Source organism: Tetrao urogallus (assembly GCF_951394365.1).
Source record: "Tetrao urogallus genome assembly, chromosome: 6".
In the NCBI taxonomy this organism is placed as follows: Eukaryota; Metazoa; Chordata; class Aves; order Galliformes; family Phasianidae; genus Tetrao; species Tetrao urogallus.
The window spans coordinates 31,829,537-31,973,715 of NC_136819.1; positions in this window are offsets into that span (position 1 = coordinate 31,829,537).

Consider the following 144,179-nt stretch of genomic DNA (forward strand, 5'->3'; position numbering starts at 1 on the left):
CATTCATCACAATGGAGGAGAGAAAGCATGGGACCAAATTACACTTTTCTCTAGGCTACCCACCTGAGCAGGACAAAACACAAGCCCTACAAAAACATTCTCCATGCCATGCTGGTCATAGTTATACCTCCTATGCCCATAATCTCTCTTAATGGATCTGTTCCATACAAGTCAGTTCCTGCCTTTGTAAGCTCCTCAAGTTTTCTCTCTTTTATTTATTTATTTTTTTAAAAGGTTTTGTTTTGGGTGTAATTGTTACAGGATTTAGTGAATAACTAGGGCTTTAGGAAAATGAGTTTCCACATACAGTTATAATTACGTATTCTAAGGAAATACTATAATTAGTGCTTTGGGTTTTACATCTGTGTTTTGCTTTTCATTCTTATGTCAAAAGGCACCTGTCTTAGTGTTTGGTCCTGCAAACTTTCTATGTTCTTTAATTTTGAAGGGCTTATTGAGATAGTCTCAGAATCACTAACTACATTTACACATTTGAAACCACATACATTACTTGGATCAATGTCAGTGAAAATACTTAACATTCTTCTTCAAAACAGAATCTTGAAATCTGTTAGCCTCCCTCTCGTTTTTCCATTATCTCTCTTCTTGCTGGCTGCCAAACAGGAATATTTTGTCCAAAGACTTGAATACCAAATCTATTACTCTGTTCCATATTAGTTCTTTTACCTTTCCTTGAGTGCTTATGCAGTGGATGAGCAGTGAAAGTAATACTGTAGTTTGCAATATCATATAAAAGATTGAATCTATCAGCAATTGAGTTGCTACTGTAAGCTGACTTTTCCTTAAAATTTTGCTTTTTCTTGTCCATTCATCTGCTACACTGACAATATAAAGGAGGCAAACAGGCACTGGAAGTTCATCAATATCAAATAAGCAGCCAAATGAAACTATTATCCAAATTTCAAACGTGAGTTCTTTCTATCATCCATGCTGGAAGCTGAGTGGCAGTGAAACTAGATAAAGACATTTCCTCTTATTCATGCAAAATATTATTGCTTCTGCTAAGAAGATTACTGTATACAATGAAGAAAATATTTGCCATGGTGATTTCTGCTTCAATAAAACAGAAAATGCCTTTCCCTGACAATATGGGCTGTTAAGAGACCACTGGCATCACAGATTTTTGGAAAAGCATCCAATGAAGATACATTTTCAGCATTCACCATACAAATATTCTCCGCCATTTTTTCATTTTCTGTGTTAATTTGCTTCTGCTGGGAAAAAAAATATCAGGGAAAAATGGAAAAAAAAAAAATGTCAGGGAAAATCTCAACAGCTTGTCAGAAGAGAATCATATTCCTGAGGTGACCTACCTGCCTTGTAGCAAAGCCTTTTTTTTTTTCTCAGCAAATTGTTGTGCATAAACATTTGTTCAGCCACGTATCAACCATTTTCAAATGAATGATTGTGTGAATATTTGTTACCGAAATAAAATATAGCTGTGATCATGTTTCTTAAAACCAGTTCCCTTTGTCCATTTTTTCTATTCACCCAAGGCAGCCTTGTCTAGTACTAAATGGGAAGGTTGGTGGCCCTGCCTGTGGCAGAGGGGTTGGAGATTCATGATCCTTGAGGTCCCTTCCAAACCTGTGATTCTATGCAGATACATTCATTGGTATTGTTACTGATATGAACGTTTGTAATGTTTATAATGGTGCATGAGCACATAAGTACAGAAAACTTTAAAAAGAAATTTCTCTGGACAGATTTACTGCTCTTCACTAAGTTGAACCTAGAACTGAAACCAGTGCTTTCTTGCACTTGAAATCTGATTTATCACAGGAATTTTCTGGAAGTGATATGGGGATGCTGGCTCCCGCTCTGCACAGGATTAGCTTGTCTTTCTGAACCAAAAGAACAGACTCAAGTTGTATATTTCTCCTTGCCATGTTCATTTAAATTTGTGAATACTACTGTTGTGCACTACAGTTTAAGGGGAAAAGTGGAATCCTTGAAAAAAGAGAGACTAAGCTAATTTAAGTATTTTTATTGTTAAGGTTTTGTAAGAAATGTGAGAATCAGCCTCACATTCTCTATTTAACTGATTCAGAATAGGATCCGAAACAAAGATTTATACCTTTTACACATGTTCTAGCCAGTGTTCTGAGGTGGCAGTTCAGTCACTGGGGATCTATAAAATACTTCTGTGACATAAGCTAGTTGGAAGACTGAGCAAGTAACTGAGTTGTTATATTGCCAGATTATGCTGTTCATTTGAGTTCCAGTCTTACTGAGCTTTTTTTTGCACTAGTGGATATTAAATATTATACATTAAGTATCTCTGGAAATAAGAGTGTCACTTTCAAACATACACTACTGCATTCATTATGGTATCCTCAAAAGTGAGTGTTTCAGGAAAGGGGAGCTGGTTCTTGATTTTCCATACTATATATGAATGCACTGGTATGAAGGCCTTCAAAATTTTAGGTATTTGTTTTAAAACGATTTGAGACTTGACTGAGCCAACGAAAATGGAGCTAGTGGCTCCATGCAGCAGAGATCCTTGACATCACCAATTATCTTTTGGAAGATAGGTACAATCTATTACATTTTTTTGGTTTTTTAATTTTGCCAGCAGTGTTTATGCCGTGGAAATGTATAGATATGAAATTATTTGGTAATAATATATAGTAATGATTAGTGAAGGATCTAATCAATTTTAATAGACATCTTTTAATTCTGCTGTCTTTTTGTGTTGATACATGCTACAACTTCTGGCAATATTCTTCAATGCTGTCACTAAAAGTAGATCAATTACAGCATATCCTTTTAACAAGTTTGAAACAAAATATGCTAAGGATATTAAAAATGTGCCAAGTATATTACGCCCACTGCCAGTTTCAGTAATAATAAATTATCCTTTTTGCAAGTCATTGCCTGTTGCTGTTCACAATTATGTGAATAAACCTCCAGCTTTCATTCATTACCTTCTATTTTTGAGAAAGTATTTTGAAAAATTATGTATATATAAATGTTCATTAGTGATTAGACACAGTAATGAAAGCAACTAAAAAAATCTAGCATTTTTTACCACCTGCAAATTTTGCTTTCTTTACTGTAGGACAAAATAAATCTGATTTCAACCCTTAGCTATAGGTTTTGCTCTTCAACACAGCTGTCTTATCACAAGAAATGTATTTGATATAGTGCTAATTAGGAAATATATTTTCAAATTGATCAGTTGTGATTTAAATAGAAACCCCCGGGATGAGGTTAAAAAAAAAAAAAAAAAAAAAAAAAAGTGAGGCAAAGAAGAGACAATTACCTTTTAAGACACACTGTTTTATAGAGTGAAGGGTACTCAGCCTTTGAAGGCAAAAGATTAACGTTTTTCATCCATTGGTCAAGTACCCAAATGCAATATTACAAGCAGTTCTCAAATGTCTTCAAAATTTCAGTACATTTGGAAAGTGTATATTGTGATAAAAATCATGTTAGCTTGCTATCTTACACATGATAGCAGGTAAAAGAGACAGCTCTTGTGGAAACTGCAGAAAATTAATAGACTAGCAACACAGCTGGAGAATCTTGCCTTTTCTTGGATTAAATTAGAAACCATGATATTAGCTGACAAGGCTTAGCCAGTCTCTGTCTTCCTTACAGCATTCACTTGAATGTTCTGTATCCATTTTACTCCTGCGTTCCCACATATCCACATGATATTTCCTATGTCAGTGAAAAGGTATCAATTAAATAGCTGAGCAAAAAAACTGAGTTATGGTCTGAACAAGAGATTGAGCACCTGGTAGGAAAGCAGGGCCAATGCAGGGGAGCTCAGCTGCATGCAATGCAGCTGAGTGACCAGAAGAGTTGGAGCCAGGATCCACGTCTTCCTAGATTTCATTTAAGGGCTGGCAGTGGAGGTAAGGGTTTCTCTGCAGGTCACTGTCTCCTGGAGGTCACCTGAAGGTAAGTAGTTTTTTTTCTTTCTTTGTTTCTGTATTCATAACTGTTGCTTGTTCTCATTTGCTGCAGTCTAGGGTTGTGCTGCACTGCCGATTTCACTGTACTTCCCATTGCATTACAGTAGTACATAGACAAAGTCTCTGTGCATTCTAGCCAATAGTATGCTTTGTGGTTTACATTTGATGTTACTGAAAAGGCTGGTGACTCTGATAAGTTATTTATGTGTTTTAGTTGCAGTTTAGATTTAAGGGGTAGTTAATGGAGAGAAAATTGCCCAAATGTTAAAAACAGTGCTACTAGCTTGCAGTCAGAGTGATGAGAATGAAAACTTTATGTGTATTCCAAGACACTGAATCCTAGTCAGCTGAATGAGGAGGACTGATCTGAAGTGACCAAGTTTCCTTCTGAGCTTGAGGCATACAATTGATCTAGATGGTGAGTTGAACACTAACCTGTATAATCTAAACATTTCTGGACTGAGAGGCTGTTTATATTTAGAAAATCTGAAATGGCTGCCAATCCTCACTAATAGAAGCATGTGTAATTTATTATTATGAATTTGCTAACTTTAAACAGATTTAACCTGCTGATAGAGTTTTTCTGTAAAGTTTTTTGAGTTTTGTCAGAGCTCTGCTTTGTTATCTACACCCTGCTTTAGGGCATACGTGACCAGCAGGGAGCTTCTCTTTGTGTATTGGAGTTTTTTCAAGTAAAAAACTACAATGATGTATCCATTTTAGTAAGCAATGAAGTTACCATGGACACTAATTATCCACTACATTTGTGAATAAAAGTTGAGCTGTGATATTCACTAGAAATAAAAGCAAACATTCTCTTATTCCATCTTCATTTTTTCTCTGGAAGGAATTTAAGGACTCTGGCCATCTGGATGTCTGGCAACTCAGTCAGAGCTGTGGCTACTGTGTGTGTGCAGATTAACTGTGTAGCACATGCACAGTAAGTCCAATGTGTCCAGTACACATCAGACCTGATGCACATGTGCTGCACAGATGGTCGGTGCATACGCAGTAAATCAGATATGTTAAGTCTACTGCGCATATGCAAACCATCTGTGCAATACACACATATATATTTCTGCCTGGGAAATCCCTTGTCAGAGCATGAAAGGTTGTGGCAGAGAGGAACTCCAGTGGTAGAGGGACCGTGAGACACTCTGACAGTGGCATAAATTAAAGCCGCTCCTTTCCTGGATTTGCTCTTGCCTCAACCAAAGCTGCAACAAATCAGTTCCTCAGAATCAGAAAGTGTGACTAGCTGCTCAACAGTTTCCCTCTGTGTAGCAATAAATGGCAGGAGACAATATGTATTGAAATCATTAGTTTTATAGACAGTGGTTAGCAGTTCCCTCCTGTCTTCCTAAACTAACTACAACTGCAGGTAGTACATCAGGTAACTTGAATTTCCTTTGAAAGAAACAGTGGTGCCTACTCTGCAAGCCTCAGGGACATGTTTAGCCAATTTTCTTTTTCTTATATCCTATGAATCCATTTTTCTGTTCTACATTTCAGCGTTATTATGTAGACTGCTTGAGCCTGATAGCAATGTTTACTGGTTATTGAGCAGGTCACTCCAGAAGTAATGCTTCCTATTTTTTTCTGCAACAGATACAAAGGGCATAATATCATTATTTGATAGAGTGAATTTGCAGCTACAAAACACTTTTTTAGCATGGTCGCCATCACTGACTATGCATTTTCATGAGTGATGAACAAGAGCCTGCACCAGCTATGCTCATGAAAACCTACCTCTTTAAATCATGAAATGTTTAGTATGTTCTTTAAGCTATGTCTGCTTTTGGTCTGTATCTGTGGGTCTGTTTATGATGAACTCCTAGTTCTAGTTCCTAGTGCCTCAGGGTAACACTGTTTGTCTGTTTACACCAATTACACATTCCTTTCACAGCAAAGGTTCTTATTTTAATGTTGTATAATTTTGTTGCATGTTACTTTTTACTAACTTCCTTCACAACGAAAGTGATATAATTTTGCCAAATAACAGCAAGTAGTTTTGCACCTAGTATTTCTCATTGTGTTCTCATGGATTTATTTCTCATTTAATTAAAAAAACAAACAAACAAACAAAAAAAAACACCTATGTATCAGACAGAATACTTCAAAGTGTAATTAATAATAAATATTTAAAGTTGAGTCTAATTTTAATTGGCTGGAAATGAAAATTGTTGTGGTAATGTGATTAAGAGCATATTTCTTCATTTAAAAATACTGAGAAATCATAGGTCTTAACGAGAAAGATCTCCTTGAAACAGATACATTCCTATGACAAGAGAAGTGCACATACAGAGCCATGAGCATGTCAGTACACATATCATAAGCTTTTCTGAAGAGGCAAGGAGAAGAGCTGTGGTGGTTGGGGTGTGTGTGGATAACACAAAAGTGTCTCTTGTCAGACAGAGGAAAAACAAAATGAAATGAAAAATGTACAATTCCAAACTTCAAGAACATAACAGACATCTGAACAATGAATTCTCGCATGAATTTTGTATGTATAAATCTGAGGTGCATATGTGCATAATGATTCACATACCTAGCAATTTACATGTAATTAGGAAAAACGTATGTTTAAGCACTGTATCACACACAGTGCAATTCTTTGCTCTATTGAATTATGGACATAATACTTTTGGTGATCTCTGTAGTTTTGTTGCAGGGTTATATATTTGTTCCTTTTCTGAACATGGGAGTAAACTTTCTCTTTTTACATCTCAAAGTATTTTTTAATAAACCCCTTCTGTAACACTTCAGTGCAAGTCCAGCTAGGGTATATCAGCACATGCAACAGAAGTCACCATAATGGATAACATGACACTAGTGAAGTCCTTCATCCATGGAACATTCAGCTTGCAAAACTAACATGCTCAGCAGTTCAAGAATACCACAGTTATGGCTGCTTGTAAGAGTGCTAGCACTCAGAAATATTTTTTTGTTGTGGAAAAAGATGCTCTTTGCTGGGCTCAGCCTCTACAACTTCTGGCTCTTTGCCCTGTTGTCTTATCTATCCAGTCCACGTTTACTTACTTGGTTCTTTCCTCCCAGTTCTCTTGCCAAGTGAGTCCAAGGAATGCTCAAGTTTCTGATCTCAAATTCCTAGTCTATAACTCCTCTAGCAAGTCTGTGTCCTTAAACAGTACTATCTCTCTTCCTATCCCTACCTCTCAATGCTTTATGTAATATTTCTTCTTACTTGGCTTCTAACTGGAAACTGCCAGTAGTTATATGCAGTGAACGTATTCCTGCTTTAATGTGGGAAGGCCTATAGCTTTATTGGTAAAAACTTTCAGACAAAATCAGCCTCAACTGGATATTATCAAAAGGCCAGTTCTTACAATGATCTTAATACAGTAATGTAGTAAGTAAATCACATAGAATTAATCCCCATATGCTGTAAATAAAATACTGAACCAAAAGGAAATATCTAAATGAATGAAATAGGACTTTTTCCTGTAGAATAAAGAAAAACGTATACTACAGTGTTAGGATGATTTTGAAAGAAGGTGATGGAAATGTCATAAAAGGGCAACAAACAACAATCTGTGATATCCATCATTTTTAGTTTTTATTCAGTCTCCCTTAGAACAGCAAAAGAGAAAGAAGTGGGGGGCGGGGGGAGAGAAGGGAGGTAAAGGGAAGCTTAAACAAAGAGGGTAGGAGTAGGGGTAGGAAAATTGTAGATTATTTGAGGCCATCTCCTTGACCCCAGCCTGCCCCACTGCTGCAGCCACAGGTCAAGGTGAAGCAAAGCTGACAATAGCTATTCATCATGCTGTTGAGTTGAATGTAAAATGAAAACTACAGCTACCTCGCATGATGAAATTAGGTACAAGAAGGGATTAAATCTCTGAAGATGTTATCCCAAGAAAAGTAGGAATTCTTATTAAATTCAGCTTTTTCCTAGAAGCAACAAAGAGCTTAACACAATTAAGCTACAAACATGTACAGGTAGTGCACCTTCATTTCAACATACCTATGTTAAAGTTCTGGAGGATTTCCTTGACCCACTCCTGATTTCACTTCATTATTACGTTGGCTAATGTTTGTCCCCAGGCTGAACCAGATTATGTACAATGAAGAAAAGTAAGTAGTTAATGTTTGCTTTCACAAAGATTTCAAAATTCGATAACGGTTTTGATTTCTGCATTTGAATCAAGAAGCTGTGAAAGATGTCATCCTTACAAATCTCATTGTTTTTTTCTGCAGAGATTTTTCATGCAACAGGAAAGTACAGTGGGCATGAGATTATAGTCAGGGAACTTGTGCATCTGAGCTGATATGTGGAAGTCAGGTGTCACAATATTGTAGTGTAAACATCTCAAAATTATCTTGACTAATTATTAACCTTGACTAACAAAACGCACATCTTTAAAAAGGAGTGCAGATCTCGGAAGAAAGTTCTGTTCTTACAAAGAAGGAATGCAGTTTGCTTCGGCTGTGTGAGCACATGGGGATTTGAATAATCCCTTCGTTCCACGAAGAATGTGGTTTTTTTTGTTTGTTTGTTTGTTTCTTTTTTTTTTTTTTTTTTTTTTTTAAAGACAAAAGAAAAAATAAACAACCTTTATTTTCTGCTCCCAGTACCAAAATACATCAATTAAAAACTACTGGTTAATGTTAACTTCCTATTTTCAGATTGATGTAATCCATTACCAAACTGCTGCTTCTGTTTAAACTGTGTATGTCTTGTTACTTGCCACTTTATCTGGATGCATCTTCTCTTCCTATCCTCACTCCCCAAAATGTCACAATTGAAGAACGCAGCAGTTCATTAGTTACTGTTTTATAAATCACAAAGAGACTTCCAGTTCCTTCTTTATAATTGCACAGTGAAAAGTTACAAAGGCATCTAAAATAGAGATCTCTTTCATTGTCAGATGCCACATCACTTCAACATATCCAATTTCCTTTCCAAAAGCAAAAGTCTCCTTCAAAGCTTTAAGAAGTGTTTTATACTTAATGGAATTTGTCTATTTTAGAACTGGTGCGTGGAAGTTGGTATAAGTAAAAAAAATTGTCTGCAATTACTGATCTTCATTAGAGCTGCTGCTAATATGTCACCAGTTCGCCACTAAAAAAACAATTTATTGTGCAGCAAACAATTAATGCATTGGTCTTCTGTGATGCACTGTGAAAAGAATTTTCATGTATTATCAGCTTGTACAACTCATATTTTTATTGAGATGTAGCTAATTATTGTATATATAATTGATTTTTCTATTGCTTTTCCATTTTTTTTTTCTTACTTTTTTCCTGTTCTTGTAGTTATGATCCTATTTTATTGCTCTGCCTCTGTAGAATACTTTAATGCACTTCAGCAAACAGTTGGCTATCTGGGCTGCAAGGGCGCACTTCTGGCTTATGTGCGGTTTGCAATATGCCCTTGCAGTCCAGAAGGCCAACAGTGTCCTGGGCTGCATTAAAGAAACATGGCCCACAGATCCTGTCCCTCTACTCAGCACCGTGAAATCTCACCTGGAGTACTGCATTTAGATGTGCCTTCAGTACAGGTGACATATGCAGCTATAGAAGTGTCTACAGAGGGCTACAAGAATTTCCATAGGGTTGGAGCGTTTCCCCTGTGAGGACAAGCTGAGATAATTTTGGCTGCCTGTAAAGGAGAAAACTCTGGGGAGACCCGATAACGGCTTTTCAGCATCTGAAGGAGCACTGTCAGAAAGGAGGAGGCAGGCAGGATCTTTTGTGATAGCACTAGGGCAAATGGTTTCAAATTCATAAAACAGGGGAGATTTATTTTGGATAGAAGAAAAAAAATAGTTTTATGATAAGGGTTGTAGAGCACTGGAACAGGCTGCTTAGTGGTGGTGGATTCAGGATCAGGCTGGATGAGGCTCTTAGTGACCTGATCTAGCTGTGTGTGTCCCTGTTCATTGCAGGGGTGTTGGGCTAGGTGAAATCTTATGGTCCCTTCAAGCAGATCTTTGATTCTATGATTCTACAGAAGCCATTAATTTCTCTAAAGGAACATAAATCTATCTCTACACTCAGGAGATTTACAACTTAATACGTGTTTCCTGAAATACGCTTACTAGCCAGAAGTTCAAAATTATCTCTTTTAAAAAAATTGGTACATGGATACTGACTTCCTTTACATGTACTTGTTTAACCCACACATTTCACACATGTATTATGTGCTTGGGCATTGCTCAACATTCATCTGGTGATTGTGAGAAAGATTCCTACCAACGTTTTAGTCCATGCCAGCTAATGTTTCCCATTCGATATTGGCACAGTGATAGCATTAGAGCAGGGAAATAAGGCTGTGCTGGACATCCTGGAGAATGACAAATTGAGATGGAAGAGAGGGGAAGAGCAAGTTTGGTTGTGTAAGAATAGGCTGTGCTATGCTTCGTTTAATGTGGTGGTATTAAACCGAGCTGTATGCTCCTTGGTTTAATCTGGTAGCATAGATTCAAGCTTGTCTCATCCAGATTTTACAGAGCTTTACTGCTGTCTTTTGCAAGTTTCTAGTATTTGTAGCTGTAGACTGGGTTTGCCAAGAAGGCTACCAGAATCCTAGGAAAGATTTCAGTGTTATGGACTATACTGAACTCAGTCCATATAATATTGTTATCCCAGGGCTATGCTAATTGGATGTTAAGATATGTTTTTGTTTTCCTGACCAAGGGTGACCCAGCTGATGCTCTGTGGTTTTGCTGTTTTTAGTTCATTTTTATCAAAATGTATTAAAAATGATATGATCATAAAGTATGAAGCTCAGTTTTAAGTTCATTTGTTTTTGTACAGATTAGGAACAAGGTATCTTATTTTCATGAACCTTGGGATATAGCAGGACTTTCACAGTTGTCATATCTCAGGTTTTTCTCAGGCATGTGACTGAAATGATCTAACAGTTCTTTGTTTTTTTTTTTTTGTTTTTTTTTTTTTTTTTTTTTGCAAAACCTCTTTCTAGATTTCTTTAAAAATAAATAAATAAAAATTAAGACTTTAGAATCTGTAAAGATGCAATTACATTTAGGGAAAAAGAGACATACCCAAGCTTTATATTTACGTAGCCTTACAAATAAAGCCAGTCTTCATGATATTTGGTGTGCATTCTTGTTTATTACCTGGAGAAACTTTTCCATTAATCTCTTCATTCTTACTAACAAAGGTTTGAATTTTGGATAGTGCAGAGAAGCTTTTCAGTGTGATATTTTTTAAGAGTTTGTAATCCTTATGTTGTCTGTCACAATCACTCAAAGTAACTTTGTAATTGACAAAACAAAGGGGTAATAATTATGTTGTTCAAATCCCTGGTTGCCTTTTTCCAGAGGTTTTCTTGGCACATTGTGGGGCTGCAATATGTTGATGTGGTTTTCACATGCATTTTAAATCCATAGAAGGTAACATATTCATCTGTCAGGACTTCTAGCTAAGGCTGTTTGTCTGGCATGTAACATGTTCCCTAAATATTTGCTCATCCTCAAAGGAAGATTGCCAGAGTGCGTTCTTCCTAATGGAGTTAGGTAACATGCTAGGAATGTGTAAAATCATATCCTGAGGCTCAGAGGCATTATTTTGTGCAATATCTATACTAAGACTCTTGGCAGTCTAGATAGCGTTACAGCTCTTTCCCCTGGGAAGAATGGCATTTTATCTCATACACAGACTCGAGAACCCTGCATAAAACCTCAGATATGACTAAATGCAGTAATGGTACAGTGCTCAAAATGTAAAGTGAGTGATAGATTCTATAGATATTCAGTTCTCCCTTTTTGAATTTCTCCAAAGACATTCTTCTTTATACCAGAAAATTTTCCATCAGCTTCTAGGCTCTGTAAATCCACTACAATCTGTTCCTCAGAACTTTTCATCCTTTTCTATTATAAATCAATTTAGCACCATTTACACAGGGTGTGAAACTTTTAAATTTTGATCCACCTTTTCATGAGTTGAGGTTCAGTAACAAAACCTGCTTAAATAGTTATGACTTGACTAGAACAGTGTCAGGCTGGAACTGGAAGCAGTAGTTGATGTAAAACAGTGGAAGGTATTCCAGTATGTTCAGGCTGAACTGTATTTCTTTTACTTTATGGAAATTTCCTGTGTCGGTGGGCTAACACTTCCAAGATGTTGGCACGTCATTTGGGCTAAGTAGAAAACCAAATTTAAAATATCCAAACTTGCTTCATTCTACCATCACAGAGGGTTTCAGAAATACAGGAAAAAAAAAATGATTAATGAGAAGATTATTTATAAAATGTGATTCTTTTTCTTCTGATGTTTCCTCCCAGCAAGACTTTTAAATTTGTAACTGAAATTTCATTGTATTCAGTATGAATTTTTTACTTTCTCCTCTTCTGAATCAATTTAAAACAACCAGTATTAGCAATAGAAGTCTGAAATAAGAACTTATGATTTCTTCTTCAAATTATTTCACTTCATCATCAGGAGTTCTGTTTCACAGACAATCTTTGTGTCTGTGAAAATGAGTTTGTCTTGCAGGTGTTTTCAAGTGATCTTTCTCACCAGACTAGATAGAAGGCAGGTTACTGTGCCTTTCAAAACGTAGTGCCCCAGAGTTCAGAAAGCATGAGAAAATTTCATGAGATCTTCCCTGTGAGAACTCACTGTGGAGTGAAAGCCTTTCTTAAAAATAAATGTAATTTTAGCTAGTTTTCTTGGGGGGGGGAAAGTATTTTCATCTTTGAAAACAAGAGAAAAATGAAGTTGAATATGAACTGTGAAATTAAATAAAGTTAGGAAGAGAAAGTTGATGTACTGAATATTTTCCATTAAAAAAAAAAAAAAATCTACTTTGAGCTAGTAAAAGGTATAAACTTACAGGAATTTAAACTCATTAATGACAGATGCTGATATGGTACACTGTTACTTCTACTCCACTCAACATAGGACCAAATTCATTACAATACTGTACACCTCTGATTCCTGTTTTTTGCTTAGGAATTGATTGGAATTAAGCTCACTTAGCCATTTTATGCTAATTCACAACTTCCTTATTGGTCTTTTCCTGATTTTTAGCTTCATATTGTACTTGGTGAAGTTTGCTTTAAGGTAATAGAGGTAATAAAGATCGATGGCATCTTTATCTAATGAAGCTATTTTGTGAATCTATATCAAGCTTTTCTCATTCTGCCAAGAGCACAGCATCTGTGATTATTGCAGTATAGTTTAAAGTGCTCCATTTGACACAGGAAGACCATCTTGGTTTAGGGGTGCCTAAGTGAATCTCTTTATTTTCTGTAGAAGTCACATGTCTGCAGAGGAAAACAGTATTTGATCCCTCAACACAGAGGACTTTTTTGGCCAATTATAGTAGGATAAGAAATTATTCAGAGAAGAATCTCCATATCAGTCAGTTTTGTTTTTACATATTGAGCTTTAAGCTTTTACTATAATTATTTTCTGATTTCTTTTTCAATATTGACCTAATTTCCACATCTATTAAAAAAAAAAGTAATTCTATAAATGCATTCTGATTTGTTCTCCTTATATGTGTATGTAGGGGAAATTCAGGTAGACAGTAGCTCTCTGGGCTAGAATTTTTCTAGGTCATCAGATTTAAAGACATTTTCTGTGAAAATGCTTTAGGAAATCTTCATTGATGATACATAACTTGAAGTTCTTAGATTCTCATGGAGAAAAATTCTTCTGTCCTAAAAATATGTAGTAACATAGAGATTATTAAAAAATAGTGCAAAGTGAGGGTCCTTAGTAACACTAATTAGATGACCTGATAGAGCATTTGATATTATAATCTAGCTGCTTTTACTTAAGCTTTAATTTTGCTGTACTGATTTTACTGATTTTACTGTCTAAATTTAAGAATAGAATGAACCTGTGAATGTATTCCATGCCATTTTATTTTCCTGTATTAACCACACATTAAGTAACCAAAACATATTAGACAAAAAATAAACAAGCTGACATAAACTCCTCCAAGAACAATTAAAGTACCTTAAGTATGCATTATTAAAATCTTTAGAAAATTTCTAAAGTATGTATCTTTACATAGACATGCAGGCAGTTTTGGAAGGACAATAGTTTATTTGTAGACATTGGTTTAACTAGTTGAGTAACTGCAGTAAGACAACAAACAATTTAGAGATGAGTCTTTCAAGATTCTTTGGAATTGTATTGGATGGAGACTTTCTTGTATTTGTAGCCCTTTTCATGAGAAATCATGTCATTGCTCATGGCAGTACATGGTGGCATACATGGCTTTATGTCACAGAAGCCCAAGATTAACAAGAGAGCTTGACCTAGCTTTTTTGCTCTGCTGTGCTCCTTTTTTTTTTTTTTTTTTTTTTTTTTGCTTCCCTGGAATCTTTGTGCTAAATGGGTTGAAGTAGATTTGGTTTGTACTTCTCAGACTGGATTCAATGTGACATGTTACGGGAAGCTCTGGCAGAAATACGTGGTATGTAGGTCACAACAGCTATGTTGATTAGCATGTTGGTGATTTATAACCACAGTATCTATTATAATGTGACAGATAACATAAAATTCTATGTATTTGTTGTGAGAAGGAATTTTCTCAGTATGAGGCCAAGCTAAGTAACCATGCTGTACTAGCAATATATTTATTTTTCTTAAAGCTGTGACCTCCTCATGAAATGTTTTTAGCCCTTGGCTTAGCCTGAGGGCAAAACCAAGGAAAGTAGCCTAAAGCTCACGATGAATGTTTACTGACTTATGTGGTCAGTGTTTCTCAGGAGTAAATTGTAAAGAGAATATAGGCTGCACTTTATTTTTTCCAGCTTCAGGCTGTGGAAAGGAGTTGGAGAAAAGGTTTAAAATGACCCCTAAATTATGTTTACAAAATATGCCTTACCTTTTCACAATTGTATGTAATGAAATTGCTAAATATTACATTCCCTCCAAAGAAGTCAAGTACAGCCACCTCATATGGTTCAAATAAAAGTAGTAGTATGTTCATCTAGCAAGTAAGACACATAATGCAACATTTAAATTCTAAAGGCTGAAAAATGACCTTAAGAGTTTTGGATGAACCTTAAGATTAGCACAAGGGAAACTTGCAGAAATCTCTTTTCTTGATTATCAGCAGGATGTGCATTGCCTTTTTCTTACTGTCTTTATTCATGTTTGAAACAACCTGCCACATGTAATATGCCAAATCTCCTATGAAGAGCCTGTCTGTGGAAATGTGTGCAAAAATACATATACACAATTCAATTAAGAAGACTACACAAGCTTAATAAAAAGCTGATTTCTAAAACAGATGTACTTGCAGTGGTTCTTCAGTGAATATAGGTATTTTACAAAATATATTTACAAGCTTTTCTGTTGTGACAATCATGATTATAATATATGCCGTAATTCTAGAAGGTTCATCACTTATAAAAGCAGAAGATAACTGTAGGCAATTATATATTGGCCATATATAACAGGAAAGGACATGTAAAGCACTGTGATGTTGCTCCATCCAAATCAGCTGAATTAAAAACTGATCAAAGGATGCTTTTGAAATGATGGTGTCTGTATTTGCTGATCAAACTAGCAAATATAGGCAAGCATTTTTTTTTTTTTTTTCCCCCCCTGTTGTCTTAAATATTTGGGAACACTTTTTAAGTTAACCAACATACAGTCAGCAAACCCATCCTTAATATATAGCACTTCATTTAGCTATGAATGACAGGTGCAAAATACTACTGAATTAGAAATGACAGGTATAATAGTGGTAAGCACAGGAGATTCACAAACTAGATTTTCCTGTGAGTATCATCTGCAGTGGATGTTCCCATATGCCTAATATGGGAATACCTCATTACAATTTTCATGTGTTAAAGCGAAGGAAAATATTGATGGAATAAAATAGAAATCCCCAAAGAACAGAGCCCAGATGTTCTTCACAGTGATTTTTAGCCTCAGGAAAGTTTGAGTAACAGAAGTGGCTAGAGGTTCATGGTAAATTTTCTGGGTGGTATGCAAGGCATTACCTACATAATTCCAGCTGTTTTTAATGGGATGTGTCTAATTCCTTATGTGCCAGGTTGAAAAATTACCCACAAACTTTAAGAGAATTTACTTTCATATTAACCTTGCTTTTAAACTAGAATCTTTGGATGGAAACAGTGAATAAGAAGAAGGCAAGTAAATCTTCTTTTCCTGTTTCTAGGACAGCAGGAAACTAAAAATTAAAATAAAAAGCCTGTGAAAATGAATGTGTGATAGTGTCTTTCCATTGTGTAGTCTGGGAGCAGTGCTTCAAGTGGAATTCTAAATGGTCTCAGATTTTTGTGTCAGACAGATCACTACGGTTCTGCTGACTAATGTTTCTTTATTTGATGGGACATAGCGTTTGCAGGGACTTCCTAAGTCACTCTGCCCAGTTCCACTTAATGGCCCAGGCAAGAGTCATATAAAGTTATTATTGATCATGTCATTCAAAAGTCTGTGAATCCATCTTTTTATATAAATGTCTTGTTACCTTGTTTACCCCTCCTGTAATATAAAAGTAAACACAACAAGATTTAGGCTTTGATTTTGCAATTAGAGATTCACCAAACAATTTTCAGTGAAATAAAGTTGCAAATGAAGTTATACTCTTTTGCAGAGAAGTGAGAAATAGAAAAGAAACTCAAATACATCTGTACCACCTATTTCTGTTTCTAATATTTTCATGAGCAAGTGTATTTTCTCCTGTGATCCTTCTGCTTCTGTTGCCATTAATTTACATATTGAAAAATAGTTTTTTGCTGAAAAGTTTGTGGCTATAAACTGGTTCTTTATGACTCTTCTAGTCTATTTGACTATGCTGTGAAACAAGATTCAGCCTGAAAGGGAAAAGCAGCTGGGAATGATATTTTATTTCATAAAGGGCATAGAAGAGGCTGCAAGGAAGAGCCTGAATAATCTCCTATCTCTGCTTCTGAGTTATTAGGCCACATCTCACTCAAAAGATTAAACATTTTATCTTACAGGTCATTCCATTTATTGCAGCACTGCCTTTAGCAATGCTATAGTTAAGGATCTGTCATTGTTTCTGTTATAGACCCCTATTTTCTGGAATTTATAACTTTAGGGCTAGAAATTCCCTATAGGTTAAAACTTGGAAACAGCATTGTAGGTATTTTTTTCCAGTGGAAAAGTTCTCCAACATCCACTCTTCATTTTTCAGTCTGCATTTGAAATAGATGGGAATTCCACACTGTTTACTTATACTTTTAAACTGTATTTCTTATGCTTGAAACTGAGGAATTTCAAACTGTACTCAGTTCTTACTTCAAGAACGCAGGCTGGGGGGATTTTAGAACCAATGTGATTCTGGAAATGCAAAATGGGTGTGCTGTGAATGTATCTCTGCGTGAGTACATGCGTCTGCATAAGTCTGTGCAAGCACACAGTCCAGCATTTTTGCATACAATTTTATAAAAATTACTATGTTGATAGGAAGAGTGAAAAACTAATGAGCTCTTAGTGAACTTACTAGGACTCAACTAAATAGACATCTAGAATTCAACAGTTATTGCATAGAAGTTTGTGTTGACTGCATTTAGTGATCTGCTCATTTAAGGTGGGATTTCATAGTTTTAAAATGTTTTAAAATCTCTAAATATTTCTTAAAGCATTTAAAACTGAAGTGAAGCTCCACAAATTGCTTTGCTATAAGTCTCTCTCAAGTTCCAGTGCAAAATTTCAAGTCTGAAATGAACCTAACATGTGGAGAATGAAGAAAGTGGGATAAATGACTGAAATGGTTTACTCCTCTATACTGAGTTTTTAATATGCTAAAGCACTCAATAAATGGTCAGCTGCTGACTTATTTAATGTGTAATATGGCAGGAGAACCAAATCATGCTTACAAGCAAAGTATTCAAACACATTCTAAAACACTTTCTGGAATGGGGCACACCCACTAAACCTGTTAATAAAAAAAAAAAAATCAGTCTGAGGAGTGAGAGTTGAGAAAAAGAGAAAAAAACCTTGAAACAGGTCAAAAAATGGAGTGGGCTGGAGAGAAAGAAAATTGGTTAGAAAGGAAAAAAAACATCTGGTAAGCAGAGAAAAGGTACACTCTGTGAGAAGTCCAGAAAGAGGTAATTGAAGAAGAAGACAAAAAAGGTATCGCTGACTTTACAACTACTTTTATTGACAACTGCAGTCATCAAATTTAAATTTTAAACTGAAATACTCTTTATAATAGCAATAAAAACAAAAATAGGAAAAACAAGACTCAGAGTAAGGGAGGCTATATAGTTAAAGCAATTAGGACCCTTCTATTTTTAGCTCAGTGGTTCAAAGCCAGCAAAGCTAAATAGTGCCTGAAAATGATTTCCATCTGTTCTGGCTGTTTCGTGAAATATTCTGATGATCATAGTTTGATTATTACTGCACAGCTCACCTTATTGTGGAAGCTTCCTCCAGACTTAACACTAAGTGGCAACTTTGCAATTTTGAAATAGTGACAGCTATAAAAAAAAAGAACAAACAAAAAAAACAAAACCAAAATATAACTCTTCCTTCACCTTTCTGGTGCCACCTGAATGGCATTGAAGCAGATTGTTTGGATAATGTAAAAAGAGTTACATACCTTCAAGTCCTTCGTAAGTTCCAGCAGGCCTATTGTTCCAGTATCTCTTCTGGTAACTAAAGGTAGTGTAAGGTAATAAATGGTTTTGATGAGTCAATTGAAGAAAGTCCTGCCCTGCTGAGCGAAATGGGGAGATGGGGAGATTTTTAACAGCAACAAAAAAAAAAGTAGATACCTGTCTCTAATATTCCTTTTTTTTGTGTTGTGTGTATTCCTCCTACATTAACAAAAGCTGTTAAGTGCACTGTAGATGTTATCAAATATGAGCTTTTTGCTCTCTTCAGCTCACTTTCAAGATGCTGTTATCTTCTTCGTTGTGGAAAAAAAAAAAAAAAAAAAAAAAAAATTGTGCTTAAAAATCTTACGTAACAAGGTAAAGATAAAATATTTTTCAGTTGTTTTAGTGATGACATATGGTAAGGAAAATAGACCATAATCTGCATTCTCTTCCTGCTGCTAGAAATTTGTGAGTACTTCAGTAAAGAAGTTGGGTTTTCTCCTTCAAAAATATTCATTAAAGCTCAAATGACTTTCTCCCTCTATGTTGCCAAAAGAACTCTCATACCGTGTAATTAAATCTGCTTAAAAAATACAGTTCTCAAGAAACACAACCTTCTACGTTGAAGACTGCATAATAGATGCTATTAACTGTATAAAAAAATAGAAAATGTCTTGTACAAAATTATATTTGCTGAATGAGGTTTGCCTTTTTTTCAAAGTCATCTCCTTATTTGTGACTCATGAGTTTCTTTTTTATTATTTAAAAATAATGTAATTATAGGCTATTCTGGAATACCTTAATGTATCTTATGTTCATATCCAAACCTATTAGTTAAATGAAGCATAAGTATTTATAATATTCTATATGCTTCTATTATTCAAGCTAATCCTTTTAATCCCATTTAAATTGGAAGATAGAAGTTAATCCCAATAATATCTTGACAAACAAATATTAATAATGTTGTTTCAGTCTTTGCTCTTCCTTATCACCTGTGCTGTAAATGGTGAGTTGTCTAGTCTATGCTTGTTAGCAAACAATGCAGGTGAAAAGCAAAGAGAGCAAAATTTCTGTATCCAAAGACACAGTAACAAAAATGTGAAGGTAGAAGCACTTTATGATATTTTCATGTATGACTTCTTTAAAACTAAGTTCTGCTGAATCTGCTAGACTGATGTGTAGAGGATATCAACTGGATAGTTTCAGTATGTCATCCACTATAGGCTGCATTTCAGTGTCAAGCTAGTATAGAGGACTCTAGTCCCTGATGATATCTGTAATTTGACCTGGGTTTTGGAAACCAACAATAACATAAAGAAGCCAAGTTGAATGTAGAGTTTTGAATTTTCACTATGGTACTAAGATCTGCACGTATTACTTGTCGTCAGAAACTGGAAAAGAAGCAATTGTTTCTAACCTGCTGTGAGCAGTGGTTTTGAACATAACTTACACTGTTTTTGTGCTCACTTTTCTCCCTTTCATCCCAAAACACAAGTGCAAACAGCTTCTGAATCCCATAGGGCAAAAGAAAACTACACTATATCTACAAAAACCTAGAGGTTAGTTTAGTTTTTGTCCAAGGAGGCATATCTAAAAAAGATATGCCTGCCAGATATTAACCATATTTTCATGGTTAAGGGAAAATATAATTAATTGCAGCTGGAAAATTAAAAAGGATCCCAACCTTATGTATTGCAAGACCCAAAATAAATTTCTTTTGGAAGCACAGCCTTTCAAAACATATTGTTTATTTCACTTCCTGAGATAAAAATTAAAAAAACGAATTTTTCCCTAAAAACAGAAATTTCCTTGTAACATAATTGTATCAATGAAGATTTTAATATAGATGTAAATTAGAGGGTAATTTGCTTTTTTTTTTTTTTTTTGGTGGATTCTTTATTTATTAAGGATATCTACTTTACAAACAACCCTAAAACTATTAGTGAACTGTCAGATGAGGAGCAGGCTCATTTAAGGAGGATCAAAGTATACGGAGAATTCTAAATTACTCTTTTTGATGGAATGTATTAGGAATATCCTTTCCATTTTAAAAAAATTAAGGCCTGTCAGAGATTTACATTTGTCAGTGTGAATGTAATGGAACAAGCTGATAAATTAGAGAAATAAAAGTAATCAGAAGTAGATAACATACATGAAGGAACTCCAAAGTAATTTAAGACTGAGTGGTTGAGCTGCAAGCATACATATATAGTCTTTAATTTAAATTAGTCACTATGCCAGAGGAGTAGATGGTAGCAGATGTACTTTCTTATTTGGTTGACTTTTTTCTATTTGTATTGCTGTTTTGTGTGCTTGTTTCTTTTACTTTGTTTTTCCTCTAAAACTGAGAAAAGAATAATCCAGGAGAATAGAGTTTAATACTTTTTCAATACTTTTTTTTTTTTTCATACCTGGAAAAGTAGAAAAAAATAATAATTAAACGCCAGATTTTAGAACAGTGACCTGACTTGTTACAATATAAACAAGCAGAGTTGTATGACAAAAGCAAACAAAAACTGTTCCTCGAGAGAGGATGCATTAAGAGAGTTTATTTGGAGATTTTAATTTCTTACACTAAAATCCCATAGTATAAATTAATGGAAAGAACAAGTAACTGGTGTGATAGTTATTAGTTGTTAAAAATGGTATTAAAAGTAGTAATGAACTGTTTAAATATACTAAGCATCAGAACTGTGTTCTCTTTAAGTGGATGAAAGTACTGGTCAGAAAGGCAGGAAATTTTTCATTTGACACTCAGTGTTTAGATGGATCAAAGCAAGGAAAAAATATGGACTACACAAGAGAAATCCTTCAAAAGGCAATTTGATGGTAGGCAAGGATCAGTGCCATTAACATAAATGCTGCTGATAAGTAGAACAAGTACTTGGTGAACTAGCAGTTAATGCTAATTATTGTGAATAGTTGATTGGAAACATTCTTTGTGCACTAAAATTTTAAAAAGCAAACAATGTGTAAGGAACTGTTTTAAAAACTGATAAAAATTAGTTATGGAAATACTCCATTAAATAAATTTGTGCCTCAGCTTCATGCTGCATACCCATTTCTAGAGAACAACCATCTTAAAAGCTAAAAGTGTTGGAGAATTTTCAGGGTTGTTTTTTTTTTTTTTTTTTTTTTGTTAAATTGCAAAAATATTCTGTGGATACAGAAAGATGTACAGAAATGAACAGACTGGAAAAGTTATGCCAAACATCACTTACTAACAAGACTTGAAAAACTTTAAAATTCTACTTTCTGAGTTTTTTCTTATACTTTAATGTGTAGCGATTTTTTGTAAAAGATATTTTTTTCTGAAAATAGGGCTCTGTGAAACTCATTTTCACAAGGAACTGTCAAATTTAATAATTTGTTAGCATTCATAATTTCTATACACAGTAGATAATATAAAAAAAGGAAGGCTTTCAGAATGAGTTCACAGAATCAATTCTACATAATTACAAATTTGGAGAAAGAGATGTCTGACAGGTTATTCTTTAAAAGCCATTTTACAAAATTAATAGCTTACTGTGGCTACTGTAGAAGCAGCAGACAAGCTATATTGTTCATCTGATGAATGCCTTGTGATCCTACCATAATATCCTAGTTTGGGGCATATCTTCTAGGAATGACTGCAGCATTAGAACGTGCACGCTAATCCTGCAAGTAGCTTGGGAGCATAGTAGAGCAGATTTCTGAACCATGTGAAGCATGACAATAGTGGAAGCCAATTACCAGGTTGACTGATAGGGTGTTTGAGCAGTCTACTTGAGCACTGTTGTCTCGTCCCACTCAGTAGGTTTTGGGGGAGTTGAACCTCTTTCTATCTGCCAAGCCACACTTCCCCTGGTCAGCAAGGAACTGCTACCATGATGGAGTCATCCAAGACTCAAGAATAATACACATTAGTTTACTGAGAGCTCTCTTAACAACTAACAACAACTGCTTGGAGGTAAAATTGGATGATTATGATTAATGAGCATTACAGGTAAGAGAATCTGGGTGACCAGACTGGTAGATGAGGGAAGGGCTATTGATGTAGTCTACCTACACTTCAGCAAAGCCTTTGACATGGTCTCTCACAGTATTCTTCTGGGGAAACTGGGTGCCTGTGGCCTGGACAGGTACACACTCCTTTGGGTAAGAAAATGGCTAGAGGGCCATGCCCAATAGATATGGTTAATGGAGTTAAGTCCAGCTGGTGACCTGTTTCAAATGGTGTCCCCCAGGGGTCGGTACTGGGGCCCATCTTGTTTAATATCTTTATTGATGACCTAGATGATGGTATAGAGTGTACCCTCAGTAAGTTTGCAGTTGACACCAAGTTGAGACGTGGTGTGGATCTGCCTGAGGGAAGGGATGCTCTTCAGAGGGATCTGGATAAGCTGGATTGCTGGGCTGAAATTAATGGGATGAGGTTCAACAAGGCCGAGTGTCGAGTCTTGCACTTTGGCTGCAACAACCCCATGCAGCACTATAGGCTTAGGGACAAATGGTTGGATGATTGTGAAGAGGAAAGGGACCTGGGGGTGTTGGTTGATGCTTGGCTGAACATGAGCCGTCATTTGCCCAGGTGGCCAAGAGGGCCAATGGCATCCTGGCCTGCTTTAGAAATAGTGTGGCCAGCAGGAGCAGGGAGGTGATCATCCCTCTCTACTCAGCACTGGTGAGGCTGCACCTCGAGTACTGTGTTCAGTTTTGAGCCCCTCACTACAGGAATGACACTGAGGCCCTGGACCATGTCCAGAGAAGGGCAATGAAACTGGTGAGGGGTCTGGAGCACAAGTCCTACAAGCAGCGGCTGAGGGAGCTGGAATTGTTTAGTCTGGAGAAGAGGAGGCTCAGGGGAGACCTCATTGTGCTCTACAACTTCCTGAAGGGAGGCTGTGGTGAAGAGAGGTTTGGCCTCTTCTCCCAGGCAACGAACAGGACCCAGAGCAATGACTGGAAGTTGTACCAGAGGAGGTTTAGATTAGATATAAGAAAGAACTTTTTCTCTCAGAGAGTGGTCAGGCACTGGAATGGCTGCCCAGGGAGGTGGTGGAGTCACTGTCCCTGGCAGTGTTCAAGAGGCGTTTGGATGCTGTGAGAAGCAGTTTAGTGCTTGTGGTAATAGTGGTAATGAGAAGACGGTTGGACTAGATGGTCTGATAGGTCGTTTCCAACCTCATGATTCTATGATTCTATGAATTTTAGGCAATGGCTACTTCAGAAGTTAAAAGAATAAAAGAAGATAAAGAGGAAAGATAGAAAATGAGGAAAGAGGGACAGGCAGATAGCAAAATGAACCAGTTCACCAGTCCTAGATCCAGCGATGTCTTGGTGTTGGATGCTGATCTTAGTAGTGATGAGTCGTAGGAGTACAAACTTATAAATAAGTCCAAAGTGGTGGAGTCAGCTCTTCTTGGAGTGACAGCTTCTGGCTTGGGATCTCAGCAGGAACTCCTTTGTTCCCATCTTCCAGGCCTTGCAAATTTAAGTCAACCCGTCAGAGGAGGCAGGGAGATGCCAACTTGTATCCTGTCTTCACAGGGTTCAATGGTATCATCTCCCAGACTCCCATATCAAGTTGGAGTTATTTGCTTGCAGGCCAAGTCTTCAGCCAATTAACACTTCTGAGCACTCCTTTTCAAAGGCAAACAGCTCCAAAGAAATGCTTTCAAATGTAAAATTGTCCACAAAATGATGTTGGTAGCCTCATGTTGATCTGAAACGGTCCTTTCAAATTTCAGACAACTGTGGTGAACAGCCAAAAGAGAAGAAGCATCTGCTTTCATTTGATAGTCACTATTACAAATCAGTGATGCAAATCTGGATTGCAACACTTTTTTTTTTTTTTTTTTCCAATTAAAATCTTCTGTAATTAGATAGTGAGCTCCTAATAAGACAGTGCATTGAACATCCAGAACTGAAGCCTGTTTCCAATTCTGCTCTATCCAGGCTAGAATAAACATAACACCAATCTTTTAAAAAAACTGTTTTGACTTCATACCATAATATTAAATGCAATCTTACTGTGTTCTTTCATAATTCAGAACAATGGAGTTCTTTAAATAAATGCTTTCTCTAGACAAAGAATTATTTTATATTGTTTTTATTGTTTACAAAAAAGTTCAGGCTTTTGTTTGTTTCCTTTATCCCCTTTCTTCATATATTTCTATTTTAGGACAGTGAGGATGAAGATGTGGGAAGAGATTTCTTTTTTAACCACAGCTTTTTTTTTTCTTCTTTTTTTTTCTTTCTTTCTTTCTTTTTTTTTCTTCTTTTTTTTTTTTTTTTTAAACATTCTACCATTATTCTTTCTAGTTTTTGAAACTTAGCTGCATATCCTGCTGTTGGTCTTGAGAATGAATTTATGAAAAACTTGATACCAAAATTTGAAATAGTCTTTAAGTATTATTTATGTACTACTATTGTTTGTTGATCTTAAAAGATTATTAAAGAAGATAACATTGGAATTTGGGAGAACTGGAAGTGCTGAAGTTATGTAAGAAAACTTTTTTTTTTTTTTTTTTTTTTTAGTTGAAATGTGAGATCTTTCAGAGTGTCTTTTTATCATACCAGCCTCATTCACACCGTGGGAGAGCAGGCTAAATTTTGAACTGTGAAGCTTGTTGTCAGCACCAAGTTCTCATCCTGTGAAGCCCACGAGTGTGTGTAGATTTTTTTTTTTTAGTTTACACAAAGATGGAGGTCTTGTTATTTATTACCTTTTTGGAGTCAGGAAAAGGAGGCGATATTCAAATGGGCTAACACAAGTAAGCATACTGTCACTAGTCTCCCTTGATTCTGTCTCCAGTCAGTAGTCAGGGACAAGTTATTCTACAAGATAATTTAAAATTTAAGCTCCTGTACTCTTTCTTTCAAGGGAAAAGTCTCTCCTAATTTATGTTAGAGGGATCTGGGAGAGATTGTCCTTTCTAGACTGAGGTTAACTTTTGGCAAATAGCCACTTCAGTCAGATCACTCTAAAACTGATTATGTCAATTTAGACTTTTTCCTAAACAAGTTATGCCTCAAGATGTGCTACAAAATAATCTATCTTTATAGCAATCTAAGAGTGCTTGTAGTTTAAAAAACAAGCATACAAAAAAAAAAAAAAAAAACAAAAAAAAAAAACCAAAAAAAAAAAAACCACAGAAAACTAACAAATCAGTACTTGGTTTTATCTGTAGACTAAATTGATTAAAGCAATAAAGTATTCTTTACTTTATTGAGTAAACTGTACTGAAGACATTGTATTAGAAGGAGAAAATGTCCTAAGCATTTCAATTGTTTTCCAAGAAAAAATAGATAAGATTTGGAAGAACTGATCATCTTAATTTCATTCGTTAGGTTTCTGTAGCGCTCTCATTCCCACTAGTCAACTTTATTTATCATTATAAATAAATGAAGCACAATTCAAATGGGGCATGCAGAGAATATTAAGAAAATGAATTTGCAAACAGCACAGAATGCTTCTGATCAATCATCTTCTAATTTTCAAATTCTGCCAAGAGATGCCAACCGTTAATGTTTATTTGTGCCATGATGATAAGAAGTGTTCTTAGTGGTAGCTCCCTTGTGTTTTGTTTTCTCTCTCTTGGGCCTCACTGTAAGTAAGAGGCTCCATTTTCATGTGTTTTTATGATGAAGCATTGTAGCTAAATGAATGCCATGGGACACCTCTTAAACAAGTAGGCTACAGAGGAGCAAACTTGTTAAAAGAATATATTTCCTCTTCATACAGAAAAACAAGTCTAGTGTAATGAATGCTTGTACTGAAACTTCATGTGTATTTAAAGGGTATTTTAAATAAGTGTTGCTTGTTAAGGGAAATGACCTAACAAGATTTTTTGTACAGCAAGAAGTATTACACCATAGCATACACTGGAACCTTTAATAATGCACACTAATTGCAGAATCGTATGGTTTAGAAGAATTGCTTTTCTGTCCTCTTTTGATGGCCCTCAGACAAGCTTCAACCCTATGATTACTAAGGATCTATAGTAGTAGTGTGTGCAAGCAGTAGTGTGTACACAGGTGCTTATGTAAGTATATAGAGTTATATAAAATAGAAGCTGCAGGAATGGAGTTCTCACTTTAAAATAGTTTTACTGAGGTCACACCATGCATTTTGTCCACACAAGCATTTATGCCTTGAAATAATTAGGGCCAGGGGCAGCCTAAGAAACTTCGGATTTCCATTGACAACAACAGTTTCAGGGAGGGGAGAAGCCCCCTGGAGCTCCAGAGCTCTTCAAAGCTGTGTGAGGCACTGAGAGGCCAGGGGCAGTCAAACACCCTATGGAGCCAAGCAGTGAGGGCTGGACTGGGGACTGCCTGCAGCAGCAGCTGCAATCCAGTGAGGCAACTGAGCATCTCAGTCCAGTGAGTATCCTTGATAATGCAGTATCCTCAAGTCCTGATGAAATGCACATAAATCTTTCATTGATTTAATGAACGTGGGATAAGAATTCCAAAATCCAAGCAATCAGTACAACAGGAAAGGAAAAAGAACATGTATATAACTATTTCTCCGTTGTTTGAGTCAAGTTAAATTCAAACATTTAAAAAGACATTTTAGTTTTTCACATTCAGTCCACATCACTGACAGTCTGTCATTTTTGTCTTTCTATGAATCAAACATACCTGCAGTAAGAGTGCTTTAGTAGTTAAATTCTTTCCATACAGCTCTCAACTGATTGTCATGTTGTGGAAGTTATATTTAAAGAAAAAATGTACTAAGTATTGCCAGAGGACAATAGAACAGAAAACAGCAGAAAAGAGAAATGCTCACCAACATATTTACTGCTGAGGAATGTGTGCTTTATATTTTTACCATTTGCCATATTCATTGAAAAATCTCCTACAGTGTGACAAACTCTTATAGGCTAATGTCACGTTACAGCACTTCATTTTTGTAGAACTTTTGACTAGAATAAAAAACATTAATAAGATTTCAGACTACAAATCAAAATAAGCACTCTCTTCAAAAAGAAAGAAACATCTCTCTAGAGTAGCTAATTAAGAGGATGAGAAACGTGTTAGGCAAGATCTGCAACATAAACTAGTTTGTAGTTTAGTAAGGTGCCAACAAATCCCTTATTCACAGTATTTGTAGAGTATGTTTGTGCATATATACATATGTACATATATACATAAGCTTTAAATATTCCCTCCATACACGCAGTATTTTAGTTAAATTATGCCTTTTGTGGAAGTGTTGTTAAAATTGCAACTGCAATGTTGTGGAAATATTTTAAAGTGTTTTACGGTTTCTTCTCAGCTGGGATGCTGTGGGTTTTCTTTGAATTTTTCTGTCGGAGAAAGAGATGAACTATGCTGGAGATAACTCTTAAATGAGTTTTGTCTGAACTGTGATTAAGTCACACAGTTTTCTTTCTTAGGAAGAAATTGTTGATATGAAATTGAAATTTACAAATTAAGTAAGGAACAAAATTTGGACGTAGAACGAACTAGCTTTGTGTCTGTGACTCTCACAGTCGGTTTATAAGTGAGTTCCACTCAAGATATTGAATTCCTTTTAGCGCTGAGCATTTAGCTGCATTTTTGACTAAAATGGAGCTTTCAGACTGGTTTCTTCCTGACAAGTCCAAAGTGGTTTTGACCGTGTTCAACTCCTTTCCCTGTAGGAGGTTAATCTCATAAAGATTTCAGCCACGCAAGTACTAGTGTCAGGGGTATAATGATCACTTTGAAGTTTGTTTGTTTTCCAGTGCATTTAAACAGTTTAAGTGTTCCAGAAATAGGATTAGATGCCCCAGTGAATTCATTTCATTTACCCCCAGCAGTGGTTTTCCAATACTATATGGTGTTTACATTGTATCAATTTAGTGGCATGCTGATTTCCAGGATTCATCTCCTCCCCTATCAGTTTTCTACCTCTTGTTCCTATTTGAAGATGGTTATGATACAGAGCAACTGATGCCAATAAGAATACAAGGATTATAGTATATTCATGTTTCAAAATTTTGGGGGCATTTTATTCTATGGATTTCTTTCTATAAAATGAAGCTTAGTGACAAAAAGTCAGTTTTTAAGTAGCTGTGGTTTTGTTTTTTTTTTTTTTTTTTTTTTTTTTTTTGTACAGACTTTTTTACATACTTTGATGGAAATTAGAAATACAGTAACTTCATCTTATCACAGAAGAAGTAGTAGACAGATCAATTTTCAGGAAAATTTTTGGAAGATTTTTGGAAATCTGCAGCAGTATCAAAATTCCTTTCAAAGCCCAGGGCTTCTGCAAACTCTTTGGACTACCTACCCAAATCAATATATTGTTTCCATTGTACACTTTAATCTGTTTCTTTGCAATTTCAAAGTGTAGGGAAGGTATTTCAACCAGGAAGTGAAGTACATGTACCCCCCACACCTGTTTCCATTAAAACATAAGATTTTCCATCTTACTATCAGAATATGTCCTATCAAAGCTTTGTGTTGCCCTGGGAAAATCAATCATGAGGCCTGTGCTTCCTCTTCTCCTCTATACATTATAGTATGTTCAGACTGTAGCCTTTGTTTTTTTATGTGCAGAGTGAGATTTTTTTACTTCAAGTCTTGTCATTTCACACTCATTCCAGTAGTATTTGCTGCTGCAGTATGTTTCATGTTTGTCTATTCTCTTAAGGCTAAATTCTCAATGATAATCAGTATGAATCCCCATATTTCAACTACGTTTGACTACAGTAAACTTCATTCACCTGCACTTTTTAGTATGTGAACAGAAAAGGAAACTTAACTTAGATTTTTTTTTTTCATATTAGGGGAGTGCATTTAGTTGAAATGGTAATCTAGTATGCACCTGGGTGTTCATGAAGAGTTAAGAGAACAGGATAAGAAAGTCTATTATCTGTTTGAAAGGGCTTTTTTTTTTTTCTTCAGCATTTCATCTGTAATGATTTTTTTTCCATAATAAAATATCCCATGCTGCTGCAGAACCAATATTTGGGGCAATAAAGAGTTTTTTTTTCCACTTCTATTACCAAGGGGAAATATTAGGGAGGTTTTTGGCTGTAGGCGCTAAATGAGCAAACACCACTTAAGCCAGGCTCTGCTTCCTAAACAAGTATTTAATCTCCTCATTAAAGATATATGAAACTAGAAATCAATGAGCGCTGGTGTTTAGAGCTTTTTAGCGGAACTAATGACTACACCTTGTCTAACATTAGAAACTTCACTTGTGGTTTACAGCTGCTACACATGGAGAAACATGAACCTAGAAGGAAAGAATTTCTGAAGTGCTAATAATTATACAAAGAGTTCTGGATAAGCAGGTCACATAAATACATAACATTAAAAAAAAAAAGAAACCAAACATTCTTCAATTCAAATGTCAATCTCTTAAAGCACAATCTGAACTCTTACTGAAATCATCTAGAAAATAGCAATAAACATGCAAGTCTTGAATTAAAACTTCATTCAGTATATTATAAATTATCCTAAAGCAGAAATAATCACAAACTCAAAATGCCAGTATGGGGAACAGTCTGAACTGGAGAGTGAGTTACAAAATTTTCCTGGAGTAGTGCAGATACCATCTACTAAAAAAAAAAAAAAAAAAAAAAAAAAAAAAATTCGACAATGGAGAAAAGAATTACCTCCATGAACAGAAAAAAAGCCCCCAGGTATCATTGAGAGATGTTATTTCTGGTCTCATATCTGTATTTCTCCTAAATGATTTATAGAAATACTGCAAAACATGAGACTTTTTTTCACACAAAAAGCGTGAAACCGTTCTTAGGAAGTACAGTGCACTTCTTACATAGTAGTAAAAATCATAATTATGGACATAGAATGCAGGTATCATGACAGAGAAGAAGTTGAATGATTTTGGGAAAATTATTATTACCATCCTACTGTGATCAAATTGCATGATTATTGTGGTCAATGCTGATTTTATTTATTATGTGTGTTAAAGAGAATTCCATTTATTATTCTTTTCCAAATTGGCTGATTTAACTACCTGTTATGTAGCAATATATAATTAGTTGAAACTTTGAAAGTGATTTATCCAGGTTAGGGCTGACAGCACAGTCAAGTCCACTGAAAATTTTCCTCTAATAATTGTCAGTCACCACAAGGGTGGGTATTTAACCAATATGCAGAGTGGAATAATATGTAGATTCCTTCAACATATTTACCACAGCAGTGTGATGTTTTCTTTTTCTATTCTTAACAATAATTTCAATTGTCTAATGCTTCAATCTGTTGTGATAATAATGAATATGGAAACCAAAGCGGTCACAAGTGCAGTCTTTTAGCAATTAGTACACCAGCACAGCTATCTATATATTAAATGATTCAGCATGAGCAAATGTAGCCAAAGCTGGAATGCATACTTAAGATCCGACTCAGCTCTGTTGATACAGATACATTCCAGGAATTATTATATTTCCAAAAAGAACTTAAATTTTGAGATATTTTGTCTGAAAATTGGCTTGACTCCTGGATATATCCAGAGTGTCAGCTGAGAAAAATAAACGTTTTGGGGCAATCCTTGTTTAGGAAAATTAGTATCCTAATTCCGCTTAAAATGTAGAAGGCTATTATTCTCACCTCCCTGCTGTCCGTATAGCTTTGACCTTCCCTGAAAATGCATGGTTTTTAATTCCTCACTTGGTAAGCAAGTGGTCCTTTACTCTCCCCTCTGATGGTAATGAATTTATATTTTCAAATGGTTTCCATAGGAATCAACTACAGAAATATCATGCCTGTGTGAAGTTTCCACAATTAGGAGAGTATTAAGAGAGTCTTTGATCTTCTGGGAAAGCCCAAGTTATGGATCTACATACAATCTGAAAAATCTGGCATTCTTTGTTTTCAGGAAGAATGTGGTTCAGCATCATCATGCATTTTTCAACCATGCTCAGTTTACTGTTCATAATCCTCTGATTCATGTGATTCACAGATTAGAGCTGATCAAGACTCTCTTCATTTCATGGGGTGACAGCTGTGTGTGTCCATGCAAAACATGGCTCCTCTTTCATGTTGCTGTTGCCACTACTGAGATACACCACCCACTGCTTAAGTGTGCTCACATCCCCTGATTGGTTTCCATCAATGTTCAGCAAGCATCAACGAATGTCAATGGGGGCAAATTCTTCTGCATGGAGAAATTGTTTTGCACTTTTGCTTCTTATGCATTCCTATGTTAGAGAGCATTCTGTTAGACTGCTCTAAGAAGATTCAACTAATTGAATAGCCCATATCAGGAATTGTGTAACAGAAAAACTACAGAGAAGGAAGTAAAGCTATATCTTAGTATTCTTGATTTGAAAATAGTTGAAATGTGAGTAGCACAAACAGATATAAATTCATGAATGATGTGGAAAAGGAGAATAAGGAACTAAATTCTGTTAGGACTCACAACGTAATTTTTGAATTGTATTCAGTTTATCTCATTTTTGAGGTTAATTCAGAGGCAGAAATGCTATTCAGTTTGCTTACAGCAGTTTGTGTAAGTGTGGCATAGTTCTATACAGTTACATAACATTTAGTAAGAAGTATTCATGCATTTGATTTGAAGTGTAAAGGTAACTGATTAAAAAAAAAAAGCTATCATCAACTGCATTTAGTTTGGAGCTGGGCTGTTGAATTTGAAGAATTCAAATGTAATAATAAGGGCTGCATTCTGTTCTCTTAATGAAAAGCTAATCGAAATGCACACTGACTGTTTATTTCATTGACTGTTCCTGTTGCTTTTCCCCTTAAACTAATCCTTTCTCTGTATTTTACAAAATTGTACTTGAAGAACTAAATATGTATATTTTAAATAGAAAACTAATCCTGTCACACATATTTTACAAAATTGTACTTAAAGAACTAAATATGTATGTTTTAAATAGAAAGTATAGCTTCCTGTTACATTTATGTGAAATAATCAGAAGATATTTTTAGTAACAGCAGTTTAAACACTTTTTAAGCTAAGGAAAAGTGTTAAATTTCTGACATAGTTTTGTGAATCAATTTGTTTTTGCCACATTCTTACATGTCTTCACAGCTTACAGGACACACCTTCTAGCAAGATTAAATCTAATTTTAAATAGCTCTTTTATTAATAGACTTGCAATATGGTTGAAATTACCTGAGTGTTTAACTATACAGTAAGTGGGTGAAAACACAAGCTCTCTATTATAAGCATATCATGTAAATGGAAATGTTTTGGTTTTTTTTGAGAATTGTGAAAGGCCAAAAATTTTTAGTGGCTGATCTTGAAGTCTACAAGTGTTAAGTGAAACAAAGTGCTGTTTTTCATTCTTTGATTTCTTATCTATTGGCTTCCCTGTTCGATATCTCAACGTAGCTTTGGGTCTGAACATGGTAATTTGATTCTCTGCTATGTCCCACAAGGTTACTTCAGATTCCAGCTATTCAGCAACTTGTATCTGTCAGTCCTATTGTAACGTATCCATTCCAGAAGAGATGTGATATTCATTCATTCAAATTTAAAATGGTGTGTTTTATTCTACCTTCTGAATTGCCTCTGAAATGCAGAAGAAAAACAAAAGTTATATGGAGGAGGAATAATTTACTACTACGACTGAGAAAATGATCATTTCCTAGAGTTAATAAAGTGACAGTTCCTGTGGAAATGCTTTTCTGTTAGCCTATGGAGGTGCCAAGTGCTGGAGTCTGGGGCTCCTGCTACTACCTACCACTCCTACTGCCTAGCCTTGCTCCCCCCCCCCTCCCCCAATAGGATGCCCCCACCAGTACCAGCCCCCCATGGCACACTGACAATGTGGAAACAGCATATTTCTTCCTTTAGTTAAAAGGCTCAGATATTACTAAAAGTGGCTGTTCTGAAAGGATGGTCAGCCTGGTAGCTGTCTGGAGGTATGTATATTTGTGCTATGGGGAACAGGAATAAGTCAAAAGAGCAGCGGATTTCCCTTGAAAACAGTTAATATGTGTACGCAGTAAACTTAGTCGATATTGAACTGCCTCATTCTTAGGGTGTTTCTGTTATATTTTTACTTGTTTCCTAGTTAATAATCATCTGCAGCTGAATCACAGTATACTGTCACATAACTCCAGCATCTAAAACGCATGCTACCAATGAAAAATTTGTGGATGTTTTCAATAAGGTCTACTTCTTAATGCCAGTGTAAAATGAATGAAGTTTATGATGAAAAGCTTGTGACCTAGCAGAGAAGGGAGAAGTCTGGATTAGCCACTGAATGGAAGATGTTTATCTAGCAGGTTGTGACTAAAATTGCAGTCAATCTGTTTACCATTGCTAATCTTCTGCTTGGTGAAAGAGGTATTCTGTATGAAGCTAATTAAAGGGCTGACACTCAGGTAGATTGCACAATTAGCTCTTTCTTTTGTGCTTTTTGTGGTAGATTTGATGTGAAAATACAGTGGCATGAAATTGGTCAAATGCAAAATTATCAGGTTTTCCCAGATGCCACATTTAGTGCGAATGATGATCAGTCGTTCACCTATTGTTTTTCTTTTTCTGGATTAATAATATTCTACTTGTAAATCACATACAGTGCATTGTAAAAGCATGAAAAAGAAATAGTTCAAAATCAGTGGACCCACACAGATAGAAGACTAAGATGCACACATTTTATCACAGTTTACACTCAATGCTCAAATTAGCATTCTTTTCCTTAAACATATCCTTTGCCATCTTTGGTACAAGTATTGCTGTGCTGGAGTGTTGGATGATTGTAATACTTTCATATTTCTAGGGAGGAGAAATCTATAGGAAAATCATAAGGATGACAACTAAAGATCCATAAATAAAGATACCAGGATACCAACACCATTTTATGTTCATCATTGCTGTCTTTCTTTATTTTCTTGTCACCCAACTCCCATCTGATTTGTGCCATTTAATAGTTTTGACTTTTGCTGATTTCGTCTTGGAAAATAGAAAGCTGTGCAAGAAAACACTTCTGCGGATATTTTTGAAAAAAAAGATAATGTGTAAGCTCTCGTTGCTAAATGAAAGCTTAAGCTTATGTCAGGCTTCACAAAGCACACAAGGCTCTGATTTTGTATCATTAAGGACTCATTATCTCTTTTAACTTCTGTTGAAAGCATTCATCCATAACCATAGCGAGCACTGAAACAAGAGAAGCTACTAGATCAGTTATAACACTTTTTTTTTTTTTTTTTTTTTTTTTTTCTTCTCCCCTCCAGGTTTAAAAAGCCTTTAAAAGATTGGATTTCATGACACAGGAACAAAAAGCTGGTATACAAGGAGAATCTGGGAGGTTATTTCTGAAAGTAACTTAAAAAATAATCCTGCAAGAAAAAGAGATGCAATGCTTTCTTAGTCCTGCCTTTATATCTCACCTTTAAACTTGACTTCGGTATAAACATTATTTCCAGAAAAGAGGAGTGTATTCATTATTCAGTGCTAAGTGCTGAAGAGAAAATTCTAGAATGGAACAGAATGAAAAAATCTCAATGCAGTGACCTTACCATTTTATTCTGTATTAATATACAGCCTTCTCGCAGCAAAACTCTCAATTGAATTCAGCAATAGATTATATGAGCAGCAATTTCTAGTTTTGCAGGTTTTGTTTACACTTTCATTACACCTCTACTGTATTATCTGATGTCTTGATACAGTTTTCAGGCTCATAGCCACTTTAATCTGCTCCTGTGCTCAGCATGTCTGAGTGAACTTGTTGGCATAAGGGAATTTTGAAGGTTATATTGCAGTACATGAATCAACAGAAAATGAAATGCACTTGAGACATGATCAGCTAGTTTTAATTCATTGTGGAAAGTTATACATACCAAAATGCATTTAATGTAATCTGATCTCTTTATTCAAACTTGAATATATGAGCAATTCAGTAGGAGTAGAATGACAAGTTTGTTTTAAAAAAATAAGTTTATATTGAATGCCATTTAAGTATATCTCTGACATATTTACATTTAACAAGTAGAGAAAAGTACAGTCTTTGAGCATAAATTTCTGTTTTCGCACACAAAATAACAGGGAATAAGGTTATTTCATTTCCTGCAATACGATATGTCATTATGATGCAGGTCAGCTTGATGATAAATGTTAAATAAACCCTCTGCATGTGTAGGCGAGTAAACAGACTAGAATACTGCTAGATTGTTACTGCTGTATTTTAAGAATGAAATAAATAGAATAAATAGAATTTATAGAGCAGTGTGCACTATTCTATAAAATGCAAGTTTGTGGCTGCAGAATACTTTGGTCTTGAATAGCTGACGGTTGATAGCTCAACCTATTAACAAACAGGAGTCTATAATCATTTCTTTTCTTCAGAAATGGACTGTAACCATGCATAAATATAGCTCAGGTGTGTTATTATTACACAGTATTATTTTGCTAGCATAGTTATAAGTCCCAAAATAACTAATGGTCTACAGTGTTGTGATATGGTTTTGTTTACATATTTTTGGGAAAAGTATTGTTTTTTACATTGGAAGGACATGTTAGTATGGGTGAGAGAGATTAATTAAGAAACTTCTGTTTGTCATGTTGAGAATGTTGTAATATTCCTAAAAAAATTATAGTAATGTCCCTAAAAATTGCATTATTTGTAATTCTTGACTTTTGTCATTTATGGAGCAAAGAGAAATCTGATTTAGGAAAAAATGTGATAACCTAGGTGGATGCCTATAAATAGGCATTAAAAATCTTGTCCATATGTGAACAAACTGATAGCAATCAAGTATGTTTTAGTTCTTGTTGTACAGTTTGTCTCCTAATATTTTTTTCTAGGCAAATGGCTGGTTGTAGTATGCCCATGTATGGAATCGAGAGGAATGCAGAAGGTAATGTAAACATTAAAAATACATATTTCAAACAATTTAAATGTGAGTGACAAGACTGTGAAAATCAGATCTACATAGAAATATGTAAAATACATGACACACCATAACCTGTAGAAACAATTTGAAGCTATCAATGCTGTGTAAAAAAGTATGTGTTACTTGTCATATTAAAACTGAAATATGAGATAGAAATAATGCATAACTGAGGTCTGTCATCTCATATAAGTACTATGGAACATTTTCAGTTCATAGATCAATTTAAAAAAAAAAAAAAAATACCAAGGGAATGTAAAGATTTTGATCACATATCAGGGAAAAATGTGTTAATACAAATCATTTTAGTATTCCTTAACCTTTTCATTACTTTTAAATTCTATTTCATATTTTGTTTTATCGACTCTCAATTTATTCAGTGTCACCTAAACTAGATGACTTAGAGCTTTCAAACTGTAATATTTCTGGTAAAGCAATTTTTGCTTGTTTGAGATGAAAATGAATCTCTAAGGACCAGAACTCCAAGGGGGAAGAAACTTCCACTTGCAGCCATCTCTTCGTTTCATCAGTTACTCAGAAGTCAAATGAATTTCTTAAGGTCACAAATAAAATTACATTCAGACCTAAGAAAAGAAAAGTTAATGGTCTGACACTCATGCCAGTGTTTTAGCCACTGAATATTTTCTCTTTGTCTTTCTTACTATGAAATCTGAAATGACCTGAGGAGTGAGGCATCTGGTGCCTGTGTGTCAGAGTAATTAAAAGCTCAAGTGCTACAGTTTTTAGTATTATAGAATACTGTAGATGTGGGTTGGTTTGTGAATAGAAGAATTAACTTTCATAATTAAAATTCAATTAACAATAAAGTATCTTCTTCAAAGCTAAAATGTAATGCATTCTTTTATTTTTATGAGCAATATATTTTCCTTTATGGCTTGCTAGCTTTGCTGTATTTATGTTGATTCTTCTGTGCATAATAACATGCTTATATAAACAGGAGCCTATTTCGTGTATTCATTAGTTATTTGTCATCCACCTGTGTTCCAACACCATTTCTAATAGATAATTTTTTTCATTAGGAAGTCAAAATGCATTTTGTTAGATATCTATATTTCGGTCCATCCAGAGAGTGAGGGAAGAGTAGCAGAGTAGGGTTCTGCTGTGTCTCTTAGCAGCCCAGAGGGCACTGCAAAGAATAAAGGAGGTATGGTACAGCTGAAACAATAATTTCTGTGTTGTTTTGGAGGAGCCCAAACATGGATCTCAAGAAACAAACTTCTCCATTGATGTCACTAGCACAATGAAGTAAGCACAGACTTATGCAGACATGTTTTCTTTAAAAATAAAATATGCACAGAAACTCCTCTCTGTTAAAAACATAAATCATTGAATAGAATACTGTGTTGCTGCTTTGAGAAATCAGGAGGAGCTTATAAAATAAGAAATTAGAAAGGGAAAATCATGAGAGAGCTTTTGAGATAGAAGGACAAAGACTAGCTGAGGTTTTTTTTTTTTTTTTTCCATATCCAAGAGGAGTGTATTGTTATCATTTTCTACGTTTCTATTTTTTTAATTAAAAGAGGGGATTCTCTTTTCCACCTCTATATATTTGCCAGAGTTCTAAAGCATGGTGGATCAGATGATCTCCAGAGGTCCCTCCCAACCCCACTGATTCTGTGATCCTGTGAAAGCCTACCACTTTACTTTATTGGAGATGAAGGCATCATTTGTATCTATTCTGTAAAGAAACTTCTAGTGAATTAACGCTGTTGTACCCACATACCTCCAAGTATGTATAGTTACTATCAGTCTATCTCATGCTGTTCGTGTTGCTGTAGGTATCCTTCTCAAACCCATTATTTTCAGTCAGTGTTGATTTATGAGATTATTTTATTTTATTTTTAAATTGAGAAGCAGCATTTTCATTTTATGGGAGTTCAGTTAGGCATTCATACCTGGAGCTAGCAGAACCATTGAAATTCCCTGTTCTGTCAAGGAGTACATAAAGAAACAGCTGAAGTAATAAAACCTGTTCTCTGATTTGTATTTCCTAATTTCTTAGTGTTGAACTATGTTTGGAACTTTCCCAGAGTTTGAAAAAGCAGGACTCCTTTTTTATGTTGTTTATCTGATCTCTGAACTCAAATTGAAGATGTTCAGTCACTTTAAAGCAATTGCTGAATGTATTTTAGGATGTCTTGCTTGATTTTATATTAAAATAAATTACTGTGCTTATATGATTTGTAACAACTGCCTTTAAAAAGTATTCTTTGACCTGTGTATCCTTTGTGATTAGAAATTTGATTCTCTTTAAGATAATACAGCAAAAAAAATTATCTTGAAATGAGATACAGTATTTTCTTTTTTCCTGATTTACCTTCACTGTCTTTTGTGTTGCCTGTAGAAATAAATGGAACACTCAATGACGCTTAAAACTTATGATGACAAAGTTACCTCTTCAAATTTGAACAATTTTAAGCCAACAGTTTTGTAGGAATTCAGTGATAAGCATCTTGTATCCACTCTTTAATTGCTCAAATTCTGTGCCCAGCATTAGTCCTCATTATTGGCTATTAGCTGAAGTGTCTTACACATATTCACTTGCTGTTTTCTATAGTAAGACAAACAAGAAACAGTCAAAATCTACTTGACTGGTAGGACTCTAGCTTTCTGAAGGGTACAGCCATGAGTGTTCAGTGCCCGGCTCCTTTTGTTTGAGGAAGTGCAGTTGACATGGTGTCTCTGCCCTGTAGCCATATCAGGCTCAGCAGTGGCATAATGTAGACGGAGTCAACTATGACAGGAATTTTATTGTTTCCTGATTCCCCAAAGTGGTCTATTATGGCCAGATTTTATGAGATGGAGCAATGTGTTCAAAAAATTACTTCAAGCCACTGGGAGATGATGAAGTTTGAGGGCTGGCTGGCTGGCTTGTTTATTGTTTCACACTTTCCCAGTTTGGACTAGGCAGTTTATTGTATTCAGAAATGCAGTGAAAACCTTGTCTCAAATATACTCAGTGCTCCCTTGCAAGAGTCATAGCGAAAAGTGCTTCTCAATAACGATAAATCTGAGTGGTTTTCATCTATATTTTTCTATATGATAGTTATTTGAGACTAGTGCATTTGTTATAAACTTGTTTTTATGTTTTGGGCTTTGTTGACATATTTGAAAGAGAAATTATCTTGTAGGTTTATACTGCATGATCTTTATGTTATTTAAGTATATATATGGATAAAAAAAATTCACATTAGGCTTCAAAATTCTGCTTGGTAGTATGAATCTGCAAAGATTTGATCATGTTATAGAGATGAATCAAGCTAAATTTTAAGTTTTATTTTCTGATCATCTTTCAGTGAATTAATCTCAAACTCTGCTAAGATCTCATCAAGACATAGTAAGCAGTATAGGCACTTACTTGCTTTTTGAAATGCTTGTGAGGACCTCAAAACAGAATACAAGGATAAAATGCTTTCCCCCCTCCCCACCCCTTTTTTTTTTTCACTTTCTTGACAATAAAATCAGTGTTAAAAGCATAAACCACAAAGCCTTCTTTTTAGTATCAAACAATGGAGGACAACTTTAGATCTGTGAAAATATAAAAATGGTCTTGGGACATACTATTAACGTAGGCCTCTATTAGTGTAAATGATGATTATCTGAGTTTGGAAAACAATTCTTCTGTTTTAATCAAGAAATAGCAGACTGTAAAGACAGATCAAATAGGTTTTGATCTACACAGAAGAGGGTAGCTGCAAATTCATGAACTGATATTTATAGTGGCTGTGAAAATTGACATCATTCTGCTGCCAAATTGCTGAGACGCGCTTCAAAACTTGTGAGGTAGTTTCAGAGAATCAAAGAAAAGTAAGCTGATGGCAGATATGATTTGAAGAACTGTGCAGATTTAGAAGGTGCTATTCCCAGCCAGTTTCCTACTCCTGAAAAGAGAGAAAGTACAGCCATTGCAGCTATCATGCACAGAGTAATAGTCATGTATTCTGTGCACAAATCATCACTGGTCATCAGCAGAATTCTGTGAGTTCTGGAAGTTCTTTAGAGATTCATTCCCAAACAATTATTTCTCAATAGAGAAAATATGGTAAATTTTCTGTAGTCCAAGTGAAATAGAACTGAAATAGGCTCCAGAAGGAGTTGGCTGAGTCACCATCCCTGAATGTGTTTAAAAACTGTTTGGATGTAGTCCTCAGGGACATGATTTAGCAGTGAGTTAGAGTTATGGTAGTATGGTTAGGTTGCTGTTGGACTTGGTGATCTTGAAGGTCTTTTCCAACCTTAGAAATCCTATGATTCTATGACAGCCTTTGGACAAAAGGTAAGGAATGAAATGAACATTTATTATAAAATACACTAAGTCTAATGATATTTCTAAGCAAAGAAATTCAAACTTCCCTGCAGTTGACTAATGTTTATTACTGTGCGGTAACACTACCAGAGATAAATTTAGTGGACACTCACTAATATTGAGGTGAAACTACATACATTACTTTACATACATTAAATGATACTTGTATTAAAGTTCTTCAAGTGACACCATTTTGACAGTGTCATTTTCCTTCCTTATTTTCAGCATTTTTAGCATTCAACTTTTGATAATAATTGGACTGTATCACAATCGCCACAATTGTTAGAGCGTAGATATCTAACCTTTTTACTCAGTGGAACAGTGTGGCCTTTAGGACTTCAAAGCCATTGTGTTTAAAGCATTGAACTATCTACATATTGGTCAGAGTATACATCGATCAATATTGCACTCTGTTCATACACAATCTGGAAGTATTTTCCAACAGGCCATTTTTTCATTGTTTTTTTCTTCTGGATTTTTCCCTGGTTAAATGGTTATTCACAAATATACTTTTTTTTGGTACCAATGGAGAACTTTAGCCCTCTAACATTTTTTTCTCTCACTGTCTTCCAACATTTTAGTGGAAAACTAAGTAATAATGTTATCAATTAGAAATACTCAATTTTACTGAATAGCTTCATTTATTTCAGCTGACAGTGCTTATAACTTGCACTTTTCCAGAGATATTTTGTCTCTGTTCCTACATGCTCTGTCCTGCATACAGAATTATGCAACAGCTTAAGAAAAATAATCCCCAACCTTGGTCTCAGGGCAGTTTCTTATGCAGTATGAAATGTCAATGCATCTATAGCCTGGAAAGCTGTACACATGGACTTTTCTGGTCCTTGAAGAATGAATGTCAAGAAGCCAAGAAAATCTTGTCATTTACACATAATTTTGAAGGAGTGCATTTGTCTAGTATATATCTAGCTCTGTCGCTTTTGAGATCACTCATTGTTTTCCTTCTCATTGTTTTCCTTAGACAACTGACCAGAGAGGTTGTGGATGTCTCATCCCTGGAGGTGTTCAAGGCCAGATTGGATGGGGTCCTGGGCAGCCTGGTCTAGTATTAAATGGGAAGGTTGGTGGCCCTGCCTCTGGCAGGGGAAGTTGGAGATTCATGATCCTTGAGGTCCCTTCCCACCCTGGCCATTCTGTGATTCTGTGATTCTGTGAAGTGTAATGAGTACTGAAAACTATTATATTCTTTTATAGCTGTATGAAATGCATAAATGTAATTTAATGAAGCATTTCTATCATTTTCAGCTTACTAAAAATGTTGTGTGATTAGCATATAAATAATAAATTGGTTTTTAGCTGGAAAATAACTAAAATACACAAGTGGTCACTAAAGTTTCCATTTATGCTCCGTATGCTTAGCTCAAAAGACTTCAGTGTTGTCACTGGTTTACAAAATTTGTTTCCCTTTATAAAATTAAGAATCTTAATTTTCCTATTTAAAATGCACTTAATGAAAGAATTTAATCTGACAAGAACTGACTTTCAGCTCACTTTGATTGAAAGTGAATGCTAACAATTACTGCTGTATTCTGCTTGTGAATTTGAGTTTACATTATTGGTCTTTTTGGGGGTATAATTAGTTTACTATGTTATGTAATTATTTGCTTCCGTATGATATTTCCTTATTAGTGCTTGACTTTTATTGATTCTTAAATTCTTACTGCATGCTAAGAAGTTGTATATGAGTAATTACATTTTGTATAAAAAGTTTGAAATGAATCTGCAATTACACAATTTTTCTAGATCTACTACAAGATGTTGAATTATTTTCCAGTTTCATGGCAACTCTTATTATTGAATAACAGTCAATATGTTCCAGTTGTTCTATGCAGCCAAACAATGAATTGCACTGTAGGAATTGAGGCCAGTCACAATTCTGTACCCCTGGCATATGAAAAAAGTTTGTTAACAGTGAACCAGCATGGAAGTGATACATTTCTCTTGTAATTCCAGTACAAATCAACATGATTTTAAGGGACTCAGACTTTTTTCAGGGAGCAATGTTTTTATGAGTGCATCTTGAATGCAGCTGTGTACTTTTTTTTATGGACAAAAAACAAAATGCAGCATGAGATTTTTTATGTATTCCAATATCCATGAAAACTCACTTATTTTTGTTGCTACAAGTTTGTTACTGATCCAAAATGGTGAAGAAAAGAAAAAAGAAAAATAGTAGGAGGAGGAGAAAAGGAGAAGGATAACAGAAACAGCACAAGAAAAAAAGACAACAAAAGGGAAAAATGCAGGGGATAAAAGAATCACAAATTCATTCTTTTGTTGTTCTTCCAGCTGCATCTGTGAGCAATTGTCACAGTTTCTAGTCAAACTGTACTTGACTTGTTGCCAACATGAATTTTCCAAAAAACCAAATGTAAACAAACTCTGCAAGTGCTTCCTCATTTACCAAGCCAGTAATTATTTACTTTGTTTGGACCTAGTATTACTGTCAGTTCAGCTTTGCAGTCTGTAATGTGTTTGCTAATGAAACCATGAGGTCTAAAGCTATGTATTAACCTTGTCACCCTTCAATTTTTAGCTCAATAAAGTTGCACCATGGTTTTGTAAACTAAGGCTTAAGGATAGGCAAATGATTAATTATACTTTCTGTTTTCCTTTATCTAAGTAAATTGTTCATCTTTAAATCTGCCTTGCATTTAAGGTTAACTCACTTAATCCGAAGCACTGAGAGGATGTATCATTTAGAATGGTTGTAATTATCATTTATACTTCATATTTGAAAGCTGGTAAATATGCATAACTGTACTTGAGTTGATAACTCATGAAATCACTTTAAACTGATTGCTCAGATACAGTAAATGTGTGACAAGTAAGTCAGACACTCAGGTAGGGGAACAATAGGAACATTTAGGTTGAATTTGGTTGGCTGCATGGGTATGGCGTTTTCTCCTGGGCATGAAAGTTGTATGTGTGTCATGCTTGCTTGTTGGGTAGAATTTTGGATTATGGATCTGTTAATTCTGGAAAGGGAAATTAATGTATTATCAGAAATGAGTATAGAGCATTGTTTCACTAGATATCATACACTGAGCAGAATTAATTTTACTTAACCTAAATAGGTATGACTACTTTTACTCTAAAACACCTATGATTTTATTGGAGATTGATTACATTTAGAAAATCAAATTGATTAGAATAGAAACAAACCATTCATGTGACTAGGTCACTGGAAAAGAAGATATTCAAGTGGTCTGCTAGGTGTGCTAAGATTTTATGACAGTGAATTGTGAGTGAATGCTCCTTTTTCTATCCCTTAATCTCATGATTATATCTTTCTTGCCATATCCAGTGCCAACTTAAGGCCACTTGATCTGTCCAATGTAATATGAAAGTCTATTAATGGCCTTTAGGTATTCAGAGTGGCCAGAGTGTAGTGTAACATGGTGTAAACTTGGTTGGGTTGCTTTTCCTAGAAGGAGATGTGTTTTTCCCTGATGTGGTAATTATATTGCTAAGACAGTACTGTTGAACAGCAACAATTTTATAATGTCTTTTATTTAGCTGAATCTAGCTAAGTTAGGTTATCCCCTATCAAATAACTTAGTTGAAATCTGTTTAGTTGTTGGTTTTTTTTGGACAAAATCTTCTTTTTCAACCTGTGTTTTCAAGTACTATACAAGATAAAACTGTTAATAAATCTTGAACATAATTTTTGGTTTAAGATGAGATTCTAACCTCTGATCAGAGTCATTATACAGGTTACTGCAATTGTTGCTACCAGAAAATCTGATATTTCTTAGGATATTAATCTATGGAATTAATTAATAGAATAAATTTGACTTGTAAGAGTATCGTGTAACTAAAAATGCATTACTAAGCCAAGATAATGCAAATCAGGACTTGAAATATATGCCAGAATGATGCTAACAGCTAAACAAAATGACATTTTTTTGTTTTGAGGAACCCTTGAGTATAATCAAGTCTGCAAAGACTCACCTGGCCATTTGTATGAGAGTTTAGGATGAAAAGATGACTAGAGAAACTTTCTTGATCATTTAGTTTTCAGTTGCCAGAATATTTTTGTTAAACAACATGTGCAATTAGAAACTGAAAATATTCATATCCTAAGGACTACTATTCTTAAAGTCTTTGTTCTGGATGGCTTCACATGAATAGAACCTGAGATCTAATACTGTTTCTAACTGCAGTGGATGTGGAATTAAAGATGAAAAGTAACACAAAAACAAGCATTTAACTTCTGGGAAGTGGTTGACTTGTTTTAGAATCTCAAGTTTTATATAGTTCTACATGAGATTTTCCTCAGTCCCGTATTTATTGGAAGAATATTTTCTATATACAATGTTTTTCTTTACTGATAAACAAAATAAGCAAATTTTGGTTTGAAGATTTCACATAAAAGAAGTTATAATTTAGTGAAATTTAATATATGTAATTAAAAACTCTTGGAATTTTTCGTTGTTATTTTTTGTATTCTAGAGTTCTGTCTCATGCTTTTTCTATTTCATTTCATGGGTTTCTTTTGAAGATTATTTTGGCTTGTAAGCCAAAGTTTTACAGTTGAGTCGTACAAAAAAATCCTCCTCTGCAACACAAGTGTACACAAATCTCTGGCAGAGGCTAAATTGTGGATAATTGGATTGAGCTATGAGCTTAAAGATGAAGGGGACAAAAAGCATGTCCCAAAGCTGCATTTGATAGTCTTAGAGTCTTATCTGAGGATATTTTACACCAGGCTTGAAGACTGTATTTGTTCACAGTGATTTGTACAATCTACAGTGACATTTTATTTGAGCTGAAGTTATACAGACAAACCATGACAAGCATTTAGCTCTTTCTTTTTTGGTTTTGATGATATATCAGAGCAAAACCTGCTCTGGAAGGTTGCTGAGAGACACAGCTTTAAAATGTTGTGAGAAATATTTTAATGGTTGATGATAAAGACATACAATGAGCTGCAACAATAATCTTTTATCAAAGGTAGCTTACATAAGAGATCTGTGTTCAGAAACAAGTTCTTTTTCACGCTACAGGAGGCAACACTTTGAACACTGCAAAAAAGGGAAAAATACTATTTTGCTTTAGCATGCATACATTCCCAAATGAATCTGTAAACTTTTTAAGGACATACGATTACTTTTCCAGTCACCTTGTTTGTAATAGAGATAGGGGGAAACAAACTATGGCTTTTCCTTTAGTTTTAAAAGATACAGCACTAGAGGCTTTTACAAATTACTACACTTTACTGATGCAGCACATAAAGTAGCATGGAATGAATTTTTTTTCTGCTGATATTTCTCGTAGTAACATGCTTCTGAATTTTTTCTTCATCACAATATTTATTTTAAAGTTGTTGCTAGGATAATTAGGCAACCAGGTTAATTTATACAATGATTTGTTATGATCTTCATTGTAATACAACATTGTTCCCACCGAGGCCAGTGGTATAAGATCCCAAAAGGCAAAATTAGATCCCTTGTCTGCCAGGTACATTGTATACAGACTGTAACATTTGTATATTTTTTCCTCTTCTCTGTAATTTTTTTTCCTGCAAAGAACTTTTGGAGATCAGAGAAGATGTATAGTGATATATAGGAAGTTTTATGGTAGTTACACACATAAATATATGCATACACACATTTATAGCTCTATATAGCTAAATGCAACAGAAATGACATATATATTTCTTAATAATAATGTAGATTGTATTGATTTTTTTTTGTAGACAGTAAAACACACACATTAACATGAATTAATTTATTATTAAAAAATAATTTAAGAGATTTTTGAAAAGCTATTGTAAAGCAGTGTGAAACTTTAACTTCATGCAATAGCTCTCTTTTCTGACTACCTTTGAATGTTTCAGAACTTCCTTATATTAGGGGTTCCCTAGTGTAAAGTTCTCTTTTCTTTGTGTAAAGTTCTCATTTCTCTTACCATCAATAAGACTGACCAGTGGTGCCTTATGCAAAATTAGACATTTACACAAATGTGGACTGTTCTTCATATGACAAGTTCTACAACAGTTTTATTTTGTGGGACAAAAGTGGAACTGTTTTATTTTACTCTCTAGGTGGATTTTTCTTAGCTTACTTTTTAATGGATCAAATCCCATACTACAAATCCAACTGAAAATATCTATTTGTCTTTAAGTCTTGAATGAAGTATTGAAGGGTTTTAGTTATTGTTCTAATTGCTAATACTGGAGAAAACAGAGATAATAGTCAAGGTCAGGGTCCCATTGTGGCAATAACTGTACAAAATATAAGTGGAAAATACCTCTTCTCTGAGGAGTTTATAGACTAAGAAGATAATGCTGACAAATAGAGGAAAAAAGGAAGTAATACTGTTCACATGATAATGATCTGAAACATACTCTCATAACTGATTGATTTGAAGTATTTCAGTAGCTGACATACTTCTCAAGGACTTAGTTTTCTGGCAGTGCTGTAATATCAAGCTTGATAATATCAAGAAGCTCGAGTTAAACAGTCAAAACTCAACGGTTAGTTTTGAAAATGTTGCCGTTTTCAATTTTCCTGCAGTCTAAAAAAGAACACTGAGACAAGATCAGAACTGGTCTCCATTAGTTTTAATCCTAAAATGATCATAAACCTATGCTTTGCTTTGTATCTTTACTCCATAACTGGGATGTCTGTGTGAGAATTCAGTATTTCTTTCTGTCCATATTAACAATTGAGTTTTTTCTAATGTGGAAGTCAATACATACAGTAGTAGAATTATATCATATAACAATAATTTGTACCATTCTCTCAGTGTTAAAAATCAACTACTGGGAAATGTTGTGTTCTCTTTTCCCTTGCAGAGCTGTGCATTTATATTAAACTGTGACTGTGTCTGCATATTAAATGTAATTGTGGCTTAAATTGTATGTGTTCAAGAATGTGATCAGCATAGAAATAGGATTTTTGAATAATGATCCTTCCATGTATTTTAAATAACACAGTCAACAATGACAGGGAATTCTTCCTTATTTGTATAAAGCAGACTTTCTTATTTATGACTGTATCAGACAGGAATGTCTACAGACTGCAAAAACTATTCTCAGAGGAACCTAGTTCTGGCAATCACACAAAAATTCCTGGTTCATAGTGTTCAGTTGGAATATTGTAAACATACTCTGATCTCCTAGAAAATTTAGAAATGAAGGAAAATGCAGTCTAGGCTATACTCACTTCCTTTGAATCAATACTTTGAATCAAAACTGTACTGTATCTTTGAGTAGGACTAATAATCACTATCCACAAAGATTTTGAGTAAAGTAGAATCATATTCCATTTAAAAGTAAGGTTTAATATAAAAATACACAAAGGACATAACAGCCCAGTTAAATGATACTTAAATAATCACAGTCTGTTCCTTGAGGCCTTAGAGAGATTTTTAGTGATAGAAGAAATGTAGAGGTCCAGAGGTTTGGAAAAGCATGATTCAACTCTTGCTAAAATTAGGGTTCCTTGGAAGACTTTCTCACTCACTTCATGGTACAACATTCTTTTCCATCTGAAATTTTCATCAAATGTTGAATGCTCTGAAGACTAGGCATTGTTTATGATAATGCCAGCAATAAAACCAGGCAGTTTTACAGCATTATAGTAATGGTGCATGGAAACCTCAAAACCTACAGAGAAAATTGTTTCTTATTGCAGTTATGACACCTTAAAGATATGAGAAAATACAGTGATGTGTCGTATGGATTAGAACTTCCTCAACAGGAGTACTGTGACTTCTAGTTGAAATTTCTATGTGTGTATTGTATTACATTTGAAAATTATGGCAATTCTAGACTGTCAGCTTCCTGAGAGGGGTCAGCAGGAATGGCCTCTGGGAGGAAGGAGGTCAGAGACTGCCCTGTACTTGAAAGAGCCGACTGCAGCTAGCTTCACAGTGGGCTAAACTGCAGCTTGTTAGACAAGTTTCTGGCAACTCTATAAAAACATATTTAAGGAACTACAGAAAAACACTGAAGAGAGAAGTGAAGGAAACAGGGAGAAATGACAAAGGCAATACCATTGTCAGAACGGGTGTCCCATGGCAGGACATAGATCCCCTACATGAGGGCACCATAACCTGTGAATAACTCATGCCAGTGTAACTTCTTCCCTGGAGAGATTCCTCAGGAGGACACCGCTGGTATAATCTGTCACTGGCACAGCTCATTCCAAAACATCCAACAGGAAGAACTACCACACGAAGTGGTTTGCGAGCTTTGCTGACTGGACTACAATGTTAGAATCACTGTTGTATATAATTATCATTCACCTCACTATGTTTATAGAATGCTTTGGTTTTATGTGCCTTTTTGAAGTTCAACCGCAACAGTGCTGGACTGTAAATATGAACTGGTTCAGCTGTGCATATTCTGCGTGAATCTGCTTCTGTATGTTACTTGCAGAGAACTCGGCTACTGCAGCCTAAGCAAGGGCTGGCATCCTACTTGAACAAAGTAAGATGTGTGCCGTAAAATGACATGATAGTTACGCATTTGCCAAGTTCCCGACATGGAATTCATCACATGATTTAGTGAGAAAAAAATAAATTTGAAAAGAAACAATTTATTTTCACAAAGAAGTAGCTTAAAGAGGTTATTATATTTGAACGTGATATTTGACAATTGATTATTTTTTTCCTCAGTAATCCATTTACTTGTGGGTTCTAGTAGTGGTCACATACTGCATCTGTGCCAATACATTTGTTCAGCTATTGTTTTGACCTCAAAGAGAAAGGGGAAAACACTGCAGGTATTTCAACTATGATTTCACCTTCTAACAAAAAAAAAAATCCACCCGGCAAACCAAATCAAGAAAAAGATTTACAGAATGATCTTTAGGATTTCGGTGTTATTAAATCTGAGGAACTTTATATATAGTGACTTCATAAGGTTAAATTTGTGAAGAATGGAAAAGCTTTAAGAGCAACTGAAAAATTCTGTGTTTCTTGTATCTTTATCTGAAAAATTACTCAAACCTGAAATAAGTGATGTAAAAATAGAGCACTAAAATACCTGAAGAACTTTCTCACAGTGAGCAGAACTTTTCTAAAATGCTCACCACTGAAGTCACTAGTAGAGCATTTTCCTTGACCATCGACCTTACCAGGCTCAGACCTTCCCAGGCCAAAGGTGAGGACATTTGGTAAGCCTTCCCAGTGTTTTCAGCTGACCAAAGAAGTCTGAAGTTCTCACAAGAGACTGTTTCTCAGAGATTTCCTGATCAGTGTTATGGAAACAGAAGTAACCTGAAATAGTTCAAATAGGCTTTTGGTAGAATTCAAATGCTCGTGATACTTTTTAGTCTTTGAAGCTTTTGCACTTCTTCTACTCTCACCAGTTACAAAGCTATTTCTATTCCATGTAAACATATGAATGCTGTTCTCTTAAGTATAATTTTATTTGCTGCACATGAAAAACACTTTAAAAAATTATTTTACGGCAATTTTTTTTCCCTTCATTTTTCATGTTGCCTGTAAAAGTTTATTCCCTCAGTATACTGGCTTTTGTGTCTGTTATTAATTTCCTCGATTTCTTTTATATTCAATTTTGTGTCACAGTACACATAAACTTTTAAAAGGTCTGTTCTAGTTATTGAAAATAGATTCAATTTTGTATTTATTGTGCTAAAACACCTATAGCATGTAATTTTTTGAAAAAATCTATTAAGATAATGTAAGGCATGTACAACATTATCTGAATTTCTTAATTGGTCTACTTTTTTATTTGATTCCACAGTTATTTTTTCATGTATGTGTTAGAAGTGTGTGCTAGGATATGCTGTGTTCATTCAGATGTTTCTTCCTTAGTTCTCTGTTCCATCATTCTTTATTAAGTCACTACAGGGACTGATGCTGTTTAATATCTTCATCAGTGACATTGACAGTGGGATTGAGTGCATCCTCAGCAAGTTTGCAGATGACACCAAGCTGAGTGGTGTGGCTGACACAACTGAGAGATGGGATGTTGTCCAGAGAAACCTAGATACATTTGAGGAGTGGGCTGTCGCCTTTGTTTCGGCGACCCTGATTGAAGTCTCCTTGTGAAAGTGTTCCGACAGCCCCGGTCAGTTTCGCACGCTTCTCATGACACCAATATGGTGAGCGGCAAAATGGCGTTAATTGCAAGGAGCACACCCTTCTTAAAACTTTCCCCACGCCTTAGGGCTACTACCCTTGTCTCTGACCAATGGACATGTGGCATGTCTTGTTTCCTCCTTATTTGGTCTATCCTGTTCTTCTCTCTTATCTACAGGTCATTTGTTGCCATGGTTTCCCAGGGGCCGAGGGGCCCCTGTCGACCCTGGCGACTGCCCCAGACCATTCAGTTAACTACAGTGGGCCCAGGAGTACCTCATGAGATTCAACAAATCCGAGTGAAAGGTCTTGCACCTAGGTCATGGTCACCCCCATTATCAATACAAGAAAAGAAGTTGGGGGTACTGGTGGACTGGAAGCTGGACATGTGTGAGCAGTATGCCCTCACAGCCCAGAAAGCCAACCATATACTGGGGTGCATCTAAGGAAATGGGGCCAGAAGGTTGAGGGAGGTGATTCTTCCCCTCTACCCTGCGCTGGTGAGACCTCACCTGGAGTACTGCCTCCAGATGTGGAATCCTCAGTACAAGAGACACATGGATCTGTTGGAGTGTGTACAGAGGAGGGCCACTAAAATGATCCAAGGAATGGAACACCTTCCCTATGAGGCTGAGAAAGCAGGGGCTGTTCATCTTGAAGAGAAGGCTCCAGGAAGACCTGGTAGTGAACTTTCAGTGTCTAAAGGGGGGCTATAAGGAAGAAGGAGGCAGGCTAAATAGGTGGGTCTGTTATGACTGGACAAAGGGAAATTATTTCAAACGAAAAGAGGGGATATATAGACTGGATATAAAGAAAAAAGTTGTTTTACAGTAGGGGTGGTGAAGTGAACAGATTACCCATAGTGGTGGTGGATGACACATCCCTGGAGACATCCAAGACTAGAATGGACTGGGTTCTGAGCAACCTGATCTAGCTGTCCCTGTTCATTGCAGTGGAATTGGACTAGAGAACCTTTAATGATCTCTTCCTACACAAATGATTTTTTGATTTTGTGATTCACTCTTTCTGAGATTGGCTTTATCAAGAATATCTCATTCTTCACTTAAATGCTTACTGTACTCCCTATAGTGTGCCAGGTGATAATTCAAAATCTAAAGAAGAGATCAGAAAGCAGGCAGAGAAATCTTGTATTTCATTCTGGCTATAGAAGCAAATTTTTATCTTTTGCCTTATCAACTCCAGTCTCCATTTCTTCTTCTGATGCTACAGCAAATGTCTTATAGGTCTCAGAAACTGTTTCACAATGCATTTTTACTAGTGCACATTTTCTGACTAACTTCTCAACTATGTGGTGAGTCAGTGTGAAGGAATGACCAGTGTGCTGGATGCATGGTCAGAGGAAAAACAAGAGCACTGTGCTCTTTAGCTGAGTGCATAACCAGTTGGACATATCTTCTCTTAAGGTATTTTTCCTCAGTACATTAGTTGCTAAAGACAGATCAAATAAACAGACCCATGACTAATTAGAACTGGTGATTTTAAGTTCCTGTACAATATAAAATCTGAATTCTGAATCTGAAATCTGAATAAAATCATGAAAAAAATCTCTGCCCAACCATGGAAGCATAAAATTCTCTGGAAAACATGTTTTTCATCTCTAATGTTACTTCCATTTGAGTCCTTTGACCATTCTTTTCTGCAGCTGAGTCACACAAGAAGATCAAACCAGATGGTGCTTCTGCAAGAGTTTGATCTTCCGCCATCCTATCTGTTCATGTAGTGAAATCTAAATCATTTTGCTACTGCTGCTGCTTGTGTGGCCATTCCTTAGCTGTCAGAAATGAATTTAATAAAAATAAATGACCAAGCGTGTAGTGGAAATGCCAAGTCATGGCTTGAATCAGTGATTGAGCACCTGGTGGGAAGGCAGGGCCAACACAAAGGGGCTCAGGTGTGTGCAGTGCACCTAAATGACTGGAAGGGGTGGAGGCATGATTCACCCCCTTCCCAGACCTCATTTAAGGGTTGGCAGTGGAGATTAGGGTATCTCTTGTTGGGGATCCCTGCCTACCTGAGCCCTTCTAAGGGTAAGTGAATCTTCTTCTTTTGTTTCTGCATCTATGGATGTTGCTGTGTTAGGGCTTGTCCTTGTTTGCTGCAGCCTGGGATTTTGCTGCCTTGCTATTATTGCTGCACTTTCCATTGCACAATAGTGTTACAATGTAGATCACTGCTCTGGCATGGAAGGGTCTTCAAGAATTTGATTTTGAAGTCATGAGAAGATTATACGCACACACATATATATATACACATATATACACACACGGTAGCTAAGCTGTGGGAGACTTAAGACCTGCCTGTGAAACTTCACTCTATGGATTTTTATTTTTTAATGGTAATACTTCTTTTTCTCTTGTATTAGGTAAATTGAAAAAAAAAAAAAGAAATACACTTTTATTTGATAGTAACTCTCCTCTACTTTCCACTAAGTCAGTTCTTCTTTTCATTGCACTCATCTTTTTGCTTTGTATCACCAGTATTACCCTTCCTAACTTTGAGAAAGTACTTTGTGCCCAGCGCTGGAGGAATGACTATAGTGCAGCATATGTATGTAAAAACATGTGCTAGCATAAAGTGTGTGTATTCTTAAATCTGTTAAATACTTTGTGGATTTACACACAGATTGTTAAGGTAAAGATTTGTTTGTCATAGTGCCAAGACATGCCCTAGGGGTTCTGGCTTACTGAAAGCAATATATTGCATGTTTCAGCCCCCTGAATGAATTTGTGCCATGAAAAACAACACAGGACTTCTCTCCACATCCTCCTCTCAACCACATAATTTGGAAGAAAGCTAGGAGAAGCACTTCCATATGGAAAAAAAGACAGCTGCAGCCAAAACAAGTTGTTCAGCTTATTAGAATCAGTATGAGTAAGTTCACGGAAAAATTGGCATGTCTGAATGTCATTTTCTAAAAAAGTGATTAAGTGTTGATCATATTTCTTATTTAAATGAGATTTTGAACAAATGACAAAATATTTTGTGCAGGGGGGCAATAAATATTTTTACTATGTGAAAATTTAGATTGTTGTGATAATTTCTAAGTGTGGTGAATGGCAGTGTTCTAAAGCTAATAAGAGCCAGGATGGGAAAAAAAAAAAAAAAAAAAACAAAAAACAAGACACAAATACTCCAAGCTCTAAATGAGAACTTCATCTTCCATAACACAGCTTATGCAATGTATAATTAAGTTTACCATTTACTAAGGGATTTAATGAAGTTATAAGACTTGCAAAAAAATCAAGCAAGTGTACATTGTGTGTTGGGCGACATAGGTAGTCTACATTCATTCTTGTCATGAGGGCAAGCCTATAAGATGTTTTTTTCATTCTTCAAAACTGTGAAGTTTATTTCTTATGAAAATCAAGACAGACTGATTTATTTATTTATTTATAGTAGAACACTTGCTATGACTAAATCTTGGCCTGCAACTGACTATCAGAAATACCAGTGTTATTGAGTACTTGATTCTTACTCTCTTCTATCACATCAGAAGTGGCTTTCTACTAGATGATCCAGGACTTCTCATCTAGCAAAGTCCATTTCAATATGCTAGCAAAAGGTTGGTGGCATAGGCAGCATCAATCAAGACATATCTCTTTGCACATCTTTTTAGCTTAAGATGATCGGGTGCTTAGTGCTTGCTGTCTGTTACCTAATACACTGCCACTCTGCCACAAAGGATAATTATGACAACCTGCAAAGGAGTACTTTTTCTATAAAATCTTTTCATGATATACAATTTCCATGATATTTTGATAGACTAGACTCATGTACATATAAATATTTCTGGTTGCTAAGCTGCCAGATATATTTATTTTAGACCTTATATGTTATTTTGAGGTAGAAGATGTTGCTTTTTCAAACCTCATGGTGAGAGAGGTTTACGGGTTAATGTATACTTTTTCTGTCACTTTCAGCACAAGTTGCTCATGGATTGTAAAATGCTGAGCGAGTCTAGCCTATTTTCCTAAGGTATATTTCATCCTATTTTTACTTTCTCTAACATATGGCTTGTAGGTTTTTTGATTCAGTTGAATAATACAATTGATTCTACAATTTTTTTGTACAGAATTAAACTTTGTAAACTAAAAAGTGCCTATATTCTACTTCTAGAATTATTTAAAAAAAAAAAAAAAAAAAAAAAAAAAAGGGGGGGGGAAATTACCTGTGATAACTGAATCTGCCTCTCCACCTGTGCTTTCCATAGAGAAGACTGAGGGGATCTTCTCAATCTTCTCAATACTTAAAAATGTGTAAAGGGCAAGAGTCAAATGAGTGGAGATAAAGGTTGGTGGTCGCAAACAGTAACATGGGAAGTTACATTTGAACATGAGAAACATTGGAACATGAGAAATTTATTTATTTATTTATTTTTACTATGAGGGTGACAGAGCACTTGAATAAGCTGCTCAGAGAAATTGTGGAATCTCCTTCTCTGGAGATATTCAAAACCCACCTGGACATCTTCCTGTGTAATCTACTACAGGGAACTTGCTTTATTGGTGGCATTGGACTAGATGATCTCCTGACGTCCAGTGACTCTGTCATTGACATATCTTCTGAGTCTGCAGGTCTTTTTTGGGCAAAGTTTGTGTCACCAAGTGATGAAGAATGATGAAGTAAGTTTACTTTCAACAGACATGGCTGGTTAAATATCTGTTAAGCAGATGGAAGACATAGATTCAGTTACTTTTTCCTCCTTTTTAGTCTCCTGGCACCTTTCTCGCACCCTGTCATGTAATGATTACTACAGCTAAGAAGCAGCAATGGGTGATAGTGGTGTATGATTCTCTTTTGAGATATACGGAGACACCCATTTGTCATCTAGACCTGCTATCTAGAGAGATCTGCTATTTGCCAGGGACCTGTGTCAAGGGTGTTGCAGGTTGCCAGACCTTTTACATCCCACAGGCTACTATCCGCTGCTGCTCTTTCATGTAGGCACTAGTGACACAGCTATTAGCAACCTGAAGAATATATAGAGGGGCTAAAAGGAGATGGGAGCAGCTGTGAAGTATTCAGTAGCACAGGTAGTCTTCTCATCAATCCTCCCAGTTAGGAGAATGGGGAGGGAAGGGGTTAATAGAATTAAGAAAATCAATATATGTTTAAGGGAGTGATGTCATGAACAGGGCTTCATCTATGTTTGCCATGGAACTAGTTTTGAGAAATATGGTCTTCTGAAGGAGGATGGGGTTTATCTCAGATAGAGGAAAGAACATGTTTAATAACAAGATTTTTGATCTAATCAAAAGGGCTTTAAAATAGAGTTGCTGGGGAAGGGATCCTCAAATCCTTTTACTCTGAAGCTGATGATGATAATGGATGCCCTGGGCATGGAGTTGCATCATAGGCCAGTATGACAGCACCAAGGTGCAGGATAAGGGAATTCTAATTGATATATCAGTCTCAATGAGATTCTGACTCAGAGGCCTATACACTAATACATGGAGCATGGGTAACAAGCAAGAAGAATTACAGGTGTGCACATGTCTGCAGGGCTATAATATCGTTGGTATAACTGAGATGCGATGGGATGGCTCTCATGACTGCAATGTAGGAATAGTCTGGTATAAACCCTTTAGGAAAGGCTGGCAGAGAAGGGGAGCAGGTGTTGCCCTCTGGGTCAACAACCAGCTGGAGTCTATGGAGCTCCACTCCACCTGGGGATAATCAGAAAATTGCTCAGGTTAGAAAAGACCTTCAAGATCATCAAGTACGACTGCAACCAAACAATACTACCCCAACTCTAACAACCCGCTGCAAAATCATGTCCCTGAGCACCGCATGCAAATGATTTTTAAACACATTCAGTAATGGTGACTCAACAACTTCCCCGGGAGCCTAATCCAGTTAACAGTTTCTGTGACGTTCTTCCTGTTATCTAACCTAAACCTCTCCTGGTGCAACTTGAGGATGTTTCCCCTGGTCCTGTCAGCAGTGAGAAGAGACCAGGATCTCACTGCAATCACCTTTTGGATATTTGAAGACAGCAGTAAGCCTCTTCCCCAGACTAAACAGCCTCAGTTCCTTCAGTTGCACCTCATAGGGCATATTCTCTAAGCCTTTTACAAGCCTTATTGCCCTTCTTTGGACCTGCTCCATCACCTCAGTGTCCTTTCTGTACTGAATGCAGTACTTAGGGGCTGGGGCCCTACCAGCGCTGAATACAGGGGTGGGATTACTTCCCTAGTCCTGTTCACCATACTGTTTCTGATACAAGTCAGGATGCCAGCTTGCTGGTAGCAAACTTGGTTCTCTGGACTTTAGGAGAGCAGAATCCAAATGCTTCAGGGAGCTGCTTGGTTAGGGTGACATGATATAGAGCCCTGGAGGGAAGGATGGCCTAAGAAACCTGGTTAGTATTCAAGTACCTGGATGGAGAATCCCTTGAAAGCAGCAGAAGAATTTGGGGGTGTTTGTTTGTTGATGAAAGATTAAACATGAGCCTCCAATGTGTGCTTGCAGCCCAGAAGGCTGGCTGTACCCTGGGTTGCACTGAGAGAAGTGTGACTGGCAGGTAGAGGCAGTGATTCTGCTCCTCTATTCTGCTCTTGTGAGACCCCACCTGGAGTACTGTGTCCAGTTCTGGAGTCCCTGATACAAGAAGGATATTGAGCTGTTGGAACAGGTCCAGAGTAGAACCATGAAGAAGATCAGAAGGCTGGAGCACCCTCCTCCCCCCAGCCCCCCATGTGGACAGGCTGAGAGTGGGGCTCTTCAGCCTAGAGAAGAAAGGGCTCTGAGGTGACCTTGTAGCAGCCTTCCAGTAACTGAAGGGGGCCTACAGGAAAGCTGAGGAGAGACTTTTTATAAAGGCATGTAGAAACAGCATGAAGAGAAATGGTTTGAAACTGGAAGAGGGTAGGTTTAGAGTAGATGTTAGGAAGAAATTCTTTACTGTGACGGTGGTGAGACAATTGAACACATTGCCTAGTGATGTTGTGAATACCCCCTTCCGGGAGGCGTTCAAGGCCAGGCTAGATGGGGCATTGAGCAACCTGGTCTAGAGAGAGGTGTCTCCACCTATAGCAGGGGGGTTGGAAGTTGATGATCTTAAAAACTGTTCTATGAATGCTTACAAAGCCTGCCAGTTTTTTGAAGCCAAGCAGTCTTCCAGTTTGGAATAAACTTTGCCTGGCATAGGATCAGTCTAACCACTTTCTACTGCCTTTGACAGAAGGGTTCAGAAGAATAGCACCTATCCACAGAACCACCACCATCTGCTGTTAGTGTAATCGTGACTTTGTTCTATAACTGCCTGACATACATTAAAATGGTGGACTAAAATATATCTGACCCTAGAGAGAATGCTTATAATAACTATATTTAAACTAGTATGTATGGTGTGGGTCTCTACTTTTAAATGCTTGTAGTATCTTCCTGCATGAATAGGCTTTATTTTCCCACTCTTCTATTTTCATTTACTCCATTTTAGAGTTCTGGATTATTTTAATAATCAAATCTCATATGCTAATGAGAATTGCAGCATAATTGTGCTATTTGTTATCTTTGAGAGTAAGGTGTTACTTCAGGACGAAAGAAATTGCAGTCTGTAAAAGAACTATGTACACGTCTGTTCCGTGATACAACAACCCCGTAGCACAGTAAAATCTTGTGGCTACTGTCTTAAGTGTCATAAGCAACACTTCAGGTCAGTTCTTACCATGATTTATCAATGCTGCTGGGAAAGAGGTTGTTTGTTATCGAAAATGTTTTGTACTTATTCAGTGTCATGGAGGTAAAATTACCACTTGCAACACTTAAAAAGTAGACAATATATTTTCTTCTTTTTAAGCTGAAACTCCATTCTTCCCATATTTGTAAGCCTTCAGGAACCACCAAATGCCTTGGTTCTTCTGTCTTGTAGAGCTGCAGGGTACTTCTAAGCAGTTGTAATTTTGTTATTGAGTTGTTGCAGAATACTACACCAAGTGTGTTTTTTATCCAGCCTTTATTTGTCATTTTGGAAATCAGGTTTATGAATTACAGCCCCTTTTCTGCCTCTCTCTTGTACCTTAAATAAGGAGAGATGGCATTCTTCTTGTTCCCCTCAACTCTCTATCTGAATGAGGAGTAGGGTAAAGATAAATACAAGCAGTAAACCATTCATCTGTAGCCTTGTTTCTGGACAAGTTGGATTCTTCAAGCACAAGAGAAATAGGTTCTTGGCTGCAATAAATCAGTGAGTGAGAAAGCTAGCAGATCCTGGGGGCAAGCCACATATCACATCTGGCTAAAATTCAGAAACTGGCAGAGTTTCATTGCTTTGGGAAATTTAAAGTGAATGTGAAGTTCAACTTCATCAACAATTTTAGTTACTGCTTGGGAAATGGAAATAGTACAGATGTCTAGCATTTACAGTCCCGAACCAGAAATTGTAAATCAAGAAGCAAAGCACTGCTAGTTTTCAGACAGTATTTGATTTTTTTTTTTTTTTTTTTTTTTTTTTTTTTTTATGGTCTGCTTCTGGATGCCTTCAGTTTTTCTTCTAAAAATAGTGATTGCAAGTACTAAGCAGTTTATACAAAGCAGTATAAATTCATGCATGATATATCATACATACGTACTGTTTTTAAGCATATGTGAGATTGTCAATTCAAATATTGTTTCAGAAAAAAACCAAGATGGTTTTATGATGATTTTAAGCATCCAGCAAGATATTTTATACATGATTATATAATGAATTTGCAAAAAGAACTTTATATATTAAAGCTGCTTTGTCAACTTCATATATGATAGCTTCACTCTGAACAGTAGTTTTTACAATACAGAGCTGTTATACTTGCTAAAAATATTGTCATACTGTAGAAAATCAGCATATCAAACTGCTGTTAATCAAAGTTGCCTGTTAAACTCAGACAAAAAATATATTGCAGTAAGCATTGCCTGTCCTTTCATCACTTACCAAGCTGAATGATCGTGTGTAATAAATTTACTATTTTTTTTCTGAATATCTCTGTTACTCTCCAAGTATTTCTTTTGTCCCTCTTGTTTTATCCCCCAATCTCAGATAATCCATTATCTGTTTTTCTTTATGGCCAAATGTCCGCTTTCTATTTCTCCAAATATTAAATACATCCTAATGCTGCTCCCTCTGAGATTTCTCTGCTTCATGTTGCTTTCTCTATTTTCGACTGCATTGAAACCACTCTTATTTTTTTGCTTTGAAGGAGATATGTTGCAGAATTCTGGCCTTATTTTGTTAGCCGGGGAAGGTATACATCAGAATCTTAGTCTTCATCTGAGATTTTCAGGGTAGTTCAATAAAAGTAAATTAAATTTCATAAAATATCAGATAAGTGAGAATGTAACTTCAAGTCATTTCCTTAACTAGTGACTTGTCTCCCATCTAAGTAAACAAAAACCTCAGTAACAGAAACAAAACATCTAAGTTTTGTTTTGTACTACTGTTACAATGAAAAGAGAAACAGAAATTATTAGACCAGGAAACCAGGAACCCATATAATGCTTGCATGGGGGGCATTTTAAAGAAGGAATCTGTGGTGTCACACTTCTTCAAAACTACTATTTTTCATGTCACCCACTTACCTGCTATTTGTTCAGATGATCTACGTTGTCAGTGGTCATCAGCGTGGTTTTCCATATTGCACTTAGATCTTTCTGTATTGGTTTACTTTAAAATTTTAGATTGGTTTAAATACTGGAAAATTACTAATGTAAAGAACAACTCTAGAAATTAATGTTTAATGAAAGTAAACTTTTTATATGAAGTCCTTCTACTTTTTCCTGTATCTATAATTGCATGAATACATATTTACATACATTCACAAGTACTTTATGCAGCAATAGCAAATAGCATTCCTGAGATCACTGTCTGATCCTCTTTGCATGTCTTGGTGTTGATATCATAGGTTTCTGTAGGTGTTTTTCTGCCAACTGATGTTCTCTATTTCCCACGAGACTTGTGCATGTATTCTGAATGATCCTTTGAAGATTACTTGTTCAGTAGGTTGCTCATAAACATTCATATTTTTGCTTGAACTGCAATAGTTGTAATAGGCTTATATTGTTAATGTGGTATTTTAATCAACCATCTTAACTGCTTTTTTCCTTATATATTTTTTAATTTCCTTTTCCTAATGAAGTACAGCCTTCTGTTAAACAAGAATTGTTTAGCTCATGCCTCTAGCTGTATGCAGTAATAGGATAATGCCTGAATTTGAGTTTTCTCCAGTATTTAAGTATAACAGTCTGTAGTGAAAATCAGTTTCAAAAAGTTTTGTAATAGACTATGAGACAAGTCAGTTTGGGGAGTGAATCAAGTAGGCTTCATGTCTGTGAAAAATGACTGTAAACCAACCTTTTGTCACATCTTGACAGAAGCACAACTTCAAGGGAACAGTCATATTTGTTCATGATTGTGGATGAAGACAGAGAGGTGTGTGCAATTCAGTGTTCTGTCTTAATAATTCAGAATGTTCTCTTAGAGGCTGTGAGAATTTGTTTCTACTGGGGTTGTCTGTAGGAGATTATACGGAACCCATTAGTCTCAATAAATTAAGTTACTGAACCAGAGACAAATCAGAGTAGTTTCAAGTAGTTTGTTTAGAGTTTGTAACATACACAGAAAATTTGGTACAGTATTTCACACCTAAATTGACTGCAGTTTCAGTTGATGAAGTACTATTCCTGGAGTCTTGCTCTTACGTGTTTTTGATGGGGTTAGTATCTTTGATTAAGCTAGCACTCTCACTGTGCACCAATTGATTCTCAGAGGGTATAATTCATTAATATGTTGGTGAATAGCATTTCTCAATAATATTTTGAAATATTTTGAAAGATTTTTGATTTTGATTGCTATGTGGATTCTGACCCTAACCTTCCCAGGAAATTTCTGGCAGTTATGCTTTCTTGGGTCATTTACAAGGCCTCAGTGATCCCCACTGATAAAGGTGACAGTTTTATGACTATTATGGGAATGATAATCTTATTATTATTTCTGTAGCAAATATAACATGCTGTGATCTCAATCAGCAGCAGCAGAGCCTATTTCTGTAGGATCCCTTACACTTCCCCCCCACCCCTTTTTTTTTTTTTTTTTTTTTTTTTCCCATTTTACTGAACTGGGAAACAGAAATGGTTGCCATTGAGTAGCCACAAAAACTGTCATGGTGTAGGCAATATGTGAAGTATGTCTTTAAAAGAAACATGCATGTGCACCTAATAATTATTTTCTTGCGATAACAGACCAAGACATAAGTTTGAATCTGTATCTGATTAAATTTTAGAACTTGAACCATGTATAATTAATGACATGTGGTACTTGCTCTTGATGACACATCCTATCCTATCTATTTAAGAACACTTTCTCAAAGAAAGATGATATCTGCGTCTCTAAGATTTTTTTTCTCCCTGTCTTATGAAAGAAAGCAATTGAAAATGGCAATTTAGAGTAAACTCAAAGAGTAAAAAGTATTTATTTTTAGATATCATCTCATGTTTAAGACCACATCCTGGTTTTGTTTTGCTTAGAGGTGGTTCATTTAAAGAGTAACATATCATGCCTTAATACTTTATTAATTACTCCTCAGAATCTGTTATAAAAGTTGAAAATATTCTTTTCTCTTGGAATTTAGTATTTAGCATCTTTCTATGAATAACAAACTGAAGGTAACTGTACATCCTTATCTGCTTCAGTTTCTTTCCCTTTTTCAGATAATGGTCACAGCATGCTTTGGTTTAATTGTCTGGTTACCAGTAAAAAAAACTACTTGTGTAATTTGTTAAGGATTTTGCTGTATTGTATTGCTGAATTTTTCCTCAGTTGCTGAATGCAACGTCAGGTTTCATCACCATATTGCCTGATGACAAAGACACCATGAGGCATTTACACATAACGTAGTATGTATATAAAATATACATTTTATATATATATATTAAAAATATTTATAATATATATAATATATATTATTATAATTATATTATAATATAATAATATAAAATATAATATTATAATAATATAATATTATATAATAATAATAAAATATAATAATTATTATAATATATAATATATATAATAATATATATAATATAATATACATATATTATATTATATATATATATATATTTTATATATATAATATATTAATTTATTATTTAATATATATAATATATTAGAACAGATTAAGGGTTTCCACTTCAGTGAGATTCCCAGATTCTGAGGGACATGCTGGAAATTTTTGGAATGCACAGGAGGCATATTGCAATGGAAACTGGTTAGAATTTAAAGAGTTTAAAATATAGGGCTCATATTTTGTACATAGTGATATTACTGATGAACTCGTGTTATCATGCATGCTGTGCACTGGATTGCAATATTCCTGGTACGGCATATCTTTTGATGATAGAAGTCCCCAAGATAAGGAAGTAAACTTCTGCATATCGACATTCAGTGAAAATAGTCAGATAACATGCAGTCATGAGAGAGCTGATTAAGGAAAAAAAATACACCCTTTCTTCAGTTTTAATCTACAAAATATACACTGTTATTTCTATGGTTCTAGAAGATCTTGTCTTTCAAATGCTTATGTATGTGGAAAACTTCTTTTGCATGATTATTCTTATGGTCAAGATTATTCACCTGGGAGCATCGTTTGTGAGTTGAAACTATATTTTCATGCTACAAATGTGTCGTACATTAACTAGTCTTTTTTTAGATATTTGCAGCCTGAAACCAAGTGCCATTGAATCTCAGCTGTTGGGTAGTGAAACATTTTATGAATAGCAGCTTCCTTGAGATATATTATGCATTTCCATCAATACAACCAAACTGCCATCAATAATAAAAAAAAAAAAGGCAAAAAAACCCAACTTGCTGCATTATGCAAATAAAGGGGGAAAAAATAAAGAGAAAAAAGATAACTTTTAGAAAGATATGAGCCATGAGGGATCTACTGATTTGACAGTTGCAGGTCATAAAGGTGCCCATGGCTGTGACTTTACATTCTAACATATTTAGATCTTTTTCAGATCCAGTGTTTGTCTTGGTACATTTTCAGCTATTAAATGTTTGTTTATTTAATGTAACTCAAGTAATCATTTAGTATGTCAGAGAAAACATTTTAAAATGGAAAACGAGAGGATTTCTAGTACTCTAGTAAAATAAAGTAGTTCATCCCTTCTGTATCATGGAAGTGCTGTGAGTATCTCTTTTCCTCATTTGAGTGGAAAAGAGGGAAAGGCAAATGCTTCCAGTTTCATTGTAAGCAGAAATAGGATTTATTTTTTTTTTTTAAGTAGAAGTTTCATGATGAATTAAAATAATATTGGAGAACAAATATACTTTTAAATGACTCTGAAATGTAAAATTGTTTCTCAGTTATCTGCTTTCTTATACCAATTGATCTGGAAGGGTGTACAGTTTTATTACAGAATGGATTGAGGGAATTGAAGAAAAGGTCCTCTTTCTTAATTTAGCTGTTTCAAACTCATGCCTTAAAAGGATGCAATAAAATTAATAAAAAAACCTCCTTTTTACTCTCTGAGCTTTGAAATAGAACTTAAGTACATGACTCGGTTCTGTATATACATGTAAAGCTGATTAACATCTTTAAAATGGGCAGCGTGTTTGAAAAGATTCTACTTATCCCAATATAGGCAGTTGTCAAGATATAATTTTCTATGTAAAATTATGGGGAAGAATTAGTAAATATGTCAAACATAGAGACATTACTTAATCTGTATAGAAACTAGATCAGCTTTAAGGACCACTGCTTTAGGTAATTATGATGTTAAAAATAATAGTAAGCAAGAAAGATAAAGTATATAAATGAAAAAAAAAAAGGAAAAAACAAAACAATTTGAGCTACATTTTTCTGTTCTTGTGTTGTTTTTTTTTTTTTCCTCTAATACCTAACTGGAATCTTTTCTCTAATACCTAAATAGAACATGTTGCAAGCTGTGTCTGTTTTCTGTTGTCCTTTGCACTTCCCAGAGGAGCCTGGTCTGTCTTCTCTATGATTTCCCATTAGGTAACTGAAAGCAGTAGTATGATTACCTCTCCACCCTCTTTTCTTAAGATTGAGAGAGCATGTTTAAGTCTTTCTCTGTATGCTGTATCATAGTTGTAGTTGTTTAATATAGTTTTTAATAGTTTCATTGTACGTTTGGCTCTCTGGAAAAATATTACTCCATATTGTGTTTGCAGATCATCAGATTGAGCATATTTCTCATCCTGAAGTCCCTTAATTCTTAAATTTTTTTTATACACACTTACTGGTCAACACACATTGCTACTGTGGCACAGGTTTTGGATGTACTATTTAATTTCTTGTTGTCCCAGTTCTGTATTTTACAGTTTAGACTGAATATCATGATTATCTAAATGGAAAGTACAGTTGTTTGAATTGCAGTATGTCTGCATACTTTGTTAAGTGGGTTGAATACCACTCAAGCTGTGATCTTAGGAGACTGAAATTTTATATCCTCCTTCAATCATGCTGCATTCTTTGTTGATGAAGTAATAGTACTTAACTGTAGAAAATATTTGCTGCCCTGCAAAAGAGCTTGTTTTGTGTTGTCAAATACACTAAAGGTAAATTTTTTTTTTTATAACTTTATTATATAGTGAGAACATTAACAGACACTGTGTTCCTAAGATGAACAAAGCTACTCTAGAAAAAACTTGGGCATAACTTCTTGGGATTAAGAGATTTAATTAAATCTATACCGCTCTACATTAACGTTGCAATATAGCCCATAACTGCATTTTTGGCCATTTTTAATGGTACGTAGTAGTTTCGATATATAGTGGATATAGTTTTAAAATATATATTGTTATATTATACTACATTTTTGTGTTTTGATCCCTGTGGGTGAAAGTACTATACAAAAGCTGATTTTACCACTTTTCGTTTAGTGGTACATACAAGTATTGTGTCTGGGAGACAACATCAGATTATGCTGATTTTTCAGAAATTACTTAAATGATAAGCTGTGGGTGACCTTGACTTATGCTTGTCAAATGTTCATGGAAAATGCTGGTAGTTCTATTAACTTCAGTGATTTTGGCCTCTGTTATTTCTTTCACTTTGTACTTTTCTGATGTTAGGCTCAATGAAGTAATAAGAGTGATGTGACTGGGAGCCATTTTGTAAGTTTTTCTAGAGGCTGAGAAGAAAAGAAAAAGTGTTGTGAAATGTCTCTGCTGATGAGTAACAATTACATTTGTAAATGCTGTGGACCTATGGAGTTATTCAGAGTACCACTCTGAAGGTCTATGTTCCTTTAAAATAAAGAAGATCTTTGAGTATTAGCATAGAGCTATAGTAGAAATACGTTTAACTTCCTTGAAAATAAAATACGCTAGAGAGTACAGTATGCTTTCTCCGATGGGTTGTATATAAATGAAACATTTGTTTATCAAAATGGTTTCTAACTGTATATGTGAACATGCATTGTAATTCACCAAAAACAGGAAAGAATAATTTTTAGAGGAAATAAGGAAGTAAAGAAGTTCATCAGAAATCTATGCTTTAACAGATATATCTGTCAATGGTGGTGTTTTACTCTTTGAATAAATCTGCAATGTAAGCACACTACCGACACATCATACTCAAAATAGGCTAAAATGAATGCAAGTAATAAAGTATCAAAAACTATGGCAGTACAGCATTGTAAACTCACAGTCTACAGCAAGAGCTAATATAGGATGACATACTGTCTGTTTAATCCAGGTATTTCTTTGGAATACCTCATAGTTAATAGACCAGACAGGAAGATTGTAGGATTGACAGGTAGTATGGATGTCTGTATTTGTTGTCAGTGTGCTGATACGTAAAAATAGAAAATCCACAACTGCTTCGGGGAATGAAAGTGGACTAGAAAGCATATTTTCCTCCCCCTGTCCTTCTCCACGTATTATACACCACATCAAAAGGCAGAAAGAGCTTCTCTGTTCTCTTTGCATTTAGCCAAAATTCTTTCTCACTCATTTTAGAAAAATGACTATCAAACAGACATGCAGCTTTACTCTGTAAAGCAGGAATGAGATCTTCATAGCATCATCAACATTCTTTAAAACTTTTTTGGATATCAGAAATCTTTAGTGTTGCACCTGTAAAATATGTTTTATTTCATATAATAGCTGTGTTTATGGTATGTGTCTCATCTATCTATAAGCTAATGCTTAAGAACAATCAAAGGTGAATGACTCAACAAGAGATAAATATACCTCATGTAACTGATCTGAAAATGTTCATTATTGGATGCAAGACTTGCTTTGACACTTGTGGAACATCCAAGCATTCTTGAATGGGCATTCAGGTTTCTTGGCATCACAATAGACATGTGATCCAGGCAGTAAGCATATTTCGAAGACCTGGAATTAAAGACAATAAACCTTGATGAATTTTCATGTCGTTTTTTGTAGACATATACTCTCCCAGTGCAAACTTGAATGTGGGTTTTATTCACTGTCTACAGGGAGAAACATGCACAGTGAAGTTTTTGTCTAATAATACGGTTACTGCAACTGGAACGTGCAGAGGAAGAAGAATCACTTTGTAATAGAAGCAGAGATCAAAGATGCATAGCTGAAGGAAAAAACCTTGATGCCTTCCTTATATACCTATCAAAAATAAAAATATCCCCCAGAAAACAACAACAAACATTCAAACTACAATAGGATTCAAGCTTAAAACCTTTAGAGCTTTTCAGACATTTTCAAGTTTGGTCTGAAATTCATTTAACAGGGCTGTTTTCCATACTGGAATGCATTTATACAGGATCAGATGATCTGAAGTTCAAAAAAAATAAAAAAAAAAAACTGGGGTTCGGTCTCCCTCTTCAGCTTGGATTCAGATTTCAGAGGCAAAATTCAAATTACCTTCCCTATGGAGTAACAGATGGAGTTAATCTACTACTGTAGGAAACTATTTCAAAACATACAGACAACCCAGAATGTATGCCCATTTTTGCATGAAACTTCTGCAAACAGCAACCTCCATGAGGAAACTTTTATCTTCAGAAATTAGCAGCAGACTTAATTAAACTAAAAGGGTTTCTGCCAACAAAGTTTTAATGTCTTAATACTATTTCAGGTAAATAAAGCTACGGCTGCTTTCATTTACACACATTTATTGCAGTCAATATAAACTGTTATTGGAGGTATTTTTAAAAAAGACAAAAGTAAAATATAAAAAAAATACAAAAATATACAGCATAAAAATGCAGTGGAATATGGGAATTTTTTTCAAAAAAGAGTTGGAACCAAGCAGGTACACCGAAAATAGGAAAGAACGTGCAGTCTTATACTTCCAAGCATTGTAAGGAAAAAAAATATCTAATTAAAAAATAAAAATCATTAATTAATCAGAAATAATTGTTTAAAAAAAATTCTTTAGCATGGGTAGAAAAAAGAAGTTAGCACTTAGTACCAAGATGTCAAGGAAAATTAATAATTATTTTGAAAGCTTATTTGTTCTTCAGTTAATTTTATTATGATATTTTATGTCAGAAGATGATAGATATTGGGTATCTGCTTATGGCAGAAAATACTCAATGTTTTTCTAATTGGTTATTTGTTAAAGAAACTGATTACAGAGATATTACAAGTGTAGTTGATAAAGCCAAACAGAAACAGGAATATCCCTTCTGAACTCACTTTACTAGCAGCATTCCTGAATTCTCCTCCTTTACAGATCTGCAGTTGAATCCTCCAGCTTTTAGGCAGAGTAGATTAGGTAGGAAAAACACCTGCTGTTTTTTCCTTTTTTCTGAAACCACAGACTTTGGGATTATGTATGAGTAGAGTGGCAAAGGTGCACTAAGGCTTGGAGAATTCACTACACGTTTTCTGTTCTAATTAATAGCTGCATCTTATTGTCTTTTTATCGTGTTATTCTTTCTATGGAAAATATCAGAAACATTAAGAATGAAAAACAGACATGAAAAGGAAAAAAACACACAGTTAGAGGCACCGCATTACATTAAAAATGCCAAGTCAGGAACTGCTAAATTGGTGGTTGCCTATGCACTCTTAAATCTCTCCCATGTGTCTGTCCTGTGTACAGAATGAGGCAGGGATCCTGTGGGAAACAAGATGAGAGTATGTAATTAAAGACTCTATCATAATGCATATGCATATAACACTACATTGCACACGATGTGTGGTTCATTTTCTTTCTCATCCTGTCCCTGCAGAGAAGATGATAGAGAAAATGAACTACACATGACAGATGTTAGTAACATTAGTTAATGCATTTTTGGAAAGCAATCAGATACTAAAGTTGCATAAGGCATGTTTAGAATAGAATAGAAAGCAAGGAGAAGATACTTCGTTTTTCTAGAGTGCTAAAGAAAATATATAATGTAGAAAAATGAAACCTTAATAATAGTATAGTGAACATGAACCTTTTCTATGGTTATACTTTCACTACTTAAATAATGGATATTAAATTCATGCTATAAAAGATGCATAAACTGCATATTTACATGAAGGTTGGAAGAAACTATAACTAAAGAAGGGAGAGATGAAACAAGCTGTACACCTATTAGCCCATATCATCTTATGGAATCTCAATTAAACTCGGTAGTTTATTATGTAGGCGTGATTTTATGTGCTTCAGTTTTATTCTAAAAGTCTAATTTTCATAAGTAGGCTCATCCTTATAATGTAATCTTGTTTGTTTTTTTTAATTTTGAAATTATTAAAATTTAATAATGAAATGAAAAGTTAAAATGAAAGATCAGTCTTTAAGGAAAAAAAACCCAAAACTATTTTACTTGCAGTCTCTATTTAGTTTTTTAATTTTTGGAGTGACTCAAATTTTATCTTCATCTAGATATAAGTTTGAATGTATTCTAAGCATACATAAATCCAAGATTAAGAAAGAGCATATTCTTGACTTTTATATCAAATTGTTGACATAGCTGCAGTATTAGGTAAGTCCAATGAAGAAATACTTAGCTGTCACTATCTATATTACATTGATAAACACATCTAGACAGTGGTCTGATCTGTGATTCATCAAGTGTTTAAGTGTATACTCTGTCTAAATAGCAGTGATGATTTAAATATGGTCAGGATTAAGGAGCTAGAAGTTAGTCACACATTTCCAGCATATGAGCTAAAGCCTATTGAAATGTGACAAAAATGCTCTCGATGTCTTTGGGTTATGGCTTATGCTGTAGCTGGAAGACAGCTTACAATGAACAGACTTCACAAGGAAGTGAATTGCTCTCACTGGGGATCTGGAATATTTTTCAGGATTTTAACTACTTGTTACTATAGTAAATGATAAATAAGTAAAGGTAAATTAATAGCGGGAAGCTTAGGTGCTAAAAACAAAACAAACCCGTACAGTAATTCAGAGTAACTAGTAAGTTTGATACATTCATTGTGCAACAACATAAGTTCAGCTTGCAATATCTGACTAGCATATAAACTTAAATAATAATTATTTAAAGTGTAGTCTTGTATTAGGTTTAAAAATATTTGATTCCTTCTCACAGCTATAATTCTTCTCTAAATACAGGACTATTTGGTGTACTGGTTGTGTACTTTATAGTTTTCCAATGAATTTTAAACACTTGTCTTTTCAGAGCAAAGAATCTAACCACCACACTAGGGAATCCATGCCTGCCAGCCTCTCCATATGTTCCCTACATTCATAAGCCTTCTTGCAGTAATACTTATTTAACAAATGTAAATACAGTTTTGGACTGAGGTTCCCCTCAGATGAGCACACATCAAAGACTACTTCTATCCATCTTTGAACACTGTCTTCAAATTCTTGATTTAAAAGTTACAATAGTGACTGCATAGGATTATAATGCAGGTGTTACCTATGGACAAAAATTTGCACCTTACGCAGTTTGACTAGTAACTTATTCTCTGAGTGAATCTTCTAAGTCAGGCACCAGTTTTTTACTTCTGTTTGTCAAGTAATACTTTGATACCACTGAACATGCTACAGAATGATGAGTGGGTATGTAGAACAAAGTATTGTTCATTCTAGTTCAGTCATGGGAATAGTTATCTAGAGGAACTGCAGGTGTCTCAGTTACACTGGTGGTCAGGTACTCATATGGGGTTTCCACTGAAATCACAGGCTATTCTTATGAACAGCTCTTTCTCAGGGTTACTCAGGTAATTCTGGATTGACTCTTAGTAATAAACTTACTTTTAAAGCAAAGAGTTGGTGGCCCAGGGAATTGCAGAGACCTTAAAACTGCATCAGGAAAAGATGTTAGAATGAAACTTCAAAACAGAATAATAAAACATCTGGAAAATAATAAGAATGGCAAAACCGGTATGATTACTGACAATAGGAATCAATCTTCAAATTTCTCTGAATGTATTAGTAAAAGAAAAGGGAAGAGAAAATCTGTTGATACAGTATGTTCAGTGTTTTAAAAGGCATCTGACAAGGTCTGTTACTATAAGCTGCTAAAACAGAATAGTCATGGGAAAAGATGCAAATGTTAAGAGGCAAGGAGAAAGAGAAACAAATGACAATTTTGATCAAGAAAAATTATTTGTTGAATACATATTAATAATCAGAAAATGCAGTGATACATGAAAATCAGCAGTGATAAAATAACGAAGAACAGATAACACTGAAGGGAGACACCTTAAGTGCTTGTACAACTCACATGCTTCTAAATGAATCACATCAGCTCAGGAAACGAACCTCAGCATTACTGAAAACAACTGAATGAAGGCTTCACTTCAGCGTGCGCTGGCATTCAAAAAGCAAATGAAATACTGAGAAAAGTGGTAGTGAATAATGTGGAAGTATGTAATACCATTATATGCAGTGTAATTCATATCCTGTATTTTTTTCTTGTGTCTAAAATGTATAGGTAAGATAATTTCTGTGAACTTAGAAAATTAGAGGCAGTTAAAACAGCAGATAGAATAAAAAATATTTGCATGAAAGAGTGGAATGATTCATTTTTGTTTGTTGTTTTTTAAAGGCTTAGTTGTGTATGTAGAAGACTGGCTGATGGTCTCCTTCATAACAAAGAAAAGCAACATTATTTAGAAGTGGGAAGAAGCAATTTAAAAACTGGTGCTCAAAATATTTTTCCCATTTAACACATAATTGCATTGCAGAACTCGCTGTAAAAGTTGTCTCTGAGGCTAAGAAGCACTGAGATTGAAAAACAGACTGAAATTAAAAGGTATAAACAGCTAACAGATTGACATGAGTGCTTTTCAGCTCTTAATCCAAATTCTTAAAGTTACTGATGAGGATGCAGGAAATTTACCCTGTGTCTGGTTATTGCGGAGTATTATACTCACCAGATGTTATTCAGACTGCTCATGAAGAAAGCTCAAGTGGTGCAGGACACCTGTGGGCTTGGAAACCAGTGGTGAGCTTCAAAGGGCTGCTGACTAGGGGTGGTAGGAATTACTATTTCCAGCTGAAGATAGAACATCATTGTGGAAAATGAGGTGGCATGTCTTCGGGAAAAGGTCTGGGATGCATCAGTTTTCCCAAGAGTACTATCCCTGACTTCAGAGATAACACCATTGCAGAAGAAATGAAGAGTTTTGTCATAGCTCTTCGTTCCAAACTATCTGCATGATAAAGCACCTATTGAAGTATTTGAAGACTGAATTTATAGATGGAAGTGGCCAAGGTTTGTTTGTTGTTGTTTGTTTTTTTTTTTTTTTTTTTCCCCTCCCTCTTTTCTCTGAAAAGTATTGTTTCTGTGAAATAGTTTGACTTCAGAATTTTCCTTTGGAAGTATGTTAGGATCACAGGATGCTCTCCAGAGCTTAGGCAATGTGACTAGCTTGGACTGGCTAGCCATTTCATGGAACTGATCATTGAATGGAACTGTCCAGTGGGTGACAGAGGTAAATGCTGTATAATTCATGCTGCAGGTATGGTGAGAACCATGCTGCCTCAGCCTCAAGAGCAGAGCAAATAATTTGGCATGCTCCACCATTAAAGAAAGGCATTGTCCATGGGAAGAAATTAGCATGTGTACAAAATACAGGAGAAGCATAGGCTGCTGCAATCAGCCCTCCAAAGAACTTGAATGCAAGTCCAGAAAAAAAAAAGATACTAAAAAACTTTTTCTCTAATTTTTTATGCTGACAAAATTTAAACTGACAAGTCTTATTCTAAATAATTATGTTTATGGCTAAGCTGCGCAGGGTCTCAGGATTTTGAACTGAGCAGCACATAAGCAGAAAGATAAATTTGTTTATATAATATGTAAAAATTTTGTAGCATGCAGGAAGCCAAAACAGTTGTCTGTGCTTGAGCATCTTTTGTATTTGGAAATGATCTTTTTGGCTACTTGGGACTCTCAGCAAGGCAAGGTGTATGGATATTCCTTGCCTTGCACTTTTTCTGTTGGGCCACTGCCTCCCTCCCCACTGCATGCAATGTCACAGAATTCATTAAATGTTCCCAGGTGTAGTCATAATAGTCTATAATAGTCATAAATTCTCCAGAGATCCATTTTGATGACAACTGTCTTCAAAGTTTTTGTAAATTATCTGGATGTAGAACTCAAATACGTACTAAGTAATCTTGTGGATGACTAAATTAGGAGGACCTGTTGACTCTGGTGGGGATGGTGAGCCCTTGCAGAGATCTTGGCAAATTTGAGGGTTGGGCAATCACAGCTTGTATGAAGTTCATGTTCATGTTAAATGAACAAGTACACCTTGTGGATACTTCAGCAGTTATGAATCAGAGCACTGGAGTGTCTGGTCCTCTGTTGATTAATTGCCATTTATTCCCTGTGTTGGTAGGTGTAGGCTGGCTTTAACCACTTGATTTTATCTATGGATCACTGTATGTCGAAAGGATTCTATGAGTATCTCCTTTTTAGAGAGGTATGTTGGTTGGCATATCTTTGGTATGAATTGAAGAAAATAAAGGAAAAAAAATTATCTTGGGAAGCAGTGCCATAATACACATGTTCAGAAAGACAGGTGTTTTTCACAATAAGAGCCCCTGTTGTTCTCCTTCCCCCTTCTTCCCCCAAGTGTGGCATCATGTGATATGGAATATCCCTTTGGTTTATCAGGGACAGCTGCCTGATGGTTTCCCATCACCAACTCTTGCCCAGTATACTAGCTTTATGGGGCTTTGAATGAGTCTTAGATCTGTGCCAGAACCCCTCAGTATTCATTTGATATCAATTCTGTTCTACCTATAAGTGCAGAGGGAAGAACTATATGGGCTACTGTGGAGAAATTTAACTCCGTGCTAGTCAGACCCACTAAAGTCAAATAACTTGTAATTAACTAAAAATTCAATCCATCTAGAAAGATTTATATTTTCAGATGTTAATCCCATGATGGGACAATATAAGTGTTAATAACATTTCTAACATAGCTGTATCTGCCATAACTGAAGTACTATTTTCCAATCCATGTATAAACTAGTAATATTACTTGTGTAAAATGTGAACAGAATTGCATGAATTGATGCTTTTATCTACAAATTCAGATAGCATGTCAGAATGGATTCATGATGAACATTTCTTTAGAGAAATGGATTGTTTCTTTTTGGAAAAAATGTAAACCTTTGCACAAACACTTATTCTAATTTATGTCTTTGGATATACTGGCAAAGGTCTTTGACAAGTGTGTATAATGTTTACACAAAATGTGTTGAGCATTTTTAACTCGTAGGACTCAAACTTTTTTTGATATGGTTAGTAGAACCATAGTCATAGTAATCTAGAAAGCATATTTTAAAACACATGTACTTGCTTTGCTATCTAAAGTAGTATGTTTGCAAGAAAAATACCTGTCCAAACCAAATTTATGCCTTAGGTGAATTGAGGAAGAAATTTAAAACAAACAAACAAACAAAAACCACAGCATCTTGGTGGTATGTTACTATTCTGTTGCTCTTGAAATTACCACAGGGAGCTATTCTGAAGCATTCTCTTCTACTCTTTCTTTTCTTTTTTCTTCTTTTTTTTAAAGTGTTGTCTCCATGTTTAGTTGCTAATGTAAGAATGAATTTTTTAAAACCCCATCTTTCAATAGTACTGAATATTTAATAAGTACTAGTAATAGAGAAAGTGTTCTTTTTTTTTTTTTTCCTAAGAGTGAGCAAAATAGTATCAATTTAATATTACTGAAAAAATAATAGATCTTTCTACATGTTAAGTTTAGTTTAGTCATAGTTTAGAAATATTGTTTTGGTAGGTTGAGAAGTAGGTAATTTGGAAGACATGAGTTACAGCTGTGTGTCTAACTTTCTCTTTGTATACCCCTAGATCTTTTCTAAAACAGAAGTTCTTTCCCTGTCAGATTTTCAATGTCTGCTCTTCTTACATCAGAATGAAAAAACCCACAGGCTCAAAAGAGATACTGTAATCGCCTTTTCCAGCTCTCCTTCATTTCACTAGTAGCTGGTAGAGGACATCTGAACACAGGAGGCAGAAATGCAAGAGTAAATTTTGGTCCTAAACTGTATCTTTCCTTTTTCATTGACAAATCTTACAATTGCTTCTAGAACATCAGGTTCCTCGGTTGTGTGAGACTGATCAAGATATTGCTTAGAAAAAATTAACTATTTTCAGTAGAAAGCCAGACAGTTTCATTTGATGTTTGACTTAATCCTTTTTCAAATATGTAAATTTTATAGCTTACAGTTCTGCTTCAAAGGATTCTGCCTTGCTTTGACTGACATTTATCACGTAGATATGGTAGAGAAAAATTATTTATCTTGACAGCAGGCTGATGGCAAAACATCTATGCTATGATTAAGCTCATTTCTAGATTAGTAGGATTGCACTAGCACCTTCTGCAGCTGGTATTTCTATGACAGTTGAAGTTATCTTAGCCTGCATTTCAGTGTTTTGCTTTTTCTCCCAAAGAATACCTGTAGATTCTGGCTTATGGAACACCATCACAAAAGCAAAAAACAGCAGCAGCATGACTGGAAATGTTTTTTATATAAGAATATTCTGCTATTATTGCTTAATTTTAACAGAAATTTGATTTTGAATGTATTCTTGACATTGGCAGAATGGATCAGACTTGAGTTTATCCTTTTATTGCCTAATTCTAAGAACTTTGGATGCCTAAGCCTTGACTTTTTGAATTCAGGCTTCAATTTTTTGTAGTTTTCATTGTGCATGTAATTCAGCAAGTGAAGGAGATTCACTGGAAAAAAAAAAAGACAGGTTGTGTTGGCTGTTTAGCAAAATAGGTCTGCAAAAGGTAGAGTTTTTAGAGTGGTTTATTTTAACATGTAAAACTTAGGGAAATATTGAGTTTAGAGAGTTGGGTTATAATCTTAAAGTGGGAAAGCTACAATTAGTAGTTAACGAGTGATCTCTGTTTTCTAAAGAAGTTAAGATTAAAAAAGGAATTAGGATAATTTAACAGGATCATTCTTCAACAACAATTACTAACCTTGTTAGTGTTTTAGGAAAGGACAATTGATTTTCATCCATATATTATGAGAAATTTTAAACATTTCACCTGGACAATAAATTTTCCAGTAGCTTTTTTTTTCCAGGGAATTATTCCTTCTGTATCACCTCAAAAAGGAAAAGAAACTTTACATTGACAATGTTTCCATACTTTATGGATGAAAAATGGCTTGGAGTGAAATAAGGGTTTTAGAGGCCTCTGATGTGACTTAAAGTGGAAGACATTCGGCAGTATAAAATATGAGTAGGTGAACAATCTAACAAGCAATACCTCAGAGCATTAGAACCCACACAAATCACTATTTCAAAAATATGTTGAAGCATCCATTTAGCAATCAGGAGAATGCTTAATACATAAACCACAGCAAATAGAAATTATTTAATTTTATAAATATGGTACAGCAAATAAATGATGCTTTACTTTCTTATGTTGCCACAGGTTCAAAAGTTCAGCTCTGGTCACTATTCATTTTATCATAGTGTACTGATTATTATACTACTGATATGCTGTTTTAAATATGAAATACTTTTAATGTAGCTACTGAGTACTCCATAAAGAACTCTGGAAAGGAGAATCGAAATAGATTAAAATGGTATTATTTCATTTATAAACATAGTTTATAAACTATATATATAAACTGTGTATAGTTATATATTTACTTGTGTATATACGGTTTCTTGAAGTTCTTCATTGTTCCAATACAAAATTAATATGCAGAGATAAGCATTTTGTGATTTGTGTTTGCAATTAGAAAATATGCACACATTCAATTTAGTAACATTCTGAGAAGTCTGTCTGGATTAATTTGGACTATTTTATGTACTTCAGATAGTCCTCAAATAGACAGTATTTTGCTAACTGGTATTTAAAAAAGAAAGACTTCTGATTTATTACATGCTGATGCATTTCATTCTGTACGACTACCCCTATGAGAAGCAGCTATAAAAACTGTTAAAGTGAGTAGAAAAACTTTAATTTGGTAGTATATTACACCTGCACAGGTGGTAATGACTAAAAAAGATGCAAGCAATGAAGAGCTAACCACAGATACTATATATCCAAAAAAATTATCTAATATATCTATCTCCATCACTCTTCACGTCTTGTCTTTTTCTCAGTGGCTCACCAGACGGTAATGTTCTCAGATCAAATATTCTCTATAAATTGGGAGACCACTTAGCTGATTTATGAGGCTTTTAGCTATTACATACTTACCTACTCAATAAAAGTACTTACATCATATGACACACAAGCTGCCTCCACAATCCAAGAATCATTCTTAAAGTGACACATACATCAAATTGTAATGTAATTTCCAGTATCTAATCTATCACTTAAGGGCAAATAACAGGCATTCTCTAGTAGATATTTTTTATTTCTTCATTAATTGTTCTTAGATTTTTCAGACAGTGCTTTTTTACTCTTGTGGCTTTCTCTTACACATAAATATATTCTTTAGTGTTTAAAAAAAAAAAAAAGGTGGAAAAGCAGACAGAGACAGGTTGTATAAGTGAGAAGAATATAGAGACTTCAGTTTCCTTAGCATTTTCTTATTTTTTTGATTTTTTCTGATTTTGAGGAAAATATTTATCTTGCTTGGAAAGTACATTGTCTCATTTGTATCAGAACTAGTAAACCTAGATTAACTGATCATCACAATACAATCAGATATATTTAATTAATAATAATTGTGATGTTTCTGGCTAATGTGATCTATTCAGTGTACATCTCATTGTGTTAGAGGAAGTTCTGCTTATTAAACTAATATTTTACAGCCTCCATAAAAAAAAATGAACAAATAAAGCTTTTGGGCAGTAGTTAAGCAGCAGTCTAAACTTCCTGTTGTAGCTCACATCTGAAAATACTCTGGATAATTAATTACAATATTGTCATATAATCTTCATTAAAGGTTAGAAATCGAATTGAGAACTTATTCTCAAGAAAACAACCTAGAGAATATGAAGCTAACATCTGTACACATGTATTAGTATCTTTTGGAAGTAAACATAAAAATTTCTTCAGTTCTATAGAAATGTTTGACTTTAGGAGATGTCTTATAATGTTTTAAAACTTCACTTCTACTTAAAACCATCAGTTTTCCCTTCAAAGTGGCATAGACACAGTTGAGCTTATTTGTGGAGGGTACAATAATTATTTGATTAACTTTGGTCCACAACGGCACTGTGACTAGATTTAGTTTCCTTTCTATTGCGAAAACATATAGCTGTGGCTAATGAACGAACTTGAAAGACTTGGGAATAAATGTGTCTGGAATAATTTATTTTCTAACTATTGTATTTCTGAAGCTCATTAAGAAAGAGTATGTAGAGCCATGCGATGCAAGTACAGAAACTACAGAGAGGCATCTGCAAAACGGCTGAAAGTGAAGGCTTGTAACATCATTAAAATATGTTCCTGTTGATAAGTCAGACCTGGGACAGTCTGCTCAAACATGTATTTCAACAGGGCACTAAGTTCCTGGTTAGCTATCGTTTGTTGATTTTCATGTATGCTTTCACTCGCTACTACTTAAATATTCTTCCAGCCAAGTTCAGATGGAATGGATAGGTGAAATTTTCTTGATACTACATAAAATAGACCTGCTTCAAACTTCTTGTTATTGAGTATGACTACATAGATGAAGAAAAGAAGCTTCTTATTTCTATCTCACTCTTCCAGCTCTTCAAAGCCAAGCCCCACCTCTGTCATCTCAAATTGCTGTTGATACTTAAACCCTTGCTTTTAGCTAACCACTTCAGGGCTTCATATCTTACTGGGTTAAGTTTGAAGAAGCTACATTCTTTCTTTTTCTTATGCTATCCTGCCTAGAAGCTTGAGAAGAGTATGAAGGGAAAATTTCGTTAGTGCCTTCTAACAGCACGCCTTTTAAATTCTATTTTATAATGATATCTAAAATTTTTAAGAAAGGTGAAGTTAGAGCTTTTGGGATAATTAAGTGTTAAACTGCAGCTACTTCTATTTATTTGTACTTGCTGTCTGTTGTTTATGCCTGGAATTTGAACTTCATGGAGCAGGAATCCTTCTGTCCGGTGTGCTCCCTTATTACACCTAGTATGGTTTAGTTTTGACTATATTTCCCTTACTATGGTAGCAATAGTCATTCAACAAATACCAAGCATCAACCTAAGTAAGTTCCAGAAAATATATTCCTTGGGTAAAAATGCCTGATGGTGATCTTGCATACTATAGCTACGAAAGTTTTAAGTTGTTACGCAAAGATATAAGGACAGATTTATGTCCTGCATTCTCCCTGAAATGAGGACATACACGATGTTTTAATTGAAATAGTGCAGCAAGCAGACAACCAGTAATTTTGTAGTAAGCAATTGATGATCTTGAAACTGAGAAAGTGCTTTTGAGCTCCGTAATCTGCCAAACACATTTCACAAACTGCGATGGGAATGGTATGTACTAGTTTCTCTATTTTCTATTCAGGGAAAAAATATTTTAGTATAATTAATGAATATTATGCACAAAGTTTAATTAAATTCTGAGAAATGAAGTGTATTTTCTTGCAACGTTCTTCACTGTATACATTTTTTTTAGGGATTCCAGTCTCCATTAATGATTGTTTTACACATCAGGTGTGTTCTCATTGAAGTTCATAAAAACTGTGTTAATCTTAGTTGTGTGAAATATTACGATAACTTTAAAGGTGACTTTCAAGGTCATATATCTTGACAAAATATTGTAGAAGTGACAAAAATATTTGGCAGTCTGTTTTGTAAAGTAAGAGTTTATTAAGAACCCAATGGTTAATCATGAAGTTAACACATACAATGATTGCCTGCTCTGCCCTCACCTTGTTTCCTATTAATTCAACATCACACCATGACAGTAGAGCAGATTGTCATCACTTCATGGCATTATACATAAAATGTGTTGTTATAAACATTGCATCAAATCAAGATGTAGGACATAAAATTAGACTAACATGTTTGACAAAAAGTGATACCTTATCTCTCTCTGAATTTTGTTCCTCAATTTAAACATCACTAAAGAGATTCTTTGCAAAATCTGTTTATTGTTATTCAGTGCTGGAAAGGATTCAGATCAGAGAAACAGAACATTCTTGCAAAATCAGGAAGTTGTGCTGAGTGTCTTGGAAATCCTCTGAATGCATTGAAGTTAGTACAAAAGAAACAGAACCTTGTGAAATAGAATCAGATGTGCTTTCAGTAAGTAAAAGAGGAATGGGTTACTTTGTTTTCTGGGAAGTTTTACAAGTTCAGGGTAAAGGCCTGAATTAGAACATAAAGCTCCGAGTATCTTTATATCTAAATTCTAATAGAAAAAAAATGACAAAAAAAAAAAAAAAAAAAAAAAAAAAAAAAACACCAAAAACAGACAACAATCAGATTTCAATTTTCAAAATGAGTTATTCTGATTCAGTTGAAATCCTTCGTCCCCCACTGAGGTTTATTTCTTTAAGATTAAACTGACTAGCATAAATAGAAAATTATTTTGAAATCTGAAGTTAGAACATGTAATTCTAAGATTATCCTTTTCAAAACTAGCTTTCAACTCTTTTTTTCTTAAAATTACTATTCAGTATACTTTCTGTCATTTTGATTTTCCAACATGGAAACGTGAAAATTCAAATTGAAATTTGAAGGAAAAAAAAAAAAGAGGAAAAAATAAGTATGTAACTAATACTTAAATAATAATAGTGCTGTAAAAATCTTCCATGAAGTGGATTAAATTGCCTCTCCAGTATAAAGCATATGTGTCCAAAAGAATGATTGTAATAACAAAACCAGAGCTAGAAGATGATCACAAGTGAAGCACTGTAGCAAGTATTTCTGTGCTTTATTCAAATTTTTTCTAAAATTTCACTGCTTTTGTCATTTCCCATTAAAAACTATTTCATAGCCTATGGAAAGATGGGAAAGTTCTTTCCAATAATCAGCATAAATACACCCCAAGTGAAATTTGTCATCTTTCTTTCATATAGCCCTTAAACCCCGCTAATATTTTTTTTCTCTACCCAAACAATCTTTAGAAATGAAAAGATAATTTTTATGTTATCACTTCAATATATTTTTCATCCAGCTTTTCTTTAATTGAGGTCACAGCTTTTATTATTACTTTTCTTTCTTTAGCTTGCACTGCATTTGTTAATATTTTATTTGTTAATATTTTGGAACTCTGATTTGATTAGAACAGAATCTGATGCAGAAAGGGCCATCTTTTCAAAACTTTATAGAGATATACACTCACCTTTTTTCCAGATGATCTGATGTCTCTGCTAAATCTTTCCTTTGATCAAAAAAAAGATCAATGTACAGTGTTGCATTACATGAGCTATTTTTCTTGTTACCATAGGGAGAAAAGGCTGACTCGTCATCCCCACTAATAACCAGATGTACATTGACTTCAGTGACTGTACTTGAGCGGATGGGTTGGAAAGTGATGTTACTGTGGGTCAGTGTAACCTCCATGTACAGTAGCTGTGCAATGAACTCCAGGCTCACATTCTCCTCAGAAAACATATAGATGGTACTACTAGTTAATTTTAATATTTGGAAGTTAGCGGTGCAAATGCAAACTGCTTCAACTTATAGGTATGAAAAAATGGAATAAATGGAAATTGTCTTTTAATAAGGTCTTAAAAAAGGATTTCTTGTATTTTCTGTAGCACATACAGGGAAATCAATGTGTTGCTTGATTCTCCCTGCAGAACGTAATGAACATGCAGAAAATACCGGATCAACCAAAAAAAATTGCACTGCTGGTTATTTTTTTGATATTCCTCATAACATCTGTCCTGAACCAAAAGATGCTTCTTGGATTGCAATAGCTGAGCACTGTCCTAATTAGTGAGTGCTGATCTTTCTTCTCAGCCCTCCCACTGCTCTGTCCTATTAACCCATATTTTGAATGTTAGCAGTCCTAACAAATCTTACTCTTGTTCTGACCAACAGCTGGTGTGATGTCCTGGAACTTTGCACAGCCATTTTGCTTTGGAGTCTGAAATAGCTATAAAAGCTGGGGCAGCAACCCTTGACACAGTCATTGAATTGTTCCTGAAATTGCTCCTTATAGCTGCTGTGAAATTCAGACTGGCATTTTTCTCTCACATGCCTTCTACCTTTCATCAGGTCTGTGTCAGACATGTAGTGACAATTGTTTTTCCTGCCTAGTTATATTTTTCTTTCCAATTTAAGATCATAAATTAACATTTCTGCCCAAGTTACTTGTCCAGACAGTACTGGCTGCAATACTTTTGCTAGAGAGATTGCACAGCTCCTCCAATTCTTGGTTACAACATGGGAGTAAATGCTTCCTTAGTATTTTTTAGTGTGCACTAGGACTAAATCCTTCGTAAAGAGCTAATACAATTCTGATAAATCAGAGAAGAATCAATTCTGATGAAATGATTATTTGCATTATGTCTTCCTTTCTTATGTCTTTTTTACTTTCATTTATATACTATTATTGGTCTTATCACATAGCCTTTTGGATTACAGAAACAGACTGAGAATTCATGTGTAGTGAAGACAGGAGTCATTTATGCAGGTTATTCTGGCAGGTTGTTAGCTAAGTCTCACTGAGGAATGCCTGTGAGGAACAGTTGACACGCTAGAGGGAAGGGATGCTATCCAGAGGGACCTGGACAGATTTGAGAGGTGGGCCCCTGCCAACCTCATGGAGTTTGACACTGCCAAGAGCAAGGTCCTGCATCTGGCTTGTGGCAATCTCAATCACAGATACAGGCTGGGCAGAGAATGTCTTGATAGCAACCTTGAGGAGAAGGGTTTGGGAGTGCCAAATGATGAAAATTAAAAATGAACCAGCAACGTGTGCTCACAGCCCAGAAGGCCAATTGTATCCTGAGTTGCATCAAGAGAAGTGTGACCAGCAGGTCGAGGGAGGTGATTCTGTTCCTCTGCTCTGCTCTTGTGAGTCCCCATCTGAAGTACTGCGTCCAGTTCTGGGGCCTCAAGCAAGAAGGACATGGTGCCCATAAAGACTAGCCAGCTTTGCTGCACTCCTTTGACTGTAAGGGCAGTTTCCCAGGAGAGGAACAACATTTTAAATGTTTCCTTAAATAGTCTGAATTTCAGTCTCCTGAAGTTCGATGTCTTGACCTCCTATATGTAGCATAGCCTATCCAATATGAGTTAAACAAGAGAACTGGAAAAGTAGTGACATCTATTCTAAACATACACTTACTTTTTAATCCCTGAAATCAAATACATAATAATAAATCCTTGTTTAAAAAGGCCTCTAACATTGTGGACAACTGAAAAGCTGAGAGTTAGAGGATGAGGGAAGATATTTTGACAAAGAACTGTATAGAGAAGGGGCAGTAGAATGTGTCTGTGAACAAATCTCAAATAGCACAACAAAAAGGAAGGAGCAGCTTGGGATATAGAGCAGTAAGCAAACAAAGCACAAGACGTGCATACAGCCACACAAAAATCCCAAGCAACAACAAAAGAAACCTCCAAATGAAACAAAATCAGCTTCTTTTGTTTCTTTTCCTGAGTCAGGAAAAGAGGGCTAGATATATAAATGCTCATTATCAATGAATGGAATTATATAAAGATTCTGATTTTTTTTATTTTTTTTTTAGTTGGTGAAAAGAAAACGTACAACTCTGAATTTCTGTAAGCTGTTCGGGTAAAAAAGCAGTAATATTGCCCTAACACAGTAGCTTGTCTGTCCACACTTTCCCTACAGAGCCTCTAAATTTTTTCAGGTGAAACTTAAACGTTTACAGGCTTATTACTTTTTCTCCTAAACCTTTTCATTTTCTGGATGGTATCCAGGAAGATTATCAAAGAGACTTAAGAGTTACATTAACATTCCCCCATGCATTCTTGTGAGGAGTGGCCCTTGCAAGGCAGTTCAATAAACAGATAAATCAAGGGAAGACATTCATAGACATATCAACGGTGGGATATTTAATATAAGTTACAACTTCCTTTCTTCACACTAGCAAGCTTTATATAATATTTGATTCTTCTGCTGCAAAATTATACTTTAATTTTTAAAGAATGACTCTAGACAAATAAAAAAATTGGCAATATACCATTCAATAATTTATTTTTAAATTGTTTTCAGTTACAGAGTTGGCTGTTTTGTATTTTAATAAGCATATCATTCAAGTTAAAAAGAGTTGTATGGAACTAAATTTGGTTTTGAACAAGAAAATTCAAATGACAAAAATTGGCTGGGTTGCTGCTTGTTTTTTGTTCATCTCACCTTTACAAAGTGACCATATGTTATATCTTCATTTCTTGGCAACTGTAAGGGTTACATGCAGATACAGTCCTTCTGTTGATACTCTCTTTTTCATTGTAGTGCTTCTGTCTAGAGGCGTCATTTTGTGAACAGCTGTAATGGTGTTATTAAAAGCAATACATATATTTTAAAACAAAATAGTAGACATATGTGCCTACTGTCAATGCAAGCAAGTCTATCTAAATGTCATGTCAAGTGTTGTAATGGCTGTAAAACAAAGCTGCTTTCTCCCATTTGCATTTCTAAAATCAATTTTGTGCTGGCTTACAATCTGTCTGCTTAAGAAAAATTATTCTGGGAGATGCTCAGGTATGAACTTGGCACACAGCTATGGATCCAGAACTTGTTTCTTCACTGTCTTGCTCCCTTTTTAACCTTTTACCCCTGTGGAAAATAGGTACAAAGCACAACTGCTCATTTTCAGTAATATGGCATATTCATTTTTCATAAGTGATGACATAAGATGCAACTAATTTAAGTTACAAAGACTGATTGTATTTGATGTTTTTATTAAAGCTGTTTGGCTGTTCTAGCACTAACTTTAAATAAGCCCTCCTGATAATCTGTGACTGTGAAATTTCCCACAGTAAGGGTCAAATGCAATATGGCTATGATCTCTTGAAATTAATATTAAAGCCTGAAAAATGCCATTGGTTTTCAGATCAGTTTGCAGTTTTGAATATTCTTATTTATTACATCTGAAAGATCTTTGAGTAGAAAAGCGTTTTGCAAACATGCAAAATATGTGATTTATAATCTTACATTTTTGGACAAATCATTATATGCAATTATGGAATTATAATAGGCACGCAATAGTATTTACATTTTGTCCTGCCTGTCAAAGTAATAAAACCAAATGTTAGTTATATGTGTAAATTCAAATTCATTGTTGCTAGGTTAGACTGTGAACATCTGGATTATAGATTCATAAACAATACTGTATGGAAATAAAAGCATCATTTTGTAGGCTTTCTTTCTGATTATTGTTACTCTAGTATCTCCAAAAATGAATGGGAGTTACAGAACAGATTTTTGAGTAATTTCATATAATTCTGCAGTTAATAAACAAAATCTGAGGATTGCCAAAAGAAAACTTCCTTCTTGCAGAAGTTCTGACAAAGCTGTTTTGTTTTTTGTTTTGTTTTGTTTTGTTTTTTGTTTTTTTTTGTTTTTTGTTTTTTGTTTTTTACATTCCCTCAGAAAAGACTGCCAAGTTCAAATTTGCAGCTGGAACAGTCTGGATTCTTTACAGGCAAATCTAAGTAAAATCTTATGATGAGTATTTCTAGACTAAAACAATCTACCTTTGAGAACTCTCAAGAATGCATTGATTTCTGTGTTACAGTATTCTTAGTGATGATGTATTAAATAAAGCTATGGATGACAATATTCACAAAGAGAGTACACTGGAAGAAAATCCAGATATATTAAGACACCACAATCCTTCTGTTTTTGCCCTTTTAAAATTCTCAGACAAGTTAATAGCATTTATTTTTTCCTTTATGTTAAGTTTATTAGATTCCCTTCCATGTATAAATCTGGCATATCAAACCACAATTTGCATTGTCAGCTCCTATGAGTGAAATCTATTACAGTTACAGAGCTGTCCTGCTTTTGCCTTTGTAGCAACTTTCAGACCACAATAACCATCATCAGTTTAAAGCAAGCAGATCCATTACATTTCCTCTGTTCCTACAACCCCACATTAAGCTAATATTATCTATTTCCCAAGTGAAAAAAAGCCCTTCCAGTCCTATCAATTATTAATTCCTTGCTTGCAGCTAATGTTTTGTTTGAATTATTTAAACACATCTTCATTTATCAATAAACATAAAATGTTAAACAAAGAATACTGATGAAGGGCATTATTTAAACCATAACATTTTATGAGATTATTTCAAGCGCCTTTTTTGATTTATTAGCACAATATTTTTATAATTGTTTTTCCATTTCTAAAAAGAAAACAAAACAAGAAACGCCATGTTTCTGGGTATCATCAAGAGATTTGGACTCTTACTGAGTGCTTTCAGGAATGTTACATTTTGGTTTGCTTTTTCAGAAAGAATTTATAATGCAACATATACTAAATTCCCAATCCATTTGCTGAGAAAATTCAAGACATAGTTAAGATATAAGATGCCTGTGATTTATTGTTAGAATAACAGTTACTGAAGTTCACTTCAGTCTCCATTTCTTTTTTTCTATTTTCAGCCCTTGTATCAGAAGCTGACTTGAACAGTAGAGCTATTGGCAAAAGACTTAAAATTACAAGGGTTGCAGTAAAATAAAGCAGTGGCTCATCCATTTTATTACCTTCATATGCCTATTTTAAAAGAATAAGGGGAATAAAATCAATATTTTTGTATTGATTAGTTAATTCAAATTAATTCTGTCAATTTAAATAACCACTGATGAATGTGGAACATTTTAAAAAATGCTGTTTTTTTCTTGGTTGGTCATAAAATATGTTAGAACAATTTTAAATTAATAACACAAGCATGTAAAAGTAATATTACTTGAAATTTCTTAAGAATACTTGAGACTACAAATTTTACCCCATGTTCACTGTGAGGTGTATATTTTTATGTTGCTACAAAACTTGGAAGAATCTTGTTGAAAACTGCAGTTGAATCATGACCTTCAGACAAAGCCCTTCATGATCACATACCATTTTTAAAATAAAAGTAACCTTGACAGGCTTCTCTATAATAGAGAATGACTGTATTGCTTTGACGATCCAGATTATAGTATGTATACATTATGCCCGTAGTCTTAACACAAATATTTATCTCTTTAATTTATCCATTGAAAAACAATTCTTAGAAATAATTACTTAAGAACATTTTAATATCATTTTATTATTTCATCAATTTTAAGAACTCAGTAAAGGCTTCAACAACCATCAAGGTCCTTTTCAAAAATATGCTTTCCAGAGGATTATTAGTCACCTAGCAAGACAGACAAAAGACAAATTTGGGAAGCTTTGGCTGCTCAATTTTATGATAGGCAGCTAGTGTATTCACTGAATAGTTTCACTGATTAAATGTGTAGTGAAAGAATTTCTTGTGACAATAGGCTGCATGGTTTGATACAAATACTGTCAGCGTTTCCAAACTGTATTCATTATTTTTAACCTTGTGAGTCTGTGGAACAGTTGTTTCCCCCTCATTCTCCCACTGTGAGCTAAAAATTGCCGAACTTTTGTGCATATAATTGGATTTTAAAGAGTAGAAAGACATCTGAAGGCCTGAGAAATGCTTCTGAAGTACAGAAGGATAGAGAGAATTTCTAAAAGATTTCAAAAATGCAGTAATTTTCCTTCCCGATTACTAAAGCAGACCAAAGTGCATTGCTGATGTTTTCCAGGAGCAACAGTTTGTCAGGAACAATGTTGGAAGTTCAAAAATACTTTATGTTAGTTTTATTTGAAAATATTTCCATTTAAGGCTTTTAACACTTAACTTTGCTACAGAGAGCAAATATTAATATCCTGCAAAATACTTACTCACCGTTGATGCTCTGTGTTTGTATGGTGTGTACTATGCATATGAATAAAAAATCAAGAACTGAGGAACCGAAGTTGCAGCATATCCTGCTAAAAGCAACAGGCCCATTGCCAAATTGAAAATTGCTCATCCAAGGAAGGCATGAATATAGGATACTTAGGAAGAAAAAACTTATCCAGTTTGAGTTTCAAGAAGAGTTACATAAATTGATCTTGAAATACTTTGATAATAGATTACTCTGGAAGATTATTTATTAAAGGCACACAATGAAATAAGGTTGTAGGGTTTGTATTGTTTTGGCTTTTAATGAACTACATAACATTTTCAGTATAACAGCAGTATTTCATGCTTGGAAAAATACTAATTATGCCCTAAATACATTTAGTGTGTAAAATGGATGGGTAATAAGCTGTGATTTCCAGGAAAAACAAGCAGATTATGCTAGTAAATACTATCTCCTTTCTATTGTCAATTTGAATCATATAATTGTGGAAATATTGATAGAAAGGAACTACTGGAGGTTACTTAGTCCAATTTGCCGTTCAAAGCATGATTATCACCACCAATTTGTAGACTTTTATAATTTTCTGTGAAATGTAAGTGTTAGGTGAGATTATGAGCACAGTACTCTTCTCTGTTTTGTCTACTGTAAAATAAATGCAACGACTAGAGTTATACATGTACCAATGAATGGGTTTTTTAGTTTGATTGTCCAGGAAATGTGTCTTGGCTTGACTCACTATATGAAATTAAGAAAACTGTCTGCATCTAAGACTAATTATTCTAAACCAGACAGTTACAGAGCAGATCATACACAGGCAGTGTGTGATATGTGAGGAAATATAAGAATATGGCAGATGGCAGTTTTGAAGGTTCCCATGGGAAGCATATCTGTGAAGTCGTGTCCCTCTGTGTGCAAAGATGAATGTTTATATGCCTTCTAAACTCCTCCTAGACACCAGCAAGCATCATCACAGCTTTGATTTCATTCCCAGAACTACTAATCTCCCACATCAATATTTCCTGGAACAGGACCACAGTGTTGAAAAGCTGACTGGCTCTTGCTGTAGGCAATAAGTCATGGAAAATGTAAAGCAGAATGTAAATATACCTGCACATGTGGGCATAGGAGTGGGATGAGGGCATCCTCTTGCCTCCACCAAAAGGTAGTATGTCAGTAGATTCATGCTTACCCCTATTTAAAAAGATTTTCAATATTATTTATCAATTTAAATGACTCCTTAAAACCATGATACAATAGTTAATTCCTAAATTACTGTGAAAATCCTATGGAAGTACATATTACAGGCACATTAATAACACATTAGCTCATCATGATTAATGCTACTGCAATAAATGAATTAATAATGATTTGCCTCTTTACCAAGCTTTTTTTTTTTACCTTGACATGAAGAGGATCCATGGCATTGATTATCACAAATATAATGGATTGATTCATCATTTATGGGAAAAGGAACTGCTCTTCCCATAAAACTTATTCTTTTATTGCTTTTTGTCCCCCTCCTTTCCTCAGTAGATGTATTATCTTTGGCAGGAATTCAAACCATCTATAGATCATTCGTAAGAGTCAATTCAGCTTCAAGTACTGTGATTTGAATGGTAGCTGTGAGACAATGAGTGGAACTCAGGCAAATGGGTCATCACATATAAAGTCTGTTGGGAAAGAAGATACTTCTAGATAATGAAGGCATTAATGGTTGCCTCTTTACAGTGAGATTAGGTGTTGTTTCAGCTGTTTTATTTTGGGTAAAGTTGATTTACCAGTGTATGTTGTGATATTTATATACTCAAAAGTATCATGATGACATACAATGCTTCTGTTTTGCCAAGCAGAAGACTTATGTCCTTACTAAAATGAGAAGATATTGAAATTAATCTCTAGATAGCTTCTGTGTTCTCCTTAGCAGAGGTCATTAGTGTTCTCATGCACACGATCATATAAGAGGGCTGATGATGCCTTTGTCCTGCTCCAATTATAGGAGGGAGAGAAGGTTCTTTAATACATATGTGTACTCAATGGTGAGATTAAGACACAACAGGTCAAACGTTAGCTTGATCAGTTTATTACAAATCCTAGTTGCTTAGGGACATGTGGAAGAGAAGAGAAGTGATAGAAAAGAGATAGGAAATAGAAGCAAGAAGTCTGTGTATAAAGCAAGAGAGACAGTCACTGCCATGGGTCCAGTGTGGTTCCTAGTGCATCCATTGATCTCAAAAACTCATCTGGTCACCATGGGAGATGGAAGAAAGACAGGAAGTTTTGCATCATCGCAACAAGCTAGCCTCAGGGTGTTCTTTCCTATGGGATTTTTTTTCTCTGAGGTAATTCCTCTGCCAAAGGTTTCTTTTCTTTGGGAGTTCTTCTCCAAAGTATTTAGTTTAGAGGGGACCTTTTATCCCCCCACTTTTCAGTTTCTTTTTTTTCTTCTTCTTTTCTCTCCATTAGCGTGACACACCTGGTCCAACAGATAAGCTAGTAGGGAGTGGTGCCTTCGTGGCCATGCACAGGCACTTTTGCCTTTTGCAGTGGTCAGCTCCTTCAAGTCACACCCCTGAAAAAAACCGCTTGTCACATTTCTGTTTATCTTTACAATCATAAGCAGAAGTATTGTGGCACAGTGACACCCACCAGTTTCCCCCATAGATATTCGCAGTAATCAGTTTAGAGTCTTGTCTCCAAAAGGTCTCACAAAGCAAACTTTGAGCCAAAAAAAAAACGGTTTTGTCTTTCACAGCCTTCTATTTTATTATGTTGGCCCACAGCGTCAGAGGCAAATGTTGGTATGGCAGTAGAGGTTGAAACTTCCCACCAACATCCCTTTGCATTTTGTTTTCACGAGACAGATGGCAGCAGAGGGGCTGTCTGTCAAAATGGTGTCTGACATGGAAGCGTGTATAAGGCAAAGATCTGTCACTGAATTCCACCATGAAGAAAAAGTGGCACCCATTCATCAATGCTTGTTGAAGGTTTGTGGTGACCATATAGTGGATGTGAGCACAGTGAGACAGTAGGTCATGTGTTTCAATACAATGACAGTGGATCACCTCCACTGGTGCAGATTTTTATGAGCAGCATAGGCTGGCAAAAATACATAGTTAGTGGTGGTAATTGTGTTGAAAAATGTGTTATAGCTGAGAACTGGCTCTACCAAGCATTGCCTTTGTCTCTATTGTACTTTCCATGGAATTAAATATGTGGTTCTACCTTTGGAGTGACATACCTATTAAGAGACTTGCACTTGGACTCATTTTTCATCGCAATATTTTATGGCTATTTAAAAAGTGGTAATTGTGCTTCTTTTTTTTTTTTTTTAATATAACGCTAAGAAACAGAAGAGATTCAGTATTTTGGTTTTGTTTTTACATCTTCAGTCTTTCAAGAACTTAGTAGCTAAAAGAAAGCTGCGAGAGCATAACGGAACTCAAAACAATGAAGAAAATATGGCATAGTTTAAGAATGTAGGGTTATGCATAAATAAGATCTTACTCTTTATATAAAGAAATACACCTTTCCACTCTCTGTCCTTATGATGCAAATGATCTTTCACTCTACTCCTTTTCTAATTAGAAAATAAACTGTTTAGCTGTCAGAGATCATGCCAATAGATACAAGTTGAAACTTCCAGATAAGTCAGAAATATAGGACAACCGTTCACAAAGGCATCCATCTGCTCACTCCAATGTCCTACTTCTTTAAGTGTGTACAGTAGAGAGGCAAATTTTCCATGCTGGTACATGCGGTGACATTGGAACTTTATCAGCAGTATACTTAAAATACACATTTAAATGATCAGCTGCTTTTAGTCTTTTGCTGTTCTAAGTTTTACACTATAATTCTTTCTCAAAATCAGATGATACTTTGATTGGAGAAAACATGTCAGTGAGAAAAAAACTGTAAATATACCAATATCTTCATATGAAACATAAATTCAACTACAACAACAAAACAGTTTTCCTAAGTATTGATTTTGTGTAAAGTTCTTTTGCCATTATTCAAGACTTTCTCTCCCAAATTCCACCACATGCTGATAAAAGTTCTAAGTATGATATATCAATGGATGTCATCCATATCTTGATGTTTTGCTTTGCATATAAATTCTGTTTTTGTCCATCTTTCTCAGTCTGATTTATATAGGGAATCATTTAAAATACTTTGCAGGTATGCAAAAAAGAAATAGCCTCATAAATTCGAAAGGAGGCTGCCTGTGAGATTTCCCCATCTCCAAAGATGAAAAATAAAAATAAAATATGACTACAGTATGTTGAGTTTTCCACATTGTTTCCAAAAGTCAGAAAACCATATGTTTAACCACACTGTAAATGAACATTTTTCTGATGGAGAGGGTCATATGAAGGTCATTTCCACCTTGAACTGAGAGTTTAGGAATTCATTGAAAGCCTATATATTAATAGTAAAACAAAACATGAATTTTCTTCGAAGATCAATCTGACTTTCAAGATCTGAATCTAGAGGTTGTGATTACATAGTCTGTTATTATAAATTCTGGTCACTTAGCACCTTTAGACAAAAGTGTATTTTTTTAAATTATTTTTAAATAATTTTGGAATAACCAGTTAGTATAAATTATTTCACTCAGTGGCTGAATTCCTTTAATACTGTTGGAAGTGAGGCAACGTATTTTTATCTAGTTTCTTTAAACCTCTGTGAAATGTTCATTTAATCAAGGTCTTAAGAAAGAAGCTCATGTAATTATCTCAGTTATATACATGTAGGTCCAGATTCACATCTATGGCTGCGGCTACACATTGATACAACCCAGATATTGAGGACTTCTTTAACTAACCCACTCATAATATTTCTTTTCCACAATTATTGCACAATTATTTTGTATCACTTAGTAGTTCATAAGCTGAATTTCAGGATGAGTACCTAAATGAATCAGACACATTTATAGTGGCTAGAGGGAGAAATGTTAAAACTTTACAACTTATGTCTCCCCCAAATCCTGTACTGCAAAAATAACTGAAATGCAGTTGACTCTTCTGAATGGGATGGTAGAAAAGTCATAGAAACATACTACCACTGTCTGAGTGGTAGTTTTGGTTTTTTTTGTTTTTTTTTTTTTAGTATAGTGCATTAGCCCTATTTCTGATGAAAAGGCTTGGACTATCCTTCCAGAAGACTTAGTAAGAGAATACTTAGTCATTACTATGCTTTTTTAAAAGCCAAACACTTCTTGCCTAGAATCACATTAAATTTCAAAATCAATTAAACTCATTAAAACATCTCAGGGTGTTTTCTTAATTTTTCCCTTAACACAGTAGTAGCTTAGATGCCTCTCTGTTTTATAAACATTTTCAGTTGGATTATTTGGTTTCCCTAGCTGAAAGGAATCAGTGTGAACCATCTTTTCTTCAAAACAATAATGTATGAGGAGATTTGTTTTGTTTTTCTCCAGTAGTTATTTACCAAGCCATAGATATGGCAAAGCTACAGAAACACGTCAGCTTATTCTATGTATCAACCTACTGCATTGTTTATAGTTAAGTCTTTTCCTGTGTCTTAGAACAACCCCAGACATCAAATATGCATTATGTTTAGAATTAGTCAATGCTGCTGAATATTCATGTTGTCCTATCAGCCACAAAGTAAGTCTGAATTTTTTTAGTCAGTGAAAGTGAATGCCACTGCTATACTCATTGTAGAATCTACTCCACAAATATCTTCGAGCAAGTTCTGACCTCTGTCTGAGAAAATGCAGAGGCAATAAATGATTACAAATATATAGCAGAAGCCCATAGCTACAAAAGAATATATTGTTGATGTATCCTTGAAGTAAGATATCTGCAGGGCAGAACATAATGGGAAGCTACAAGTATAGTGATCTACAGAACAGCGCATCCAGTCCAAAAAGACCAATATCTATTGCAGTATAGAGCTTGAACAACTTCTTACATCAACTTGCTTTGTTGACACCTTATAAGCTGATTACTCAGAAAATGTAATGAAACTGTGGGCCCGTGATGAGAGAAATGTCAATTTCTTTATGGAGATAGTCATTTGCAGATTCCTCTGCAAAAGAAAGGGAAAATGTGCAAGCAGTAACCTAGGATGTAACATTTCCTGACAGAAGAGATTTTTGAAATGTGGTCTCTCAGAAGTGGACAGCATTGCAAGTGCCAAAGGCAGATAACAATATGTTACTTTGTCTTGATCATTCAATCTAAATTCATTCTTACATGATTCTTTTCAGACTTGCTCTTTTATTTTATGCGTTGATTCATTTCCCTGAATGTAGTAGATATTTTATATTATATGAAAGCATACTTTTCTGTTTTTTTGATTGAGGGATTTCTTAATTTTTCAGGATGGGAATTAAAAAAAAAATGATCCTTTATCTTTGATTTTATTTATTATACAAACCTGACAACCTATTTTGGATTTCCAACAAATTTGGATTTTTAAATCATATTTGTCCACACATGGCATTAATTTAACTTTGTCTTGCCTCCCTGCAACACAGCAACAGATGTTGAATATTTCTGCTTTTTAATACTCTTCTGATCTCATGAAGATTCTCTTCAGGAATAGGCAGAAATATGTTTTTAAGTTTCAGCTCATTTACTGAGTTGTCTCTGATGAGGTTTTGTTTGTTTGTTTGTTTGTTGTTAACAAAATGGATTTCATTCCTTTTTCAAATATTCATTTTCTGAATTTGAAGGGAATTTGCACTGGGAAATAATGTAATGCTTAAAAGTCATCTTTTTTGTTCATGCAATTAAACAAGACATGGGACTAGAATGCTGATCTATATTCATCAGTTCAATTGCTACAGTGTATTTTAACTTCTTACAGATGTACTCTTGAAATGGTTAACCTTTACTGTCGATCTTCACTAACATGACCTTATCTCTTCAGATTCTGATTCTTAAGGTGGATATTTTAAAAAATTGTTGAAAGGTTGTATTTTCTTATACACTTGGGACAATTTCAAAGGAGGTATTTGCCAAGTCTCATCAATACAAGTGGACCGATTTGTTTGATGTCACCAAGTCAAAATAACTGTAATCCATCTGAATCACTCAGATGAGACCTTCATACAGCTGGCTTATATTGGATGTAGCAGTACAAAAGAGCTGGAATTTATTGTTGAATCTGACCTCCTATTTATTAATAATTTCTGTGGTACAAGACATATGTTACATGGGTGTGTAACAGCAAATAGATACATATGCAGATACTTGCTCAAGTGCTATATGAATTATCTGTTATGGGTAAAAAAATAAAAAATTCACTATGTTATTGACTAACTTGAATTAATAGCATCAGGGAAGAGAGCCATATCCCCCCATAACCACACATTTTCTCATGCATAACTAATGATACTTAAGAAAAAGTATGGGGAGTGACCATTCTGTATCCAAAGTAAAAAGAAAAATATTGTGCATCATACAAACTTTACAGACTTATACAATTAAGATAGAGAAGGTTTAGCTCTCATTTTTTTTCCATATATGTATGTGCAAAGTGCTTATAAATATCCATCTCAGGAAGATGTCACTAATGACATAAAACCTTGAATTAATTTTACAGTATTGGGAAAATAATTGTTTATGCATTTATTAAAGCACAATTAGATCATGTTGTTCCACTAATATTCATGTGAAATATTTTTTAGACATCTTGAAGCAGATTCCCCAGTTCTTCATGTCTTCTTAGGTCATTTACATCCTTGAATGGGGTTTGGGGATGGTCATAAAATGCTCTGATTATTAAGCACAGAGAAAGAAAAAGTAAGAAAGAAAGCAGAAGAGAAAAAAGCTAAAAAATGAAGATGGAAAACTTCAAAAAATGCTACAAAAACATAAATATCACTCTATTTGAGGGTTTTAAATTTTGAAGTAAAACTTAGTTCTGAACTGGAAAACTAAAGTTAATATAAATAGTCTTCTGTTTCCCATTCCAGTCTATAACCGTCTGAAGTTTGCTCTCAAACCTTAAGTAAAGTTCATCATTTTGCTTTTGTTAAAGTAGTAAAATTCAGCTTTGTCAAAGAGCATGCTTAAAACGGTATCATTCTGCATAACAACTGTTTAGGAAAGTTAGTTTTTGAGCATGATAACTAAGTATGTAACAGAATATTAGAAATATTAGCTTATTTTATATAACAAACTAGACAAATAATGCCAGCATAGTGAACTAAAGGTCAATATGTTAAAATATTTACAAGATTTTAAAAGGTTTTTTTTTTTTTTTTTTTTTGTGTGTGTGTGTGTGTGTGTGTGTGCGCGCGCTGGTGCACATGTATATAACCATCATGTAGTTTATTGTTTTGTTCAGCAACCTGAGCAGTATCCAATTAATTTCAAGGGAAAACAATAGAGAAAAAAAATAATCTCTTTCTGAAGGCTTTGCATATGAGCTATAGGGTTTTTTGTTGTTTATTTGCTCTTTGTGTGTATGTCAGATACAACTGGTGATGTCAGACATAGCCTCCATTATATATTATTGCTCAAGTAAGCTTTTCTCATATAAAATTTCATTATCTTCAGGAAACACCAAGTAGATAATACACATAGGGATCTGGAAGCCTTGTTTACCTATTTGGTATGTCATACAGTACATTGCAAGTAGGTACTTGTCTCTAAAATGAGTTTCCAAAGTGTCTGGATGTAGTGGATGTAGTTTTCATATATATATTTTTGAACCATGTGGCCATGTTTGTACTAACAGATAAAACATTATTGGGGTATATGGCCCCTTTTGTTTAAGTAGTATCCCCTACATTGGCATGCTGTTTTACTTTTCCACACCTCCTAGCCAACAACAGCTCTTGATTTGGGGAACTGTACATGCAACTGTCCATCCCCAGCAGGTTGTTTTAATGGGACCACTCCAGTTGAAGAGTAAATTTGTGTGATGGTTTAGTAAATGAAATCTATTACTTAGTCTCAGGGTTTAAGTACATTTCCTAATTGGTTTTATTTAGCAGTAGAGTGACTAGAGAGGCCTATTTAGAAACTATCATCAGTGGAAAGCTCTGCTGGAAAAAATTCCTCTTCAGTCACTCTTACTCACTCCTGGCCTATAAGTCACAGAAAGAAAGAAACTACTTCATGATGATTCTGAGATAACTGAGATGAGTAAGAACATAGAACATGGTATAGTAACTGAGAAAATAATGTCTCATTTTTTTATTCATCACTTTTTTTTTTTTTTTTTTTTTCTTGGCATCTTTTGGATGGAATGGATAGATTTCCTAGAAGTTATTCTCAACTAAAATTTACCTGGAGTAGAGTAAGTATTATTAAAAGCAGAAAAGGCACCTTTTTTCTTTACACTGAAATAATTATTTTCTCCACCTTATTTGCATGATACTGGGGAAGAAGGAAAGACAGTGGCAGCTACAATCAGAGGTTAATTTCATATAAGATTCTTTCAGGAAAGATTGATTAGCTGTACTGGTGTTTTACAATTTTATTTTTGTCTACTATTAAAATAATTCTTTATTTTAGTTTTCTATTTTATTATTTCTACAAAGCAAGGTAATAGCAAAGAGGTAAAGTATAGGAATGAAAAATAAGATTTGAGAATACTTCAGTCACTTTTAAATAAAAATATTTCAAAATTAAAGGACTTAAAATTCATTTATAAATGGTTTTTCAAATATTTTGCAAAACATTATTTTTTATTTATTATTTCGAAAACTATTTCATTGTAGTAAACTAATTAGAAGAATTTCTTTTCTATCTTGATAGCAATGCAGATCTACCACAGGAAAGACATCTTCAGAGAATAATCTGAAAGGCATGCTCTTTATGACAGGTAAGACTGATCTTTCATGATTAAATGATATCTCTTCTGTTTAAATATTGTAAGAGGCATTATTTTTTATCTCACTGGGCAGTATATACAAATCTTGGAGGACGATGTTTACCTTGCTTCTATTTTCAGATGCACAGTGAATTGAGTAGCAGCATTCAAAACTCAGGAATTGTGCCCTGCCCCTAAAGAATCATTGAGGCTGTGTTTAATGAATGTCTGGCACAGCTGAGGGGAATAATAGCTGACCAAGAAGACAGATAGCTTGGTTAGGAAGAGCTCATGCTCTAACTCGGAGATTTCCCATCGCTAAAAATCCTTAACAATGAGTTAATTAAACAATAATACCAGGGCAATGATTTTAACTATTTACTTCACCTGCCTCAAAAGGCAATAAAATAAAAGTCCTACTTTAAGATTTACATGCTGGTATGTGAAATTTTATTTGTCTTTATTAATAAGTGCTTAAGGATAATTTCTTGTCAGGGATCATAATTTTATCCATTCCTTGTGGATAAAAGCACATAATTCGTGCTTTCAGGCTTACATTTAGAGGCCAAAAAACTTCAGCAGTGGAAGGGTGTCTAATTCTATGTTATTGATAGAATAACGGATTGATCATCTGGAACTTCTAGGAAAGATTTCCAGCTGATTAACCCAGAGACCTTACCTTCACTTATTGGTGTTGTATAGATTGACCAAAATCCCAGCTAATGTTAGGTATTAAAGCCAATAATTGCAAGTTAAGTGGAAGATGAAGGAACCTAATCACAAACAGAAGACAGTGTTCATGCTATTGTCTTATTAACTGAGTCTGATCATTTTATTCAAATCATGATGTCAGCAGCAAGCCTCAGCTTCCTCTCCCCAAACTTCTATCCAGTGACACTTCTGCACTTCATTTTATTAGCTTTCTGAGGCTTTTATTCTGTTTCTCAGGTTGAGAAGGTGACCTTAGTACTAATCACTGTTAATGACATGTGTTGTTTGTTTTTTTTAATTGCCAAGGAAACATAAATAGCAAAATATGTGGCATGTTAATGTATCCCTTTGCAATCCAGAACAATAAGACCCTAATGTGCCATACAAATTTAAAGTGAGATCGCTGGGTAATTGGGTACATATGGTGATCCTAAAAGAAAAGTTGCTATGGAGAATAATTAAAAAGGCCTTTTAAAAATTATTTTTGCTGCTTAGATATTAGTTTTAGATGTAAGGAGGGATTTACTTTTCCTTGCCAGATGTATTGTCATTTTATACTCTGCAAATTTGTGGTTTTAGGAGGCTATCATTAAAATAAGTCTCGATTTCAGAATGAAAGCCTCAACTTTTATAGGATTGTCCTGTCCATATCTGCATCCCTTTTCTCAGTGAATGTTCTGTGAAAGAAAAAGGAAGGCAATTAAAACAAACCAAAAGTCAGCTCTTAGATTAGAGCTGCATATCTTTTGTACTGCTATGAGAATAAAAGAATAGTTAAGTGACCTTGTACCTTTAGTACCCAATTTCATTCTACCCAGATGAAGAACACAACTGCAGGTCATACCTGCAGTTAAGGACTGAATCTCCAGGAATTGTGCTGTCCCCTCCACTCTCTGTAACAGATGCCTGTTTTTAATGTGAGTGATTGCATTGACAGTTAAGAGAGGTGAATTTAGGCCTCACTTCTCCACATTTTTCATCTGTTAGTGATAACTTGAAATCCAGAGTTGTTTGATGCTTTATTAATACACAAGTATGTATGAAAACTGTCCATTAAAAATTGCTGAAAAGAATTATCCATAATTGTGGTTACTGAGAGAAATACTGATGTCATAGTGTGAAACAAGTAAGCCATATTTTAATCTGGACGAAGCCCAGTAACATTATTACAGCTGTACACGGTCTGGAATTGCTAGACTTTAGACATTGGGAATGACCTTTTCAACCCAGAGGCCAGAACTTCTTTAACATGTCAAGTGTGCTCTCAGAGGAAATCCTGCGTATCATGAGAAGCCCCAGCTTGAAGAACTGAAAATCTTGTACTCAGTTTCATTCTTAATTTTTTGATGTTGAGTTTTTCAACATGAATAATATGTTCAGAGGATTATAGAGGGGATCTGAACTGTGGTATATGTAAAGCTGAGCAGGTTCACACTGAGGTGGAATGATGTTGCTCTTTGTTATGCTCTTTAGGAAATGACTGAATTGGAAACAAGTAAAAAGGTACATCTTTTGAACCATTGACAAAAAGGCAAAAAAAAAAATCATTTCCTTTCCCAAGTAGGAGGTCATGTTTATATGTTTGTATACCCTTCATATTGTCAATGAGATGATAGTGGGGAAAGTCTATTTTGATTCATCTTTCCTAAACTCTGTGAAATTTTACAACATAATATAGAGATCTAGGACACTCAGACTAGTCAGATGTAACTCAGCTTTTGAAGATATATGTGAACTGAAAACTAGTTCAGCTAGTCCTCTACCCTAAATGTATTCTGAAAAGTCTGGAGAAAGTTTTATTGAGTTTTAAAATAAAGAAGTGGAAGTTTGAAGAAGGAGAACACATCCTCATTTGAATTTGAAAGTATCAAAGAAGTAGACCATAGAAATATCTGCATACCCACAAGCAGTCGCATAAGGATCTGTATGTACTAGTAGAATACTTATTTCCAAGAATTCTTCCCTCAAGTGTAGACATTTTTAGAACAGAAATGAATCAAACAGAGCTGGACTATCAGAACCAGTCCTTTTTTTGTTACCTGTGCTGAGGAATATGTTATAGATGAACTTGTTAAGCAGAGTATAAATAACAGTATTTTTTCTGGCTTTCTTTCTCATGTGAGATCACAAGCTCTTTGTAAGAGCTACTAAACAGATGGAGCTCCATGAACATGGAGCAGGCCCTGTGAACTAGTTGTGTGTTAATTAGATTTATACAACTTTCATGATACACTTTCATGTAGCCTCTAATACTGCCCAAAGAAACCTCAGGAATCACAAATAATTAATTTATAGTGTTAAGTTTTATGAGGTAAATAACAATGCTTCATAAAATAAAACAGAGCTTCATAGAAAAGGTAATCATAACCTTTCACTGGAATTAGTTTTCAAGCAATTTCCTGAGCTTGATCTTTACAAAAATTGGGAACAAAACATCATATTAGGTGGAAGTAACTGAAACTTCTAACCCTTCTGGTTTTTGTTTTTTTTTTAAACACTCTCTAATTTTTTGTTGTTGTTGTCACTGTTGTTGCTACTTGTATCAAAAATACTTTCTTCATAATGAGTGCAATGTTTAATTTATTATCCTTCAGCTGTGGTTCTTTTCTGGAATTGTCATCATATTTGAGAATTGAAGAGAACATCACTCATACTTAATAACAATAATAAACTGACTTTCTAAAGTAAATACTACTGACATTATATTCTTTACAGTTGCTAGCTGGCCAAGAATTTTTACAGCTGCATTATCTGTCTGGCAAAGAAACAAAAATTATATTTCATTCTCAATAAGTACCTCATTTTTCTCTCTACATCCACATCATATCCTCTGTTTAGGAAATAGTAATGACTGAATGGCTTGAAGTGTCTTTTGCTTCATTTACATTACATGCAAAATCCTATGATATGGATTCAAGTAAGATAAATAGTTGGTTCTCTATAACCAGTGAAACAATTTGCATGTAGTGCACCATAAATAACATGTGTACATTCACAAAGTAAGGTCATGGTTGCCTTAATTCCTAAAACTGATTTTGAAAATTTTGAAAGCCTTTTATTGTGTATCGAAAAGTTGAGCAATTTCTCAAAGGAGTACCAACCTATCACAGCAACATTTTAAAAGTCATATACGTACATATATATGCATTTATATATATCTATATTTTTTCTGCAAATCTGGCATGTACGACATTCATAGATAGACATATGACACTGAAACTATCTAGAAACATGTTGTTTTGCACGGTTTCTTGCAAGTATCTTTCAACAAGCACATTTAATGTCATACCCTCTTGAAAAGACCGATGTAAAAGTAGGATTATTAACTCCAACAACAAATGAAGAACAAGGGCATGAGCATGGATTAGTTGTGCTTTCACAACTGTCCATTTGTTCTTTTTTTTCTTCCACTTTTCAACTATAAAATAGTTGTGTTTCATGCTTAAGTAGGTAGACTTAATTTCTTACGGGTATGTATTGATGTTTTCTTTTTCTTTTTTTGAGTTTGTGTAAAGACAAAGAGAACAAGTTGATAAGTAGTAAATGCTAGTTGTAAGAATAAAAAATAAGAAAAGTGAATCACTGATAGGGTGTTATCTATATTCACAGTAAAGAACTTCTTCACTCTTCACTAACCTGAAGAAAGAAAAAATTTAGAATAAGGCCATTTAGAATAACTGTCAGTTAATGAGAATATAAGCTCTTTCCACAGCTGGAGAGAAAATAAGTTCCCTAAAAAAATGGACTGAAATGCTGAGATGCTGTCTGGAAGGACAGAGCTTCTCAGTGGAAGATTCATCATAAACTTCAGAGATTTCAAGTAAATTAACCCTTGTGGAAACATTAGATTTTAATACATTGTCATCAGAAATCATGTGTAAGATAAAGTAGAATAAGAATAGTGCTTTCCAGCACAATCAGTTCAGATTAGTCTGGAAATGAAATTTCCTAAATTGTGATTGTGGCAACTAGATGAATGTGCTTCAGCTGAGGTTCAAGCTGGATGTTAAGGAAAATTCTCAGAAAAGGTGATAAGACACTGGAACAAGCTGCCCAAGGATGTGGTGGAGTCACCATCCCTACCTAGACTTGTTCAAGAAATGTGTAGATATGGCACTATGGGACATGGTTTAATGGGCACAGTATTCTATATGGTCTTCAAGTTCACTATGCTGAACTGCTGTTAATCATAGGGAACCTTTAAAACCTATTGCTGTCTCGAAGCAATACTCATTAGTCAGCATATTGGCTGTGATATTCCTGTTCTCAATGATTAGTATTTTAATATTTCAATGGCCTTCCAGTCCATGCAACATTTATTATCTTCTGTCAAGATAATAAATACAGTCTTTTCCTAGATAGGAAGCACAAAAATATTCACAAAGTCAAACAATGATTGAAAAACTTTGTGTAATGAATGCCTTATTAAATAGAAGTACAATCCCCTAAACACATAAGCAGCATTCCACATTTGAATGGAAGGATTAAAAAATTTCTTACCTTGTTATGCTGTGCAGCATGGTTTTTCTCAATGATAAGAAAGTTTGAGTTTCCAGAAAACACTAATTAAATGGTGGAGCACAATAATTTAATGGTTCTACAATGATAGGCATCTACGTAGCACATGAATCTTAGTGGTCCTATTTTCTAATCTTTACTTGTATCATAATTATTATCATTATTAAACTGGATATGTATGTAGAAAAGATTGGCTATATGACAGTAGCAAAGTAATATTAATGCCATACAAATATATTTTGTAGAACTCCTTACACAGTTGTTTTTTCCTCTGACTGTCACTGTCATGACTATGAGAGCATTAGCAAGCATTACTGGCCCTACTGGGTTTGATGGAAGAGGAATGACATGACATGGAGTAGCGTGGCAGGGGAAATCTGATCCCAGGGAAATCCATGTAAGACCCCAGCACTGAGCTGGGACAGGGACTGAAGGTCAATGCCTGACCACAGATGAAGCCTGTGGGCAGGACTGTGTGTAGAATATCCGGGTGAGGCAAGTCAGGACCATTAATGCTGATTAATGAATACTTAGCACCCTGTCAGTCACTTTCTCCTTCACAGTTACGCATCTTGACTCAAAAAGGTGAACTAATAAAGAGATCACTGACAGGTGTTCTTTTCTTTTTTTCTCTTATTTAATTTCTAAAAAAATATTATTCTCATTAAATCTGCAGTGCAACCCAACAATTAGGTTAAACTCAACAGGCTATTCTTCTGATTTCTGAAGAGGTTTGTATGACAGAGCTGCTTCTACAACAGAATGGAAACCAAATCTGATTTGATCCGTAATGTCTGACCAGTTGGGAAGCAGTATGCTGATTTTTGTCTGTCACTTTTCAAGAAATGAATAAGTGATCATGAGGAATCAGGTTCTCATTATTTCTCTCTTTCTCTTTCTCTCTCTCTCTTTTTTTAAGTAATAAAATAATTCAGTATCTTTTCTTTTTTTTTTCCTTAAGGAAGTAAACATATTGATGAAGCACTTCAAACAATGCTAATCAACAACGTGAGAAGTCTGCAAGAAAGGACATTGACAGGAGAAGCTCTATTACTAATTTATTTGTCTTTTTATGGTTCAGTTAAGGGAATATCTTAAGGAGTAAAGCACATGTCAGTGTTGTCAGATGTTACATAGTAGCTGTCAGAGTTTTGACTGATGTACAAGGACTACCTGCTCATGTTTGCCCTTCCTTTCTGTTGAGGGCACGTAGGTAAGACAGCTTGTTGGTAATTTTTATTTAATACTTTCAATATTTGCAGCTGCTCTTTTATTGAAAATTCTGACAAGGAGAGATTTCACTCCTGGAGATTTCCAAGATTTTCAATGCAAAAATGTAATCACTTAAACAAGGTAACAAGGTTTTCCTCTGGGATTAGAACACTTCACATTCTTTTTCTAAAGGCTTGTGATCTCAGATGTAACTATTTATATTTTAATACATTAAACTCCTCTGAAAAGCTTGAGCTCAGGAGTGAAAACCATAGAAATTAGGTGTGCAGTGCCAAACCAAGTGTTGTATGTTTGTTTGTTTGTTTTTTATTTTGTTATAGATACATTCCACCTTACCTGGAAGAGCTCAACTCATTTTGAAGACCTCTATTCAGAAAATAACTGCGACTATCTGTCCAGGGAGGTATGGCTGTCACACAATAATTTTTCAGCGATATGATTTGAAATCATATATAAACATCTTGATTAAAAAAAAAAAAAAAAAAAAAAAAAAAAAAAAAAAAAGCAGCAAAATTGCTTTTTAAGGTGCAAAATTGGATTACATCTTTAAACATAAATTGTCAAATGGCAATATTTAATTTGTAAGGAAATGTAATAGGAAGTAAGAACGAGAGATTTTTGAAGAGGTATTCTTATGTTAGGAAGCCCAACTATCTTTTTTGCTGAGCAGTTCAACTTTTGAGAAAAGTTTCGCTTGTGCCAGGGAAGGAGAGAAGGTTATATTGAGATGTTGAAGTGATACATTTAGAATTCATTTAGAAAGTTATTCAGAAAATACAGAAAAATTTTGGCACACTATCTTAATGCTATTTCTTCAGTATTGTGAATCCTTGTGAATCCTGGCTTTAAAGGAAATGTCCACATATTGAAAAATAAGTTAAAATATTTTTCCCTACTTACGTAGTTTAATTTGGAACAGAAATTCTGTTTTCCGGTTTTTTTTTTCACCCCTGTGGTCTATCTTTACATTCTGTATTTATATCCGGTTTCCACTCTGGTTAGCAAGGGTCAGTGGAGGAGAATGTGAATGGGCAGTAATCATGCATGTTTCTCTTAGACTACTATTTTACTTATCAAATATTACAAATGCCAGTGTTTTGCTGAAAAAATAAAAATTGTTGCTTTCCCTGATGAGAAAATCAGCTTTTAACGTAACCATAGAAGCCTCTGTCTCTGCTGTGGCTTTTTGTTTATTCCCTCCCTGCCCCTCCCCACCACTCCTTCCCCACTTTTTTTTTTTTTTTTTTTTTTTTTAATATATTGCTGTTTTTGTTATTCTGAGACCATATTTGTCTAGCTGGGAGTCATTTTTCACTCAAAGGAATGTGGTTCTGCTGTATCTCTTCAAGGAATCATAGGAGCCCCATGGTTTCTACGAACTAAGATGTTTTCAGGATATCAGCTGTGAAAATCATGCATTCACAAGAATTGAAGCTGCCTGACAATCCCTGGAGGTAAGCACATCTGCTTTTTGAAGCATGAGTAGGAACAGTGATGAAAAATGTGGGCATTTGTGTACCAAGCAAATGCAACTCTGCTGAAAAATTTATCCAGTCTCCAGGTTGATTCTGATAACAGTGTAGCATGAAAATAATAGTGGAAGCATTCATAACAAGTATTAATAAAAGAATAAATCAAGATACTGAATATTTAGGATATTGACAGAATTGAGAGTCAGGCAAGAAGACAAGACCAACTTTTATCCAAAGTTACAAGTCTTGCAGTGCAAAATGGAATTTCGTAATGCCAGCTCCATAACAGCTCCATAACTTTAATTTGCTCTTAATAAGTATAACAGGTATAAAAAGCAAAGTATTGGTATAACAATGTCCAGAGCATAATTCAGCCTTTGAGATTGTTTTTGCTTTCAGAAACAGTACTGTCTTTCATTTCTTAAAACTGTTCAGATCTTGATTTCATCACTAATTTATTACCAGGAGTATTTTAACCTGATTTTGATTACACAAAAATGGAAGACCTTATAAAAGCAAAAGTACTGACATTTCATTGAAGTAAATGCCACATAAAGAAATGTTTACAGTTAAGCAAAAAGTAAAATGTATTTTGGGAATGAATTTACATATACATTAAGTGCTTTGCTGAAACAAGGCCAACATATTAAATGTATATAGAAGTAACCACGTAGGCAAAAATCCTGGCCATACTGAATCTGATGTAAGAATCCTAAAGGAAGCATAAATTTACTTCAGGCCATCTCTGGCAAATCTGAATAAGCTTGTATAAGTATTTCCTTATGTAAGCATATATTGAAATTTGGAGATTCACATTTTGAGTATCTTTTTAAGAAATTATTTCAGCCATTTTTTTTAACAATCTTTTGTTAACAACAGTTACAAATAAGATACTTTAATATGATCAAACTCAGATATTTCAAAAACCATTTTTCACAATGAAGAAGAGCTATTAAAAAGTTAATCTTAAGATTTTTTTTTTTTTTTTTTTTTTTTTTTTTTTTTAATTTTCACAGGTATGCTGAGTAAATATTTTTAGACTGAAATTCTACAGCACAAATATTCTACCGCTTATGTAACCCCAGATTCCTATCTGGAACAGCCTTAAGACTTAACTTGAAGACCAGTCATTTGTGTACATCTTCAGACATGACTGGTATTGATTTTTATCCTGAGATGCTCATATCTCTATCTCAACTTTAACATCCAACAAAATCATAATTGCTTGTGTTCTGTCACACTGTTTCATTGCTTCTCTATGAATGGTCTGTGCAGAGTATGTTGTAAACCACATAATTTATTTAAAGTAACAGAAAAAACTTTTACTGCATTTTACTGGAACTTTATTATTAGCTTTGTTCTGGTATCAAATTAATATTTCAAGTTGTCATGTTAGTTTCATGTTTTGCACATTTCTTTGCCTCTCTTTTATTCCTCTCCGTAAAAAAAAGTAAAAAAAAAAAAAAAAAAAAAAGTTAAAAAAAGTAAGAAAAAGTAAAAAAAAAAAAAAAAAAGTAAAAAAAAAAAGTAAGAAAAAATAAAGTATATTATTCTCCAGTAACTTTATGCTAGAAATTTTTTAAAATGTTTTTATGTGGAAAATAATAAATAATTACTATTACTTTAGCAGCAAATATACTTTTGTCATTATTGAGTTATTTCCTAATTACAACAAAAGAAAAGCATTAGTTATGAGAAAGATAGATGTGAATATATATGGTATAGAAATCTCTCTGCATGATAGCATAGGACAAAACTGTGTCTCTCTTGTGAGAGTTGGCTGCTCTGTAATCAATCACTTGTGAAAAATATGGGGTTGGAAGGAATGGGATTCTTTTAGTAATTTTCATCTTTGTGAAATATATGGTTTGGACCATGAAGCTGTACATGCAGGAGGCCAAACAGCTGGAAAGTGGTGGCAGAAAAAGACCTGATGTGTTCTTGTGGCAGAAAAAGACCAGCAGCGCGGTTAGAGAGACGATGTAACTCCTGGCAAGGTCACCTGATGCGCTCTTCTTCATTGACTCTTCTTTGTCTTCACTTCTTCATCTCCCTGCTGCTCAACTGGACTGCGCATCTCACCTCAGCTTTGTGGTGTGGCCTATCCTCCTTTCAGACATTCTCTCTCGTTATATTTGATTTATTAGCTTCAATTCTGATTATATTGTATTATGGTGTGTTATCTTGCATTCTGATACTATATTTAGTAAATTAGTTTGTTTCTCCTCAGATTATTGCTGCTGTTTTTAATTATTTTGGGGTCCCCTGTTCCTTTTTTCCAGAGGCGCAGATTTTGCGAAATCCCTCTGCCCCTCTAGTCACGGAACTAGGCTGAACCAGCCCGTAAACTGTTGACAAACTGGAGCCAGAAAGCAGGATGGTATCTTTTAGATTTGAGTATGAAAGATTATTTAGTCTTTAATTTAATTCAGCAAAATGGATTTTTATTTTTATTACAGAAACTTAACATATGCATAGCTCTTAAAACATCCACAGAATTGAGAAAGACTATGGCCAATGGCATATGTAAAAACAGGACTTCTCCATGACTTATTCTATATGAGAGTGTCCGGAGGTAGGTGGGGTGTCATAACACAAGTCTTATAAGGAGTGGCTGAGGGAGCGGAGACTGGAGAAGAGGAGGCTCAGGGGAGACCTTATCACTGCCTACAACTACACGAAAAGAGGTTGTGTTGAGGTGGGAGTCAGCCTCTTCTCATTAGTATCTGGTGATAGGACTAGAGGGCATGACCTCAAGTTGTGACGGGGAGGTTCAGGTTGGTTGTTAGAAAAAATTTATTTTCTAAAAGAGTGGGCAGGTGCTGGAATGTACTGCCCAGGGAGGTGGTTGAGTCACAATCCCTGGAGATGTTCGAGAAATGTTTAGATGTTGTACTAAGGGGCATGGTTTAGAGGGGAAATATTGGTGCTACGTGGATGGTTGGACTGCTAATTGTAGTGTATGTATCTTTCCCTCACAGCCTAGTGGATAGTCCAAAGGTTTCACAGAATCACAGAATCATGGAATTGCAGGGGTTGGATCTTAAAAGATCATTGAGTCCAACACTCCTCCTAAAGCAGGTACCCTACAAAAAAAAGAAAATAGTTGCACAGGTAGGCATCCAGACAGATCTTGAATATCTCCATAGGAGACTCCACAACTTCTGTGGGCAAACTATTCCAGAGCTCCATTATGCATAGAAGTTCTTTCACGTGTTAGTAAGGAACTTCCTACAGTCAAATCTTAGGCCATAACTCCTTGTCCTATCACTACATACCACCAAGAAGAGCCTGACCTCATCCATTTGCCTCCCACCTTCCTTTAGATATTTCTTTATCTGTTACATTTCTGTTATAACTTACATTTCTGTTGGAAAAAAAAAAAAAAAATTGTTGGATTTAGTTATTAATTTCCACTTGCACATCAACAACCACAAAAAAAAAAAAAAGAAAAAAAAAAAGATAATCTCAAATAAATTTCAGGTCTGTAGTTCTACAGTAGAAGTGGAGTCCCTTCAGGGTTTACAAGAAATAAGCAGAAAACCACATTCTGTGTACTAGAATTGAAATGCAAAAGAGGTATATGTACAGAAGAAAGAATTTAATGTTTTATGTAAGTAAAATGATATAAATCTTTGTGAGAAGGTACATGGAATTTTTAATAGATTTTTACCTGAACAGCTCTGAATATTTTAGTTTGCAGGGCCTAAAAGGATTTGAAGTGGTTTGGAAAAAACATCCGAAGTTGGTTCTTAATGTAAATTTCCAACTGGAAAAAGAATATAAAATAGTGACAGTATTGTTTGTCAACGTCCTATAGTAATTGTTAGCAATGCATTCTTGCACATATTGTTTCAGACAAAAAATTAGTATTTTGCATTAGCAGAGGATAATTAGGCAATAAGATACAAAAGAGAGTAGGGTTATCATGAGATAAATACACACATGGGGTATTATGAGGCACAGCCAAGTATCTGCAAATCCCTCTAGGGTATGATTATCTCATGATAACTGTACACCCTGGAGTTGCCTTATTGCTGTTATAAAATATATTTATTATAGGAAAAAATGCACATTTTTGTGCTGAAAGAAGATGGAGGTGGCTATTTAGAATGCTGAACAGCTGAGCTGTGTGGTTTACATAGATTAATCTATCCCATTGGAATGTTTCCTCAGCCAAAAAATGTTACCTAAATCCAAGCAGTCATAATCTGTAGTGATGTGCGGCTATTCGGAGTATTTGAGAAATTCCCTCCTTGGTTCTTATGCTGTTCATTTGACTGCAAGGTATGCACATAAAAATATGAGGACATGGAGAAGAGTTAACAGGATGCTGATCATTTTGAATGTTTGGTAATATTTCCAATGTCTGGATTCTTCCATTTCACTTTTATGCAAACTCTACATAAACAATTGAAAGCTTCAGAGAGTTGCAAATGCTTCCTAAACTAATTGAAAACTATTGGGAGAGAGAAGTTACAAACTACAAACAATGTCAACAGAGCTTTAAAAGCTGGTAAACTGATGAGCCAGGGAGATACAAGGAGATTTTTCCAAGCAACATAGTGATTTTCCTACCAGGTATAGAGATGATGTAGCAAGGTGTAAAGGAGATGGATAAACAGAGACTGGCCTCTTTGTACAAAACTGAAGTTTTGCCACCATCTTCAGAAGACAAAGGTTTCTATAAGAAAATACTTAGCATCAGTCCTACACTTACATACGTAATAGACTAGTCCATGTAAATAGGCTCTCTGAGTCTTATTGCCTATTTTTGTAGACACAAGTTGGCAATTAAAATAATGAATTAAAATAACTTTGTTTGCTTGGTTGCAACTTGGTAGATGCAAAAATCATGTCTCTGAAAAACATTTGTAGAAGCTCTTATAGTTTTAGATGTTTCATCAACAATTATGCTTAAATATTTATTTTATACTATCTATTATTAATGAAAAACATTATCATAGAGTTATAGAGTGATTTGGATTGGAAAGAAATAACCATGCTCTAGTGTACAGTACCAGTCTCCCTGACATGGGCAGGGACACCTTCCATCAGACCAGATTGCTCAAAGCCCCATCCAACCAGTCCTTGGTCACTTTCAGAGTTGGGGCATCTACAGATTCTCTGGACAACCTATTCCAGTGCCTCACTATTTCGTCCTCCTATCAAATTGAAATCTACCCTCCTTTAGTTTGAGGCCATTACCCCTTGTTCTTCACTCTCTGATAAGGAGTTTCTCTTCAACTTTTTCATAGGCCCCCTTTAGGTGCTAGACAGGTATATTATCATATTTCAGTGCAACAGTAGGAAATTGTTTCTTTAAGTTTGTAATATTATTGAACAAATATTAAGAAGAAATAAACATTGAAGTAGCTTACAAATTGTGTGTTAAAATGTAATCAATATTTGTATTAATGTTTGGGCATAAAAACACAGAAAGAAAGACTTGCAGAATTTATTTCTGCTTAGAATCTTGTACCACAGCCTTCAAAATTGTCAGCTTTAATTTAAGATTGGTGTTTAATATAGAATATGGAGATCAATGCAATTGGTATGATTGAATAAAAAAGTCCTTGTAAGGATATATGATGCACATTTTTAAATGCAACAAGTTCAATAATTGGTTTAAATGTAAAAATAAATTGTGTCTAGAGATATCTATCCCAGCCTGGGGTGATGCTTTATTGGTTTTTGCATTTCACTAACTGATGTGCTTTCATGTAAAATCAATATTATTCAGTCAAATATATTTTGCTTTGTTGTAAAGTAAGCTCAGTTAGTCAAAATAAAATATTAAATATAGGGTACCTAACCTTTATTTTAAAGTAAACCTTTTGTGAGGAACGGAAGGTAAATTTTGAAAAAAGACACTTTTAGTTTCCTAAATGTTCTATAGAGACCCTTGGATAATGTATAGATTTTTCATGTGCTTCTCTAGCATTTTAGTTTGCTAACTCTCTGCCTTTTAATTAAGTCCCTAGACATTCCTCTGAAGGTAATTGCCATCTGTGGAATATTAGACACCGTTTCAAGTGAGGCATATATACCTGCTTAGCAGAGCTGAGTAAAAAGAGATATCACATATATATATATATAAATATATATATATTTTCTAATTGCACAAAAGCTATTTGCCTTCTTTTTAACCTATTTTGAAGAGAAAACGTTGTGGGTTTTTTTCCATGTAGACAATTTCAGCACTTAAAATACAATTTTGGCACTTTAAATACAATTGAAAATTGAAAAAGTTTTAGAAAAAATCCTGAAGTCTTACTTTTTTTTTTTTTAATTATGATGTCTGCCTCACAAATGGGAAAAGCCGAGGAACAGATCAAAAAGGGAATTTCCCATACCTTACTCAATCTCACTTTAAAAGTTACCTAAATGATCAGAAAAACCCACTGCCACCACAGAAGTGTTGTAGTAGGCGACAACACAGAAGATCTCAGCAGAGATAGAATACTGGACAAAAGAATTCTAATACAGCTAATCAATTCAACAGGATACAGTGAATATAATTATTTTTAAAATGTCCATGAACATCTTTCAGGTTTTTAAATTTTGTTCCTCATTCATCATTGACTAGACTATTTGAAAAAAACATTTTCTGTTTTCTAAACTCCAAATTACAGTCCTCCCTTTTTCTTATGGCAGAATGACGAGTACACAAATAGGGTGTGTTTTTAGCCTCACTCTCTCTAAGTTGTCTTGAGGAAGTAGGTACAATTTTCTGGTCTGCTTTGCAAAGCTGTAATTATTGGAGCAATCCACATTTTCGTGTAAAAATAATAAAAAAGTATTTTCTGTGCTATAAAGTTTGCATATAGAAAATTGATATTTCAGAATATTTCTTCCAACCCTACAATTCTGAAACACTCAAAAGGTTAAAAAAAAAAAAAAAAAAAAAAAAAAAAAGAGTAATTGACAAAGGAAGTGAATGTACATACTGCTTATTGAATTCAGCGGAGCAGAGAATTTTTTCTGGGCTAGTGATTTCATAGACCAGTTTTACACTTTTTAGTCATGCTTTAAAACAATTGAGCACATGCCATAAACATCGAGTCACTAGAAAATGAAGGGTGGTGAACCATTCACAACCTAACTGAACTAATATGTCAGAATATTATAGCTTCAGAATGTGTGAAGTGAATCCTAAACCTGCTGCAAGACATTTTGATCAAACAGTTTTTGAAAGATATTTGCATAAAATTATACATTTACAATTTTACAAAATTACCAGAATGTAAAATTGTGGTCTTACAAAGACTTTGCTAAAGGAGGAATTAGACTTTAATCAATTTAAATCAAACCTTTGGCAGTTATTTAGGACTACTGGGATAGGGATGCATTAGTTGGCTACTCATGCAATTGAATATGGTTGAGATGTTAAATGCCTGTTATTGTCGTCATACTCAAGATAATATTTTCACTTTTGTCTTGGCTATCAAGTAACAGAGCCTAGGTAGAAAGTCTAGACTGATGAAGACAATGGTAATGAGAGAGAGAAATATTTGAATAGATGCCTTAAGAAAAAGAAAGCATTGCAAATTACAAGACTTTCTCTTAAAAATAACCTTTTCAAAAGTTTTACAGAATAGCATTCAAAGAGAAGACTTACCCAGAGAACTAATACTCCTGGAACAAGTTCTTAGAACTAGAAAGGCAATGAAATTTCTAAGACTCTGTAGAAAAGCTAATCAGGAGGAGGAAGAATAATAGAATAATGAACCAGTAAGGGAAATTTAAGAGTCAGATATATATATATTTTTTAAAATTCAACTGATTTCTCTTTGTTTGAGGTCAACTAAGTTACACTTTTATACATCTATTGTAATGTCGTCTTATTGAAGAGGAAGGGTTAAAGCAAATTTCAGGTGAGGTGCACATGGCATATTTTTCCATATATTAATGTCATACTTGTAAAGGTACAAAAAACCCTTCCAGCTGAAGCTCTGTTGAGATTGTTTAACTACCATACCCAGAGAGAGCACATTCCAATGGGAAAAGAATGACACAGAATGGAGCATCTCTTGCTCTTGCACATGGCATCAGCTGCTGGTGCCAGCAACTCCAGAGACAACAGCTCAGGAAACACAGAATCTATTACATGAATCGTATTCATGCTCTACCACAGATCAACAGCATTTTTAACAATGACCTACTAGATAAGTTTTTTCAAAATTGTGCTTATTGAGTTAGAAGTCAGCTGAAGCTGAAGGGCAAGCAGTAGGAATAGCTCATACTTAATGTGTTACAAACTGTGTCAGTGAATTAGCTTCCAAGAGTTCAACTGAGTTTTGTAGTTTGAAAAAAAAATTTTAAATGTTTCTTTTTCACCACCAAGGATGAAGCTAGAGCAGTATCGATAACTGAAGATATCATGGCAGCAAACCTCTGCATGCACAGCAGCTTCCACCAAGTGTAGCTCTGTTTTCTTATTCATGCAGCTGTTGGTGTTAGGGAAGAGAGATTTTTCAGTTTCTTTTAGATACAGCAGGTACTTATTCTTCTTTATGCAAGAGATAACATCAAGTAAAAAAAGTCTTAATTCAAATCAGAAGTATCTAGAAAAGTTGCTGACATATGTATGTGTGAAGGAAGAAGAATTCCAATTATATTTAAAATTTATTTGAGACATACTTGTAAGGATGGCTCCCAGTTTTATCAGGACTTTTTCCATTTTTGTTCAGATATTAAAACTAGAAACCTCCAAAGTCACTGAGTGGAGTGCTTCACTCCTTCAGGGACTGAATTATCAAGATCCCTTCAGAAATTCAATAAACTTCCTAGTAGCCATTAGTCTCCCACATTCTGACAAAGGAAGACAGCTTCAGAACTTCCCTGTTCTCTTCTGTTTTTTAGTTTGAATGGATTTTGACATCAGCATTTGTTCTTCAAATGCTTTGTCTCTTTGAATTGTTCCTTTTTCCTCATTGGTATGTATACCCTGATACGTTTGTTGTCAGCAGTTTGTAGTCTCAGCCTCAAAAGTCATTCTCAAGAGTGCTCTCAGAGGATAGATTTTCCATTTTCCTGATGATCTTTGCATCTTGTTTGATTTGTCATATAGCTTACAAAGTAGAATTATTACAATTATTTGATCATTTTGTTGAAGAGAGAGAATAAAAGCAGAAAAAAGTACTTTGTGATAGGTGAGACTGAAATCCTCTGATTTCCAGAAATCCGATACCCAAAAATGTATGCTGCATGTCACAAAGAACTGATCAGATATCCAATAATTCAGGAATAATTCTGAACAAATTTATTTCATTTGTTTATACTAAGGAGTTTTTGTGATGTCATAAATGTAAGATATTGGTTAATTTTCACAACAACTATCATTGTCTATCCCCACTACTTTCTTCTCGCTTTTAATAATAGGAAAAAAACAAAATGAAACAAAAAAAACAGGCAAGCACAAATGGGGCTTGAATAATATGACTAAAATATTTTTTCTTGATTTTCATATATTTTTCTATTTTGATATACTAAGTATAGCTGTCCATTAAATTTGTAGAATTCAACTGGGTATCTTTCATAAAAGAAATGTTCAAGTCTGGCTAATTGATTCAGCTAGTTAAGTGGAGTTGAGTGAACTAACTATTGTTTTGATGGGGATTCTAGAAAAGTTTCATTTCCTTCTTGTTGGTTACCCAGAAAAAAAAAAAACCCTTGTACCTTCAGGCATTAGTGGAAATGTTTCTAAGATACTTAAGAAAGGCATAATATTTTGTAAGTGAAATTTTAAAATCACAAAGAACAATTTTCATGTTCAGTCTGAACAGTTCCTAAAGTAATTTTTCCTAATATGTATTAGAAGAAAATATTTCTATGGTCTTTAATGCATTTATTGCAGTTTCTTTAGTTGAAACTAGAGAAAGACAGCATTAATTTGTAGTACTGTACAATTATAAATAACAGTTACTAGAAAACTCATTCTAAACAAGACCATAGGTTACAGTTTTGCTAGCATATTGGTAAAGGAGTTTATATGGGAACGTTTTCTAATCACTACATTATTTTATATTTTATTTATGTGATTTTCAACAGTCACCATCTGTTTCTGAGCTGTGTATTCAGTATTCAAAACTGATCATTTCAACCAACTTTTTGTATATCACGTTAATTTCCCAATTAATATGTATAATTGATAATGTTAGTAAACAAATGGCATAGGTGACTGGAATCAAAATAGAATTGGCTTCAATGCATTATACACTATACTTTTTGTTTATTTAGAATATCTATGTTACATGTATATATATTTTTTTTCCAAAGAATAAATAGTACAGAAACGCACAAGAAACCTAGTTTGAGTAAATGTATATTTGACTATGTATTGCTCTATTCATAATCCAGATGAGTGTTTCTAGTCATATCAGCAAGCAAAACACAGAATATCACACTGTGGTTGGCCATTTTTATTTTTGAAACCTCCCTTCTCCCCAGCATTAAGCTACAGTGTGTTCTTACGAATGTAACTATATATGTTGTTTTCCTGTGACAATGATAAACAGAACTTATTACTGCCATCAAAGCAGCAACATAAATCAAAGAATTAGCAGGAAGTCAAAACAAAAAAAATCCCCAACAACAACAAAAAAAGCCCCAAAACATTTTTCAGCTTTTCTTATTACCTTGCTCATTAGGAATGTTTGCAGTAATACTGGTTTTATGATGCAATTTTTTTTATGTGTATTCTATAGGACTAGATATTGCTGCACCTGGGAGTCCTAAAATTGATCTAAATCTAAGATCTAGCAAACTCCTGTGCTGCTTTCCAGGTCCTGTTGACTCAGTTATTGTTTGATCTACCTTGTTCAGGGAAGGATGTTTTTCACATGTTGTCTTCCCATCTGAATCATATACATAGAGTGGGAAGTGGGCAGGAGGAAGTCTGAGTTGCAGCTCTAAACCTTTCCTGTTGTTCCCTCCATTGCCTCTGTAGTTGCTCAGAGTTAATGGCTCTACCAATAATCTACCACTAATCACTGTTCTCTGGGGTAAGGAAGAGCCACTCAGTAGTGAAAGCTGTTGATTGCTCTGTCATAGACTATTATGGTTCCTTCACTAAGGCATCAAGATGCTGCTACAAAATGAATGCTCTAACTCACAGTGAATGTTACAATCACAAGACAAAATGGAAATGATAATTTGACACAGACAGATCTCCCACCTGCCACTGAGTGGGCAGAATCTTCCCCCTCCTTTTCTCAGCTGTCTCTTTTGTGTTACTAGGACAAACTTTATTGTGGCCAGTCACTGTTATTTACAAATTACCTGTGGCTGATACAGCAGCAAGGAAGAAGGTGGAAACATCTTCCTGGTCAATGTCTGAGTGATTACAGTGAAGAAAATGATGGTGTTTAAATTCTGCCTCTATCAGCGTCATAAATATGACATTCAGTTTCAAACCCAGAATACAGTACAAAATAGAAATAAAAATAAATAAAAATAATAAAAACGAAAAACTACCCAGTTCATATCAGTTCATACTTTAGAAGGCTTGATAAATACACTAATGCATTAAAAAGACCTTATTATAATCAACTTCACTGGCTTTTTACACAGAAGAGACTAGAGATTTTCAAACAATTTTCCTGTAGAAAACCATAAATCAGTCACACGCACAAAAAAAGAACCACTTGGAAACTTACACATTTCAATTTAAAGATTCCAAGTTATGATAAATGTATTCTATTTCTTGGTAAACTGCTAAATATAGTTAATTCTTCTTGTCATCAAAAATCGAATCTTGTTTCCAGTTTGCGCTTTGCTGACTTTCAGTCATTCAACATTATGTTTTTGTCTGCAAGAAGAAATAATGTATCAATATAATTTCTATACAGATATTTACAGATCATAAAGATGTACACTGTATTTCTTTAACTTCTTTAACTATTCCAATAAATACATTTCCTAATAAAATGTATACATGAGAAAATGAGTTATCATGATATACAATGAAATGAATTTAATTTCAGATTGATATTTACAAATACATTTAACAAAGAAATAGCTCAAGTAACTAGCCCAGCTAGCCAGCCAAATATAATTCTATTATGAACAGAGAGTCTTTAAATATTATTTCGGTTTTGTTTCTTTGTTTTTTAACTGACAAATGCTTATGAGTTTGTGAATGGAAAATATGTATATAAACTAAATGTTTGCATTGTTTAACCTCATAGTTTGTAGTTAAAGTCTTGATATTTCCAAGACATAAAATCTTTAAAGAAATTATTATGCTTTTTGGTAATGGGGGGAGGCTGGAGCCATAGTACTGATATCTTGTATACAGAGGATGTCTGATCTGGGTGGCTTCCTAGATGGTAAATCTAAAAAGGTTTCCAAATGCATTCTTTTGTTCTATCATGAATTAAATCCTCCACAAAAATAAATAAAATAAAAAAAAAAATACAGTTCCTTGATATGATAAGTAAAAAAATTTGAGACTAACTAAACTTTTTATTTCTCTTTGGTATAAAATTTTAAGCCAACCGTATAGCAGAAATGCTAAGTCATGGCCTGAAACAGTGATTGAGCATCTGATGGGAAGGCAGGGCCAACCCAGAGGAGCTCAGCTGCATGTTAATACACCTGAGTGACCAGAAGGGGTGGATCCTGGCTCCACCCTTTCCCAGACTTCATTCAAGGGTTGACAGTGGAGATGAAGGTATCTTACCTGGAGATCCTTGTGTACTGGAGGCTTTCTAAGGGTAAGGAGGTTTTTTTTTTTCTTTTGTTTTTGCATCTATGGCTGTTGCACTTGGGCTTGTTCTCATTTATTCCAGTCTAGGATTGTGCCTCTCCATTATTATTGCTGGATTTTTCGTTACTTTACTGTATTGCAAGCAGGACACAAAGATTTCTCTATCTGTTTTATAAACAGAATTAAAGATTAATGTTCACCAGTTTAAGTTTGTAAGTATGCAATTGGCCTATTTCTATAGCTGTAAAGCTTATACTCAGCAGTGAGTCTTCTCACTGGGTCTAACATTACATCCTCTTTAGTACACTGTGAGTTTTACTAAGTTTCCCATCTCTTATTTATTACAGTGCCAACTCACTTTGCAGTTGGTATTTATTATGCTAAGTAATATGATGTCATTCAGACCCTTCAGAAGGCCTTTGCTGTATCGCAGCTCCAGATAAATCTGTATTACAGTACATAAATATGAGTAGTTTTGAGATGTCTTAAGGATACAAAAATATTCATGGAAGGAAAATAAATGTTCACAGTGAGGATTTATTTGTTCCTGATACGAGCATTAGCTATGATTGGATCAAAGAGTACAGTATATCCGAACATGAACCAAAGTTATTGCATGTTTTGTATATTAAGTATTAGTTATATAGCAAAGTGTGTTTTTTTCCAAATGTTGATTCACTAAGAATTTTTTCTTGCACTTTAATTATTGCTAATATTTAATAAACCAGTAGCCATTTCTTTGCAAAGATAGCAGAATTATGGCTTGTAGATGTTGTTCTAAAGGTCGCTGACTATAGTGGTGTGGAAAGCTAGAATTAAATTTGCTTCTAATTGCTGCCTTCTTAAACAATTAATTGACATGCAGCAATATCTAATGCTGACAATAGGGTAGCCATCTCATTGGAGAATGGACTGGGGCATTGGTCTTGGGCTGGGAGGACTGTGAATCCTGTAACATGCTTAAGTTTTTTACTGAGAAGAATCCTCAAAGGAAGTATATTGCTCTTCTGATGTGAGATCTCCTTGTGAATCTATGCTCAGCAGTTATTTTGCAGAATAGGTGGTCTCAGCTTGATTCTGCACATTCTAGTAGGAATCATAGAATAACTTGGATTGAAAGTAACTTCAGTGATCATCAGATTCTAACTCCTGTGCTGCAGGCAGGGTTGTCACCTAGTAGGTCAAGTATTAGATCAGTTTGCCCAGGGGCCCTGTCCTACCAAGCCTTGAACACCTCCAGGGACAGGGTATCCACGGGCAGTGTGCTCCAGAACTTCACCATACTCTAAGTGAAAAGATTCTCCTGACATCTAGTCTAAATCTCACATCTTTTAGATTAAAACCATTCCCCCTTGTATTAATACTATCTACCTATGTAAAAAGTTTATTTCCTTCCTGCTCATGATCTCCCTATAAATATTGGAAGGTCATGATGAGGTTTTCTCATAGCCTTCTCTTCTCCAGACTGAAAAAGCCCAGCTCCTTCATTGTAGGATAGAAGAACTCTATTTTGAAATTACTTGGTTGTTTTTTTTTTTTCCCCTCTTATTTTCAAAGAGAGTTTCAACAACACAAAACATTTTCAAAGAATCTGAGAGTGAACTTTGAAAAGGGCACTTTTGGTAGAAACAGCAGATCTTATAACAAATTGAGCATTAGGAACAGTTCTCTAATTCTCAGTAAAAATTCAGAAGTTTTGCTAGTTCCTGGTCATATGTTGAAGTTGCTACAACTGTCCAGAAGGACTTGATATGAATGAACTGTAACGGTTCCTTCTGTGAACCCTCATCAGTCATCTTCAGTAAATGAAATATGATCATTCTAATAGAGGTCTGGGAATCTGGAGAGCAGTGGTTTATAAACTAATATAGTAAAGCATTAGGTTAGGGGGAAAAAATTAAGAAATAACATAATTTTGCTTAATAAAATTACCAGCAGATAACCATCCTTTCTATTGTATTTTGCTTTGGTCTGTTTTTTAATCTCCTCACTCTCTAATTCCAAATACCTTGTCTTTTGGCCTAGTTGCGAATGTGTGCTTCAGTTTTTTTCTTTCTTATTGAACATCAAAAAGTGCAAAAAAAATGAAACTTGGAGTCCTGGAGAGCAATTATGAAAACTGAGATATTGATGCTACTCTTGACCAAAACCAGAAATAATCTACATATTATTCTAGCACCCCTGAAATTAATTTGCATACAGTTTTAAGAGACGTTCTCAATATTACCTTAAATGTCTTATCATTCTTATGCTTTTGTACTATTGATTAAGTCTGTTTCCTTAACATTTTATAGGCTAAATGTGAATATGCTTTAAAGAGTATCCAAAATCTACTTTACTTTAACATGTGGTTTTCATGTTTTCTTTCTGTGATTTCCAACCCATCTCTGTGTTTTGCTTTTTTTCCTGATGAATACTGTGCCAAAGCATTTATGGAAACTATTATGGGCATTTGGCAGGAAACCATGTGATTTTAAAGAACTGTTATCAGAGATTAGATAGCCATGAAACACAGGTAACTTTTATTGTCTAGGATATAAATTTCTTTATTTGATACTTCAGTTCTTGCACATCCCTATTTCAAATGTTTATACAATATCATCTGAGATTACAGTTTCTGTTTACATTCAAGCTGCCACTCAAATATGATTTCACAGAACAGTAATTAGCTGTGTTACCCAATTAGAAAAGAGGGAAATATCTTGTTGGTACTCACAGTAAGTAATACTTTACAGGCAGCTTGAGTGTAACTTCAATTCTGAGTTTTTTGTTGGGGTGGGGGGAGGGGAAATGACTAAACATTGTACTGGACAGATACTAGGAGGTTTTTTTTTTTGGTTTGCAAAGCTAGGAAAATAAGAGACTAGTTATTGCCATTTATTTTATGTATCTTGAAAGCACAAATTTATCCTTAGCATTGTGAGAAACACTCAAAATCCTACATTTCAAGTTAGGCAAGGATTTTAGTGACAGCAGCAAAGTTTATTCGTTATTGCAATAACGGGCGCACGCCCCTACTTGACAAGGGAGAAATTGCGCGCTGGTCATCCAAATTCATTCTGTTATATACCCTAAACCTGACGCAGGTAATGCTCTCCCGGTGCTCGCTCATTGGTTGAGCATCTCAGGCTCGCAATCTCTCTGCTGCTGTTGCTATGATACGTTTTCATATAAGGCCCCTTACCAACCTGTTGTTTCTTGGTGTATTATACCCATGGAGATAGGAGGGCAATAATTCCAAGAACAAGTACCTTCATTCTGTCTTGCTCTAGGCTCTCCCTCCGCCCTGAATATTTATCTTATCTTGTACCTGGCTCAATCCTACCCCAGTCAGAGCACCCCAAATCTTAACTTTTTAATCTGTTCAGCAACTTTTCTTAGTGGAAGAAAAACAGCTATTTTGCAAGAGGGTTATAAGTTTAAAGGCCTATACTATATAAAGGAAATACTGAAAGCTACTGCAAAAACACAGTCTGCCTCTCACAAACTGTATTGTCACACTTGCTGTTCTGTGACTTTGCAGTAGTGGAGAACTGTCCCCATACTGGTCTTGGAAAAAAAAATGTAGTTTGTGAAATGGCAATTAATATGGTAAATTCTGCATTAACGTAAAGTGTATGCATCATAAACATGATCCACTTTCTTTCATCTGAAACTTTTCTGAAACATAAGATTACTGCTATTTAATTTGTGAATAAAATAATTTGTAACTTTAAGTACAGCTGTAAGAGAGCTGGATATGCATTTACCAGAAAATTCTCAGGAAGGCTTAACTGGGTTATCTAAGCATGCAAATCTAGACCTCACTTCTCTGCTTTCAAGTCCTGCAGGGAAGCGAAGTGGTCTTATTGCTAGAACACTACAAAAATGTTTTCACATAGAACTGTAAAGCTCTTTACGTAATATGCTTTACATTCACACCTTTCGGCTATTTTTGTTTAATTTTCCCAGCTTCCTCAGGATGATGTGCTCCATGTTCGTGCATATCTGCATGAAGTGTAAGTTTGCTATTTTGTCAATGTGCTTTGACAAACCATGAAGAGAAAAAGCTTCTTAAATAGAAATTTTAAAGATTATTTTTAGAAAGTTCATAACAGGAATTCAAACCTAATTTGATATTTTGATTTTTTTCTTATAACTTTTTTTATTGCAAATATATTTACTCCTTGTCATGTTTATCACTTGGAGCAAAATCACATACATCTTTCAAATGAAAGGCTACTGTATTTTACTTATTGCATGGACAATGCACTATTAATTCAAATGCATTCCATTTGACGTGAAAAGGGATTTGCACTGAAGGGCAAACATCACCTCCTCATGCTTCCAGACTGCATTACAATCTTATCCATCTCATTATACATTTGCAGGTGACAAAAAGAAGTCCATATAAAAAAACTGATTTAAATTTCATACATTTTGAGTTACCAAGTACTTGGTTAGATAAGCATGAACTGCAAAAGAAATCCTTTTGGAACATTAATATGTAAGAAGCTATGAAAATGACATGAACAGGAGTTTCTGTATTATCTTCTCTGTATTCTTTGCTGTTAGGTGAGTTTTAAACTAAAGCACGTATCATTAAAATTACTTTTAAAGTTTTCTGGTAATGCATATTAGTAAATATAACAATTACGTCACTTCTTGATTGGAAAAAATTGCATAAGACAGTGATGACTTAGTGTCCATCAGTTGTGAACTTACCATACATTTGAAAATTACTCATCGTGGGGTATGTTTTCAAAAGCAGTGTGAATGGTCTCAATTATTCATTAATGGAATATCTATGATATCTATATCTATTTATGCTTTAGAAAATTGTTTTCCAATTGTCCATCATAAAAATCTGCTTTATATCCTTATAGGTTTATTCACATATAAAAAAAGAACATAAATTTAAGTACTTCCCAGTGAGAGAAAATTTTCCTTCCCTTTCTCAGTCTTTGCAGTCAATTTTGCAACAATATTTTCAATTTGTTAATTAGCATTAATATTTCTTCATGTGAAAAGTAGCTTAAAAATAAGGACTTTTTCCTTGTCAGAGATAATATTGGGGGGGTTTTGGGGGGTGGGGAGGGGGGAAGACATACAATACATTTTAAATCAAGTATTATTTATGTAGGGCTGTCCTTTTTTAAAGTTGTGCGGTAACATGATATATCTATATAAAAATAATCTTCTGTAATTTTAGATGAAATATCTATGAAAGATAATGCACATATAAACATCTTACAATATTAATCTCCAACCAACAAACAAAAACCAAAAAAGTTTAATCCAATATTATTACTTATAACAAGAAAAATATGAGGAAAATATGTACAACATTGTGGAATAAAATGATGGAGAGAAGTGAAAAATAGTCTAGTGAGTCTTCAAACCTCTGATCCTGTGGATATGGCCTTATCCTTTCAGCATGCAGTTGTGTGCAGATACAGTTCTGGTTTTGGTAAGATCTTAGAGGAGGAAAAGGCAGTATAGTCATGCTATGCATTCTGCAGTTTGTCCTTCCCCCTACAGTAACTCTAAGAAGGATTTTAAGCAGTTTTGATGTAATGAAAGAGATCTGAGAGATAGTTCAGAGAGTTTCATGGAAAAAAATGTATGTATCTGAGCGCTTACATCTGGGATGTAAGACTAGTCCACAGAAAACACACTTCATTGGCTGGGATGATCATGGCCCAGGTTATCATACTGGAAATATGATAGAAGACAGACATGGAGAAATAATTATGACTTGCCCTAACAGTGAAACAACACTGAAGTGATTTTTTTTTTTTTTTTTTTTTTTTTTTTTCTCTATTAATTCTCATCAGGAAGAAGAAAAATATTTAACCAACACAGGGGAAACTTGTAGGTGCAAATAGCCTGTTGCACAGCCACAGGCAGCACTTAGCACTTAGGTTTTGACTTGCAAACCTTAGCTTGAACTAGAGTTTACTGCTCTTAATAAGAACTGACAAGGTGTGTTGTTTTACTGTTATACAAACCAACAACATTTTAAAAAGTCTTGAGCCTCATCCAAAAAGTGAATATTAGATTAAAAAACGGGCAATTAGTTTGTACACAGGGAAGCTGCATCTATTTTATATGATGTTTTCTTTATTCACTCTGGCCTAATCAAAACACACTGCTAAACTGATTAAAAGCAGGAAGAAGAAGTATGAGATGGTCTTGATGAGTGAAATTTTCAGTTGTCTTTGAATCATATAGCTTGGTTAAAAGAATTGCAGAATCACAGAACTGCAGGGGCTGGAAGAGACCTCTAGAGAGATCTTGTCCTACCCTCCTGCCAAAGCAGACTCCCTAGACCAGGTTGCACAGATAGGAGTAGAGATGGGTCTTGAAGAAGAGAAGAAGATTCCGTGATCTCCCTGGGCAGCCTGTTCCAGCGCTCCATCGCCCTTACTGTGAAGAATTTCTTACATACATTTGTGCAGAACTTCCTATGCTTGAGAATGGAGAATATTATTTTAAATAACCCTCGTTGTTTCACAAATGAACTCATTGCTGGTTTAGTTTTATTGCATGTTTCTTCATTTGGGTAACAAGGTGGTCATATCTTACTTTCCAAAATATTTAATTTCTTTAGATTGCAGTCACTGTAGTTAACTGTAATGGAAACTACTGTATGATTTTGATCTTTTCAAATAAAAACTTAGCAATATTGTGATAATTGAGTGATTAATACTTGGAAACATAGTGTTAATATAGCCTAGCTGTATCTAGGTAGATAGGTGCAAAGAAATATTGATATGAAAATGGGTGGATAAAGGTATGGATTTGAAAATGGATATGTAAATAGATGAGATGGGGGAGAGTAAAACCTTAGTAGGTATTGGGTGCCTAAATGTTGGGCTAAATATCTAAGTCCCAGAGTTCGCATTAGTGACAAAGACAGCCACTGTGCTGCAGTCCAGTTGGATAGTATCTGGATACTAATCAAACCAATTCAAACTGCTCAAGGAATTTTGTCTACAGAACAGTAGCTGCTGTTCTAACACTGCCGTGAGTGACTTCATAGCACTTGGTCTGACAGAACAAGATATCAAGTACTTGGCTGGCCTTGTTGCAACCTAAGTCTTGCTGGCACTCAAATGGAAAAAGATTCATTGCTTACCTGTTCATGCTTGGCTAGGGAAAACAGCTACAATATATTTCTAGGCTCTGAGACAAAGGTAAGTGAGGAAGGCTCTCATGGTTATTGAATGGACATGGCAGATAGCCTTATTGGGCAAGCTATGATTGGAGGCAGTATAAAAAGGCAGATCAAGACTAAACAGGCTATGTTGTCTGCATGTTTTGAAAGTGTAGATAGCCTGCAGGAAATGTTTGCTCCTGAGGATAGCTGGTGCTCTTGGCTTTACGTATGCCAGGTATGCTATACTGCATTTCCTGTGTAGCATATCTCTACAAAGAGACAAAGTCAAGAATGTAATTATTGATAATGTTCAAGATATGGTTATTGAAGTATGAAGGTAATGGTGATGTTGAGTGTAAATACCTGATTAATTTTCTAATGTGTAATTTTATCATAAACCATGTTTATATCATACCGCAAATATGGAATGGAAAAGCAATGGATAAGGGGGAGAGTTAAGAAAACTGATTTTTCTGTCCCTGTCCCATACTTTCTCTCCCACATCTACTATTACCTTTTGACTCCCTATCTGCTGCTGAGGTATTCTCAATTTTCTCCACACCGCTGTCCTGTCCTGCAATGGCATGGGGATGTGTTAAGGCATGAAGCTCACCAATGTGCTTTCCAATGGACAATCAGAGTGCAGAAATGTTAGTGAAGTACATCATCAAACCCATATGTTTTGATCTGTTGTAGTTTTTCAATAGGACCACAGAAGGAGGTCTGAAAACTTTGAATGTTGTATTGGGTTACAGCATAATGTTTTGCTTTAATTTGGTGTAGCTGTTGTAGTGGGGAATGTTTTTCATTTGAATGTGATTTCCTCAGTGTAGTCTCTTTCTGATAGGAATATATACCAAGACAGCTGTGAACTGATGGATCAAATCAGGATTAGCGGATTTTTACTACTTATTTTATCTGTAAATCTAGAACTAGAAACATTTTCAGTTTCTCCTCAAAGACAATGCTTCTTCCAGTTTAGTTGATAAATCCACATTCGCCTTCATGAAAACTTCATTCTAATCATTGTAAGATTATTATCATTATTTTTAGGAAATGTCATTAAGATTAGTGAAGTATTGCAAGAGAAGATAAAAGGGACAGTGTGGAGCATGACAGTGAATGTTTGAAAAAAATAAGAAAACCTCTGATATATACTTTTTCTGGGCAAAAGGGAATGTGATTTGGTAAAACTAACATGAGAAGTAAAAAAAAAATTATCTTTAACAAAAGTTATTATACATGTAACAAATGGCATAGTAAAACGTGGACACTACTACATTTTGTCAAATTTCTGCAGACTATTGAGTTCCTGCAACCAAGAAGTCAATACTTTCCAGTATATGTTTTTCTTCATGTGGTCTAACAGAGCATAACCTGATAGTAGGTTTAGAAAACAAACTAAAAGAAACCATGCCACAACAACTAAACTATCTAAAAAAGCATGTTTTTGAGAAGGTGGCAGCAGTAAGAAATTGTACATGGGTATGTACTCTATCTTCAAATGCACATCTTAGAGCATATTAAAAACATCGGAACTTGGGCATAGGGAATTCTGCTCAACCGAAATACAACAGATTGAACAGGAAGGCACTTTTTAGCTGTGCAAGGTTCTTGTAAATAGCCCATGCTGTGCTAATAAAACTATTGTGACTGGATGCTTTTGCAGTGGAAGCTGACAGATGAAGCAGAGTTAAGTACTTCTTCAGACAAGTTACCACAGTAAATCATTAAAGTGCGCAAACAATCATCCTTCATCAGCCTGTGATTTTTTTTTTAATAGCAATTGCAAATCGAAAACAATGTAAACAAACAAATCGACAACTGATGAACATTCCTTCCACTGCTCACTGTAAATAGATCTACAACTTTAGAAGAACACTTTATCCAACACATTGTCAACTCATTGTAAACACATCTACAAGACATAAACAACTCATTACCCAGTATGTTGTCACCTCGTTGCAATTAAAGTTGAATGCTAACTGTACTGAATTTCACTGAACTGAATCAATTCAGAAGCCTCGATGAAAATGTCTAACCATATTAGTTCAATAAGTTTCAGGACTTTTAAGACTATCTTTTCAAGGTATTGGGAATTTATCTTGCATTTTTTAATGTGAAAATTGTCAGAAATCACATTACTTTTTCCAACTCACAGCTAAGCTGATTCAGTTAGATTTCCCACTTACATGTAACAGTTTCTATGGCAATTTTTGAGATGAGAAAAGGATTCCTCAGGAATCTAAAACTTATGGATTTCCTTGGAATTGATATACTTGAACTTCATCTGACAATTCTTATTTTCTGATGCCACTTAAATTTCTAAAGCATGGAAAGTACTAATTTGAATAAGTTCTATTGAAAAATCTATTTACCTTGGGAAAAAAAAGGTAGTGAAAATAGCATTCTAAAGTCTTTCCTTAGCTTATATTTTTATTGTGAATTTTATAACATTTACTCTGTAAAATCCTATTTCTTCTATCTATGGTAGCAGTATTTAAATATTTTCATCCAGATGATATACTATAACTATCCAGAGAGATAATTTCAATTACTAAGTTTAAGATATTAAAGGTAACTTTCATGCATGCTGGCTGTAAATCTGAGTTTCTTCTGTTAACTTCTGAATTTAACATCAAATTACGTATGTATTAGTTTACTGTTTAGGGCACAGTTTACAAGGACAGGATGTTCTCAAAAATTGGTTTTTGTAAACTTTTCTGCTAGACTTTGTACCCAAATCTGTTTCTTCACAAAGATCTGTAAATTGTTTTGGGAAAAGGATTGTCTGAGTCTTCCATGTTTACAGTATTCTTAGTATACAAAGCCATAGCAATCTTTAGCGTTCCAGTGCTACAACTAATAATGAATGTATGTAGTGGGCGGTCCATTCTATAAAAATGTGTTGTTATAATCTTATTTTTGAGGTCAAACTTCACTGCTGAACTTCTCGATTCAATTTAAAAACACTTCTTTTATATGATGGAATGTAGTATTAAGACTGGAGATGCTGGCTTATAACTACAGCAGGATTACGAGTTTAATCATCTCCTCACAAAAATGATTTTTAAAAATATTAGTTTGCAGAATGTATGTTAGTGTTTTATGTTAGACTGTTCAAGATCTGTTTTGTGTGTTGCTCTCACATGTCACTTTGGCATCCAAATAGCCTGCAATACATAAATTGTTTTACAAGTGCAAAAGATCATAAGCAAATTAAACTGCTCTGGTTGATAAGCAGAAAATGCACTCCACATATAGAATATGATACTTTGCAATGTTTTCTCAATAGCATTTTAGAAGGTGTGCAATTTTCAGTCGCCTTTGGAGCAAGTCCAATCCATTGCCATTGTGTCCAGGAAAAACTGATGAAAATTTAGTTGTTTTACTTGTTCCTAAGCGCAGTAGGAATTATAGAATGGTTGTGATTATTGATTACAACTTGTGTGGTCAAAGGAAGACTTATTCTCTATGTTTATTATGGATTACTCACTGTTCAGCAAAGAGAATTTGTCTATTTTGGAATTTCAAGGAAAACACTGAAAGATGAAAAGGCCTTTTCTGTGAGCTTTTGACGTCTATTCCCTACCATGAACTGTGCAAATGTAAATATGTATATTTTTCTCCCTGATTTAGCCTTAATGCAGACCTTAAACTCAAAGTTTTTTATTAAATATGAAGAATCAAGGTGATATGATGTGGAACTCTGAAAAGTATATATATGAACAAAAGCCAAGTATTCCATATATATCTGTTTGATTTATGAGAAATGCCTTATGTTATATTGGCATATCACTAAGCTAAGTATTGTTTATTTCAACAGTTGTGAGACTAAGACATCTCATGCATATAGCTTTCTGTCAAAATAACAAGAAATAAAGAAATATAAACTTGTTTTAGCTGTTAAAGCAGTATAAATGCACTAACTTTTTAATTGTGTGTCAGGAAACATTGAAACAGTTTGCTTAAGGATCTGATGTGTTCTCCAACACTTCATGCCTGTTTAAAAGATGTAATTTAACTCAACCAGCAATTATGACACGGATGAAGGAATTCCTTAATCATTTTTTGGAGGACATAAGTTGTTAATTCTGTTCTGATTGATTGTAGTTCAGATTAATCTTAACAATATCAAGAAACTTAAGAGTTTAATGTATCTAAAAGTTCATGAAATACAGGGGGGGGAAATGTGGAGTTGTTTTACTCAGGTTGAACTCAATCAGAAACTGCCTTTTGCTATTTTCTTCCAACATATATTTACTGAATAGCTTTTTACTTATTAATAGGTTTACTTCTGTATCACTGTTTGTGGGTCTTCTGTACCAGTGGAAATTATTCTCACCAGAATATCATAACCTGTCCTCTGGGTTGTTCATTTTAAACTAGCTTGACAAAAGAGAGAAAGGACACTGGAACTTTATGTCTTTCCACATACAAAAGGCTTAATTCATTCAGAAAACAGAACTTCATATTCCTCTCAGGAAGGAGACTCTTATGACTCATTTTTTTCCTCAGTAGAGCTGAGTAACCCACTAGAAGGAAATTATCATTTTAAAATACGCCATTCTCTATGTTTGTGCTTTTACTTGATCAACTCTGTAAACTATACAGATAAAAAAATATGTATATTTGAAGATTGCTTCAGGAGAATTTGGCAAATTTAAGATAAACATTATTCAACTCCTAAAATATTTATATACCTACTCCAAACCCATATCAATAGAAAATTACTCTTTAAATTCAGAAGACTTTTGATCAAGCACCTAATATTTATGAAATTTTCATTGTAACTTTAAGCATTTCTTATCTTAAAATTTTGCTAAGATTTTGAATTAAGTGCAGTACTTTCCATTGAAGACAGAGTTACTATTTTTGATACAGGATTATTCTCAACAATTTTAAGAAAAATGTCCTCTTATTAAGATATCCAGCTCCTTTACAAATCATATTTTATTGTTAAGTATTTCCTTTTCTATCAATGCAGGAAATCTACAGCAAATCCAAAAACCTTTAGAATAAGTGATCTCTATTTTCCTTAATATGTGTTCAAATTGTCACTGTTTTGTCAGACAAAACATTTCTTTTCTCTGTAGGCTTGATTACATCAGAGATACTGATTTATTTTGTATACATTGTCTAAATTCTATGTTTGAATCTCACAATTGTGAGGTGTCACCAATTTTTAGCAGATACCTTCTTTTTACCACTCATCTATATGGACAGGAAGACAAGTGTATATGCATATTTTTCTACTTTTCTAGATATTTCAGCTATTTAGATCACTTATACATTATGTAGAAAAAAATATATTGACAATTTCACAAAGAACTAAGCTTACTCGATATTGTGTCAACAGATGTAAAGCTCTTGATGGCAAAATAAATCTCCAGTGGTAGCAGTGAATGCCTTACTGAGGTGGATTCTCGATACCAGTAATACTGTGCAGCCTTGGTGTCAAGACTGAATACTTCTGTAAAGGTTTTCAAAATAAATGTTAGATTTGATGCACAAAATTCTGTATGTTATATGATATTGTTTTAAATGAAAAATTACAGTATGAAACAAAGAATACAACTTCTCATTAATATTTCTGACAATAAACAATTTTTGCTTTGCCATGTACGTGCAGCAGTACTAAGTATTTGTTGATCAAGAAGGCAGTGCAAGGTAGTTGGAAGTTGGATGTCCCCTAGTGACTCCATGATCTTTATTTTCATCTGAAGTAAGCACTGTGCCCACATGTTCAAGTTTTTAATTTATAATCTCTTTTGATCTAATTATTACTCAACAGGTTAGACCCTGCCACAGAGAAGTCCCTGCTACAGAAATGACTATTAATAGAAAATAAAAATAGTCCAGCTGTGCCAGACAGATTTTTAACATGCTTTAACACTGGAAAAAAATACATGATAGCTGTGCATGGGCAGTCTCTCTCACTGTAAATGAGAGAAAGAAATGAGGTGAATTTTCCACTACCTCATAACTTCATCTTCCCAGGAAATGTTTGCTTCCTTCATTCTTACTAAAATTTCAGTGTTTTGCCTCCCCTCCCAACTTTTTTAAAATTCATATTATCTACGTCCGATTTCTTGCTGGTTTGAAAAATCAGCAGTTTGTTGATAGGAAGGAGGAAGGGAGGGAAGGAAAGTTCACCAGATTTTAAGATGTTTTACACATTCTTACCATGAAGTTGGTTTTCTTGTCTCTCTCATATAAGCTCATATTCATCTCTCATAGTCTCATAATTATCCTTGAAGAGATGCGACTAATTTTTACCCAATTTTTATTACAAGTATCCCTAATACTCACCAGAAGACAGTGAGAATTCTATCAGCTTTTAGCTTTTGTCTGCAATGTCCTCTTGAGCATATATTTGGCATTGTTTACTTCTAAATTCTTATCTTCCTTCATCATCAGTATAATAATTGAGTAAAGAATCTAAAATTGACCTCCTTTGGGAAATGATTGCATTTATATATATTTATCTGAGCTAAAAATTTGTATTGTCTTAATTTAAAGCTGAAGTAAGTAATTATGGTATACATCAGTGCATTGTTTTGGCCAGTGGATGTGAGGGCGACTCTGACAGTAATGCCTCTTATTTTGTTATGTTGATCCACAACAGCAGAGACAGATGTTGGTGGCATTGCAGTAGAAGTGGAACCTTTCCACTAATATCCTGTTATGTTTTGTTACCTTGCAGCAAAGGGGCAGTCTGGCAAATTGGTACCTGATGTGGAAGTGTGCACAGAGCAGAGGTATGTCACTGAATTCCTCGACGTAGAAACAATTCAACTAATTGACTTTCATTGATGCTTGCTGAATGTTTATGGAGACCAAACAGTGGATGTTGGCGGTGGGGTGGTGGATGGTGAGTTTCAGCTGGGGTGACAGGGACAGTAGGCCACCTCTGTTGGTGCAAATCTTTACAAGTGCAGCATGCGTTCTTGTTTATCACTGCCAAAAATACATAGCTAATAGTGGGGACTAATGATGGTTGACAAGTAGGGTTTTTTTTTAAGCTGAGAATTTGCTCTATCAAATGTCATTATTGAGTTCTTTGTATCTGTTGTATTTCCACAGAAATAAATGGCATTACTTTTGGAGCAACCTACTTAAGTGTCAACTCATATATTCGTTTTATCCCCCCCCACCCCCCAAAAAGCTACATAAGCTTTCTGTCTATTTCAAGCTGGCCAAGTCTTTGGCTTTTGAAATATGCTGAGTGAAATACTCACTCACTGAAATCACTGGCTTAAATCAGAGTTCAAATTTGCATTTCATTTTTTAACATTAAGAGGTTTTATGCAATCTAAATAACATCAAAATACTGAGGTATCTTTTTCAAATTCTGCATTAGGATATGTGCTTTATTTGCTTGCCACAGTATGTGGATGTTATATACAGCTGACATAATTCATGTATGATGAGATGACTTTTTCAGGTTTGTAGGAACTGGAAGAGATATACAGGTCAATAGATTTGGAGACAGAATTCAGGGGAGAGAATTAGCCAAATGCTCAGGGCGGGCAGTGGAGAGCAAGTAGGTACAGGGAGTGTGTGCCTGCTATTTAAGGGAGCACCTATCTGACTATTCATTTTATCTGTTTGTGAAGAGCTGTAAACTAATAAGTTGTCACTGAAAGGTTATCTCCAATACACTTTAACTGAGGTTTGTAGCTAAATGACAAAGAGTGATTTCCATGTTACTTGATAAGAGTGAATTAAATTTGGTACAGTAGTATTCTTTGTTCCTGTCTGAGGTTTCAAGATAAAAAGAAACAGACATTGAGCTTTGAAATTTCAGTTCAGGCAACTGAAACAAAGAAAATTGCAACATTATGTGCAATAGCTAAACCTCATTTTATATGTTGCTGTATTAAATATAAAACATTGCCATTTCCTTTGTATAGGAAATTCAGTAGGATCTGAAAATGGGGTCAACCAAGTGCTATGACTCCTACTATAAAATGTGAGTGGTGCTAATATTCCTTTTTCAACTCTCATGTGACTACAAATAACAAAACAGATAAAATATAGCTTTCATAAAACTCGAGGTTTGGTAGAGAATTAGCATGAGAGTTGTGCAGGCAACTTGAAAATGGAAGGCTGGCCAAGAGCTCAGATTTATGCTATGAAATTTAAATAGTTTTCTCATGAGGTTTTCTTGAAAATATGAGTGCGTGTGGTCACGTTGGTTTACTGGCATATATTCCTGGGGTTATTTTCAAAGTGAACGAGGGAAGAGAAGGAGAAAGGGACCTGATCCTTTAAAAGACATTTAACTATGTGAGCATTAGGAAAGCATATAGAAATGCACATTATAAGCAGCACAAAATGGGAATTTTAAATATTCATGTTTATCCAAATTTGGATTAGGGAATATTTCTGAAAAATATTGGGCATGTGGTCAAAACAGGGTTGAAAATTGTTTCAGATGGACTGTTTTTAGTGTTACAGATTTTATCTGCATGTATTTAAGTTGTGATGCACCAATGCTAGAGAATGCTAAGGATCAAATTTTCAATTCAAATGTGAGTTATCAAAGATTTTTTTTTGCTTGTCTAGCTGAGCTTCGCATGGAATTCAAACACAGGTATTTAAGTAGTCAAACTGTGTTTTTCCTGGTATATCCAATACAATTTTAGCAACTCAGAAATAAGAGATCACAGACCAAAATGAAGGAGGAAGCTTATAAGCAATACAAGCCTATAAGCAATTCAAGCAGAATTTAATTACACAAGGGGTAGCTGAATTATGGAACACATCGCTGAAGGCAGCAATAGATGCACAAATTATAAATCAGTTCAAGAAAGAGCTCAGAGAACGGAAATCAAAAAGTAAAACAAATCAGCCCTTTTAAAAACATCCTAGGGTTAAATGGGGCAGCCCACAGTGGACTCAGCAGTCAAGCCCTTTTCCTTTAAATGTTCCAGTGTTTCCAAAGGAAGAAACTAAATAGTCCTTCCATTGATTTCCATAATGGCTGTGGTTCAGTACCAGAAATACATTAGTGTATTTTTGTTCCTTACCTGTGCTTACAGAATTTTGTTGCATTTCCTTACATTTCAAAACTTAATTTACAGTCCCACTGTTTTACATGACTCAGGCAGTATAAAACAGCCATGAATTAAGTGCAAATATTATTATGCTCCCTTTACATTAGCGAAGTGATGTATAGAGTCCTTAGGGAATGTGTGAATCATGCCTGGTGTGTGTGGAAACAGACACAAACTCTGTTTAATTATATTTAATGAGCACATTTCTAGTTAATGCTTTTTGATATCACTTTAAGACTCACTTTTATTTCTTTTCCTTAAAGTAGACTGACAGAACTGAATCCAGTGCTTTCAGTATATTAATATTTTGTTAACCTTATATACATTAAAAACGATGGTTTATTCCTACGTATTTAGAAAGGTCACTATTAGTAGATAGCCCTCTAATTTTTCTCATCTATAATGTTTGCAGTCATAAGAACATTAAATGTAGAAAGAGTCAAGTGAACAAACATTTCTCAGGATGATTGCAGTTGTGTCATTTTGAAATCAAAACTGAGAAGTTCAAGATTGATTACAAAATTGGTCAAGTACTGCACCATATCCTTCACATGATTGCAGTGTTGATCTTCAGGCTGATTAAAAAGAAACAAAGAAATGAAACTCACTATGCATCTGAAAAAAAATTTCTGAAAAACTGTTTGCCTAATTTGAACATACACTTAAAATAGTTTCATGAAAAAGGGTGAAAAATAGGTACACATTTTTCTGCAGATATATTCATGTATTTCTGAATGTTGGCTGTAGGAGAGATTGTGGGTTGAAGCCAGTAATGGCTGGTACTTTGGGCCTCGGTATTGTTTCATTATTTGAATGTCATTGTGGAAATAAGCCTCTGTGAGAGGTGGTTATGTTATTGCCTAATGTCCCTTGATATAAGCAGTCTAATGCCTGAAGTTGTGTTTGGTTTTTTTTTTTTTTTTAAACAACAACAACAACAAAAAAAAAACAGAATCAGGTACTTAAAAATTAAAACCTTTTTTTATTTTTCCAATGATTTTTAGAGTACTTTCATAAAGATTTAAGATGCTGGCTCTACAATGATTGGAATATTCATTATGTGTTCAGTAACCTTGTGCTGTTCGTATGAGATGTTATTATCATCAGAACTGAATCCCTATAATTCCTGTGTCATTCAGAAACTGAGGTGCAAAGTGTTTCTGCAAGCCAGACATTTAATTCTGTCCCTATATAGATTATGTCCATACAAATGTTTACAATATAAATAAAGTCAATGAAGTAAAAAATATCTTTAGGATCAGTTCTTCAAAAATGAGATGCACTGTCATAGAAAGTATCAAACTGTGGAAGTTAAATTTAATTGTCTTGGTTTTCATAGTTTGAAAATATATTTATGAATCTTTGATATGTAGGTTTTTTTATTAAGCTGTACTGAAAAAAATATAGGAGTCTTATTTGTTTGTTCATTGGCTCCAAAATGGAAACTGCTTGATTGAAACAAACAAAATCATAATAGATCATAATTGGTATTAAAGTTAAAATTCTAAAACAGATGTGCATGACAGCCATGCTTTGTGCCTAAGAATTTATGTATTTATTCTCATCAGAGAGAATGAATTAAGAAAAACCCAGAAGAATAATAAAAGTGAAGAAACTGCTGCTTTGTCCCAGCATTACTTTTAGATTTATGCATGGGAGACAAAGAAATCTATGAGCTCCTGCCTGTATCTTCCCTCCCAGCACTTATGGTTTTTTTTTGTTTTGTTTTAAAGTAATTGCTTTAACATTATTTTACAGAAACACTTGTTCATTCTCTGCTATTGATTTATACCTTCTCACTTTCCTTATCCTTGTCAAAACTTCATGCATGCCACCTAAGCACAGGAACAGAAACCAGCCTTGTCTTGTTTTGACTGCCACTACCCTGTGATCTTAAATGGTCCCTCAACCCTTTTGCCAATATTTATTGATGGGATCCACAGGCACTCTGATCCCACTCTTGAGGGATATAAACCAATGTTAAGTTGGAAAGGGATAGAAACGGGGAGTCTGCCCCAGGGAAGAGCTGGTTAGGAAATATCAGAAACACTGGAGCCATTGACAATATGTCAAAAATTTCAAATCCTTCATTGCTTCTCTGGGTAGTACTGAGCTAACCAGAACCATTCATCTATCCCAAAAGCAGAAACAGGTACATGCGTGTACAATACATACATATGTCTACCTCCATGTATGCACACAGAAGTAGTCTGCAAGTCTGAAACTAAGTGATGCTGATTAAAACATGTACAGCAAAAGTTCTTGGATAAATTAGCAGTGCAATTACATTACATGACATTGCCACAAGATGAATGAGGAAAACTTGGCTGGTATTATGTTTGGTTTTCAAATTGCAATTTATTTGAGGGTTCTAATGGATGCCTTATTAAAACATCTCAGTATTGGTCAGGTTTCAGCATATGTCAGAGTTTCCCATGATTGATGACACCCTCTGCTGCTTCCTTTGCACATTTGTGGGGAATTTAAGCAAAGAGGGAATGAACAGAGCCTGAGATTCATATTGATCGTGTGAAGGTGCACTGCCTGAGAGCACAGTCTAATAACATTCTCTTAGCTGGACTGCCTCACATGAAGACACTTATTACAAGAACTAAAATGTTATATTGCCCAAGATAAAAGAACACTGAACTAAAAAAAAAGTAAGCAATGGACAAGATAGAGAAGGAAAGAAAAAGAGAAGAAATACAGGACTTTAAATGATAAAGTGTTACTATTTCTTAAAAACATACTTCAGTCAGTTACTGTGATTTTTTTCTTGTAATCAATTTCATTTAGATTATATCCTGTAATTACATTGGTAGCAATGAGCACGGAGATCAGAGCTAGACACAATTAGAGTTTTGAACATCTGAACAGATAGCTTGATATTAATCATTTGGTCATCCAATGTCTTTCTTCATCACTTTAAGTACTATATACTGTAGTTAATCGATCTGACTGTCACCCATTTGATAGGCGAAAAGCACTTGCACCTAACCAACATAAATCTTAAAGAATCTTTTATGCCTCTATAGGGCAAGATTTTGATACACTGGATTAGATCCTCATAATGTAAGAAACATTTCCTCTTGTGCTGTGAGATTTGTAAGCTAAATGATTGAAAAATAGGAAATTTCCCTGATCTCAAACTGCAAACACTGCTTGCTTTTACCTCCCAAAACACTTGTTTAAAGAAATTCATGTAAGCACTTTTTCATATCACCAGTATTTGGTTAACTGATCCATTTTTTCATTGTAGTCAAGCTGAAAGTAAAATTAGACAATCAGTTACAGATGTGGTAGAGCGGGTTAAACATTAGAGTGCAATTCTTTCAGATGCTGAGTACCTGCCAGTATCGCTACTTCTGTTACATTCCATTCACTTTGGCTTTCTTTTGTCCTACAGGAAGTGCTCTGCATCATCCATTATTGCATCTTTAGTGCATCCAAAATACTTCCCAAATATCTGTGCATGGGTCTTGGTGAAGTACTGTCTCATCTCTTTCATCACAGCTTCTGACTGTTTGCAACTCTGATACCATTCCAGCTTCAATTCCAAGCCTAAAAGATCACTTGTTTGACCTGCCTTGCTCATCGTTATCAGAGCTGCTAATTATATTATTCTATTTGCACCCTGGCCTGCATGGTATAAAGCTACACTAGAAAAGTGTAGCTTGATTATATCAGAACCATTTGGCTTCATAGGCTCAGCAAAGTACAGCACTCCCACTCACACAGCTATGGTAGCAAGCAAGAAGCAGTAAAGAAGTGGGGGGAGGGAGGGTAAAAGCTTTAAGAACAATAAATAGGAATAAAAATGCCAGTGCAGTTGAGGAACTTTACAAATTCTCACAGGTTAGAGATAGGCAGATTTTGTATGAGCCTTTCTGAGTGATTATGTAATCAAAACAATTTTTAAAAAATAGTAGCAATAATCATTTAAAAAGTATCAAAACTTGTGCTGACTAGAGGACTAGGAAGTTGTTATATCTCTAGGAGTTTTAAGATCTCTAAGTCTCCAGTCATCATGAAAAAATGACTAGGACAACTTAGAAACCTTGGTCAGAGTATTAGGTCTTGGTCTGAACTTAAATAACTTGCTATGCTTTCGCTGTTCTGTGTTCAACATTCTCGTGTCTTTCTGCCACAGACTCATATTTTCCATTTTTTTTTTTATAGTTCTCATTTACTGAGCACCTTAAACAGGTCAAATCACTACTTATATTTTTGTAAGTTTAGTTTAAATATAAACCTATTCTTCAGCGTTTCCCAAATTTGTCCATCCTTCATTAGTCCATCCTTCAGAGTATTGGTGTCAGAGGAATTGCTGTATCGTCCTGCTTTTCTTTCTCGGTTTTACTCTTAGTCCTTTACTTTCTAAATATAGCTAACCAACTTCTAAAAGGAAAAAAGCTAAGTTCAAACTTTTCAAGTTTGAATAGTTTTCCCACAGAAGTTTTGGAGTCTCCTTCTTTGGAGAACGTCAAGCCCTGTATGGATGCCTACCTGTTTGACATGTTGTAAGGGAACCTGCTTCAGCAGGGAGGGAGATTGGACTTGATCTCTAGAGGTCCCTTCAAACCGCTGTGATTCAGTGATAGTTCCTACTATTTTTTCATGCTTCAGAGCTGATGGTTGTTTTATTGGAGAAATGCTAAAATGGCTGTCTCCTGTTGTAGATGTTGTGTAGCGTAGAAAAAAAATGGTTTCTGAAGCAGAAACGTTCACATGATTAAATCAGAAAAAACATACCCTTGTGATGAGCCTCCTATGACCATTTTAGATTAGCATGTGCGTCATGTGAACAAGCCACGCATTGGTGACCTAAACAACCTCATTGTGATCTCCAGAATAATTCCATATTTTGAAGTATTGGTTTCAAATATTTTGGGGATATTTTAATTCAATTTCCACTGCATTAATGTGAATGAAGCAAAGTAGAATTTCAATGTTAATAAACACTGACTTTCTCATTCATAAGTATTGAAAATCTATTACTAAGCATATCTTAGAAGATTAGAAGATGTAGCCCCAATAACTTCAGTTCTGGCAAGTCACGTTGCTCTCAGTTTCTTGATTAAAAGCAGTAATGATGTATACTATAGATAATATAAATAAACAGATACTTTCTGGCAGTTTAGTGCACAAATACAGCCTCCTAACCCTAAGCATCAAAAGGTCAAAAGCTGAAAAACCTAGTCCATTAACCTTTGTAAATGGTTATGATATAAAAAACTGACTCTCAGTATCCTAGGGTTGTGATCCTAGTGTAATAACCATCAGTAATAAAGAATTATGACTATAGTACATTATCCATCTATAAAATGGCCATTTATGACACTAGCATATTTGCTATACAGGAATGGACAACCTGTTTCTAAAATCATTATGCACTTTCAATTATGGGGTCAGGATGTAAACTGAGAAAAGTTTTAAAACAGATCACAGAAGCAATTTTTGTACATTTAACAAAACAGAAGAAAAACCTGTAGGCTAATTCAGCTCAGTAGAAAACAACAGTTTAGAAGATTTTCTATTGTGACATAGAAATTTCAGATATAATTAGATATCACCTCATTACTGGAGATCTTAGGACAGGCAGAAGACTATCAAGATGCAGAGGGACTCTTTTAAGATAACAGTCAGCTGATTTATGCTTGAAGCAACTTTCCCTTACAGAAGCAACTTTTCCCTTAGCAGAAATAGCGACAAGCATATAGCAACCTGGATTTTAATGCTGTAAGAACCTTTTTAATTACAAAATATCTCTTTTTAATAAAGTAATGTGGAAGGGATGCTAATTTAAGAAATGTGATAAGTAATTGTGATACAGTTTGTTAGACCATTAAAAATAAGTCAGAACTGGTCAAAAGTACATAAATTTTTTGCTGCATTATATGTATGTGTGTTCAAATACATGTAGAGGGCTAGAAGATACTTTTCATTCACATTACATCTGATTAAATTTCTGTGATGTTTTTCTGCAGAAACGGAGTCCGGTGAGTTATTTGATCAATCACTAAAACTTTGATGATACATCAGCTTGGAAGATCTGCAAAAAATCCAACCCACTCTCCCTTTTAGAGAGCAGCTGGTCTTACTAATTAAAATGGAAAAACTCTATCCATCTTCATTTGCAGACAAGTCACCCAGAGAGAGACAGAACTCTGTTGTAGTTTCACAGGACAACTGAAAAGGACAGAGAAGAATTGGAAATGATCCGTTATTTTAATTTTGACAACAGATACAGAGAAAGTTCTTATTTGTAATTAGATGTGAGAGGTTATCAAAGCTAAAAGCAAGTAGCCTATCAATTTTGTTTTCTCTTTCTTTTTCATCTACGTCTAATGAATAATATATCCAACTGTGGAGTCAATGACTTTCTTGCAGAAATGGAATTAACTATCCCTGCATATTCTTGCCATTCTGTTTCACTCTGAAAAAATAAAGATATTCTCAGGCATGTATGATGCAGATTTTAAAAGCCATTATTTATTGAAGTTTTTTTCCAGAAGTTCTCCATTTTTTTTTCTGTAGTTTCTTGTGATAATAATAAACTCTCTGCCAGAAGTATATTTCTGAAATTTTTTCTGCTTCTCTTCCACCAATAATCTTTTAAATTGTTTTCTCCATCTATGAAACCAAAGAAACATGGAGTAATAAGCATACTGCCTGACTAGACTGAGCATGGCACTGGGACTCAGAGGAATAGCATCTACTCATAAAACAGTTAAGATGAAAATTATCTACAGTGCTTATTTGTATAATGTTGCCTGCAAAGAGCAGAGAAATGTAAGAGAGGGGCCCCCTGGTAGTACTCTTCAGATAGCAGTACACTGACGCCACACAGGCCAAAAATAAGCTGCAATTGAGTTTAAAGACTTTCTTTTCTGAAAACTGTGTGTATATAGGATAGCACAATTAGCAGCTACTTGTATCTCTTCCATGTCTTTACTCATTGTAGTCCCTGAAGGCAGAGGTCAATGGAATGTGCGTCCTCTTATGGCAGTGGAGGCCATCAGATCTCTGTTTTCCTGTCTTTTGTTCTATCTCTGTTGCACAAGCAACAGGACTGATCACACTAAAAGATTAAAACACAGTTAAAGAAGCTGAACGCATTTTGATGCTTTAAACAAAAAGCTAAAGTTCAAATTGTTTCTCTAATTGCTGAAAGTGTCTAATTTTATTAGCACCATTGGATCAAATTTTGAAAATAAATTACAATTATTTAGAGTTAACTGCATTAAAAGAACAGAAACATTCAAATACAAAATGCAGCCAAATAGGAAAGCTATATGATCTCTCAATACCAGAATGTACATATATTTCAGCAAAGCAATTACTGTAATTATAAACTCATACAATATTACTAAGATTTATGATTAATGACTTAGGCTCTAATTTGGCAAGGACAAAGCTTCACTGGCATTTCTTAGGATATTTGCTATATTTTTGACGTTTTATTAGTTCTTTACAAACCAAGTCTATAATCATGGTATATTTAACAGAAATATTAATAATATATTTACAAATTAAGCGAGGTCTGCTTTGCTCAAATCAGATGCACTTTATATATTTTAATCTGTCAATAATGCTAGAAATAATAAGTAAAAATGATAACAAAAACATATTCCCATAAAGCATTTTACTATAATAAATAAATAAAATAGGATGATTCTTTTTTTTGTTTTGTTTTAATTAATGAACACTGACTTTCATTTATGAGGAGGTACTGTCAGGTCTTTGATTACTTTGTATAATGTGTCTGACAGAGCATTTTGTTCCCTCTAGAGCTGTACAAAACTGGGATAAAAATCTGCTTTGTAAAATTATAGGAATTTGATATCTGACTAAGCAGGAATATGTATTAAAACACACTTGCTTATAGGTGCTTGTGCAATATTCAAGATTCTTCTTTTTCACAAAATCTAGCTATAAAATAATCCTTAGATAAAATGCTAGAATCCTTCTCAGTGGAAAACTGCTGTAAAGCAACACGGAAGATATACTCTTGAAACCTGGTATATCCCTAATAAACTCTTTTCTTATCTCTCACCTTGTAGCAGTTGAATGTTGTACTTTGTATTTTATTTTATTTGGATGTACCAAGAGTATGTTGCGTTTTTATGTGTCTCTTTATTTTATTGATCCTCTCCACACTCTTAAAAATAATGGGCTTTTAGAAACCCAGTGCTACTAAAATTTATCTTTCTCACTTTCTTGCTCATTCCTTTTTAAAACAAATACATTTAGGGGATGATCTTTTACATGATTAGACATGATCAAGCAATTAATAAAACAGACAAAAAAACCCCATCACCCTAGACTTTTCTATTAGAGTTTATTAGAAAAAGGGCATATACACAGTTATATGCTGCTTGTTGTCCCTCTGCTACTAGACTAGTAACTATTTTTCTGAAATCTTTGTTGATGCAATGCTGTGTGATAGGCATGTATGTCCTCCTCATGCTGCTGAATTAAAATTCACCTTTCAGTGAATAAGATAAATTGCCCATTTAACCAAAGCTGGATTCATCCTCTTATTGGGGCAGGGGAGGGGGAGGAAGAAGGGGGAATGCTGAAGGGCCGAAGGTGGAGAAAGCTAGGGGCAGAGTGCCAGCTAGGCTGCAGTATTCAGTTACATGTGGAATGATTTGTAATTCTGAGTAATCACTTAGGACAAGCCCTTGCACCATTTTATCTATACATGACTCTAGGCCAAAGTCAATACTCATAGTAAAATAATGAGATGAATCTAACTGAGCCCTTTTATTAATGCTCCAAGGAGCAAATCTGATGCTTGAGCTTCTCCCATGGAAAGTATCCACTTCTTCCTAAAAATGAGCAAGTGGGTCATGATGCCCAGTAGTAACCAGGGTTCTTGTCTCCAAAAAAACAAAAAACAAAAAACAAAACAAACAAACAAACAAACAAAAAAAGTGGACCAAACCCAAAATAATAATAATAATAAAAAACAACAACAGGGAAAAATCTGCTTTCTTATCTGTGCACCATATCATGCTTTGCCCAGCTGCAAGTGGAGACATATGAATTTTGCATTACCTGTAGGCTCATTAGAGAAATCTATCCCTCTCCTAATAGTTTTTCCTGACTTGGTGAGAAGAAAAAAAATCACACAAAGAAAGTACAATAAAAGAGAAGGGGAAAAAAAAAAAGAAAGATGGTCTGTTTGAGATACATGTTTTTATTCTTTCCAATGCCAACACTATGAAACAAATTAGCTATACTAGGAAGTCCCTGGAAGTGGAGAGGAGCACTCACTTGTTGTTGTCACTGTGGTTATTTTATAGCAGGAAGCTTTTCATACTGCGACAATTAGCCTATTTATTTACAACACCATAATATTTTTGTCCTTATTTCTTTTGTGTCCGTTCATGATGTGAAATTGTACTCCATCAGTGATCTTTCGCCATAGAATATCCAGTCTCTTACTTACTGCTATATAACATGTGACTCTCCCATTCTGCTACAGTTTTCTGTGTAGTTTTCAGTGTTCTGTGAGTGATATGTCTCTAGTTATACAGTAGCAAGCATTGGAATATCCCACACTCAATATATATTAGCCCATGTGAAATGATATGTGATTTTATCCATAAATGTAACGAGTACACAAA